A 144,179-nucleotide genomic window follows, 5' to 3' on the forward strand; every position below is an offset into this window, starting at 1 on the left:
AGCTCGTCAATACTTTCTGTTCACGAAAGATAATGTGAATGCGTTTCACGCTGCAGAAGTTTCTGAATTCTCTTACGTGAAGATATTGATTCCATAAACTGTCTCGTGATGCTTCAGATTTGAGTCTATCGGTCATTATCTAGAACGCATTTGGAACTCCGTCAGTAGCCAACAAAGACTCCCCCACCCGCCCTCTGCGAATACAGCATTGGAACCACCAGACAGGGAGCATTCGTCATAGCTAGGGTAACAGTTACTTGTAGTAAATAAACTAATCATAAAACGTTTTGCTCCACCATTATATCTGGGAACACGAATGGAGAAGGGTGTCAGAAAATCAGACTTATGAAACTAAAAATGCAACCTCACCATAAAAGAAGAGCGAAACAACAACCAAAATAAATGAGATCGTTTTCAACGTCAGTTAAATCGATGACTGTTGCCATAAAAAAATTCATTAACATGTTGCCCCACCCCATGCTGTGCAGTGTGTATGGGTTCCCCTCTCTGTTGTTTTGTCCACGAGGTGGTTGAGATGTAGCAGCTTCTGCCTCTCTACCTCTTCCACGGCGGCCTTCCTGTGATCATCCAGGCGGTAACGCATGAATTAAAATTTTCGAGCAGTCCCAGTACACTGATACGCCAAAACGCTATCGCCACTGCCCAACGCGAGGATGGACGTCGCCTATTGGCGATGCGGGAACATGACACGGTAAGGATAGTACAGAAGTGTATCAGAGGCGGATGGGGAGTCATTCTAGAGACGAAACGGACCGCAAATGAGGAAATCTACTAACATGAGCAACTTTGTCAAAGGTGACATTATTATTACCAAGAGCCTGTGAACGAGTATCTCGAAAAACGTGTAGCGGGTCGAAGGTTCACGTGCTGCTGTAGTGAGAATCTATGGAAAGTGCAAAAATGACAGTGAAACTACCACTGGACGATAAGTGGTAAGACATCCCCGACTCTCCACAGAACGTAGGTATCGGAGGCTTGCCCGTTCTGTAAATCGGGATAGGTGGCGATGTGTGGTATCTCTGCGGAAAGAATGCACTGCTGGTGGACGCACAAGTGTTTAGGAGCACACCATTCTTGTCACATTTTTGAACACAGGACTCCACAGCAGACGACTCCCAGTTAGTAACATGTTGACGCAACGATATCGCCAATTACGATGCAGTGGCCACGGGATCGTCGAGATTGCACGCTGGATCAATGGAAATGCGTCGCCTCGTCGGATGACTAACGTTTTTGCTACACCAGATCGGTGACTGATTCCACAAAAGGCCTTCATCCTCGCGAATGGCGGTTCGAAACGTGCAGCGCGCAACGGAAGCAGGCTGGTAGGAACATTATTATGCTACAGGATACATTCTGCTGCCCTTGCATGGGGTCTGTAGTAGTTATCAAAGACACACTGACAGCTAAGGTTCATCGGCACCGCTTCATGCTTAACGTTATCCCCAATGTTGTTGTGATCTTTGAGAAATATAGTTTTTCGTGTTTCAAAGCCAGAACAGTAGCACAGTGTTTTGAGGAACATGACAGCCAACTCACACTGACATCTTGGCCACAAAACTCGACTGATGGAATCCATCTAGGTCGCTACCAGGTGCCAAAGCTGCGCCCACAAGCAGCAGCCCGTCGTTTACGGAAATTAAGTGATCTTAGGCTAGAAATCTGGTTCCAAATATTTCAGCGGTCTTTATTCCATAGCCGACCGGTGTGGCCGAGCGGTTCTAGACGCTTCAGTCTGGAGCCGCGCGACCGCTACGGTCGCAATTTCGAATCCAGCCTCGGGCATGGATGTGTGTGATGTCCTTAAGTTAGTTAGGTTTAAGTAGTTCTAAGTTCTAGGGGACTGATAAGCTGAGATGTTAAGTCTCATAGTGCTCAGAGCCATTTGAACCATTTTTTTTTTTTATTCCATAGGAATAACACATACATGAAATGAAATGGTACACAGGTGTATTGTAACTCACCAGTACGCCTACCGAAATATGAGCTTACGTAGGGCGACACGCCTCAAATGTAGATGTTGAAGAATACAAAGAAATAAACACAATAAATTCACAATTACATAAGAGAAGAGAAAAGATAGTGGGACAAAGACAGTATTGCTCTTGTGAAAGTCCCCAGGAGTCAGGGAGAGAGAAGTCAGCACTCTACCCAACGCCAGCCCTGGGCCTCGGGCGCTGTGCTGGCCTACGCTCAAAGATCCTGAACGATGCGTAGCACGACGTCAACACCCTGGATGAGATGACAGCGAGCTCCCGCATCTTGATGCCCAGCTTCAGGAGGTCGCTCGCGGACTGTGGGTACCATGTTCCCCTCCAATTCAAGGTGTCCGTTGAATAAGTGACACTCTGGACGCCGGGACGCTTCACAACCTACCAAAAAACCGCCCCTTCCCTGATACGTAGAATTGGTGAAGTGTTTCGTTACAGATAGAGCCCAAAAACCTATTAGACAGGTGGTCATAGGGTTTTGGCTCGTCAGTGTAGACTCATTACGTTTCCTGTTAACAGACACCACTAGCTAAGCAATTCGTTTGATTCCCTTAGTCTGCAGAAAGGTGTTTACGAGGAGACCATTATGTTCCCACGCAGTATACTCTTGAAAGATAAAACTTCGCCGGAATCTTGTGTGTCGAGTTGGACGACCAGCTGAAGGCTACTGTGTAGCGCTAATATTACCGTCGGTACCCGTCAGGTATCACCTATCCATTCATCGTACCAGCCCAAATCATAACTGCCACCCCACCCCCACCCAAAACCAAGCCCGTGGGACTGCACGCATGAGACCTGGTTACCTCCACACTCCTCTACGACGATCGCCAGGGTCAATATAAGTTTTATGATACCCGGTGAAGGGAATCTGACACTGTAAACCAAGTTCCGTTCGAAGTGTTCCCTTTCTCAGTTTCTTTACACACCAGGGTCCTGGTGAATGTGTAGTGTTGTTCTTAATGGACGCGAAGCAGCCAAACTAATGGTGTGGAGCTGGTTGAGTACTCTCTGGTTCGACGTAGTCCCCATATTTGACATCATATTGAATGAGTACTAATGGAGACTTCTACCAAATCCAAGTAAAAGAGAGGTCATAGCCCTCCATTCCTGGAAGAAAGAGGGACACAGTAACTTACACATCCTATTAGATCGGATCAAAAGTTTCCCACACCTACTTCCCTAAATAAATTGGTCACGAACCCATCAAACGAGATTGGCTCGATAGTAAATCTAGTACACCATATCCCCGGAAACAAGTGGGGACAAAATTCAGATACACTACGCAGTGATGCAATCTATCTTGCGTATCCAGCTAAAGAACATGGTGCCCCTGTACGGTAGAACAGCGCACACACAAATAAGACAGAATGATGGCCTGCGGAGCATTAATAGCACTAACATGTCAACTCCCACTCAATGATTATCTCTTCTGTCCAGTATTGCTCCTACAAGACAACGACGTCAAGAGAATCAAAGGCAGCGTGGAGCGTTCCAGAATCCATTAACTGAAGAAATTTGCGGCGTTTGATTTTTAGCGTCACGAACACTCAAGACCCTACTACATCTGAAAGACACAAGGGAGACGTTGCCACATCCTCAATAAGTGAACTTGTAGGAAAAGTGTTGCTTGTGAGTGTGGTGCCAGCAATATACGGTGAGAAATATGGCGGAGAGCTGCGCATGGTAGCCTGACAGACTTGCCCAAATTGTCACCGAGTGCAACGATCTGATTCTCAGATTTAGACATTACCCTGGGAGTATATTGCGTATGAATATCTGTATTTTGTGTAAAGAGACAGGGCTATAATGATACTCCTGTAACAGACCATGTTCTAGTCCTGTCAGAAGTTTGGATGTGTGCACAGGCGTTTTTGATTTCAGCAGAGGCTGCTCCGTTTACAAAAATGTGTCAACAGACTAGTATACCCTTCATAATTTACACCGGAATAACTCAGACCAATACCTTGGTTAATCCTTAATGCCCTGGAACTCTTTCAGAGCAAACAATAAACACTGTGGAAGGGGCAGTTGAGTTTAGCTTTCTCTATTCTGTTCCAGAAAATACAGTCCTGTTTCATAATATCATTTATTACGTCAGCTGATTCCATTTTCTTTTGAAAGGTTGAACGACGTGGAATGTAACTTGGTAACGCTGCCAAATGATTGTCTGAGGGACAGTATTCTTTCCCATTTAATGCACGCTGTTCGGCGCATCACAAGAGCCATAATCGTCAGGAGATGGTGCTACTACCGACGACAAATTAAGTTTTCTGTCCGACACTTGAACAAAACTGGTGAGTATCTTTTAGATAAGTTTGGTATTGTTAAATAAAGCGCAATGTTCTCAGTAAGGTATGCCATAAGGAAAACCTCGCCTGAGATAATGCATGACAGGGCTGTGTCTGCGCTCACAACAGTGTCAAAATTCATAGAACCTGAATATGTTTTTTTATATTTCATTTTATCTGTTTCTGATATCGTGTTATAATTTCATGTATTGACTCGTTCCATGACCATGGAGACTTCTCCTTAATTTGGTCCCACGGAACAATAAATAAATAAATAAATAAATAAGCTACCACAAGAACTCAAAAATCTTAGCAGTAGCCCAAACTCTTTTAAGTCTAAACTGAAGAGTTTCCTCATGGCTCGCTCCTTCTATTCTGTCGAGGAACTCCTGGAAGAGCTAAAAAATTAAGCAAATTCCAGTGTTACATTGTTGATTTTCGTTATTTAAACTTACGACTTGTCACCTGAATACGTTTTTTTATATTTCATTTTATCTTGTTTCTAATATCGTGTTGTGATTTCATGTATTGACTCGTTCCATGACCATGGAGACTTCTCCATAATTTGGTCCCACGGAACAATAAATAACTAAATAAATAAAATAAATAAAGAAAACTACTATTTTAGAAGTAAGTAATAAACGAATCGGACGAAAGCATTTATTATACTTACTAATGAAAACGAAAGCTGAGAACAAATTTCAGCTGATGCCAGATAAGCACGTCAAACAATGAGTTAGTCGCCCGCAGGCAAGATCACGCTACTACAGTGCAGTTGAGTGCCTGAATTCGGGCGGGAAGACAGCGTCCTCAAGTTTCTCCAGGCGTGTCACATCCAGTAGTCACTCATCAGATCCCACACAGACACCGAACTGCGACGATGTTGACCGCTGTGTTTCACGCGCCAGGCCGTCACATTTCCTGTGAGATTGTAATCGCGTGATTGAGTGAACCAGTGGATGCGCTGTAATACGTCTGAGTAATCGTCAAGCTAGGGACTTGTCCAGGCGACTGTCGTCTGGAAGGACAGGAATGTTCACAGCACGCTTTGCATGAAGATGGAGAACAAGAATGGGGTATAAACTTGCTACACGATGCGATGCGGACTAGGCTGCATGTGTTCAAAACTTCTACGGAAAGATCCACAAGGTACTGTCCGCTTCTTTCGAAATTTCTGGAGATTGGAGGCCATCTAGTGCCCTGTGTAGCCCATCTGGAGGTTTACTGAGACCTGCCGACAAACACACGCTACGGAGAGTACATGGATCCGCTATGTAATGCAAACCCCAATAGATCAGAAACATGAATTGCGAGAAGGTAAGAACAGACCCTGCGTTACTACGGAACGTAAACGTGGATTAGAGACCACAGCGAATTTCGACAATTTTGATCTCTTATTTATTTATTTATGTATTTATTATACATGGTCAAATTAGGGCATTCATGTCCTCTCTTACATCTAAGCAGACATCCTTAGGGGTTGAACTTTACAACATGTATAGTACATCAACAATATATAGTGATTATATTAATACTCGTAATAAGAGTAATAGTATTAATAGTAATAATAGCAAAAATAATAATAATAACAGATACAGGAATGAATATATGTAGTTCAAGAAATGCTCTATAATATCCTTTTTAATCAAAGTACACATACTACCAAAATGTTAACCCTATGTCTTTTAATTCATGCGGATGTCAAACATCCCAAAACATCGATTTCGGAGAAATTACTTATCTGACGATTTTCAAAATCAGGATTTGTTACTTTAAGTATTTCTACACAATTCTACTAACATATTACTCCATTGTGATAATATCAAAATTTTAAGTACGCGGCTGCATTACGTTATGGCTGCCACCAGAACAAGAAAGATACCCACAATTCTACTAACACATTACTCCATTATGATAATATCAAAATGTTAATTACGCGGCTGCATTACGTTATGGCTGCCACCAGAATAAGAACGATACTACACCGGGCTTAGCCTTGGAGCTGAGTGGATCGAAGGGCGAGTCTATCTCTCTCATTTTCACTCTTTGTTTTAACTGGGAACTTTCTCTATTTTTCGAAAGCTTCCTCATGGGCCGCGTGACTAGAAAAGACCCGAGGTTTGGGAAAATCCAACAATGATTGCGTCATGACCACACAGACTCCAAAATCAGATATTTGATTGTAAGGTGTATCCAGTGCTATTTTATTGTTGTCCAGTCTGTCACGAAATGGGAACCACAGTGAAAATAAAAGATGATGGATTTGGAACAATTAGCAACACCTTCCAGCTACTTCTCTATATAGCCGTCGCTCCGGATTAGACATTATCGTAGCATTGTAATAACTTTCCAATACCCTTGTCATAGAAGGCAGCCCCTGTTCTTCCTGACAATTCTCTGGGTCGGTCTGCAGCTCGTCATGTGTGAAAAATGTTATCTTCATATCCCTCCTCACTGCCTCTGCAGTGTGCGGCCGAGAACTGTCAAGAAGAAGAAATTGTATGACAATAACCTATGTGAGCTGCAGGATACCAGGCGAAATCTCTCAGCATGCTCTCATACTTGGGGAGAGATCATTCTCTAGGCATCTTTACGTACAGAGATGAAAGGACATACAAGATGTGATCGAAGGGCATACCAGAAACACTGCTCAACACGTCTGTGCAAACTTTCTTGGATTTTCACTGTGGTTTCCATTTCGCCACCGATCGGACCTCAATAAACGAATAGTACTCGTAAAATCGAATTACAACTTAGTAATGATGAAATGTGGACTGAAGCTGAAGAGAATGGTCCAGAGGAACCAATGTGGACGAAGTGAGAAACTGAAGTGCTGGGCATATGATGTGGTATGCTGGAATTTATCCAAGGCTGCAGATATTATGTTAATGAATTTCACAATAGGCAATTCATTTGAAGAAGAACAGACATTGAAACGTCCCCTTAGAACAATTTATACAAGACTGTGCTTAAACTGACACACAATGTTTTTAGCGCAACGCAATCTGACTATCAAAGATCCCTGCAAAAGAATGGCCCTGAGTAACATTAAACTATACCTTTCAGAAATCACTTACCTCACAAAAATCTTCATTACTCGAACTACTGCAATACAGCGAGCGCCACTACTGCCAGCTAAATAAAAGATTCAAACTACGGAAGGGACTAACTACTGATAGGCATAGTTAGCAAATGAAAGATTTTAATAGAGAACAAACAATGTATTTACCTTAATAGTGTTGAAATAGCATAATATACATAGCAGTTCATAATATCCATTCTGTACTCAAAAATCCGCCATCTCTCTCCCCACATCCACCACTGCTGGCGGCTCACCTCCAACTGCGCAACGCTACGCGCTGTTCACATCCAGCTGCCGCTGCCCAACACTACAATGGCAGACAACAATGCAAACTAGCCACAGACTGCACACAGCACAGCCAGTGATTTTCATACAGAGCGCTACGTAACGTTGCCAATAAGAAAACATAAACAGCCTACTTACGTAGCCCCCATGCTCCCCACAAAAAATTTTACAAAATATTTTTGGGCAGTGGCCAATAATGATTTGAAAAAATTTTTCATAATTACAATAACAAAGATATCAAATGCACACACTTATTTATACAATGTTGGTCAAAAGCTAAAATTTTCTCACAGTCCATAAAGACAGTCCTGATCGTTCATCACTGTAAAATTACAGTGTTTTACTCAAAGTCTGAGCAGTAAAAGAAAATGCACACGGAAGTAGTGGATTTCCATGGAGTCTTGAAGAAGTAGTGTTGTCCTTCCAACGGAAAGACAGTGCTGACACTTGACATGCTGACAGGTAATGGGCCACAACAGAGCAAACCCACAGCAGAGTCAGTCGAAGTTGATGAATATTGGTAGCAGACCCACTGTAGTCCTGGTAGAGATTACGGTATTGGTGTTGGTGGGCCACCAGAGGAGCAGACCCCTTGCAGTCCTTGTAGAAATAATGGTATTGGTGGGTCATCAAAGATGCAGACCTACTGTAGTCCTTGTAGATATGGCCAGCAGCCATCTATTGCGACTGTGCAGGTGCACATTCACCATTGAAGAGTCTTGCGGAGAATATAGCAAGTCCATAAACCACCACTTGTGCACTCACAAAAATTTTGGAATTGTCCTTAGAACCAGCAATACTGTTATCCAGACCCTAGCTGAATTATTAACACACGTGCAAACACTAAGAGCCCCAACTTCTCACATATTGTCCATATACTATGACCAACAGAAATGTGTGCAGTGAAATGTAACTTACAAGTTACTTAATTTGATGAACTGGTGTCAATTACAATTTTATAACATAAGAATACAATAACAAAGGTACAAAATGCAAAGTACCCACAGCTTGTCATCAACAGTGCAGCGTTTGAAGAGTATGTTGTTTCTAACCAGGTAATAATGCCGAATCTGAGTGTGTGTCTTTCCATGCCATTTACTTTTGATGTCTTTCCAAATCGGATCTTTATCTTGTTCATGAGCAATGTCCTTTAAAGATGTGGTGATGAAGTTTTCAAAGGCGACTTTCTGAATGTAAAGAATACTGAAATTTTTCTCAATGTTGCCTTCTGTGTTACTTTTTTCAAGCCCAGCCGGTGCGCGTGACAGCGCGTCCGCAACAACGTTCTCCTTGCCGGGAATGTAGACTATTGTGAAGCGGAATTCTTGCAGAAACAATGCCCAACGTTTTAACCTATCATGATTTAATTTTGAAGACATAAGAAATTGTAATGCACGATGATCACTGTATACTTTTACGTGCTTACCAGAAAGAAAGAAACGGAATTTGTTAAATGCCCAAACGATAGCTAAGGCTTCTAATTCAGTAACGGAATAATTTTTTTGAGATTTTGTTAGCACTCGGCTAGCAAAAGCAATGGTTTTCTGAACAGTAGTGTCATTTTCTATGGCTTCTTGAAATAAGTGGGCACCAAGACCGACTTTAGAAGAATCCGTGCTAAGGCAGAAATCTTGTGACAGATCTGGATGAGCTAGTATTGGCGCGTGAAGTAACGCTTCTTTCAAAGAATTGAATTCCAACTGTGCTTGTTCGTCCCAGTTTCAAATAGTATTTTTTCCAGTGAGAGAACAAAGTTTTGGTGTAACTGGAATTTGCATATTCAGAAAACGACGGTAAAAATTTACGAGACCTAGAAAACTGTGGACTTGTTTTTTTGTGGATGGAACTGGAATGGCTCTGATTGCTTCTAACTTTTCAGGATCCGGCTGAATGCCTTCAGAAGAAATAATATGTCCCAAAAACCTCACCTTTGACCTACCGAATACAGACTTTTCCAAGTTAACTGTAATTCCAGATTCTGCAAAAAATACGTAACAAACTGTTGAGGATGCGGTTATGTTGTTCCCATGAAGCTTCTGCTATTACAATAGCGTCCACATATAAGGTGATGTGACGTTTTAAGAACTCAGGTAATATGGAATTTAACCCGCGAATGAATGATGCCGAAGAAATGTTCAAACCAAAAGGAAGTTTCCGAAACTGATAACAAACGCCGAAACAAAGGAAAGCTGTGTATTTTCTGCATTCTGGATGAAGTTCGATCTGATAAAAGCTGGATCTGAGATCAATGGAAGACAACACTTTTACACCATTAAAATTTTGAAGAAGTTCTTCCATCGTCTGCAGCCTGTGTGTTTCAGGAATAATGATAGTATTGATTTGTCTCGAATCTAAGACAAGCCTGATCGATCCATTTTTCTTCTCAACAACATGTAACGGATTGTTGTATGAGCTTACTGCAGGCTCAATAATGCCCTCGTCAAGGATAGATTGTATTTCTGTTCTAACACGGTCCCTATAATGTGGTGGAATTACGTATGGTCTAACGCAAAATTTAGTATGCTCACGAACACGAAATTGGTATTGAAATCCCTTGATTGTTCCTGTTTTGTGAGTAAAAACTGTGGAATGTGCTTGTAAAATCTCAAAAAGGTCCTGCCTATCAGTGTCATTACAATTCTCAATTGTTTGAATTTTATTCTGAATTACCTCATTAATTTCAAATATGCCGTCGATATCATCCCTGTCAGTACTTGCAGAGTGATTGTTAGTGTCTAGTTCCGTAGAAAATTCCGACCTGTTGTCTAACAGAACGTAAAGCCGATTAATTTCCTCATCATGGTTTGAGAGCCAGTCTTCAAATTTCAAAGCTATTGACTTACCTTCTTTCTCTAAACTTATTTCAGCATCGTGAAAGCTTAAAATTGCTTTGTATTCATTCAAAAAGTCTACTCCCAGTATAATTTCCGTCGACAATAATGGAACAAAAAGAAAGTTCATAGAAAAGCTGTGGCTTTGGCAAAAGAATTCTAAATTGGTTTGTTGGCGTACATCTACACTTTTTCCAAAGATTGCACCTTGTAATTTAATCTTACGTAACGGAAGTGTGGGGCAATCGTTCGATTTGTTGCATTTGCTAAAAGCTGTTTCACTAATTACTGAAATGGGACTGCCAGAGTCAAGTACTGCCGTAAATTTTACGTCATTTACAGTAATGTGAATCACGGGATATTCAATGTTGTTATGTTTTACGTCGTGTTCCTGGAGTAAGATGTCCCTAATGTCTTCCATTTTTACGTAATTACTAGCTACGGCAGCTGCGTCGTCAGTTTCATAAGTACGTTTTGTGGCTGCAAGCGGTGTGAGTCATTGCCTATTGTCTCTTTGTTGGCGCGCGTCGTTATTGGGATTTGGAGACCTAACTTCTACAAATTCATCGTGACGAGAGTGCTCTGCTCTGTTTAAATCTCACCAGTTCTGATGCAATTCGGGTCTGTCGTTACGATCATATCGTCTGTCGTCATGTCGGTAGATTCGATAGTTTCTTTCTTGTCGGTCACATGGTGGAGAATTTCTCCCTGAATCGTAACTGCGTGCTGGACCATTGTGTCTAAAGTTATTCTGTCTCCCTTGATAATAATTGTTTTGGTTCCCATATTGTCTGTTTCTCTGATTGTCTCTGTGATAGTCATTACTGTGGAGAGGTGATCTTTCCCTGTAATTATTACTACTCTGCCAACGGTTGTCATACGGGTGGTGCCTGATATGGTCACGATTTGCGTTGTAAAAATAGACTTGTCGTGTCCAGTTATTGTTTCTGTCGTCACGGAATTGTGACGGATGTGCCCTGTAGTGATTGTTTCCCAGTTTTCGCATCCCGCGACTGTCTGTGTCAATTTCTAATTCTTGTAAGAGCCCCAGAAAAGCTTCAATGTCGTCTTTGCAACGTCCTGCTAAAATAATATGTCTCAAATGTTCAGGCAGTTTGATTAAGCAAATGCGGATGAGTTCTGAGGGGCTGTATGGGTTTGAAAGATACTGATTCTTATGCGACATATCTTCAAAATATTTTACAAGACTGGAAAATTCAGATTGTTCGAAATGTTTCATCATTATGATGCCATGTTTTACTCGGTCTTGTGTGGCTTGAGACCAATATGCTGAGAGGAAGGCATGATAAAATTCTCCTTCACTGTGACAATCGTGAATGACCGATCGCATTCTTACAGCTGGTTCATTCTCCAAGTAGCCACACAAATTCTAACCTGTGCTCCAATGACCAGTTGGGAGGAAAACAATGAGAGAATTGATGGAGCCATGCTTGTGGATGAAAGTCGTTGCCAGAATTCTTAAATGTTTTGAATTTACGTGTAGTAATGAACAGCTTATAGTCAAAATCATCATGTCGGCGAGTCACATATCGGTCATTGTTACGTCGTGTCGGCGGTTCCATCACAAAATTCGGTGCACCTTGCCAATTCCTTTCATAATTACCGAAATGCCCTGTGTTATTATTTTGTGGCTTTTCCGTATTTCTATGTCCCTCTTCCCGTATTGGGGAGCGAGTGTCCTCTGAAATACGTAATTCTTGTATTACCTGTGTCAACTGATCTTGTACTTCCCGGATTTCTCTTTTGTACTGTGTATTGATTTGATTTTGATTTTGTTTGAATTTTCTTATTTGTTCATACTCTTCTGTGTCAATGAAGGCTACGGGTCTTGTGTCATTCAGATCATCATCTACCTTTGTAGATAAGTTAGTGACCTGATCCGAAAGTTCGGCTACTTTCTCCGATAGTGAACACATTTCCTCAGTGTGTTTTTCTGAACCAAGTTTCAGAGTGTCCATTTGTGTTGAAATCGAATCTACGGTGTTTTTTAAGTTTTCCTGAGTTTTTGCCAGTTGCATAACCGAATCGGTAGATGCAACTGAGTCAATTTTAGCCCACAAGGTCTCATGATTTTCATGAACAATGGTTTGCAGCTCTTTTATGGCTGCTTCGTGATTCTGTAATGCATTTTCATGCCGCAAAAAAATAGGCTGAAAATGCTAACAAATTTGTGTTTTTACGTCATTACAGACTTTTTGACATTTCGATTCAATGTTATGTAACTCAGTAGTTAAATCTTCACATGTTTGTTCAAGCGTGGTGTCTAACTTCCGAAGATTTTTTTCCATTGTGTCTAACTTTTGCAGCTTTTGCTGTGTTTGTCTCTGATTTTGTTCCATTGTGTCTAACTTTTGAAGATTCTCTTCCATTGTGTCTAACTTTTGAAGATTTTGTCCCATTTGTTGCATTAATTGTAATAACAATGCATTAGTGTCTGGAATCTGTTCCTCTACGTTTTTCGGCAGTGCATTTTCACTAGCAACATTCACATTTTGACAAGCAGAAAATGTGTCTTGACTTATTTGAGGAAACGGTAAGGACGCAAAACCTGAATCTACAGTATTTGCAAAATTGTGTCCTATCATTTCGGATTCCTGAGGCGAGCTGTTGCCGACCGATCGATCGATAATGCTTTCCTGTTCACTAAATGTTTGACTGTCTACACCATTATTTGCCGCACGCTCCATATCCCTTTGCACAGTTACCAAATTACTACTTCGAATGTCTGTTAATTCACTACCCAGTGGTGCTGATAAGCTAAGCTCGTCGTCACTATTATTTCTCAGTTTACTTTGGAGCCGAGTGTTACGTTTTTCACACGCCATTATTGTCACAATATTTCACACGATAACACAGAAAAGCACAATTTGAATAGCAAAAATAAGAGAACACATTAACATAGCACTGAAAATAATATGTAGTTAATTGCAAGCACAGCCGCGAAATACTTGGTGCAAATCTACATGCATGCCTCAACTGTTTTACTGTACAACAATGAAAAACTACAACTACAAAGGAAATTCTCTCTTTAATTATGCGCTAGCAATAAACAAAAGCTACAGTAATTACACAAACTACAAAAAAATCAGAAGATTCCAGTGAGGTATCCTGGCAGGGTAGCCATATGAAACGTCCCCTTAGAACAATTTATACAAGACTGTGCTTAAACTGACACACAATGTTTTTAGCGCAACGCAATCTGACTATCAAAGATCCCTGCAAAAGAATGGCCCTGAGTAACATTAAACTATACCTTTCAGAAATCACTTACCTCACAAAAATCTTCATTACTCGAACTACTGCAATACAGCGAGCGCCACTACTGCCAGCTAAATAAAAGATTCAAACTACGGAAGGCACTAACTACTGATAGGCATAGTTAGCAAATGAAAGATTTTAATAGAGAACAAACAATGTATTTACCTTAATAATGTTGAAAAAGCATAATATACAAAGCAGTTCATAATATCCATTCTGTACTCAAAAATCCGCCATCTCTCTCCCCACATCCACCACTGCTGGCGGCTCACCTCCAACTGCGCAACGCTACGCGCTGTTCACATCCAGCTGCCGCTGCCCAACACTACAATGGCAGACAACAATGCAAACTAGCCACAGACTGCACACAGCACAGCCAGTGATTCTCATACATAGCGCTACGTAATGTTGCCAATAAGAAAACATAAACAGCCTACTTACAACATCAGTAAAATGGGCATTCAGAGATATTACACAGACAAATGTAGATATAAGGTAGGTAACTGCGAGGAGATCTTGAGTAACATAAAAATGACAAAACTGGTTGACAAAATGAGAAAATATACAAATGTTCAAGAAAATGGAGGAATACAGCAACGTAAGTCCCTTAGGAACGAAATAAATAGGAAGTACAAGGAACACAAAGAGAAATGGTTGCTGAAATATGTGAAGAATTATGTGTTCGTCGAGAGGACTGATTCACTGTAAAGAAAAGTCAGTGGAACGTTTGGTTAAATTAAAAGCAAGGGCATCAACTTTGAGGCTGCAAAGATAATTCCACTGCTCAACAGATAAGAGAATGGATAGGTGAGTACAATACACTGAAGGCATCCTCAAGGGGAAGGAGTTGTCTGTTGACGTCACTGACGAAGAAACTGGAATTGCAGTGGAAGACATAGGGGATCCAAGTTGTTAGAGCTTAAAACAACGTTGAAAGACCTGCAGTCAGATAAGGTGGAAGGGATAAATAACAATTTTCTGAAATCATTAGTCGAAGTGGCAACCAGACAATGATTGAAGTTGGTGTGTAGAATCTATGGTGTATGAGTTTGGAGATATACCTCACACTTTCTGAAAAATATAATCCACACAACAATGAAGGTAGCAAGGGCAGTTGTGAGAAATGCCGCACAATCAGCGTAACAGCTCATGTATCCAAGTTCCTGACAATCGAAAAGAAGATTGAGAATATGTGAGATGATGGGCATCTTAGCTTTCGGAAGGGTAAATGAATTACAGAGGTAGTTCTGAGGTTGCAGTTCATGATGGAAGCAATACTTCAGAAAAACAAGAATAAGACTGGAAGAGCAAGAACAAAGTGCTGTTCTTTCTTCATGTCGGTGTTTCCCATATGTTCCACTCTTGACTGATTCTGCGGAAAACCTCCTCATGTCTTCTTAATCAGTCCACCTAGTTTTCAGATTGCTTCCACAGCACTACATCTCAAACGCTTCGAGTCTCTTCTTTTCACTTTCATACAATCCTGTGTCCCAAATTTTGCCCTCAAATTAGAGCTAATGTTTGATACTAGTGGATATGTTTGGGCGAGAATGCCACTTTGCCTGCCTATCCTAGTCTGGTTTTTATGTCTTCCTCAATATTTCCGTTATGAGTTTTATGCTTTCAATATAGCAGAATTCCTTCACTTCATTCACTACCTCGTCCCAAATTTTTATGTTAAGTTTATGAGATATGTCAATTTTGACATTTTTTCATTGACTGGTTTATTAATTGAAGGGGTTGTAGAGATTTTTTTGTCTCCAGTTTCCTATCGGATCATCCTGTGAGTTCGTTAGACTGTTCATTCCAGTCAACAAGTTCTACAGATATTCTTCGCTTTCACTCAGGATAGCAATATCAGCAGTTAATCTTATTATTGGTGTCCTCCCAATATAAATTTTAATCCCACTTCTTATTCTGTCTTCTAATACCATCTTTGTTTCTTCGATGTACTGTGTGAAAGATTACATTCTCCTGTTACACCCTTTCTAATGTGAACACTTGGTTGTTGGTCTCCGATTCTCATTTTTTCTTCTTGTTTCTTGGAAAAATGAAATATTACTGACTTTCCTTGTAGCTTACACCTACGATCCTGAGAATTTCTAACATCTTGCAGTATTGTAAACTCTCATTTGATTTTCCTACGTTGGCAAATCCTCTGAACCTGACTTGATGTCTCATAAGTCTTGCTTTAATAATCAATCACGGCCTCTGTCTCTATGGTGCGTTTATCTTTCGTAAAACGAAACTGATCATGTTCTAGAACTTCCTCAGTTTCCTTTTCCCTCTTTTATAAATTAAACCTGTCAGAAACCAGGATGCGTGAACTGCGAAGCTGATTGTGCGAAATTCCTCGCACTTATTTGCCCTTTCTATCTTAAGGACTGAGTGGATGATGTTTTCCTGAAAGTCTGGCGTTATGTCTCCAGAACCACGGATTTATTAATCTACTGGAATAATAATCTGTTTCCGATTCCTCCGGTGATTTTGTTAAATATCTGAATAAATATTCTGCATGCCTTAGTCCTAATTTGATCACAAGTCTTCCAAAACTCTGTTTCATGTTACTAATAAATCCCCTCTGTCCTCAGACCCCTCGTACAGACTTTCTCTGCACTCTTTACACCTACCTCTTCCCTCCTTTGCTTGTAACAATAGAATTCCTAGTGTACTATTTACGTTGGCATCTTTGGATTAAGTTTCACAGAAGATATTTTGACTTTTATATAAACTAATCAGTCCTTTCGACGACATTTCTTTTTCGATTTCTCTACATTATTTCAGCTGCCTTTTCACATTGTCTTCCCTGCACTTCATATTTATTTTATTCCTAAGTCACTTATGCTGCTGAATTCTTCTTCTTTATTTGGTCTATTGAAGTATTTTTTTTTTGTTATCTAAGCTTTCCTCGCAGCTACCATCCTTGTACCTATTTTGTCTGTCCAGTGATGTGATTCCCTTTTTTTAGAGATGCCCATTGCTCTTAAACTGAATTCATTACCGAAATACCCTATGCCCGTGACGTCGGGATGCATTCTTGAACTATTGTTGTTGTGGTTGGTTTGTTGTCGATTCTGATGAGAATAATCCTATCACCGAGCTGTTCACAGAAGCCTGCCGGTGTGGCTGAGCCGTTCTAGGCGCTTCAGTGTGGAACCACGCGACCACTACGGTCGCAGGTTCGAATCCTGCCTCGGGCATGGATGTGTGTGATGTCCTTAGGTTAGTTAGGTTCAAGTAGTTCTAAGTTCTAGGGGACTGATGACCTCATATGTGAAGTCCCGTAGTAGTCAGAGCCCCTTTGTTCACAGAAACACATTCCCTGCTCCTCCTTTCCATTGATGACTACCCCTACATACATCTCTTCTTTTTCAGCTTTTGATATTAGCCCATATTCTGCTGACGAGAAATGCTTTACTTTCCATTTCATTTCACTGACCCTCAGTAGTTATAGTTTGAGCCTTTGTATCTACGTCTTGAGATATTCTACCTGACCTACCACGTTCTGATTTCCGTCATTCCACGCTTCGACTGCTTTTGGTTTATGCAGTTTTCGTGTTGCGGTCACCTCTCACTCTGCAGTGCCCACCTGCAAATACGAGTGGAAGACAAATCCGTAATCTTCTGCCAATGGAGACATTCATGACACATTTTTAATTACAGGGCACATATTCTGTGGATTACATTACCTGTCTTTAATGCCATGGTTTCTACTGCCTTCAGCATACTCATGCCATTGATTCTTGTTGTGTCTTCTGACCTTTTCGGGTAGTTTCGTTAACAAGGCAGATGGCAGAACGAGGCTCACCGCTTGTACTTGAAAGTCTTCAGCCACTTCTGTCTTAGATAGCTTTAGTTTGATGAGGAACAATATCGAGCGCATCCGGCTGATTATAGCATATACGAAGATTCTTACATGTTCTCTTGCTCTCCCAATTGAGGTCATTAGCAAGACAGGCTAGAGACAGAGTTACACGGCATTTCCATGAGGTCTCCTAAAAGCGTAAATTCTTTCCGAGGTTGTTATTTTTTAACTGCGAAGGTGAAAGTTTTCTAGTCGTCTCTTACATCTAACTGCAGGTACTGAAGGATGTTCATAAAAAAAAATACTGTATATAGGTTTCAGCCCAACAAACAGTATGATAAATACACGTTTCGATCAAAACGTATTACGTATATGTACTAACAGAAAGACATGGCAGCAATGCGGAGAGAATTGAATCGAGATCGGAGACCATCTTTATGCCGCCGTTAGGACACACAATGACTGTAATGCCACGTGTTAAAAAATTTAAAACAAGTAAAAAGAAACGACGCACCACGAATGAATTCTCCGAATGGTACGGAAATCGGTAGAGTTCAAGTACACGTTCATATAAACAAATGATTCCAATTTCATAAAAATAGGATGATTTATTCAAGATAAAGAGCTTTACAAACTGTATGAGTCAGAAAGGCGTTGGTCCACCTCTGGACCTAATGCAAGCAGTTATTTGGCTTTGCATTGACTGATAGAATTGTTGGATGTGCTCGTGACGGAATTCACACCAAATTCTCCCCAATTGGCGCGTTAGGTCGTCAAACTTGCGAGGTGTTTGGAGGGGCCTGCACATGATGGTCCAAGCGTTCTCAATTAGAGAGAGAGGTCCAGCGAACTTGCGGCCAAGGCAGGATTTGAGAAGGACGAAGACAAGCAGTAGAATTTCTCGCTGCGTGCGTGCGGGCATTATCTTGCTGAACTGTAAGGCATGTGGCTTGCCATGATGCGAAGCACAACGGGGTGCCGACATAGAGCCGTGCTGTAAGGGTGTCATGGAGGACAACCAAATGGGTGCTCCTATGAAATGAAGTGGCAACCCACTGACTGCTACATTTGACTGTGGGTCGTATGGCGGCCGATAGTCTGGTTGGTATCCAAACACGTCCTTGCTGGTCATAAGGGCTCACCTCGAAGCGGGGCTCATCACTGAAGTCAGGTCTACTCCAGTTAATGATATTCCAGGTCTAATATGCCCGACACCACTGCAAGTGGGCTTGTCGGTGAACTGTCAGTGTTAGTCGGCGTAACGGGCGCCGTGAGCTCAGGCCCATTTCTGTGAGCCGCCTATTTAGTGCTTAGTTGTGGTCACTGAAGCGCGAGAAGCGCGTAGGATGGATGATAACGATGAATCCGGGGCTCTGAGTGCTTCTGACGATTGCTCGGTCCTCACATTCTGTCGTCTCCCTAAGTCGACGCTTCCTTCTCGAAGCTGTATTCGGCCATGGTTCACCCCGTCCTGCCTGTACGGAATGAAATTCTCAAAAAACTTTATGCCCTCGTATCGTCCTGTCCGCTGTTTACTATCCTTACCATCTGGGCGGTGAAACTGGGCTGCAGTGACACACATTCATCCGTCGGCCGCCAAAGTTACAATTTCACATCTTCCGTCGATATGAATAAGAATTTATGACCTCGTGATCCGTCTTGATATTTTTTTGTTTGAATGTATTATGGGTACTACATGGTTAAACATTCATTTCATATGGGCTATGAAAATAACAAATGCTTTTTTGAGTATCGTCTTGAAGGATTAGTTGCGATTTTGAATCACATGCTGTGCCTGTTGATGAGCATTCATTTATTTATTTCATTAACAGCACAGAGTAACCCTCCACCTTGAAATCTAAGGTCGATCGACGGCTGCTAAGTCTAATAGCAAAGAGCTCATATTTTTACAGTGTTATTCGTATGCAGTTGTTAAAGCTATTTTAAAAAGCGTAAAGAACATAGTACATACAAATTCTCTATTTTTACAGAGAATTTAATGCTTTACGACTGCCAAAGTTGTTTCTACCTAGCTGAGGAAAATATAATTTCTATAATGCAAAAGTCTAAAAAATATAATACAATAAATTTGTTAAAAATAAGTTACAATACGTAGAGAGAAGTGATATGCTACATTTGGATGTGTTAATATAGGCTAAGTGGCTTGTTGGTTGATGTCATCAGAGATGAGATTTTTGTGGGTTTTTTTGTGTTCGTGTGTGTAGATACATGGCGAGCTGCACGTTGGGACAGTGTATGATATTCAATAGACGTTTGTATAATTGTTGGTAATTGTGGTATATTCTTTGTGATACCTTACATACATACACACCTGGTTGTATACAGATTATATACTGATCGAGCATTTGATACATGGAGTACATGAATTTTAGCTTTACATGAAGAATAAACGTCTGGTTGTAAATTTAGTAGTAGAAATGGAATGTAGTTCATTGCCTCTTGAGTGCAGCATTCCTTAAATAAGTTAATCCATTAGATTTTTAGTTTCATACATGGTTTATACAGAATACAGATATGATGTATAATAAGCATTGGTTGTAGCTTCACATAAAGAACAGAATATACTTCTGCCTACACATAATAAAACGAATAATACATTACTGCTTGCTTACAGTATACTATACACAATATGAGTGTGTCGTTTGGAAGGAGGAGCCTCAGGAAAAAATTTCTTTCGTGCCTTATCCTCCCAAGCGATGTTTGCCTTTTTACTAAAGCCTTTTAATGTGGTCCGTGCTTTGTTTGTTTTATGATCGTTACTACCTGTTGTGTTGTTAGTGGCTCTGTTATGACGTATAGAGTCATGTGTTGTTGGTTTGGGTCTCTTACGTGTTGATCCCCTTTTAATCATATTCAACCTTAGTGTGTTGGTTTCTTCCTCGGTTTAGGAATCTGTGGTCGTGCTTGCGTCCTCCCACGTGGTTATTTGTGTTGTTTGTGCTTGTCTAAGCCTCCTTATATATGGGTTTTGACGCTTGTATTCTTCGTACAATGTGCTCGACACATTTTCAGCTATGGGATTACATATTGTTCTGGCGATGTCATTACCGTTCTATATAGATCTCACATGTGCTAGTGTGTTGCATTGCAGTATGATGCGTTCTGGTGTCCCAGTTTCTCCACAAATGTATATTTCAGTGTTAATTAGTCTCATACGTTTTAAGACTACCGGGTATGGCCCGTTGTCGATCAGGAAATGGACCATCCCCTATCTTGCGTCGACATGTTTTAGTTGCAACCTTTCGCGTACATTAGGGAAGAAAGAGTGTACTTGGCGACCCTTGTCGAATGCCTCGCACTTTCTCTGTCGTGTTTGAATACGCTATTGTTTCATTTGCGTTTTGTTTGTAATGTTGATTCCTGTAATCTCGGTGACTGTATCGAGCTTGCCGGTCTTAAACCAGTAAAATGCAGTTCTGTAAAATACTGTTGTGTCTATGGAGCAAGCCCTTACCACAACGCGGAGTGCCTCTACTGTGTGACGAGGGCCTCCCGTCGGGTAGACCGCTCGCCTGGTGCAAGTCTTTCGATTTGACGCCACTTCGGCGACTTGCGCGTCGATGGGGATGAAATGATGATGATTAGGACAACACATCACCCAGTCCCTGAGCGGAGAAAATCTCCAACACAGCCGGGAATCGAACCCGGGCCTTCAGGATTGACAGTCTGTCGCGCTGACCACTAAGCTACCGGGGGCGGACAGTGCCCACTCATTCTCGGGAGTATACTACGTTGGCCTCGTCGCGCAATTCTCTTGTTAGTCTGTATGTTCAGACTTGTACTTGCGGTGAAGCAAGCAAAGCATGAGCATTGCTGACAGCGGCTTGTATGACGGTATATGTCTTCCTGTCACAACTCAGACATGCTCTGCGGCTGACAAATCAGAGGACACGGCTTGCTATTCACGGATTCGTGCATTCCTCTAGATGTCTGTAAAGCGTATGTTCGTGTAGTATTCTGCTGGAATATGCCACTTGGTACCATGCACACAAAGGGTATGACAACAGAGTTTACCATTTTGCTATATAGTGGCAAGCATTCAGCCCCCTTCAGCAATTTAGAAATGAGTTCAGCTGACGTATCAGTAGCTTCCCAAACGATGATACCATGAATTGGAGAGGTATGTATGTCGAGTATCACTGCTTCCTGAGAATTTTCAGAAGGTCGTCTGAAGAAAAAGCAGCGCCAGGCTTACTACCACAAATAGAAAGCCATTCCCATTTATGAATATCATACCATGTCCCAGTTGACACTGGGTCTGCCAGATCCAAGTCTCTGTTGTCAGTGGTAAACGATACATGGCAAATTCACATCTCAAACCAGCTTCCTGTCGATTGGTGGTCGTCTTGCCATACACTTGTACTCAGTCCATCACGTCATCACATGCTCCGCCGTCAATATACTGCAGCCAACTGTACTTGCGAGTCCCTCACGCGAAAGATTCGACGTACCTCATAGTCGGAAAGGCGTCAACAAACTACACATGCACGTACTCTCGACAATATTTGTTGTGCTGTGCCCCTATTAGCATTAGAAACACACAACACATACATCATGTACCATGATTACCACCTTATACCACCAGTAGTGATGTAATTTTGCTGGACTGAAAATACTGAGAATAAACTCGCATAAGGATGACGTGATAAACATATCCCATAGGCACAAAAGATGGTGGAGTATGAGTTTGGTAAAGGTGTCCATGTTGCAACTCTAAGCACTTCCGACATAGATGTAGTTCCAGAAGTTCTACATTTTTACAGCTGGTTAAGGCAGGAAGTGAAAGTTGTGCTTTAACAGAAAGTGGATGCGCTGGATTATTCACTGGTATGTCACCTTTCTCCTCCTCCTCCTGCAGGGTTCCTGGAACGCTACTCCAGCTACAGGCGAGAGTCCGCGCAGCTGCTCTCCTTCGGTGTGACGCATCTCTCACAGCTGTTCGTTCCCCTCGCATTCGAACACATGGTAAGTGGCGTTTTTTTTATTTTCCCTCCTATTTTGAGCTGCGCTCTGTGTGCATGGGGTGAAAACCTGGCACACACAGCCTTGTGTAAGTATTCAGTTCTCAGTATCTGTTTCCTGACCTGGCTCACACTGGCATTACCTTACCTCTCCGACTGTAATATTAACTCTGAAGGAGTTCTGACCCTTCTCTGAGTCTGCAATCCACGTGGGGCTATTAGACAGAGAGTGAAGAGTCAAAAGAGGCATGGGTAGGAAAGAAAGTCTTCTGCATCTTTTTCTCATTTCTTACTATCTCTAAATTTCCTATGTAAACTGATGGAGAGATAAATCCCACCACAAAGAAGTAATTAATACAGAGTAGTGAAATTATCGGAATACATTTATCTCTCTAACATATTTAAGTGATGAACAGGTTAAGGTAAACTCGAAGAAAGCCACTGCAATTTGAAATGCGGGTACATTCATAACCAGTGTAACCGATAGAATGTTGAATGCAAACACACAAACATGCATGCATTGTGTTATACAGGTGTCAGGTGTTAGTTGTGGGATGGAGTAGCGTGCTTGTTGTACTTGGTTGGTCAATACGGGGTCGGATGACAAATACGTGCTTGGCTGCGGACAGATCTGCTGATCGAGCAGGCCAATGCCACATGTCAATACTCCGTAGATAATGTTGTGTTACAATAACGGTATGTGAGGGAGCGTTATCGTGTTGAAAACACCCCTGGAATGATGTTCATTAATGGCAGCACAACAGGTCGAATCACAAGGCTGACATACAAATGTTTCGTCAGGGAGCATTGGATAATGAGAGAGTGCTCCTAGTGTCTTATGTAATGGCACCCCAGATCATAGCTGCAGGTGTAGTTTCAGTGCGTCTAGCATTCAGACAGGTGGCTTCCAGGCCCTCAACTGGCCTCGTTCTAACCAACACACGGCCATCACTGGCACTGAGCCAGAACTGTACGGTTTCGTGATCACTGTTGCCAGCAATCACATACAGTGGCTACAATACAGCCAGGTTGTTCTGCAATATTACCGTTCTGCAGTAACCTGGTCCAAACTCAGTGACGTGTTGATACTGACGTCTTCTCCGTTTTAAAGGCCTTCTTGACTAAAGTCAACTCACTACGTCCAACCTCGAAGATAATAAGTGCTCGCCGGCCGCTGTGGCCGAGCGGTTCTAGTCGCTTCAGTCCGGAACCACGCGGCTGTTACGGTCGCAGGTTCGAATCCTGCCTCGGGCACGGACGTGTGAGATGTCCTTAGGTTAGTTAGGTTTACGTAGTTTAAGTCTAGGGGATGATGACCTCAGATGTTTAGTCTTACAGTGCTTGGAGCCATTTGAGTCATATTTGTAATAAGTGATCAAAACCGTTGTTGTTGCTGCTGTTCTTGTTGTTGTATTGGTCTTCAGTCCAAATACTGGTTTGATGCAGCTCTCCACACCTCTCTGTCCTGTGCCAGACTCCTCATCTCCCAGTAACTATTGAAACTACCCATTTCTGATTCTCCTTACTATAGGCCTCTCTTGGTTCAAAATAATCAAATGTGTTTGAAATCCTAAGGGACCAAACTGCTGTGGTCATCTGTCCCTAGACTTAAACACTACTTCAACTAACTTACACTAAAACAACACACACACACACACACATACACACACACACACACACACACACACACACACACATGCCCGAGGAAGGACTCGAACCTCAGACGGGAGGGGCAGCAGAATCCGTGACATGGCGCCTCAAACCATGCGGCCACAACTCCCGGCCCTCTCTTGGCCTCCCTCTAAGATTTTTATCCCCTACACTTCCCTCTAATACTAAATTGGTCATCCATTGACGTCTCAGAATGTGTCCTACCAACCGATCCCCATTTTGGTCAAGTTGTGCCACAAATTTCTCTCCTTCCCAGTTCTGTTCAGTATCCCGTCTTCAGTTACGTGATCGCCCCATCTAATATTCAGCATTCTTCTGTAGCACAGATTTCGGAAGCTATAATTCTCTTTATATCTAAAATGTTTATCGTTCTTGTTTCTCTTCCATATGTGGCTTCACTCCAGAGAAGTACCTTCAGAATCTATATTCGATGTCAACTAATTTACCTTCTTCAGAAATGCTTTTCTTCCCATTGCCAGTCTACATTTTATATCCTCTCTACTTTGGCCATCATCAGTTATTTTGCTGCCCAAATAGCAAACCTGATCTACTACTTTAAGTGTCTCGTTTCCTAATCTCATTCACTTAGCATCGTGTGATTTAATTCGACTATATTACATTATTACTGTTTTGCTATTGTTTATGTCCATGTTACCTCCACCTTCCAAGACAATGTCCATTAATTTCAACTGCTCTCACAAGTCCTTTGCTCTCTATCCGACAGAATTACAGTATCATCGGCAAACCACAAAATTTTTATTTCCCCTCCCTGATCATCAATTCCTATTCCAAATTTTTATTTGGTTTACTTTACTGCTTGTTTAATGTACATATCGAATAACAACTCTGCCTCACTCCCTTTTCAACCAATGAATCCCGTTGGTGCCCATCGACTCTTATAACTGCCGTCTCATTTCTGTACAAGTTGTAAATAGCCCTTCACTCCATACATTTTACCCCCGGCTACTTTCAGAATTACAAAGAGAGTATTCCAGTCAACATCGTCAAAAGATTTCTCTAAGTCTACAAATGCTTTAAATGTAGCGTGGTCTTATATTATCTTCTAAGATAAATTGTATGGCCTTAGAGCCTCACGTTTCCCTACACTTTTCCGGAATCCAAACTAATGTTCCCTGAGGTCAGCTTCCATCAGTTTTTCGATTCTTTCGTAAAGAATTCGTGTCAGTGTTTTGCAACCACGGCTTATTAAGCTGATAGTTTGCTAATTTTCACACCTGTCAGCAACTGCTTTCATTGTATTAGAGTTACTACATTCTTTTTGAAGTCTGAGGGTATTTTGCCTGTCTCATACAACTTGCACATCAGGTGGAAGAGTTTTGTCGTGGCTGTCTCTCCAAAGACTATCAGTAGGTCTGACGGAATGTGTCTACCCCCAGGGCCTTGTTTTGACTTAGACCTTTCAGAGTCCTGACAAATTCTTCTCGCAGTACCATATCACCCGTCTTATCGTCATCGACGTCCAGTTCCCATTCTATAATATTGCTTTCAAGTTCATCTCCCTTGTATAGGAGCTCTATATATTCCTTTCACTTTTCACTTTCCCTTATTTGATTATGACTGGTTTACCATATCAGCTCTTGATATTCATACAGCTGCTTCTCCTTTCCACAGTCTGCCTGCTTAGTTAGGTTGTAACGTGCTTGCCGTCCATGCGCTGGGCTAGAGTTCGATTCCAGGCCGGGTTGGAGATTTTCTCCGCCCGGGTTTTGGGTGTTGTCCTCATCATCATTTCATCCTCATCATCGATCGCAAGTCGCCCACTGTGGCGCCGAGTGAAATAAGAGCTGCACTTGGCGGCCAAAACCGAATGTGACATTCCGACCAACAATGCGATACGAGAATTTCATTTCATTTTCCTTTCCCCAGAGGTTTCTTTAGGCAACGGCCTTGCCGCAGTTGATACACCAGTTCCCGTGAGATCACCGAAGTTAAGCGTTGTTGCGCGTAGCCGGCACTTGGATGGGTGACCCTCCAGCCGCCATGCGCTGTTGCCATTTTTCGGGGTGCACTCAGCCTCGTGATGCCCATTGAGGAGCTACTTGACCGAATAGTAGCGACTTCGGTCAAGAATACCATCATAACGACCGGGAGAGCAGTGTGCTGACCCCACGCCCCTCCTATCCGCATCCTCCTCTGAGGATGAACCGGCGGTCCGATGGTCCAGGTAGACCACTCGTGGCCTGAAGACGGAGTGCAGAGGCTTCTTTACTTTTCATGTAGGCTGTATCTACCTTTTCTCTGGTAAAATATGCTTCTAAGCCCCTACATTTGTCCTCTAGCCATTTCTACATATCAATTCTGCTCTTACTGTCAATCTCTTTTTTAAACCTTTTTATTTCTTATAGCCATCTTCATTTGCTGCATTTCTAGTTGTTCTTCTTTCATCAGTTAAATTCAATATTTCTACCGGACCTCGTCTTAACTATTTGACTCTCTGCTGGAATCACTATTTCATCTCTTTTCTTTCAACTTATCCGTATCCCATCTGCTTAATTTCCTATTTTTCCGTATTACTTTAGCTTTAATCTACGGTTCATAGCCAATAAATAGTGGTCCGAGTCAAAATCTGCCTCTGGAAGTGTCTTACAACTCAAAGCCTGGCTCCTAAATCTCTGTGTAACCATTATATAATCAATCTGAAACCTCCTGGTGTCTCCAGGTCTTTTCCACGTGTACCATATTATTTTGTTATACTTAAACATGTGTTAGCGACGATTAAATTATATTCTGTGCAAAGCTCTACCACGTGGATTCCTCCTCTTTAATTCCTTTTCCACAAATCATTTTTACCCATCATTTTTCCTTTTCCTACTATCGAATTCCAGTCCCCCATCACAAGTAAATTTTCGTCTCCTTTAATTCTCTGAGAAATTTATTTTATCTCATCATACACTTCTTCAGTCGCTTCCTCATCTGCGGAGCTAGTTAGTATGTAAATTTGTACTACTGTGGTACGTAAGAAAAAGCCTCCCCATCGACCCCAGACTGTAAACGCATCCTGCTGTCATCACACCATTTCGTCCAATTAGCACTTTCTTCATACAGCCGTCGACCATGCAGTTAGCACATGATCAATAACGGAGATTTTGCTGCAGTTCTGCTGCTTTGTTGTAGGATCCCAAAGGCTGACAATTACATGCTGAAGTAAATATAATGCTATCTGAAAGGAGGCTTTCGCTTTTTGTTGGTTTCTCCAAACTGAGGACTGGAGTGAAACTGTTTAAACCAAAATTCTTCATATTATTCTGTAGAATAATACGTGATGTGGGAAATAGGTCTCACATATAAAATACAATTTCATCTCACTTTAATTGCCCGTTAGCAACGTCTTCAGTCACAACCGTGTAACGTACAGAAGATTTTGGGGTCAAATACAGAAGAAATATAGACAAAGCTGAGCTAGTTAATGAAATAGTATATTTCAAATTGCGGTAGTAATGGCTGGAAGAACATTAACATACTGCACATTTAGATATTTTGATGAGGTTTCTTTTCTTTCTTCCTTTTTTTGTTTGTTTAGGTTACGAGATGTATATAAGACAAAAAAAAAGCTTTGAGGATATTTGTAGCAATTCCAGAGACTGCAACATCTTTCAACGGAGTTTCAGAAAATTATAGATGATTAAAAACCACTTAAAGTCGGGTATAGGTGAAAAAGGTTGTCAAATGCAAGTTATGTTTTCGGTAGAATAATACACAGATGCTGAATTTGACTTTAGAGACATAAGTAATGGTTTGCTTAGCTCAAAGCATGGTTTAGAAAATTACATTTGTGATAAAAACACAATTATTGGGAAGGAATATGTTCTCAACCCGTATTTGCAGCCCTTTCCTTGTGTTTCCAACTAATAATGTGTACACTTTTAATACCTTACGAGGAGCAAATAAAATGTGCAGTAGCTGATATGTAAAATAAGACATAGATTTTGATTTATTTTCAATCTTTACAGAAATTTTACTCAATTTGCAATTTATTCGTATCAATTATGTATTCAATTAAATGTACGCAATTTTTTTTTCATCTCTTGTTGTTGTTAATGTTGTTGTTGAGATCTTCAGTATGAAAACTGATTTGATGCAGCCCTCCTTGCTTGTCTGTCCTCTGCAGTCCTCTTCATCCCTTCATACCTAGTGCGTCTTACATCCGTCTGAACCTGCTTTCACTATTCCAGTCTTTGTCTCTCTGTCTACAAGTTTCCCCTCCCCCCGCACACTGCACTTCGATCCATTTGCCAAATCGATAAATTCCTTGATGCATCAAGGTTTATCCTACAAAAACATTACTTCTTTCGGTGCAGTTGTCCCTAATTTTCTCTTTCCCCGTTTTTTAATTACTTATCGTTTTATGTACCAATCTGATGTTCGGTATTCAGCTACAGAGTGATCGAAAATTCCCGTTAGAGACTGTTAGGACTTGTAGAGGGGAGTCAGTGGGCACTATTGCCAACTGAGACCCGTGTCTGGTAACTTACAGTTTCAGTGCTACAACTGTGTGGGAACATGTTGGTAATGTGACCACCTTTACAAGTGATTGATTAGGCATAACGCCTTACGTAACTTAATTTACATATCCAGCCAATAATAGCCAAAAAAATCGCTCGTGTACTTCAAATCTACAAACGCTGTAAATGTTTATCTTCGAAGATGAGTCATAGAGTGAGTATTACGTCGCGCGTTTCTACATTTCTCCAGAACCCAAACAGTTATTCCCCGAGGTCTTCGTCTAAGAGTTTTCTCTTGTTCCGTAAATAATATGTGTCAGTATTTTCCAAACGTAACTTATGGGTTGGTAGTATTTACACTTGTCAACACCAGCCAGCGTAGTAATTAGAATTACCATATTATTCCATATTTCGCCTGTGTCATACATCATAATTTTTTCATGGCTGGCTCTCGATAGATTCTCAGAAATTCTGGCGGAATGCCGTCTACTTTAGGTGCCTTGTGTTTTAGTGTGATGTGAAATTACTCTCTAATTACCATTTCACCCATTTTATCTTCATCTACTTCCTCTTCCGTTTCTATACTGGACTCTATCACAGATAATTTAAGACACACGGAGGTGAAAATATCGGGAAATATCCTAAAAGTGGATGACAGTTGTTGAACATGTGACGTCGTCAGATGACGTACCTCGCCGCACTTGTAGACGTTGGGACTGTCGATACTGCTTTCGCTGGTAGGGTACAGTGCTCAACATCGCACCGGGAGACTATCCGTTTACCGTAAATCTAAACCGATTCGTCGGAGTCTTGCATTACCACTACCACAAGCACTGCCGTGTCACATCGGATAAGGCAGAAACGAAAACAGACTAGCCTACTGTAGCGATATGTAGCACTGCCTCCTGTCGGCGAGGGTAAGATCGACAAGCCCAACCGCTGTACGTGCAACGACGTACGACATCTGGTGACGTCAAATGTTCAACATTTGTCACCCACATTTCCCGACTTTTCAGGCCCCGTATGTCTTATCTTAAATTACTTGACTCAATATCATCTACATCCTTTCAGGGATTTTTTAATGACAATAAGAATCATCCTCTATACATACTAAGAAAAAAAACGGCGCTCAACGAACGAATTATTCGAATGGGATGAAAATCGGTAGATGTGATGTACATGTGCAGGCAAATAAACGATTCCAGTTTCAGAAAAATTGGATAACCGATTCAAGAGAAAGGCTTTACGCACTGAGAAAGTCAGTAACGTGTTGCTCTAACTCTGGCCCTTACACAAGAAGCTATTCGGCTTCGCATTTATTGACAGACTAGTGAAATGTCCTGTGTGTAAAATTCTGTCCAATTAGCGCGTTAGATCTTCAAAATCCCGAGATGTCTGAAACGTCCAGCCTATAAGTATCCCAACGGTCTCAATTGGGGATAGATCCTGCGAACTTGTTGGTCAGGGTACGGCTTGGCAAGCATGCAGATAAGCAGTAGAAACTTTCACTGGGTGAGGGCGGGAGTTATCTTGCTGAAATATAACCCACGATGACTTGCCACGAAGGGCACCAAAACGGGGCGCAGAATATCGTCGACGTACCGCTCTGCTCTAAGTGTGCCGCGGATGACAACGAATGGGATACTGCCATGCAAAGAAATCACACCCCAGACCATCACTCCTTGTTGTCCGGTCACACGACGAGTGACAGGCAGATAGGGATCCCACAGCATCCTGGAATGTCTCCAGACGCGGTTCGCTGGTCAACGGCGTTCATTTCTAAGAGGAAATCATTACTGACGACAACTCTATTGCAGTCAATGAGATGCCAGCCTCCGGTTGCTTCGTTTTACCCAGGTCCCATCTCCTTCATTTCCTACCTTTTTCAGATTTCTCCAATTTCAGTCTGCAGTTCAAAACCAATAAATTATGATCAGAGTCCACATCTTCCCAGTTGGAAATCTGGTTTAGAAGTCTTTATCTTAGCATTATATATTGGATGTGAAACTTTGCAGTGTCTGCACGTCTCTTCTAGATATAGAACTTCCTTTCATGATTCTTAATCCAAGTATTACCGAGGATTAAATTATGCTCTGTGTAATATACTACCAGGATGAAACTGCCTGGCAGATTAAAACTGTGTGCCGGATGCAGACACGAATTCGGGACCTTTGTCTTCAGAGGGCAAGTGTTCTATCAAATGAGCTGCCGATGCACGACTCACGGCCGCTTCTCACAGCTTTACTTCCGCCAGTACCTAGTCTCCTGCCTTCCAAACTTCACAGAAGCTCCCCTGCGAAACCTGCAGAACCAGCACTCCTGGAAGAAAGAATATTGGGGAAACATGGCTTTGCCACAGCCTGGGAAAAGTCTGGAAGGTAGGAAACGAGGTACTGGCGGAAGTAAAGCTGTGAGAAGGGGCCGTGAGTCGTTTTGGGTAGCTCAGATCGGGAGCACTTGTCCACGAAAGGCAAAGGTTCCGACTTCGAGTGTCGGTCCGACACACAGTTTTAATCTCCCAATAAATTTCATATCAGCGCACACTCCACTCCACAGTGAAAAAATCATTCTATCAGGGTGATTCCCATTTCATTCTTTTCACGCTGTCTATATTCTCCTGCCACTTTTTCTTCTCTTCCTTTTCTGACTACCGAATTCCAGTCACCCATCAAAAATAATATCTCGTCTAACGTAAGTATATAATTTTCTTTATTTCAAAATACGTACATTGAATCCCTTCAGCATCTGCGGAGCTAGTGGGCATTTAATCTTCTGTTACCATGGTGTCTGTTCTCTTGGTTTCTATCTTGGCTAGGATAATACATTCACTATGCTGATCATAATAGTTTAACCAAAGCTATATTTTCTTATTCATGGTTAGGTTTACTCCTGCGTCACCCCTACCTGATTCTGTGGTGATATGTTTTTCGCAGATGATGCACCTATCTACAACAAACGACAGTCTGTACGAAGCTCTGCAAGTAATCAGTCAAACATCGATAATGTTTCAAAGTGGTGCAGTGATTGGCGGCTTGCTTTACGTACTCAATAACGTAAAATTGTGCACTTCACAAAATAAAAAAGCATAGTATCCTATGAACAAAATATTAGTGATTCACAGTTGGAGTCTGTAGGGCCATACAAATACTTTTGTGTAATAGTCAATAGGGACATGATATGGGAAGACCTGATGGGTTCAGCCGTGGGTACAGCAGATATCAGAGTTCGGTTTAGTGGTAAAATACCACGGAAATTCAATCATTGCTTAAAGCAACACTCGAGGTCACAGTAACATTACTTTACTATCTCTGGTTTCGGCTTATGTCAAAGCCATCCTCAAATTTTTTTGGGCCCCCTACGGCTGTTGGTGGCGGTTCCTCGGTTTTCACATGATGAAACGATCGTACACAGTAATCATCACTTGAAAAACCGAGGAGTCGCCAGCAACAGCCGTAGGGTGCCCAAAAAGTCTGAGGATGGCTTCAACATAAGCCGAGACTCGTCGTAATAAACAAATGTTATTGCGATCTCGATTGTCGTTTTTATCAAAGTTAGCACCAGATCCCTGCGCTCCGCGGACAATGTTGCCTAAATTTATGAAATGCAATCACCCTACACAGAATATTGCTTACAAATCACTTCGTGTCCCATCTCAGAATATTTCTCAAGTGCGAAGGTTCAAAAAAATGGTTCAAATGGCTCTGAGCACTATGGGACTTAACATCTATGGTCATCAGTCCCCTAGAACTTAGAACTACATAAACCTAACTAACCTAAGGACAGCACACAACACCCAGCCATCACGAGGCAGAGAAAATCCCTGACCCCGTCGGGAATCGAACCCGGGATCAAGTGCGAAGGACTTGTACAAAATTAGGACTAGCATAAAACATTGAACATATACAAAGAATGGCTGCACGGATGGTCATAGGTTTGTTTGACCCACGGAAGGGTGTCACTGAGATGTTGGAGGGACTAAACTAGCAGACTTTAGAAGATAAACGAAAACCTCCAGAGGAAGTCTACGAACAAATTTTCGAGAACTAGACTCAAACGATCTCTAGAAATATACTACAATCCCCTACTTATCACTCAAGCAATGAGTAATGTTTCTTCGGGAATACATTTGTCTGAGCAACAAATTTAATTGATTGACATTTCAAGACCAGGCGACAATGTAAGCACAAGATCAACCATGCTAATTCATTAATAACCGCTGTAACCGCCAGAATCTTGAATGTAAACATGCAAAAGTGCATGCATTGTATTGTCACTTTGTGTGATGGATGTCGATAGCTGTTGCACTCGATCGGCCAGTACAGGGAGTTTTAATGCTCTTTGCAGTTGTTATCCGATGACAAGGAAGAGACGAGTTTCTACCGCAGAGTGTGCTCTCAGCAGCTCGCAGATTGCAGCAAAAGTGCACGCCCTCAAGTAACCCATGCCCAGTGCACCATTCAAGCGCCAGTGGATTTTTAAATGGGACAGTTCAGTGTACTTCCGCCAGTATACTGCTCCGAAATATTGTGGCAGCAAGTCACTTACATCCGCCAGTTCTCTCAGAATTTTTTGGAACAGAGCCTATTTCAAATTTCACGTTCCTCAACAGCGTTTCTCGAAGTACGTCGTCTTCTCTTCCGTGAAGCTTGCATGTTCAGTACTCCTTCCAGCAACAAATCTAGCAGTAAGCCTCCGAAATTGCTTCAATGAGTTGCTATAACCCTCTCTGGTCTGGATCCCAAACACACGAGCAGTACTCGGGGAATTGGTCACACAGGTCGTCTATATGGAGTCACCTTGATAGATGCTTTACACTTATCTAGAATTCTCCCAATAAATCGAAAAACGCTATTCGCCTTGAGACCTGAGTTTCTCCTAGTGTATACAACTTTCAAATAACTTCCAGGAATCCAGCCGGGAAACACTTTCAGCGACCGCCGATATTTCGGCGGGGGAACATCCCGCCATTTTCAAGGCAAACTGCAACGGACAAGCGACGTACATGCAAATTTTAAACCTCGGTCCATCCCTGTTAACGAGGTTGATCACTAATTTAATCTCAACTGCCTCCTTAATAACACTGTCCTAATAGCTGGACGTGCATGCCAATATCTCGGTGTTACTATATAACATGGGGTGACCAGTATCCAAGCAGTGTTCAGCCATAGCAGATCTACTTGCCTGCTGTCATCGTGTGTGCCGTTTATGCTCAGTACATCGGTCCTCCGCGGACCAATATATGCCATGCCGCAGCTACAAGGAATGCGATATACACCCGCCTTAGCAGACCAAGATCATCCTTAACAGAATTCAAAAGCACTCTAATTTTAGATGGAGTTCGGAAAACACATTTCATATCGTATTTCCGTAAAATACGACCGATCTTGTTGGAAGTGTTTCCTACGTAAGTGAAAAAGGCAGTGGACCCGATGTACAGTTGGTCGATAGCGCAACGCACGTTCAACCTGTCTATCATTATAACCATTTTGACGAAACGTAACTTCAAGTTGGGACAGCTCAGCTGGCAAAGTTTCAGCGTCGGAAACGACATGTGCCCTGTGTACCGAGGTTCGAAGTACCCCTTCACACTGAGCCGGATGGCGATAACTATTAGCCTGTAAGTACAAGTCGGTGCGAGTACTTTTCCTGTAGACTGCATGTCCCAGTGATCCATCATCCTTCCTCCTAACCTACACGTCAAGAAAGGAAAAGTAACCATCATCTTCCACTTCCATCGTAAGACGAATGTTCGGGTGGATCGAGTTCAGATATTCTAGAAAAGCATTCAGAGTCTCCCTACCATAAGGCCTAACAACAAAGGTATCGTCAACATATCTAAAGAAACAAGCTGGTTTCAAAGGCGCCGACTCCAAAGTCTTCCATAAACAATGATATGTTGACGATACCTCTTTTAGAAAATCATTCAAAAATTAGTACAAAATTTTCTTAGACTTCCAGTCGCTTCAGGTGGTTATACATGTTGCACCGTGACGCCGTTGGCATCCCTAGAACATATCATTAATACTGCCACGAGAACATGTATTCCTACTTTAAAATGTTTATAATGTAACTACTACGTTATAGGTTAAGAATTGTGTGCATCTCCTGAAATATCGGTAGAGACGTACGTAGTCATGCTTCAGTAATAACTTAAATGCTGTGTAACAACCGTACGTAGAATGTAAATTTAGATTGGCAGTTGCTTGTGAATGTAATGGAAGAATTCTGAACTATTTTCCATGTGTCTCAGGGTGACCATATGAGTGATGAGCTACTTCCTGGATGGATTAAGAACGTGAAACGTGTGAGAGATATGTTGCACACGAAATTACGAGGCTGGGTACAAGATATGCAATTCGTCATCGACCAGACAGTGAATTACAACATTGAAGAGGACAAGAAAAGTTCTGGAAAGTATATTCTCAGGTATAAACCAGCGCACATTCAAACCTTTTTCGAACTCATTGTGATTCATAAATGTTTATTTCGTTTCTTTGCCAGTAGCGTAGTCTATACTGTTATAGAAACAACTGAGATCATTTAATCGAGGATGGAATAAGAGAATACTGATAGATGGACAGTAGTGGAGGAGACGGTTACGACAACTATTCATTTATAAGTTTTACGGATCAAGTTTATCTTCTGATTTTGAGTTTGTCTTCTATCTTTAAATCTGCCACATATTACGCACCAGACGAGCAGATCAAACCGTTACAATGAACAGTGTCAATTCTTGGACCAGAGGAAATACTGTTTTTTCCAGATATTAACTAAGGTTTCATAATTTGTGGGAACAATGACAACTTGGAAACACCTCCGGTACCTGACACAAAAACTAAATTTGTCGTCACAACGAACGCAACAAATAAAATAGCTACCCATAGTGGGAATCATTATAATATCGTACATTAATGCCTCTAGACTAAATAATATCATCGTTTCGGCGAGGAGTAGAGTCCGCAAGTCATGTTAATCTCAATAAACGAAGTGAAAGGCTATGAAACGATGAGGATGAAACAAAAAATGAGATGTTGACAGAAGTGGGGGGGGGGGGGGACATGGTTTTAACAACTCAATTTGGATTGGGGTGTTTAAATCTCTTCATTGCATAGGGCGTAAATGCTGTAGGTTTGAAGAGAGAGGGGCAACGGATGTGTCTCTCCAGTGGTGGACATATGAGGTCATGGATTGTCGTGGAAGGTGGGTAGCACGTGAGAGCCGAGAAGTTTTACTTTACTTAGGCTATCATGGAGGAGTTGATTGCGGAGAGGAAGTTGGAGGAATGGGGAGGATTGCGGCTGGTATTTCGTTGGCAAGCTTTCCAACAGTTACTTGAATCTGTGGGTGATGTGGCATTTAGTTTATAGCATGTCTAACTATAGTCGAGGCGTCTTTTTGCATTAAGCATATTATGGACGTTTCTCTGCAATTTCTGGGGGAGGGAGGAGGGCGGTATTGTAGTGTCCCAGTCATGGGTGCAGTAGAAGGAGCGTTAGGCTTGCAGGATTCTCTGAAGTCAGTTGGATGCATGGGGGGGCTGTGTGTGTGTGTGTGTGTGTGTGTGTGTGTGTGTGTGTGTGTGTGTTTATGTGGTTGCAGCTTCGGTCAAGCTTATTTGTAGGAAGGATGTGCTGTTGGAGATACCTTCGTTGTGTGGAGGTAGCTTGCTGTTTGGATATGCGTAAGCTCTAAGAACGTTCCCCAGATTTTTTGGTGGTGTTATTGGATTATTTTAGTTCTGTTGGTGCGAGATGGCTATGAATGTGGGAAGAGTAGATTAGGAATGAAGTTGGACTGAGTTGTGATCGCTTCCAATCACATGAAAGACTTATGAATTATGTTTCTGAGGAGGTTGGTAGAAAAGGCATTTTGGGTATGTGTGTGTCAAGGAAGCAAACTAGATACCGCAGAAGGCAGTTAATCAACTGAGGGGAAAACTTAAGTTCAGCATTGGAGTGCTATATATACATGTCAGTAAAAATAACACAGATGCAGAAGGTTAATCAATGAGAGTGAGTAAATTGTATGGGGTAGAATAAGTCAGACAGATACAGACACTGCACATGAAATTTGGTTTTGCAGGATAGAGCAGATCAGGTTATGGTTGTGGAGGGGGGCCGTAATCAGTTACTGTTAGTGGCACAAAACACACAAACTCTTATTTTCCTAAGAATCACTTAATTACATATTGTCTTAAAAGGATCAAATTAAAACAATATGGCTGAAGGCCTAGTTAAGAAAACCTGCGATACCTCCTGGGCTGAAGGCCCAATACCACACCAAAAACAAGAACAGCTGAAGGCCTGAACACAAGTCATAAAAAATTGCTTTAAAGAATACACGCAGCTGAAGGCCTTACTTTTTTAAAAAATCCAGGGTAGCCGAGAGCGATAAAGTGCTGCTTCCGGGACGCGGGTAGGCGCGCCCGCCCCAGATCCAATCCTCCCGGCGGATCAACGACGAGGACCGGTGTGCTGGCCAGCCTGGATGTTGTTTTTGGGCGGTTTTCCATATCCCGCTAGGTGAATACAAGGCTGGTTCACATCCACACTATTTCACGATTTACACTAGACACAGACAGTTGGGGTACACTGATTCCATCCTGGGGGATACGGGGTGGTGGCAGGAATGGCATCCAGGCATCCCTAAAATTAACATTGCCAAATCTGCTGTAACCATGCCAACCCTGCAATCGCTGCGGGACTGTGGCGTAAGCGAAAGAAGAAGAAAGAAGACTCAGGTGAACGCCACACACAAGACATTTAACTACTCAGAGCTTAGGGCCTGGATAATAAGAATTTCGGATAGAACAAACTTTAAAAATTTTAGTTATTAAACATATCAATCTTCAAATTTTCAATTTAAGTCAACTGAAGGCCTTATTTAGAAACAAACTAAATTAATAGATGGCTGAATGCATTACACAGTACATCACACTAAAATGAAAATCACAGTATAAAATCAACAGAACAGTGGTGCTCAGAAGTGTTCTGAGAGTCAGCCTGAGGAGATAGCTCTAACTTAAGGTTGGGGTGAGACAGGCAGCCAAGAGTAAGGTTAAGTAATCGGGTGGCAACACGACCCAGGGACGGCTGAAGGACCGACCAACGACCTAATCAATTCCCCTCTGCCCGACCAATGGTACGACAACGCAAAATATGAGCCAAGAACGAAGGTACCGGCAGGACTACGTCTTCCAAATTGGCGTCTATGAACAGCCAAGGCACAATTACAACTCTTAAGAAAAAAATATTTAGAAACAACTACGAATTGCATTCAAGTTCTAAGGCCTCCGATTTTTTCTCTAATTAACTACTCACCCGAAATCGATGAAACAGGCGTTACTTCTCGACGTAATCGCCCTGCAGACGTACACATTTTTCACAACGCTGACGCCATGATTCCACGGCAGCGGCGAAGGCTTCTTTAGGAGTCTGTTTTGACCACTGGAAAATCGCTGAGGCAATAGCAGCACGGCTGTTGAATGTGCGGCAGCGGAGAGTGTCTTTCATTGTTGGAAAAAGCCAAAAGTCACTAGGAGCCAGGTCAGGTGAGTAGGGAGCATGAGGAATCACTTCAAAGTTGTTATCACGAAGAAACTGTTGCGTAACGTTAGCTCGATGTGCGGGTGCATTGTCTCGGTGGAACAGCACACGCGCAGCCCTTCCCGGACGTTTTTGTTGCAGTGCAGGAAAGAATTTGTTCTTTAAAACATTTTCGTTGGATGCATCTGTTACGGTAGTGCCCTTTGGAACGCAATGGGTAAGGATGACGCCCTCGCTGTCCCAGAACATGGACACCATCATTTTTTCAGCACTGGCGGTTACCCGAAATTTTTTTGGTGGCGGTGAATCTGTGTGCTTCCATTGAGCTGACTGGCGCTTTGTTTCTGGATTGAAAAATGGCATACACGTCTCATCCATTGTCACAACCGACGAAAAGACAGTCCCATTCATGCTGTCATTGCGCGTCAACATTGCTTGGCAACATGCCACACGGGCAGCCATGTGGTCGTCCGTCAGCATTCGTGGCACCCACCTGGATGACACTTTTTGCATTTTCAGGTCGTCATGCAGGATTGTGTGCACAGAACCCACAGAAATGCTAACTCTGGAGGCGACCTGTTCAACAGTCATTCGGCGATCCCCCAAAACAATTTTCTCCACTTTCTCGATCATGTCGTCAGACCGGCTTGTGTGAGCCTGAGGTTGTTTCAGTTTGTTGTCACACGGTGTTCTGCCTTCATTGAACTGTTGCACACATGAACGCACTTTCGACACATGCATAACTCCATCACCACATGTCTCCTTCAACTGTCGATGAATTTCAATTGGTTTCACACCATGCAAATTCAGAAAACGAATGACTGCACGCTTTTCAAGTAAGAAAAACGTCGCCATTTTAAGTATTTAAAACAGTTCTCATTCTCGCCGCTGGCAGTAAAATTCCATCTGCCGTACGGTGATGCCATCTCTGGGACGTATTGAAAACGAACACGACCTCATTTTAAAACAATGCACATGTTTCTATCTCTTTTCAGTCCAGAGAAAAAAAATCGGAGGCCTTAGAACTTGAATGCACCTCGTAAAAGGCTGTCGAACTACACGCTGTTCCGGACAGCATCAACTTGGCGAGGAAAAACACACTGCCAGGAAACTACGCTAACGACCAGGGCAGGTAACTGTATCGTTAACGGCCACAAGGCAGAAAAAACCGCTGGTGCGCTTCACTGATAAGTAATAACCAATTTAACAGTTAAAGACCATATAGGAATATGGCTGCAAAATTTTGGCAACACCAACACACCGTTTGTTGCTGCTAGCCGGAACGGCCCAGCTAGCAACAACTGGCAATGAACGAAGAGATGTCACAGCAGTTGAGGTTTCATATCAGGTTAACTGATCACTCAAGTTCAGTGTCCAGGTTCGGTGGGCAACGAACTCTGTTGCTCTCGCAGTTAGTGCCTCGCAATCTGACTGCACGTGCATGCCTCCAGCGGTCCCAGCCTGATCTCACGCCGCTGAGACTTCCTCGCTGCTCAGTCCCAACCAACTGTCTGCCGAACACACCACCACATGGAAATATATCGGCACACCAAAGATGGTACAGCAGTACTAGTATCGATAAGCGCTGCTGCTGCCACTGACGGAGGCATGTCAGCAACTCGTATGGTAGTAACTCATGGAGAAATAAGACGCCACTCGATTATGACAAAATTCCAAAGAACAAATGGCATCAATGCGAGCCGGGCACGCCTAGCACAGTTGACTGTTGAAAAGGTAAAATACAGGTTTAGAATAAAGTTTTCAGCAGAATTATTGTAGAAGCCATGTAGCTGATTTAGGGTGTTTGCAGTTGCTACTCCACATCTGGCATGGCTACTGTGTGTGGTTATTAATCCACTGTAGGTCATAGGGAGACATACAGATAGTGTGGCAGAATGAAAACATAGGTATTCTGTGGGGGAAACGTGTTGTGTCTTGGGTTGTCTTGAAACAGATGTTGGAATCAAGGATTTCTATATTTGTGGCGACATTTAGATTTAGAAAGTAGTTTAGAGAAGTGGATAGTTCTAGTTAAGGTTAATAAACTGTCGAATGCTCAGTTGCTCGTGGGGGTAGGCGATGGTCACATTGAGGTGGAATACAGTTGGGGCACATAGGGACAGCTGTTGTACGGTATGGGGATGTTCAATAAAACGGATGGTTTTGAGGACGATGTTTACAAATCTGAGTATATATTAGTCTGTAGGTTATGACAGTCATTGTGTAGGTGATGAGTTTCGTAGTGTCGACAGGTCGGTGGGTTTTCAGACTGATTTGTGTTGTTTCATTGTAGTGAAGACACCTGAGGCAATGGATAGCTTGTAACTGGACTTTGGATGGTTTACTTTATGGCGTTGGAGGTAAATGAAGGTTCTGCTTTTAACTAGTTGGTCAATGCTGGTGGAGATTTCTAATTAAAGGCAGATAAAACTGATGGGTCCACAGTTGTTATGGATGTGCATGCTGGCTCATATTTCTAAGTTGGTGTTTTATTTGATTTCCTACATGTCCTCGTGCACCATGACCTCAGGGTTGACACTCTACACCATGACTGAAAGACTTGACAGGTGGGGAAAGGGAGGTGACAGCGTACGAAAACAAAAAACAGGATGTCTGCGGAGTAGGAGGATTGGAAGTGGGGACTCATGGTTTTGATAATAATACTAAGTTTCATGAGCATGACTTAGGATATTTATAAGTTTGAGGAATGTATTCGGATTTCCTGTGAAAGTGTTTTCTAGTTCTGAAATTTTGTTCTATGTTGGTACAGCATGAAGATTAAGTGCTTGGGTAGGTGAATTGGAAGGACGTGGGTAGATTGGATGATGATAGTTTACAGGATGTATTTGTTTCATGTCTATGAATCACTGAGATCTTTTGTGAGTCGATTTTTTTCTTTTTTTAAAAATTGGAGTGAGGCATTATCTGCTCTATTTAGTTTATGTTGTCTTATAATTGTGTGGATATTGTTTATGGGATAATAAATGGGACTAGTTGACTGTAAGTAGGGACATTAACAGGAGTTTGTGGTGGGTGTGATATCAGTGCAGTGGTGGCGAATATGGCTGGAGCCACTGGGACTGGCCAAGGTGCTGGCTGTGCTTTCGTACACAGTGCTGAGGTGGCGATAATTTTTGACAATAGAACAGGGGATGTCACTTACGATGGAGCCGACAATAATAGCGGTTTTGTTGTAGGTGACAATGATGGCGACGGATCATTTGGCAATGCCAGTGGTCAAGAAGATGCAGGTAAAACGCTGAAAAAGACCGGTAGGCACGAGAAATTCCTGGTGAAGGACGACTAGGCGACTGCAGATGAAGGAGCGTAGGTGGTGACATTACTATCGGTATGATGCAAAGTGGAAGGCCGGCGGTCTGTGGGGAGGGGGGGGGGGGCAGAGCTGAGATGGTGGTGGCGCAAACTTGACGTCGTCCTTTTAATTCATGCAATGCAGCAATACAGCGTTAATCGCATCTTCTATATTTTTCGTTTACAGTAGGTCATCTGAAAATTCCACCAGTGCAGTTAATTACTCCAAACACGTAAGGTCTGTAGTAAAGGACCCAATGCCCCAAGTCGAAATAACAAACAGAACACTGACCCCTGCAGACATTCTTTCTGCTCACACTAGCCATGAATGGCTACCATGGTAGCTGTCTCCCAGGCAATAGTACAGAGTATATGGACACAATTTCCTCTAGCGAGTAACAAAACTGACCACCTGAGTTTGTCCAAGGCTTCTGCGATGAAAATAAACAATCACAATCGCATTACTTATTGTATCTTCTTATGATTTACCACTTGATGCACGAAGCTACGTGTAATAGCCACGAGCGACCAGCAAGTGGTGCATGGCAGAGAATGGAGACGTGAAGCCGCCAGGAGGGGGAGCCACTGGATATCGTTAACTACGAACAGATTGACCTGACGAACAAGTAGCGGACGACAGGGACTACGACTGACCAGGACACAATACGAGGCAAGCAAGCAAGAACTGAGGTGACAAACACTGTGAGACAACAACACTGCTGGGGAACTCCAAAAAGCAACAGTAGGTATCTCAATACAAGTAACTCGAACGCAATGCGGCCGAGATGCATACGCGAAGTACTGCGAGTACCAGACTGCTGAACTCTGTGGCATCGACCGGCAGCGGTGGGTTGGGAGGGCCGTCTGTGGAATCCATCAAAACATCACAGAGGGCAGGTCATCACACGCCCTTCTGATCCTTGTGGATGTGGGAAGGAGCGCCGGGGTGCCTGCGACAAACTGGTGGCAGCGGAGCCGAATCCAGTGCCTTGTGACCACCAAAAGGAGGCGAGGTGTTGTGGGACATGAGGTGCCACAAGTGGGTACGAGAATGGAGTTGGTTATGATAGCGGCGGTCGAGCCCCTTCTGCGGCTGTACCAACATCACATGCAACACGTGGGTCGCGACTGCAAATGTTCAAAAAAAAAAAAATTTCAAATGATAGTGAAACCTTATGGGACTTAACTGCTAAGGTCATCAGTCCCTAAGCTTACACACTACTTATCCTAAATTATCCTAAGCACAAAAACACACACCCATGCCCAAGGGAGGACTTGAACTTCCGCCGGGACCAGCTGCACGGTCCATGACTGCAGTGCCAGACCGCACAGCTAATCCCGCATGGTGTTGCGACTGCAGTGGCAGGAGTCCAAGCAGCGCTGCCCCCATACGAGGAAGCCCACATGACTGTGCCCAGGTTGTATCACTTAGAGGGTCGGAAGTGGGGCTCAGAAGGCGACTGCATCACCAGATGGAGCAGGGTCTATGGTTGCCACCCATGGAGGAGTTCAGCTGGACTGGACTGTGTCTAGCAGCATGGTGCAATAAGTGATCAGGAATAAGGTAAGGGCCGACAGTCTGGCAGACAATTCAATAGCTTTCGTGAGCTGTTGTTTAAACATACAGACCCATTCGTTCTGCAGTGCCATTGGAGGACAGGTGGAACGAAAGGGCGCACATGTGTTTGATACTGTTGCCCTCTCTGAATGCGTGGAAGGAGGGTACTGTGAATTGGGTGCCATTATTGGAGACCAATGTACGAGGCAGGCCTTCGATGGCGAGAACCTGAGCCAAGGTCATGAGCTTGGCATCAGTTGTGGTGGACGCCATGCACACCACATACGAGTATATGGAGTATGCATCCAGAATGGGTTACCACATCGATCCCAATAACAGGCCCACAAAATTGATATTGATGCAGTCCCAGGTGAGGCGAGGCATGGGCCAGGGGGCAAATGATTCTGGCAGGCTGACCTGATGATTTGCACAACCATGCAGCCACGCAGCCATGGACCAAGTGTTCGATGTTGCCATTGATGTCTGGCCAATACACATGCCGGCGAGCCAATGCCTTTATACGGGTCATCCCCCAGTGTCCATGGGGTAGCAAGCATAGGATGCAATGGCGTAAATCGGGTCGGACAATCACCCAATGGGCACCAGTCTCCACGGCCAACAGAAGGACACTCACCACAACTGCCACAACTAAGAGTCTGTGGGAGAGGTGCCGCCAGGGGGCTGAATACAGTTTTCAACCGACATGTCAGGTATGTGGGCCAACCATGGGTCACATATTGGAGAACCTCCCATAGAATGGGGTCCCGGCATATGACAGAGGTCACATGTGCAGCCATGATGGGAAATCCATCCAGTGCATCTTGGCAGGCCACATCAATGTGAAAGTAGGGAACTTCCTGACAGTCAAACTTGGGATTGGGGCCTGAGGAGAGGCGTGACAAGGCATTGGCGTTGGAGTGTTGAGGGGTGGGCTAACATTGGGTAGCGTAAGTGAAATTGCATAAGAACGGCGCCCAGCACTGGAGACATTGAGCAGTTGGCTCAGGGATGTGTGTGTGTGTGTGTGGCCCAAAGGCTTGTGATCAGTGAGTAGAGCGAACTTTGTCCCAAGTGGGTAGATGTGAAACTTTTAAATGGTAAGCACAACCGCAAGAGCCTCTTTCTCAATCTGAGAATAGTTCCTCTGTGCTGGGGATAGCGTCTTAGATGCATATGCAATGGGCTGTTCTGAGCCATCGTCATTCCTGTGAGTCAGTACTGCCCCAACACCATAGGCCAAAGTATCGGCCACCTCAATCAGTGGGTGATCCAGAGAGAAGGGGATCAGGAAATGGGCGGACTTGAGCATAGTTTTCAAGTGGAGAAAAGCTTGATCACAGGCAGGAGTTCAGTTGAACAGCACCCCTTTGTGATGCAAGCGATTGAGCCCTGTGCAACTTTAGCAGCCTGGAGTAAAAACTTTAAGTAGTAGTTAACCTTGCCCTTGAAAACCTGGAGGTCAGATAAATCCTTGGGTTGGGGAAGGGCGTTGATGGCCACGACACTGCAATCCGATAGCCTGCGACCTGCAGAGCATGAAATAATGTACGAAGGTTTTGCAAATGCCCATGGCGTTTGCGGTTGGTGTCCAAGATGTCATCGAAATAATTGATACAAGCTGGGATGGGCTGTCTAATCTGCTCCAGGTACTTCTGGAAAATTGCCACTGCTGAGGAAAAGCCAAATGGAAGGCACTTGTGTTTATGTAATCCGAACGCCGTTTGCTTACGATGTTCTGGGATCCCTCATCTAAGGGCAATTGGTGGTAAGCCTCCGCCACGTCGATCTCGCAATGCACAACCGCAATGCATGAGTTTGGCGAGAACGTCTTTCTGCCGGGGAATGGGATAACTTTCAATCAGGTACCGTGCATTGATTGTAACTCTGAAATCTCCACATTGTCGAAGGAAGCCGTTGGGTTTCTTGAACACCACCAATGGGGTCCCCCAAGCACTCGCCTTCATGAGCCCGATGACGCCAGCAGCCTGTAGTCGATCGAGCTCTTGCTCGACTGCTGAATGTCACGCCACTGGAATGGGTCAGACCCCAGGAGAACCGTGGCTGAGCATCTGGTCGGAAAGCAATGTGCTCCTGGAAGTCTGGAGCACACCGTAAGTCAGACAGAGAGGCATAGGCTGAGAACAGATTGTCGAGTTTCTGGAACGGGGCGGCAGAGGAAACAACCTAAACTTCGTCAGAAATTGAAAAAGCAAACAGCATAAAGGCATCAAGTCGAAAAGTGTTTAAAGTCGAGGGATGGTCAGGAGCTGCAGAACGTGTTTATAGGTGGGCAGCACCGAGAACTGCCCACGGAGGGAGAAAGGATAATCACTGTATGCGACCAGTCGCTTAGAGGTGGAAGAAAGCTCCGGGGAACCCAGGCGTGTATAAGCCGCGCGAGAGCAGGCGGAAAAGCACTGCGTGCAAGACGGATGTCATAGATATGTCGGACAATGAGGAGTCTCGAAGACGTGGCTCTCTATGGGCTGTACCACGCCGGCGACGCGAGGGAGGCGTCCGTGGGGAGGACTCTACTGTTTCCACCTACGGCCTCGCCATAAGACGCTCGTCCGCCACCCGTGCCAATTCAAACTAGTGGGCTATGCGCAGAATGTCTTTCAGCGAGGGTTTATTGAGTTTCAACGCAACTGTGCTGACCTCTGGATCGGGTGCCAGGTGAATGACAACATCTCGAATCAAGGAGTCCACATACGACGTCTTGCAACGCTCATTGGTGCAAGTGAAGTCGCATTTGCGACTGAGACCCTGCAAGTCTGTAACCCAAGAACGGTATGACTGTCGGTGCTGTTTATGGTACTGGTGGAACTCAAGCCGAGACGTCACAACGTGGTAGTGCTCGGAATAGTAGTAAGTCAGCAGCACAAATTTCTCGTTAAAGTAGAGAGTCACGGGGTCGGACAATGGTGCCAACTTGCGGAGCAGCAAGAACGTGTCTGGTGATGCCGCGGACGAGAAAAATGATCGCTGTAGGGTGTCATCCGTGACCTGAAACGCTGTGAAATGTTGCAGACGCTGCAGATATGTTTCACAGTCTTCCTTAAAGTCGTGAAAGGTCAGAAAAGACGGTGGACATGGAGAAGCGTGAGAAACCGGGACACGCATTAGCTGGTGCGGGACGGCGTTCCAGGCCTTGACTCTGTCAGAAACTGCAAGGATTGCTGTAAGACGGTTCAAATGACTGAGCACTATGGGACTTAACATCTGAGGTCCCCTAGAACTTAGAACTACTTTAAATAATCTAAGGATATCACATACATCCATTTTGAGGCAGGACTCGAACCTGCGACCGTAGCAAGCGCGCGGTTCCAGACTGTAGCGCCTAGAAGCGCTCCGCCACTGCGGCCGGCGATTGCTGTAAGACATCTAACTGAAGCTGCAGCTGCTGTTGCATGACCTCCTGATGTTTCTCCAGGAGACAGATCAACTAAGCCTCCATGCTACCAAAACTTTCACCCCGTCACCAATGTTATAGTCGCGAGCGACCGGCGAGTGGTGCATGGCAGAGAATGGAGACCCAAAGCCCCCAGGCGCTGGAGGTGTCGCTAACTACGAACAGAGAGGACAGGCGAACAAGTAGGGGCAGGCAGTCCCTACGACCGGCCAGAACACAACACGAGACAAGCAAGCAATAAATGAAATTACAGTATACACTGCTGGCCATAAAGCCGCTCGGGATTAGCCCACGGTCGCAGGCGCAGCAGTCATGGACTGTGGGGCTAGTCCCGGCGGAGGTTCGAGTCCTCTCTCGGGCATGGGTGTGTGTGTTTGTCCTAGGGATAATTTAGGTTAAGTAGTCTGTAAGCTTAGGGACTGATGACCTTAGCAGTTAAGTCCCACAAGATTTCACACACACTTTTTTGCTACACCACGAGGATGACATGCTACAGACGCGAAATTTAAGCAACAGGAAGAAGATGCGGTCATATGCAAATAATTAGCTTTTCAGAGCATTCACACAAGGCTGGCACCGGAGGCGACACCTACAACGTGCTGACATGACGAAAGTTTCCAACCGATTTCTCATACACAAACAGCAGTTGACCGGCGTTGCCTGGTGAAACGTTGTTGTGATGCCTCGTGTAAGGGGGAGAAATGCGTACCATCACGTTTCGGACTTTGATAAAGGTCGATTGTAGTCTATTGCGATTGCGGTTTATCGTATCGCGACATTGCTGCGCGCGTTGGTCGAGATCCAATGACTGTTAGCAGAATATGGAGTCGGTGGGTTCAGGAGGGTAATACGGAACGCCGTACTGGATCCCAAAAGCCTCGTATGACTAGCAGCCGAGATGACAGGCATCTTATCCGTATGACTGTAAGGGATCGTGCAGCCACATCTCGATCCCTGAGTGAACAGATGGGGACGTTTGCAAGACGACAACCAACTGCACGAACAGTTCGACGACGTTTGCAGCAGCATGGACTATAAGCTCGGAGACCATAGCTGCGGTTTGACGCTCCATGACAGACACGAGCGCCTGCGGTGGTGTAGTCAACGACGAAGCTGGAGCCACGAATGGCAAAACGTCATTTTTTCGGATGAATCAAGGTTCTGTTTACAGCATTATGATGGACGCGTCCGTGTTTCGCGACATCGCGGTGAAGCGCACATTGGAAGCGTGTATTCGTCCTCACCATAGGGGCGTATCACCCGGCGTGATGGTATGGGGTGCCATTGGTTACACGTCTCGGCCACCTCTTGTTCGCATTGACGGCACTTCGAACAGTGGACGTTACATTTCAGATGTGTTACGACCCGTAGCTCTACCCTTCATTCGATCCCTGCGAAACCCCACATCTTAGCAGGATAACGCATGACCGCATGTTGCAGGTCTTGTACGGGCCTTTCTGGATACAGGAAATGTTCATCTGCTGTCCTGGCCAGCACATTCTCCAGATCTCTCACCAACCGAAAAAGTCTGGTCAATGGTGGCCGAGCAACTGGCTCTTCACAATACGCCAGTCATTACTCTTGATGAACTGTGGTATCGTGTTGAAGCTGCATGGGCAGCTGTACCTGCACGCGCCGTCCAAGCTCTGTTTGACTCAATGCCCAGGCGTATCAAGGCCGTTATTACGGCCAGAGGTGGTTGTTCTGGGTACTGATTTCTCAGGATCTATGCACCCAAATTGCGGGAAAATGTAATCACATGTCAGTTCTAGTATAATATATTTGTCCAACGAATACCCCTTTATCATCTGCATTTCTTCTTGGTGTAGCAATTTTAATGGCCAGTAGTGTATACATAAGCAAGAACTGAGTTGATAAGCACGCCGAGACAGCAGAAACGCAGGTACCCTCCAAACAACGACAGTAGGTATCTCAACCCACACAACTGGAAGGCAGTACGGCCAAGTTGCACACTGGAACAATGGCGAGTACCAGACTGCCGGGATAGCACCGCACATAATACGGAGAGCAGCGCAGTCGGACGGTGAGGATGGCGGCGCAGGCGCGCGCGGGAGCACAGAGAACCCTAGTGGGTATCCAGGTCCATACCCTCTGGCGCGCATTCAACTTCCGCGCCTCGCGACACCACACTGCGTACTCCTGAATTGACTGTCGTAGTCTAAACTGTATCATTACTGATATGTAGTACAATGGCAAATCGCTCATAAATTTCTAGCCTTTTCCTTACACAGGATGTCCTATATAAAACCAGTACGTCTCATGTACCAGTTAATCATTTCTAATCGAACTGCTTCTGAAGTGGCAAGACTGTTTATAAACTAGGCTACAAAGCATTTAACCGAAAAGTTGACTGCGGCTATGTGTTCGTGCGTCAGTTGTTGTGAGGAGACTGTACTGTTGAGCTGTTACAGAAATGGACCAGTTTGCATTAGAACAGCGAATTGATATAGTTGTAGTGGATTTTTACGTAAAGACAGTTTCCGTCAAGGAATATAAAGAAGTGTTTCAAACAAAGAATCCTGATAGGAAGTGCGTCAGTTGTTGTGAGAAGCCCCTACTATTAAACTGTTACAGAAATGGACTAGTTTACATTAGAACAGCGAACTGATATTTTGGATTTTTATGTGAAGACAGTTTCCATCAAGGAATGTAAAAGAATGTTTCCAGCGAACAATCCTGGTAAGAAACGCCCCACGGCCAACGCTATTCAAGAACTGTTCAAGAAATGGAGGGCTGTAGGATCCGTTCACAACGTGCAGAGGAACAGGCGACCGACGGTGAGGACTGATGAAACTATTAACAGAATTGGCACGAACTTTACGAGATGTCACTGCTAGTCAGCAAGGAGACTATCTCGACAGCTTCATGTATAACGTACATCATGTCATCGTGAACTAAAAGATATTAAATTAAAAGCCTATCATGTGGGTGTGGTGCGAGAGTTGAAATTTGAGGACCAGGAAAAAGGAGTCCACTAGTCTTACTGACTGTTAACATCAATTCCTAGCGATTTCCTGGACACCTGACTTTACTTCAGGTCAGATGAGATCTGGTTTCATTTGTCAGGTTATGTAAACTCCCCGAACTTCAAATACTGGTCTCAGGATAACTCACATATTCTGCACAAGGCACCTCTCCACTGAGAGAAGTTACGTGTTTGATGTTTGTCGTCTGGCATGCCCGTTATTGGCCCCATATTTGTCAATTACATCTCACACAGTGACAGATATCTACTGTTCTTTGACTCTTTCTATGCACAATTAACAGATGCAGAGGAGCTGTATGCAGTATTCCCACAGGATTGAGCAACTGTTCCCACATGCAATCAAAGTATGGCGTACATCACCAATGTCTTCCTTGAAGACAGACTTGTCGGTAGAAGCCTCTGTCCCTAAAGGTCCACAGACTTAAGGGGACTGAGCGAGGTGGCGCAGTGGTAGCACATTGGACTCGCATTCGAGAGGACGACGGTTCAATCCCGCGTCCGGCCATCCTGATTTAGGTTTTCCGTCATTTCCCTAAATCGCTCCACGTAAATGTTGGGATGGTTCCTTTGCAAGGACACGGCCGACTTCGTTCCCTAGTCCGATCAGACCGATGACCTCGCTGTTTGATGTCTTCCCACCAAACAACCAGACTTAAGGGGGCAGAACGTCAGACGGACAGACTTGGAGCAGGAGAGGCACCACAGAATTTCCACTGCCTTCACTTTTATAAATAAATTCATAAAACTTTGTCAGTATGACCAGGAATGATTCAGGATTCGCATTCATAGCAGTGGAAGTCCAAAAATATAACAAAATAATTTTTTGTGAAATTTCATCATTTTTCCAGTGCTATTTGCTGCATTTGTTCCTATAGGTACACTTTTCTTCGAGTAAGAGAGATTCTTCGATGAATTTTGCACAGCATAAAAACCATACTTACAGGTTTATGAAACTCTAGAATTTATTTAATTTATGAAAAAATTGATGAGCTTTTACTTTTTAAACTTGATGTTTAGGGGAAACTCAAATTTTATACTTAATTATCTCAATTTGTAAACTAGTTTGTAATAGATTTGGAAAATTCTAGAGTATCATACACCTGTAAATATGGTTTGTAAGCTGCGCAAAATTCATCGAAGAAACATTCTTACTTATGAAGGAAAATGAACCTACAGCAACTAATGCAGCCAATAGTACATGAAAAAATGATGAAATTTGACATGTAATAAAGTTTATTTTCCTATGTTTTTGAACTTACACTGCTATGAGTGTGAATCCTGGATCCTTCCTGGTCATGCTGACAAAGTTTATGAATTTATTTGTGAAAGTATAGACAGTGGAAATTAAAATGTCCTGTGGTGCCTCTCCTGCTCCAAGTCGGACCGTTTGACATCCTACCCCCGTGTGACTTTTGTTTATGGGCCACACTAAAAAGCAAGGTGCATGCTGACAATCCTCGAACAATAGATGATCTTAAATGGAACACTACTGGAGAAATTAACAACATCACGCCTGCAGAATTGCAGTGTGTCGCTGGTAACGTCATCACACGAAATGAATGATGTCTGGATGCTCATGGCCACAACTTCCAGCATGTCTTATAAACGGGCAACTACATGTTTTTTAACGTTACAATATCTACTGTTTTTAGTTAGTTCATTGTTACCTGAATCTCGGGCATGATGTGTACCGGTCTGATGTGGGACACTCAGTATATTACTTTAGTGGAAACTATACACTCACCTCCTTACTGCATTTAAAGCCTTGAGATAGAACCTGGACCATCATGTCAAAAGCAACCCTCTCCCACAATTCTTCCCCAACCTAAACGTGTATAATGGTCATCCAGACTGTTGTATCCACATGCTCTATCTTGAGCACGCAATCTGTGACGTCTTGTAGCAAGCAAAGTACTTCAGTAGTAGGTCGAGCATACACTACGACACATAACACATCACTAGTAACTTATTAAAACTTGAGCTTGGCAAATCCTTGACGTTCTAAACAATCAGAGTCCAGACAGTTGACGTTTATTGTATCCTGTCGCTGAACCTTATAACATCAGCACATTGTTCACCGCAGAATGAAAGTTCACATCAGAGTACAATTCTTTAAATAGATACAACGTTCAGAATAACTGTTCATTGCGCATGCAGCAGGATCCGTACTGTGGTGGCATTGTCGTAGTAAGCGGTGATTACAAGTAGTCGCTGATTACAGCTCATGGAGGATACCGTGGAGGATGAGCAATGACCAGTTTTCGTCCAAAGCGCTGGGTGAGTTCATTCGTTTATTCAGAATGAGAGGCCGACAAGCGTTTTCCACCTTTCAGCCAGTCAGCGATGATAGAGTCAAGGTGCGCACCCTATAATCTTTCTCAAACGATATTACAGAAACTATTCGGTAAAATGAATTCATTTTTACTTTACTTATGGCTCTATATGTCAGGTTCATGATGATGTGCCCATCATTTCGTTAATGGCCATAGTTACTGCGATACTTACGCGAAATTTGGAAAAGTGTGCAATTAAAAATAGAGGTAGCTATGATTTTCCTTTGGTGCATATTGCATATGTTATTGTGTATGAATTTTAGCTAAAATATTGAATTTTTCTTTACACTTGGGCAGAGATATTTGTCTGTCACCATCTATCGCCAGCGATTAAGACAGAGTGAAATATCCACAACATTCCCCACATTTCATAAACGGTTTCAGATGTCAAAATGACATTTTGGAAAATGATAGCATGCAAACAGGAGAGAATCTCGTCATATCGTTATTGTCTAAAACTTCATTACCTATCATGTTAGTCGAATACGTACAGACTGTTTTGGTGAATGAATGTAATTTTTAAAAGTCATCGATAGCTGATGAAACGACAAGTGTTATGGTTTTGGAACAACATAAGTGAAGACATTAATCGTTTTAGCTTTCTCATAAGCTACTGACTTTAGTTTTCCTCGGTTCCTCTCTTAACAAACTTAACAAACCACTGTTTCAGAATTCTCTCACAAGTGTGTCTGCACAACAGGTTAGTGAGATGAGACAGTGTAAACTCCGCTGTGTTTTGGCAAAACAAGCAAATTTTGACGTAGCAGCCAGAGAAATGTGTAGGTCCTATTCAAATTCGCGAGTCATGACGCTTTTCTGAATGTTACAATTGGTTAACAAGCAAGGCGAAAATGAATCACTGCATTTTGGAACGAATTCTTTTTAGATACTAACGAAAACAGAGCTGACAGTAGATTTTTTTCGATGGTCACCATGCAAGTGTGGGCGTGGCGGGGCTCCACTTGATATTTCCAAAAATGTGAGGGTAGTCTTCAGTTTAGAATGGCACTTCGCCTCCAGCGCTCTGAGAGACCCCCCACAACTGCTGTTCTCCCCATGCTTCCCCAGCCGACTGCGCATCTTGCAGTCATGGGATTTTTTGCCCACTATACCTAGAGACTGGCAGAGCTCAGAACATAGTTAACATCGCGGCTGCAGAGTGCAAGGAAACTGGTGAAAGCTCCTCTATGCTGACGTCTCCGCGACTTTGCTGCAACTGGCATCGACTGTATTTACTTGTGGTGCCGTTGTAATGTACCAACATCTGCATGGAAACTCGTTCTGCAGACGACACCATACAAACAAATTAGTTTCAAAAATGTTCAAAGGTGAAAAATGTAAACGCCATGTGACCAGGGCCTCCCGTCAGGTAGACTTTTCGCCACGTGCAAGTCTTCGATTTGACGCCACCTCGGGGACTAGAGCGTCGATGGGGATGAAATGATGATAATGAGGAGGACAACACAAAACCCAGTCCGTGAGCAGAGAAAATCTCCGACCCAGCCGGGAATCGAAACCGGGCCCTTAGGATTTACATTCTGTCGCACTGACGGCGCAGCTACCAGGGGCGCTTGTTGAAATGTGTGTGACTTCCTAAGGGACTAAACTGCTGAGGTCATTGGTCTCTAGACTTACACACTACATAAACTAAAACTAACTTATGCTAAGAACAACACACACATCCATTACCGACAGAGGCCTCGAACCTCCACCCGAAGGGGCTGCATGATCCGTGACATGGCTCCTCACACCACGCCGCCCCTCCAAGTGGCTAGTTTCATCATGACACGGATCCAAAGTTCATGCACCTAGCTCGTTAGCGGAGCTGGAATGGTCCTGTACCTCCACATACAATTTCCAGCTACTGGAATCATGCAGAAGCAAATGATTTGTTTTCTTCAACAACATGACGTTATGTATCTTGGAAACGAATTCATTCGGTGAAACTCGGGACATAAATCAGACAGAAATTGCTGTTATAACTTTTTACTGCTTAACTGACGATGTTGCTCTCACGTAATACAGATATAGCTGTGGATTCCAAGAAACCCTTAAAAGTCAGGAAAGCAAAATACTATTACTTTTTTTATTACCGCTTTTGGCTTATCTATAAGCCGCATACAGATTTCCAACTTGAAAAGTTGCGTTTTAGAAGTGCGGAAGAGTAACTTGTTGATATAGAAATTGCATCACTTGATAGATACGGTAGCAAAATACATTGGTTAGTGTGCGACTGCGGAACAGTGGGACCTGTCGTCATAGTTCGCGAAAGCAGGATCGTTTGTTATACAGACCATTGAAACAATGATACAGATTATCCTAAGGACATTTTTATATCACGACAGTAACTTTACAATGCCAGAATACTCTACAAGGAAATTAAACTTTACACTACAACTCTTACCCAGAATAAAATGTAGTCATATGCAAGACGCATTGACAGAATCAGGCAGTTCACATATGAACACACAGAGATGATGCTTGTCGCATCATGTTCTCCTAAACTTTAATGTGGCAGACATGATATCAGTGTCCACGTATGTCAAATGCCTGATTCTGTCAGGGTGCATTATGTATGACGAGACTTTATTCTGGGTAAGAGTTGAAGTCTCAACTTATATTTCCGTTTTGTGTATTCCTGGACTATATTACAGGTACAATTGCCATTATTTAAAAATATTTTTAGAATTATCTACATCATTTATCCATTGGATTCTATAAGAAACAATCGCGCTCACGATAAATATGACGATGCGTCCTTTCGTTTGGCAGTTGTACACCAATAAACATATGTTGTTATGGTACTCACATGTGTTTTGTGATGGAACTTCGATAATAGCAATTTGCACTTCTGCATTCCTAGATGCACAGTTCTGTGTGGCAGACTTGAAGATGGCTTGCCGATGAGCCAAAAGTAGAAAGCAATAAAATCATATTTGTGATCTAGATTTCTAAGGGTTTTCTTTCAATCTACAACTTTAACAGAACAGATCACTTGTCTCCGAATTTGAACACGTCAAAGAATAGGACACCGCTGATATACAACGACCACTCTGCGAGGGTCTGACTTCTTCTGCATTTTAATTGGCAGTATCTGTACCTTCCATCATTGAAAAATCTACAGGGAAAACAATCGTACATTAATTACAAAAAAAGGAACTGTGTCAGAATTCAATTAACTGCTCTTCATTCTCTTGTCCCATCATCCGATATACGCGATACACATACATCGAATCTACTTTGTCTTAAGGACATCAAGTGGCCTTAGAAACTTGCACTGTCGAAAGAGGGACCCAAAGCTCCACTCACGAAGAGACTTTCCCAGTAAGTGATTGCAAACACACGTATACAAACAATTCTCTGCAGCAGTGTACCGTTATTTCATTGTGTTTTATGCCTGGACACTAGTACTGCTACACATGAAGGTCCAAATAGCCTCAAACGCAGGAGTACATGCAAATGTAAAATGATTACACAGTTCCAGTAGTTGGAAAGGAGGACTTTAAATACATCAAGCAATCAAATCGTGCTATCCTCAATAAATGTATTGGAAGCTAGGGACTGGATAAGTGGAACTGTTTTACGTTACATTCACGTTTATCGATTAGACATCATCTTTCTCTGAGAGTTCTGCTTTCAACTGTGTTAGCAGTACTGAGAAACAGAATTATTGCAACTTTTCCATCAGTTTCCCAGCTAGCCTGTGGTGGCGGTAGTTCTTCGTCTCCTAAATGACTAACAAGTCGTAACCACCACATCCAAGAGGTGCCACATTTATCTATAGCGCAAGGAAATCTGTCATTAAACAGTGGCCCCTGTGTGGATCACCTCTGAGTTGGCTAACTAAACATAAAATTAATTTAATTACTTCAAACCAACAGCAAAACAAATGAAATCGTAGGGACTGAGAATGGATGTCGTTGAAAAGTTAATAACAAGGACCTCTGGCACACGAGGAGACTTATTAACTGATATCAAGAGCAAAAGAGAAGAAACATATAAATAGAAACCTCAGCTGTGTAAAATTTCATTAACACCAACTCAGGTTTGTTGGCAATAGACATGGGTAAGCTAACTGGAATTTATGTGGAAATGAGACTGGCTACTGTGACTGGAAGGGCGTCAATCTAGGAATGCACACTCTGCTGTATCGTTCCACTGATTGGTCTCTCGGGTGAAGATACAATTAAACATGCAATGGACACTGGGAGTGACTACAACGAGTAAAAGGCTGCTATGAATAAAAGATGGTCGTGAAAACGATTAATAGGTTTCTGAATTTGGCGAAGCTGCGCAACGTTACCGATATAGCGGGTGAAAGACGAGACGCTTTCGTCAGCGTGCAGGCGCTGCTGAAACCTCGTACTGCGGGAGATGAACCCACGTCCTCCGGTGATTGTCTCACGTCCGCGAAAATGTAAAGTCTCGCCCGGCTGTCCGGACGTCTTTACAACTAACTGCTCTCTCTGTAGAATTGGAAGAGCTCTAGCGACTGTACTCCGCCACGGTTGAGAAGCACCTTCCGAAAAACCCGTTGCCCTGATGTTCTCAAGTAAACCTATCATGGCCCAGCAGTGGTTACCGTGACAATCATGTTTTCTAGCAAGGAGGCCCGATCTTCCTCAACCAGTCACTGCAGTGCAGTACACTTTCTGTTCTCCGAAAGAACAGTACACAATGCCCGGAAGTCCTGCAGCCGAAACCGCATTTCACAAGATATGGGAAGCTTCCTTGTGAAAACAAGCTCTGTCTCGTCCATAAAGCGATTTAGTGGGGGCCGTTTTGACGGGGGCACGGCGGTATCTACGAAACGCGACATCCGGAGAAATTTGTAGTCCCACCTCGCCAGGGACGCTGTTCTTGTAATAAACACATTATCCGGGCGCCATCCCGACGCTGCTTTACCTGGATCTGCACATGAGATAGGGAGATCAGACTCCCACACCGCAATTAGGCCGGCGCCGCCAGTTTCTAAAGAAGTGTTATTTCGCATTCAGTCACTGCGTTCCCACCCTCTTGCTTGGCCGACAGCGGAAAAAGGCTGACCGCCAGAATGGCAGCCCATCAAACACCGACCCCAAGGCCCGCTTCGGTTACTACAAAGGAATGATCGAATTCGTTTGCTGGTCGGGGAAAGTTCTAAGGCTGCCCCTAGTGCAATGGTAACCTCCAGCGTCCAAAAAATCTGCCTCTATAGCAGAGTTTAATTCCACTACTGCTACTTAAGTCATGCAAATATGTGACATCAATCAGTGGTTTACCCTAACCCTAATAGTCCATCAACTTAATATCAATAAGGAACAATACAGATACACCAAAGGTGAATGGAAATGTATGATAATCGCCGAAACAAAATGAAATGGGAGGTGTCTGACGGATACAAAGGCAGTGGCCTGCCCGGATGGCATCGCCATATCTCAAGTTAATCCAGATGCGAAACTCCCTGGCAGATTACGACTGCGTATTGGCCTGGGTCTGGGAACCACGACATTTCCCTTTCACGGGAAACCGCTCTCTCATCTGAGCCACCCCAGGTACGACAAACGACCCGCCCTCACAGCTTTGCTTTCGTCAGCAGCTTTCTGCTAGTTCAAAACTTCACAGAAATTCTCTTTTACACTCTGAGGGAGTACCACTTCTGGAAGAAAGGGTACTGCGGAGAAATGGCTCAGACACAATCTGCAGGATAGCTTTCTGTACAAATTATCGCTCTGTAGTGGAGTAGGTGTTGATCTCATATGTTACCGGAATTGTCTGAAATCCAGTATTCTATAGAATGCCTAGGTAATATACAGAATGCCTCAAATCTAACGTCAATGTATATTCTATACATTGCCTAGGCATTATATATTTTTTTCAGATTGTCTTCTGGCACAGTATATAATAATCCCACCATTTTTCTTCCCGCCACCACTATTATCGGTAGTGTTTAAGTCTTTGTTTAGTGGTTGCAAAGACAGCGTATTGTTGTACAACGTTAAAATATCACGCCACGGATATCGCCACAATAGTTCCCAGTATACAGAATTTCGGCTTAATATCCACAGATACAGCACCGCCATCCTTCTCCATTGTTCTTGTATCGACACATTGAAAAGCAGTGTAGTTTCAAGACAGGAATCACGCCATGATGACATGCAACAACTAGTAACGAAGTGTAGTATCCCAACTAAGAACCAATACTTCTAGGAACTGCGTTTGTCTAATAGAAACCAGTTATCAAAACATAGTCATCGCCGAGCGGTTCTAGGCGCTACAGTCTGGAACCGCGCGACCGCTACGGACGCAGGTTCGAATCCTGCCTCGGGCATGGAGGTCCGAGATGTCCTTAGGTTAGTTACGTTTAAGTAGTTCTAAGTTCTAGGGGATTGATGACCTCAGCTGTTAAGTCCCATAGTTCTCAGAGCCATTTGAACCATTTTTTTGTCCGCCCCAATAGCTGAGTGATCAGCGTGACGGATTGCCGTCCTACTGGCCCGGCTTCGATTCCCGGCTGGGTCGGGGATTTTCTCCGCTCAGTGACCGGGTGTTGTCTTCATATCATTTCATTCCCATCCGGCGCGCAGGTCGCCCGATGTCCGATGTGGCGTCGAATGTAATAAAACCTGCACCAAGGCGGCCGGACCTGCCCCATAACGGGCCTCACGGCCAATGACGTTTCAGTTTTACCAGAAGAAATTCAGTCCGTTGCACAACAAGCACTGTACGCGCGTACTATTCGACATTGTTTGCAAGAGAGTGGACTGCCCGCAAGGCGTCCATTGCTGCGTTTGCCACTGAGTCAACGGCACAGGCATTTGCACCGACAATGATGCGGTGAACGACAAGCATTGACAACCAAATGTGACGACACTGTTTTTACCGACGAATTCTGATTGTGCCTGCACCACCACAGTGGCCGCATTACAGTCTGGAGACACCGCGGTGAGAGACTGTTACCTCATCCATCACCATACTGGTCCTGCACCTGATAGTACGGTTTGGGATGGCACTACATTAAATTCCTGCACCCCCCCCCCCCCCCCCACCGAAATACGCATTGCTGCTACACAGATAGTCACAGTTACATCTCTCAAGTGTTGGAGTCTGTTGTCCTCCAATACCTTCGAGGCTTGCTGATGGCCACATTGCAACAGGGTAATGACCGACCACATGTGGAATGCTGTGTTCGAGACTTCGTCTCACCCATAGGATTGCACTGCAGGCTCCTTGTACTTACAATCTCTCTCCTTTGGAAAACGTCTGGTCCGTGATTGCGGAACGCCTGGCCCGGGGTACGTCACTAGTTGCTACACCAGATCAACTTTGGCAATATGTGTGAAGTATCGTGGGCAGCTTCAACAACACATTCAGAGCCTGTTTGATTCATCACCTAGGCGTGTAGCAGCGGTTAGAGCGAGCAATGGCAGCAAATCAATACTGACTTCATCATCTTCCTCACATCAGATGAGGCCGTATTTTCAATCATTTGATCTTTGCACAACGTGTCATCTCCCAATTCAATTTCGCTGCGATATCTCCGGCCCTTCTTGGAGCTGCATTTTGGATGGCCAGCATTGTATTCAGAAACTGTCCTCTTCCAGTGAAAATCCTACATTAGTTTCTCAGATTAGCATTCACATACGGACAGAAACAAGCGGTAAGGGACTTTAACGTATAATATTGACCTAAACCCTTCCATTTTCAGATCTTTTTTTCATGGAAGCCACGCGTTGTGGCCACCGTGCTTTACATTCATCTGCTCCTTTGGAAACTAATCTCATGGGAGACAGTTCAGTTGATTAAGGGGCGATGGCAGGTACTTCCTGTCTTTGAGGCAGCACGAAAATACACGAAGTTTCTCTCTGCCACGCAGGGTTTCTTTGCTAGGTGGATCATTGCAAATGCTCTGATCCTCTCTGTAATAAAATTTCCCAACCTGTGAGCTACACAGTGTGTGTAGCCGCCACCAATCGCTGCGTTGCAATATATCTGTGTCGACATTGGATTCGCAGCGCAAACAGTACAACACTGGAACAAAACAACACAAACTGACAACACTGCTATTTGTCAGCTTCAGAGCAGGAGCAGTACCTATTCATTTCCTCAATTGTACGAAGTCAAGTTGGTTATGGGGACTCCTCGGATACGCTGTAGATGAAGCAGAGGTATGTGGTATTCACTCCATCGATCTCGGATATCTGTTTTTCTGAATACGTTATTTATATTTCCGTTTCGTCTTACATCGTTGTGAGCGATTACTCCTTGATATTTGTTGATTATGACCTACCCTATTCTAATCATTGATCATCTATGATTTAAGTAAACGACACCCAACTGTGCTGTCCGGAGGAAACTTCGAATGCGGCTACCACCAGTATACGAGCATCACCACCACCTGTTTGTTGTGATAGTTTTGCAGATGAGGAGTGGCAGCTGGAAGACAGAAGCAATGCTACGCTCTACGTGGACACTGGCTGCGTGCAGCTGTTGGTGAACGCGCTGGACCATCCCACGTGCCCACTGGAAGATCTGCCACCAGAGAGGATCGAGCAGCGTGATCAGTGCCGTGTGCAACTTTGGGACGACATGGTGCAGAGGGCACACCACATACCTGTGACCAGCTACCTGGCTTACACGCAGAGGGCAAACGTCAACCTCTGCCTCTTGGCCTGGATGACTGTCAACTCACACAGCATTTGTCAGGACGTCCCCTTTAGTATGACGCAGTCCGTACACGATGCTCGCTGCTATTTCGATAGCCCTGACGACCAGTCGTGTCTGGAATCGAACGATACAGATGCCATCTGCTCTGTTTCCAGAGCTCTTCTGTTGCTGAAATGTCGCGATTTTTCCTCACATAACCCTCTAGAGGTGTGTGCCGTCAAACTTTACTCAGATGGATCGTACTCTACAGTGTTAAATGTAACTTGGGGAAAAGGTATCTACAAACGGTATGGAAAGCCAACACAAAGAGCCCTGAAATACAAATACGGTTTCAACAGCGCCACGTTGAAATACAAGGATTTTAAAATTGACAACTTAAAACCATTAGAAATCTCATTTATAACAGTAAATATTCTTTTCCGCTTACTGACTGCGTTCCCCAGTTACGTAATTTACCTGGAAAGATATTCTTGTCTTTTCAGATCACGGGTATAATCCAGATCCTGTGCTCTGCGGTCGTGTATCGTATGGCAGGCGTCCCTGACTTATCGACAGCAGTGCTGGTCGATAGCGCCCTCACCCTTCTAAGCTGTTTCTGGCTAAACTCATTCTGCTACCAAATGTTCGCATGCATTCGTTATCTCAGGCTCCCTAACGACCTGCTATGTGCTGAAGCAAGCCAGATATTCCGTCGTCAGGTGCTGTATGCACTAATAGTCTGGAGTACTGTATGTGCAAACTAAATAACGCAAACTTTTTTATGTCTAACATTTGTCAAAGGTGAAAATAGTGAAAGAACTTGCTGTTCACTATACGTTATTATAACCACTGTTCTACAAAGTTGAGTCAAAGCAGTGAACTCTTAAAATTCATTTACAAGAAACTTTGTCCTTTCGCATGATCATTCGAAACTTTTGACAGACATCAGTATTTATCTGATGTTTAAAACTGCATAGCCGCTTTGTACATAAATAATTGCACAGTCGTGGCACTATTTGTATCTCACACCAAGTGTAACAACGAGCTATTGAATACAGGACTGGTGCAAGGAATTACTTTTTTCTGGAACTTTTGCGTGACTTTCACTTCTGAAAACGCTTCGTGCACCTGAAAATTGTAATACTGTATCACATTCAACTCGAAGTTCGGACGAAACTCGTAGTTGTGCCTTTATTTATCTATGTAGTTAGTTAATTTAGATTATTCATATTATCCGAAATAAAGATAATTCATATACGTGCGTAGACGTTGAATTGAGTGATCAGAGGTAAAGGGCTACAAGTGCCAAATCCCACAAAAATTAGGTAAGTTCACCTTGAGTATGGTAAGGCAAGTAAAACTGTCGTGTCAAAGGGATACCCCCCCCCCCCCCTACTTTAGTGTCTTCATTCAACAAAAACATTTTTTGGTAAGCGAGTCCATATAAGATTATTGAGACACTAATTGGGATTTTGAGTCTGACCAAGCAGACAGTAGCTCAGGATTTTCCAGGTCTCTGGAAACAGGTTTATGATATCCATGACTGCTGCTGGGATGGAATGTTTATGGCTGTACGAACCGTTTGATTACTGGGCATTGCGGTAATTACACCATGAATCAGGTCCACGAGGGCAAAGGTGGTGCACTAGCTTTTCATCAGATGACAGTCTGTGGAAGAAGGTAACCTATACTGCCTGCTTCATTTTCAACAAATCCTCACATTATTTCTAATGACCAGCCCATAATACTGATGCAGTTCATCAATCATTTTGTCTGTCTGCCTCTTATCGTTTTACCATCAGAAAGTTTCTTGTCTCTCAAACTTTGTTTCAACTTCCTCAACCTGGTGCCCAACCTCTTCTAGATATGATCTTTATAACACAGCAGTCCACAGCATTCTATATAAAAATGACCGATTTTATTACATCTTGAAATAATGCACGTAAAAGTTTTAACATTTTCAACCGGTGTAGATTATATTCTAAAAAATAAAATAAAATACTTCCCATGTGAGTTTATAAGTGATATGTATATCATTTTATTCGGAAAATTGCAAATTTTATAATGAGATAAATATCAGAAAAAATGAAAAAAAATTTCCCGTTGTAACTACTCTTAAATCATTGTAAAAGCAGAGGAGCAAGTTGCTGGGTACAATTGAAGGGCAGCATAGTGTGGATGAACTTGTAATGGCGTTTATTGGGCCGATTAGTGGTTCTATACCAGCGAGCGCACAAAAAGATACAGTAAAGGACACTTGAAATTAATTATAGGTTGTGAAATGTGGCTTGAAGAGAAAGCAAAGTGCTAAAGGGTTAGTGTTACAGGAGCAGTGCCAGTTCGTGGACGTTTTTCGACACAAGCGGCTTATTATTTGGCACACTCCGTCAACCCCCCTCCCCCCTTCACCCCTAGCACAACTTCAACCGTCTGTTTTCGCTACTAATTGTGATACAGACTGCACACAAATCAAGCAGCTGGGCGCCTTCCAAGCGGCGGCCTGTGTTGCTTTCACCGTAGAACGGCACTGAGCAAGGGTCTCTAGTAAGAGCGACTGTGGGACGGAATGGCGACTTGTCGAGCGAGAGATACGTGAACGTACTGTAGCAGGTGTGAGCAACTGATATCTATACTGTTGTGCTGCTCTTAAACGAGGAATAGCGTTACTTAAAAGACCCTTTATACAAAGAGTATCTTGGAAGCAAAAATACGTGTCATGTAAGGGGATATGTTACCCCATAAGGTAAACTATTAGGACGTAGCACGTTGAATGTACGTTGATCAGTCAGAACATTACGACCACCTACCTAATACCTCACCTGTCCGTCTTTGGAACGAAATACATAATGGATTCTGCGTATCAGGGATCCGACAGTTTTTTGGTAGGTTTGTCGAGGTATGCACAGGTCATGTAATTCGCTGATCTGAGTACGCGATGATGGCGCCCGATAGCGACACATATGAGTTGCATAGGATTTATATCAGGCGAATTTGGTCTCAGAGACATCAACGTGAATTCACTATATTACTCTTCAAACCACCGTAATAGGGTTCTGGCTCCGAGACACAAACAATTATGCTGCTGAAAGATGACATTGCCGTCGGGGCAGACATCAAGCGTGAAGGGATGCTGGTGGTTCGCATCTGTAAGCATGTCTTCGATTACTACCATAGGTCCCACGCAAGAGCAGGCGAATTTCTCCCTTAGCATAATATGCTCACACCAGCCTGCGTCCGAGGCACGCTGCACATTTGGACCCGCAGTTTACTTCGATGATGGCGTTTATGGAGACGACCATCGAAGACGTTTAGGAAAAATGCTACTCTCCCGACACCCCGAAACGTTTCCATTGGCCGACGGTCGAATGCCGATGCAGTCGTAATTGACGATGTCGTTTGGTCAACAAAATGGCTCTGAGCACAACGGGACTTAACTTCTGAGGTCATCAGTCCCCTAGAACTTAGAACTACTTAAACCTAACTAACCTAAGTACATTACACATATTCATGCCCGAGACAGGATTCGAACGTGCGACCGTAGCGGTCGCGCGGTTCCAGACTGTAGCGCCTAGAACCGCTCGGCCACCACGGCCAACGTTTGGTCAACATGTGAAGACGCGGTGGACTACTGTGGAGCTCCATGTTCAACAATATACAATGTACGGTGTGCTCCGAAACACTTGTGCGTGCACCAGCACTGTGCTCTTTCGGCAGGGATGCCACAGATCACCATGCAGCCTACTTTTCACAGCAGACATGCCTTCGAACCGCACGTTCTGTGAAGAGTCGTGGACGTCCAACCACTTAGCGCCTAGCGGTAGTCTCACTGTTCTTTCTCTTTCCGTAGATGCACACAACACGCCAACGTTCGACCAGCTTCGACGTTTTCGAGGTACTCGGTCACAGGCTCTGCGTAATAATAATCACCCGTTGTCAAAGTCACTTATCTCAATGGATTTCCCCATTCTCAGCTCATATCCTCGCTAGGATAATCCTGCGTTGCGTCTGCTCAGCGTGCATATTTTTGTTACCGCATCACATGCCCGCAACGCCACCAAGCAGTGTCCAACGTGGCAGTGGGCAGTGATCGTAAAGTTGTGTCTCATCAGTTCAATTGGTAACAAATAAACGATCGTCCATTTGTTCAAATAAAAACTGAGAGAACGACCTATGGAAATGAAATCAGTGTGTGCCTGAATTTCATATGCAGACCAAATGAGTACTCTACCGTTAGCCGTTCTACATATACGTGAGATTCAGAAAATTACAGCGGTCGCCACTCACTTACGAGCTACATAAAATCAGCGAATTTTTGAAGGAGGAGTTGCCATCTCGAATACAGCGGAAGAAGAGATTTCAAGATCACTCAGTATCTACTTAAGTCAAGAGCCAGGTGCCACATATCTGCATACACCTCTGATCACAGAGAAACGCTGAAAGCAGGAGCGAATCAAACTGAGCCTCGCTGAGACGCCCCTCCCGTTCGTTCCTCACAGCTTCGCAGCCGCAGCCAGTCTCTACACCACTGCTGGCCTGGACAAGTATCCTAACCTGCTAAACACGTAAACAGATAAGGCTCGGAAGTCTCACTCTGATCTGTGGGACAGGGTTGACCTGCACCATTCAAAATTCTGCAATTAATATCAGTGCTGCTACCTGGCTAGTTCCAAGGTAGATTCCGAGATACGACCACTGCACTGTGAAGATTCACCTCTAAGTTCAATAAATCGCATTCAACTAGCTCTATATACACGCCAAAGGCTACAGGGAAACTGTATTCAAAAAAACGTCGATCCCAGATTTTGGTGGGAACAAAGTTAATACGATGTTGTAGTGCCTGTGTTGTTAAGATCCCTTCAGACGTTCACGCATTTCGAAAGGAACAGTCACTGCGCCGACTACAGCTCCTATGAAATACAAGAAACGCATACGCAGTTGCGAATACGAACAACCGTTAGCTACGTAAGGGAAAGACGACAGTGACAACTTGCGCCGGACCGGGACTTGAACTCGGATCGCTCAAAAAGCGGCTGCTCAACATCGCATCGTTCTTCTTAACACAACAGAAATTGCAATATCGCACTTATCCGCCGATACTAGGCAGCGACCTTCAGTTAAAATGTCTTCCCTTGTACGGGAGTTACATAATGTGTGTACGAGTAAAGACTGTGACGCAGTAACGACGACCTAAGTAAGTTTGGGTTTTTCCGAGAGCCGTGCGTGGATAGCCTCGGGTAAAATAGGAAATCTGGGTTCGGATCCCGGTGCGGCACAGATTTTAATTGTAGTCATTCCCTTATACAGCTGGTGGTTGTTCCTACTCGCAACTGCTAACACATTTCATGAAAAAAAGTGAAGTTTATTGGTACCAAATAACTCTTACCAAGACATTCACTTTTTAATTAACCACCACCTTGAGCTAAGTATTATCTGCACGTTACCTCTGAGCTATGAACTCTCCGAAAATATCCACACCCACGTCTTCTCAACCGGGCACCCCTATTTCGAATACTTTGTCGGCTTTCCGTACCGGAAACGTAACCCTGACGATCACAGAGGACTGCTCAGTCCTTAATTCTCAAATGCTAACCGCGTTGAAACACAGAATCGACACTGGAGGCTCCACGATTGGCGATGCCAGCCACACGATAGATGACGGCAGACTTGTCGATTTAGCGAGCTGCCACTACTCCACGACGTTATTCAACGTAGTCACTGGTGAGGCAGAACATTATGACTAGCTACCAAAGAGCCAGTGCGTCCACTTTCGTGCACGGATAACAGTGCTGACGTTTCATGGCGTGGAAGCAATGTGGTCTTGGCATGTTGCTGGAGGGATCTGACACCATATATATATATATATACACACACATCACTCAATTCCAGTAAATTCCGAAGAGGGGGACATAAGCTCTGACGCAATGTTCAAAAACATCTCAGTAGCATTCGATCAGGCTCGGATCTGGTGAATTGGGGACCAACACATGAACTGGAACACGCCACTGTGCTCCTCCAACCACTCCATCATACTCCTCACCTTCTAACATGGCACATTATTTTGTTCAAAATGCCTGTCTCGTTATTACAGTTACGCATTTATGGTTGTAATTCAGCAAAATGACTGATTCAAGCAAGGATTCAGTGGTTCCTAAGGACTGACATCACCGTACTTTTAACCTAAGGTCTCTTTAAACGTTTATGGAATGCTGCTGGATGTCCGCAGCCATTCAAACTGTTTTAGGATTAACTCCGATAAACTTGCCGTTAGATTACGGAATAGTTTTTCGATCCGACATCCGACAGTCAAATTACATATAGCGCTCTGAGATTCAAAATTTCGGAAGAGACCTTGGGTTGGAGTACCTGAAAGATTTCGTATTTTTGCACCACACTTGCAACTTGTGTATCCTGAAAGTCTTAAGAGACGACTGGAAGACTTTTAACGCCTTTCTATACCAACTGCAATTACTGCACCAAAGTCTTACCCATGATTTAAGAACAAATAGTTCACTTCTATTGCCGTCCTTAAACAAGGGAGGCTTACGACAAACTTCAGACACATGGTAGCCAAATAAATGTCAAAACAACCGTCCACGAGTTTCTAACGACATTGTGAAGTAAAAAGAAGATTTTATTTGAAATGTGATTTGAGAAGTGAAGTTAAAGTGGAATCACAGCGAAGTGTTTGCCAAAAACTATAGCACAATTCATAACTTCTCAGTTTTACTGTTGAAGATTATGAGCTAAAGTCGTACAACGAAGTCATGCTTAAAGCCGAATTTAGGAGTGCATTGCGCATGTAGCACGTATCGTCTGTGGGATCACAATGGTAATTCTTCGCAAATTTAAGGTCTTGATGAGTTGTTTCGAAAAAAAAGGAAAAAAAGAAACAGAGAAGGTTGTTCTGAAAACTAATTTGAAAGAAACGGAACAATAATTCTTTTTATAAATGACGAAGAATTGAAGCTAAAATACAATTTATTGCGAATTTATTTAGTATTCTTATAACTTTTTATTCACGTATGACGAACAAGTGTTTTTATTTGTGTAGGTGAATAATGTTGCGAATAACATTTGCTATTCACGAAAAACGAATAGTAATTTATGTGTGACAAACCTCCAGTTCGCTTCTTTAAGGGGTTCTTCAGCTGACATTCGTCTGATGATTTTACTGACGTTTCGCCGGCACGAGTGGCTGGCATTGTTAAAGCTTCGCCCTCCATTTAAATTGAACCTTTGACAATGCCAGCCATTCGTGCTGGCAAAACGTCAGTAACATGATCAGACGAGCGTCGGCAGAAGATCCCGAGAAAGAAGCCAATAGGTAGTCTGTCAACAAGAGCCCACGAAAACCTGAACAATTTTGAATATACGTATTGTATGTATTCGTTATTCACCATTCCCTTAAATTCCAGCCTAGTCTGGTGCTAAGCGAAGCGCATCAAGCATGCACACATTGCAAATTCCCAGCCTGGTGCGGAAAGGAGTGCAGACGCGTGAAATCCGCATGACTCATGGGGCTGTGCCAGCCACGTGTACCTGTGCTCACGTGGCTGTCATTATCATTGGTAATATTCGGCAACTTCCGCCATCATTCGCGAAGTTTATTAGCGCTCCCACTCGAATACCACAGGCACGTGAGGGTCACGCAGACAGGCCACGCATTTGCAGGGCACTAATGTGTACACCTTAGGTAGCCAGGAACTGAAGCGACATTGAATCAGGGAACAGCATATCTTCTGAGCATTTTCCATTTATTATACTTACTACAGCCAGAATACAAATTTGCAGTACGACTACAGCTTTATGAATAGGTAAAGAGGGGGAGAAAGTTATAAGGTTCCCATGCAACTGACAGCCAAAGTTGTTTCTCCAGTCGGGGGAATTTTAGGGAACTTCCTCTCAAAGAACAATAGGCACTTTGCTGTTCTTACTGAGCTTAAAGCTTCACTTTATTTACCTAGTTCCCATGTCAAGTGGATGTAATTGAGATCAGCAGCTCAGAAACAGACATTCCTTAACGGGTCTATTCGAAGCAGCCGGTGTAATGGAGTTAATCACAGTCAGGTGTTGCTAATACCTGACATATCTGATGATGAAGATAAGCGATCTTACATATTTCTAAAAATTAAAAAAAACATTTAATTGTCTTGATCGCAACAATACATTAGTTTACATTTGATTACTAGTGATAGGTAGGGAACCATCTTCAGATCTGTAAAGCAAACAACAAGCAGAGAATTACCTTAGGTTAAACTGACACATATTATTTCTCAGTAACGAATGTTAAGTAGTCATAATATACCGGCAAATACTGTGTAATTATGTATACTGAAGGCTACGACGCCATCATCTGACTGCATATCTGCAACTATGTAAATAAATGGAAAGCACCTATGAAGTCAATGTGAACAACAACAGCTTTAGTATATTATGCAAATGGGAAAACAGAAATAACGGAAACATTCCACTGTCACGAATAAGCCAGGTTTTCAATGGGCTGTTGGTTACACCAACAAAGTCAGAGAGTACAAATCTGACCCTATGGGGAGAAACGAAATTTATTCTTTGGTTTATTCTTTTCGTTTAGCACATAGTGACCTGCTTACAAAAGTTTTTTTTTTTACACTATCAGGTATTTTCTCTCGCTACTTATATCGAAAATGGCTATGATAATAAATTAGTTAATGGATCTAGCAGCTGCTCAAGTCACTGTTTGCCAAGAAAGATTTCTTTAGAAATTCATCACTGTAATCCCATGTGGTAAGTTTATGGACTTACATAATAACATTCTAAGCAACATATATTTTCGATCTATTATAAAATGACAGAAGCGGGGAACGTAAACTAAATGATGGTTTACATCAATAATCTGTTCCAGCTCCTCTCCTCTTCAGTCTGTACACACATGACTTATGGGAATGTGCTCAATAAAATTCTTTTATGAAAATGAGATTGAATTGGTGGCCCAGAGCCCCAAAGTTTCTGATGCTAAAACAACTTTATTTACTGGTATGCGATTCTTGGTTGCAAACTTCAGGGAATGATGCTACAACCTAAATCCCAAGAAAACAGTTAATTCTGCATTTCAGCAACAAAAGATACAGGCAAGTTACACACCAGAAGTCAGATTCATAGGCCAACTCTTGGTGTACTGCAGTGTAGCAAAATACCTAAACGTTACACTAGATAAAACAACAGATTATAAACAGCATCTTTCAAATGTAGGAAAATATAGAAGCTAAAGTTATAATGAGAAACTACATTCTTCAAAAACTTACTGGTACCGAATTGGGAGCTAATGCTGATGTTTCAAGATCCAAAAATCAAGCCGTATCATTGGTGCTCTGTTGCTGAATACTGCTGTTCGCCCTCTATCAAGAGTGCTCACTCTAAGAAGGCATACGAGCAAATGAGTCAGGCAGTGGGAACAACTATGGGAAGTAATCAGAGTACAAACCCCTATGGCTTTCTGTTTGCTGCTGTATCCCACCTCCAGTTCTAAGAAGATCAGAGGCTCTCCTAAATTTCTGAAACAATATTCAGAAGAATTATGAGCTAACCATTTACAGAGATATTGCTCAGGCACGAACGAATGCTCGAAATCGAGGAAACCGTCATGGTGCACAGCAAACAACCTTTTGGGTCCTCTTTCAGTGTCAACCATTGATGGAAAATCCAGCGGGCGCATTAATCAGCAGGCAATAAACATTTAATCTAGAATCTTTCCATGCACATAGAAGAATTATATCTCCCCAGACGTCAATGGAGGATAATGAACTGGATTCTAAACGTACAAACCAGATGTGGTTATTTACTGCACAAGTGGGACAGATCTAGTTCTGCAAACTCTGACTGTGGTGCCTGCTTATAGTCAGTCCAACATATTGTTGCTGACTGTCCTCTTCGATCGTACGAAGGAACAACAATGGACACTCGCCATGCAACGGATGAAGCGATCGAATGGATCAGGGAACTGGATCTGGAGACATAAGATTCCACATGCTTGTGATCGCGCACATTTGTCCATAAATGTTGTACCTATGCATTTGTTTTCATCATACGATAAATTTAAAAAAATAAGGATACATACGATGCTAATTGAGAAGTGACCTGAGGGCAGAGTTTACACATCCTCCTTACGAACTGTAATTTGTCAGTGAAGCTTTTTTTTATCATTTGAAGCCAGCAGAACATTTACTGCTGTGTGTGCCAGTCAGTGCCAATCAAAAAATGCCATAAGTATGCATAGTTTGAATTGAAATAACAAAATAGAACTATTGTTAACGTGATAATAAATAGAAATTATGAAGTAAGTAAAAGAACTTGTATGACAAACGTGTATTACGATACAAATGTTAGTATTGCAGTGGCTGTGGCAGGAATACATACGAGCACATAGTAACTATCAGAAGGCAGTATTTAAACAAAGGCTACATCAAGGAATGCTATATGCATTTGTTCAAACAAATTATTGCAAATTAGTAAATAAAATAACTGTTAGAGGCCAATAGTCCGGCACTGTGACTGGGCCACCGTGTGCCGGCACACATGTGCGGCAAAGCGATGTTGGATAGCAGGCGCAGACGGCCGTGAGGGAGCAGCAGTGCGTGCCGCAGTCTCCGATGCAGAACACATTCAGTCTGGTCCATCGCACCAACCCCTGCAGCGTCCTTATTCGCAACATGTTTATTAAAGTACGACATCGAAAATATTGAAAAAATACAATGAAGGGAAAAAAAACAACCGCAACATCAAGAAGGATTTGTGCGATCCAAAGAAAAGTTGGTAAGCGTGTTTCTACAACTCAAACATAATGTCTAATGAGATATCACGTTAGTTACCTTTGAGATCTGACGTTGTGAGTTGATGTTAGCCAATGCCTTCAAGGCGACAAAGACTCCTTCATCAACACTGGGTCATTTAATAGGGCTACTAGAAGCTGGAGGTTCCATCTGCGAAATCGCAAAATGACTAGGCAGTAATGTAGGTATTGTACTTGAGTGCTGACATTGGTGGTCACGAGAACGAACAGTCGCAAGATGAGCAAGATGACCGGGCTCCAGACTATCATATGGCACTACAGGCAGGGAAGACCACTGTGTTCGGCGTATGGCTGTGGCACATTGTACTGTATCTGCAGCTGCAGTTGACACAACGAGCTGTTACAAATAGGTTCCTTCGAGGACAGCTCGAGCAAGACGCCCTGTAGCGTGCATTCTACTGATCCCAAGCCACCACCATTTGCGACTTCAATTATGTCAGACGAGAACTCATTGGAGGGTAAGTTGGAGGACTGTTGTATTTTCTGATGAAAGCTGGTTCTGTCTCGCTGCCAGTGATGGCTGTGTGTTGCTTACAAGGAGGCCAGCTGAGGACATACAAACAATCTGCCTGCGTGCTAGACACACTGGACCTACACCTTGCGTTATGTTCTGGATTGCGGTTTCGTATGACAGCACGTGCATTGTCCTGGTCGTGCCACTCATATCGACTGAGTCTGTTGATTTGACCTGTTGTGCTGCCAACAGCATTCCAGTATGTTTTCCAACAGGATAACGCTCGCCCACATACCGCTGTTGTAATCAAACATGTTGCCTCGACCTACTCAATCACCAGATCTCTCTGCAATCAAGCGCCTATGAGGCATCATCGGGCGATAATACCAGTGGCTCAAGTTTGAAAGAATAGTTGACGATACACTGAATAGATACGTGCCCAGTAGAACAGTTCGTTATGGGAGGGAATCTCCATGGTATATGTTGTGGACTGGCAAGACAGCCAATCCACAGTGACGGGGAGCCGAAAGGCACGTGTTAAAGCTCACGCAGACTGGCGTGAGGTCTGGAACAGTTAAGGGAAATTATGGTCGCAAATAAAGTACGTAGTTGAGGTAATACTTAACTTTATTCCATAATTGGTGTAAATCTCTCTTGACTGTACATGCTTCAATATCTCAATATTCACTGGTAATGGCGCCTTGCTAGGTCGTAGCAAATGACGTAGCTGAAGGCTATGCTAACTATCATCTCGGCAAATGAGAGCGTAGTTGTCAGTGTAGCATCGCTAGCAAAGTCGGCTGTACAACTGGGGCGAGTGATAGGAAGTGTCTCTAGACCTGCCGTGTGGCGGCGCTCAGTCTGCAATCACTGACAGTGGCGACACGCGGGTCCGATGTATACTAACGGACCGCGGCCGATTTAAAGGCTACCACCTAGTAAGTGTGGTGTCTGGCGGTGACACCACAGTATACAGTTACTGTAAAGGAGCTTCAAAAGTAACAGAGATTGATATATAATAATTGTAAAACAAATCGTAGGGCAGCAGACAGAGAGATGCTGAATGAAACGCGTTTGGGTGTGAAGAGAGCTATGCATATTGCCTTCAATGACTGACGTAGTAGAATACTGTTAAGCGATCTCTCACAGAACCCAAAGAAATTCTGGTCTTATGTAAAGGTTATTAGCGGCACCAAAGTTAGTGTCCAGTCCATAGTGAATGAGACGGGAACTGAAATTGAAGATAGCAAAACAAAAGCTGAAATCCTTAACTCCGTTTCCAAATGTTCCTTAGGAAAGAAAAGCCAGGAGAATTTCCCCAATGTGTTTCTCGTACACCTGAAAAGATTAATGAAGTGAGTATTAGTGTTAGTGGTATTGAGAAACAACTGAAATCGTTAAAATTGAACACAGTTCCAGGGTCCGATGGAATCCCTTTCAGATTCTATACTGAATTTCCGGTGAGTTATCCCCTCTTCTAACTATAGTCTGTCGTTATTCCTTGAACAAAAACAGTCACCAGTTCTTGGAAGAAGTGTCAGGTCGCACAGGTCTACAAGAAAGGTAGTAGAAGTGATCCAGAAAACTATCGTATAATATCCTTAACATCAGTTTCTTGTAGAATCTTAGAACATAATCGCAGTTCCAACATAATGATGTATCTTGAACAGAATGACCTCCTCAGTGTGAATCAGCATGAATTTCGGAAACAGCTGTAACCTCCCCTTCCTAAGCGGCCTATTGGATTCCGATATAATTGCCCGTGATCGCATAGGCCGAATGAAATTTTACAGTGAGTAAGGCTATCGTTGACGAAGCAAAGTAACATCGGTTAGTTGGAGGAAAGTGTGCAACAGACTGTTCTGAAGGAAGAACCTATTCTAAACTTAAGCTAAATGCTGATGACAATTTTTAAATGGGTCGAATATAGTGCAATAGCTCACGAACCTCACAGAGGGACAAAAGGGCATCACGTAATATTTACTACAAAGATTACTGATAACACAAGGAAAACACTGATTTACTAAAAAAAGGGATAATTAAACGATCTCCAGAACCTTAATAAAGATAATGGCAAAGAAATACAAACAATAATCACTGGCGTAGCAACAGAAGATTGTCACGCTTTTCGACAACACAACAGTTCACAAGAAAATAAATGAATGAGGAAGAACGGATTCTGTAATATTAAATTTTGAAAGTACATTACTGGCCATTGAAATTGCTACACCAAGAAGAAATGCAGATGATAAACGGGTATTCATTGGACAAATATATTATACTAGAACTGACATGTGCTTACATTTTCACGCAATTTGGATTGTAACCTCCCCCTCACTTACCGACCTTAATGACAGAGAAAAATTAAACCGCATGTACCTAATGGAAATTTGGGAAAAGCAATAGTCACTGAAGTTAATTTGTTGGTAAAGAGGGAGGAAAGGGTACATCTAAATGAAAGGAAAAATGCTAATGAAACAGGTGGAAATTAATTTTGAAAATGGGTAAAGTTAATAAAGAAAGTAAATGTGCGGCCGTTACGTTAACAATTAACTAGCGTTAATTAGATATTTGAGATTTGGGGGAAATTACGGTCGCCAGTCCTAAGGACAATTACTATAGTAACTGAAAAAGAAAGGTTATTACACATATAATTAGCACTAGAAGCGTGGCAACTGAAGGTTGACACGTGCAGTGTGAAAACTGAAAGTTTGTCAGAAGTAATAAATTTCGCTACACTCTGACTTAATTTAGCAAAAGAATTAATAAAACAGGAAAATCGAAAGTTAATTTAGTGACTGAAGTTAATAGTGAGCTTTCTTTCTGAAGCACATCGAAATTCAGTCAAATACGGTTAGTCTTGGACTACCTCAACAATCATTTCAAAAGCTACTTAAATCTACGCAATTTAGAAATAAGGGATTTAACTTTGAACTTGAATTAAATGATTCTGAACAATTAACAATAGTAAAATTTAGTACGTACCAAGCTGAGCTGCAGTCACAGGTAAGCTAAAATACAGTAACAAAACTCGCACTCTTAATTTGTGCTTGTGTAATCTGAACTTTGAAATTAAAGCAGTGAAATAGGATAATGTTACTTTAATGCTGGCGTTTGAATTTCAACAACACTCGGGTTCATTCCGGAAAAGGAAGGGACCCTGCTTGGTAATGCAATTGGGACAATGAGCAACAAGGGTTCATGCTACGTTGCTGTAATTTTGTAATTTGAACAGTTCTAAAAGCTGAGATCTGCCATACAGCTCTAAAACTTTACGTGCGTCCAGTCTTCCTTGTCGGTTGATTGAAGGTTTGAAGCCGTCGATCGAAGAGGTGGCGACAGTCACTCATTGTCGGCCGTCGCTGTTGCAGAAGCTGGATGTTGGCGCGCCTTCTTCTCGACACGGTCACCAGACGAAACGGGCTCTTGATGTGCGCCAGCTTATGCTTCCCGTCCGCGACACCATGTCAGAAACTATCATCGCGAGTCGAGCGCAATTACATGCTGCCAAACCCCGAAAGCGCGGCAACTCGCGGGCGCGTCACACAACACACCTGCTCCACTGCACTACTCCAGCCCGACTCCCTCTTTCTCTGCCCGCGCTCCACGCGACAGAGTTAACACTACCAAAGATCCTACATACTTTGATTCTTCACACGACCTATCGATGTAATCGTTCGATAGCAGTTTTCCCTAGGCAAGACCCAGCGTAAAAATACAAATAATATTTACGAAACGAACCAATTATACATCGACATAAATGCATAAATATATATATACAAATAGTAAAACAATCACAATATACAAAGACACAGAAATGTTATATATTCAGGTAACAAAAATAAGGAAAACAAATTTATAGTACAATAAATGGAAATAGGAGGATATGCATTTCCGGCGTTACACAATGCATACATCCTGAGAAATCAGTAACCAGAACAACCACCTCTGGCCATAATAACGCTCTTGCTACGCCTGGTCATTGAGTCAAACAGAGCTTGGATGGCGTGTACAGGTACAACTGCCAATGCAGCTTCAACACGATACCACAGTTTATCAAGAGTAGTGGCTGGCGTATTGTGACGAGCCAGTTGCTCGGCCACCATTGACCAGACGTTTTCAGTTGGTGAGAGATCTGGAGAATGTGCTGGCCAGGGCAGCAGCCGATCAATTTCTGTATCCGGAAAGGCAAGTACAGGACCTGCAACATGCGGTCGTGCATTATCCTGCTCAAATGTAGGTTTCGCAGGGATCGAATGAAGGGTAGAGCCATGGGTCTTAACACATCTGAAATGTAACGTCCACTGTTCAAAGTCCTGTAAATGCGAACAAGAGGTGACCGAGACGTGTAACCATAGGCAGCCCATGCCATCACGCCGGGTATGGTGATGACGAATACACGCTTTCAATGAGAGTTCACCGCGATGTCGCCAAACACGGATGCGACCATCATGATGCTGTAAACAGAACCTGGATTATTCCGAAAAAATGACGTTTTGCCATTCGTGCACCCAGGTTCGTCGTTGAGTACACCATCGCAGGCGCTCCTGACTGTGATTTAGCGTCAAGGGTAACCGCAGCCATTGTCTGCGAGCTGATAGTCCATGCTGGTGCAAACGTCTCTTGACTCAGGGATCGAGAGGTGGCTGCACGATCCGTTACAGCCATGCAGGATTACCATCCTGAATCCACCGATTCCATATTCTGCTAACAGTCATTGGATCTCGACCAACGCGAGCAGCAATGTCGCGATAAGATAAACCGCAATCGCGATAGGCTACAATCCGACCTTTATCAAAGTCGGAAACGTGACTGTACGCATTTCTCCTGCTTACAAGAGGCGTCACAACAACGTTTCACCAGGCAACACCGGTCAATTGCTGTTTGTGTGTGAGAAATCAGTTGGAAACTTTCGTCATGTCAGCACGTTGTAGGTGTCGCCACAGGCGCCAACCTTGCGTGAATGCTCTGAAAGGCTAATCATTTGCATATCACAGCATCTTCTTCCTCTCGGTAAAATTTCGTGTCTGTAGCAAGTCATCTTCTTGATGTAGTAATTTTAATGGCCAGTAGTGTAAAATTAAATGAAATTTCTGTTAAATAAATGACTGCCTCAAAGTTTGTTACATACAAGAATGACTCTCAGTAACAACAGTGCAACGTAATGCAAAATTTAGAAGAAGGCAAGAAATTTACTTTTGATTATTGAAAGACTGAACAGAATTTACTTTAAGAAAATGAGCAACTGGTTTTACTTTTAAAATAACAACAATAAAATACATACTTCGCCAACAGAACTCTCTCTGTATGGCGGCGGGTGGAATATATTGTTGTTATTTAAATGTAGAATGTAATGTATAAAAGATGCATTTCCCAGTCGATTAACAATATGTGGGGCGGCGGGTGGAATTAATTGTTATAAAAATGTTCCTATTATTTATGCAGTCTTTTGCTGTTCTCAACACTGGCTCTCTAACTACAATATTGGCAACTAGAAAGTGATTAGCAAAACGTGAAGCCTGTAATTAGAATTCCTAGTGCCCACTTCATCTGAGAAATACATTTATAGCTACAGCTTATACACTCCTGGAAATGGAAAAAAGAACACATTGACACCGGTGTGTCAGACCCACCATACTTGCTCCGGACACTGCGAGAGGGCTGTACGAGCAATGATCACACGCACGGCACAGGGGACACACCAGGAACCGCGGTGTTGGCCGTCGAATGGCGCTAGCTGCGCAGCATTTGTGCACCGCCGCCGTCAGTGTCAGCCAGTTTGCCGTGGCATACGGAGCTCCATCGCAGTCTTTAACACTGGTAGCATGCCGCGACAGCGTGGACGTGAACCGTATGTGCAGTTGACGGACTTTGAGCGAGGGCGTATAGTGGGCATGCGGGAGGCCGGGTGGACGTACTGCCGAATTGCTCAACACGTGGGGCGTGAGGTCTCCACAGTACATCGATGTTGTCGCCAGTGGTCGGCGGAAGGTGCACGTGCCCGTCGACCTGGGACCGGACCGCAGCGACGCACGGATGCACGCCAAGACCGTAGGTTCCTACGCAGTGTCGTAGGGGACCGCACCGCCACTTCCCAGCAAATTAGGGACACTGTTGCTCCTGGGGTATCGGCGAGGACCATTCGCAACCGTCTCCATGAAGCTGGGCTACGGTCCCGCACACCGTTAGGCCGTCTTCCGCTCACGCCCCAACATCGTGCAGCCCGCCTCCAGTGGTGTCGCGACAGGCGTGAATGGAGGGACGAATGGAGACGTGTCGTCTTCAGCGATGAGAGTCGCTTCTGCCTTGGTGCCAATGATGGTCGTATGCGTGTTTGGCGCCGTGCAGGTGAGCGCCACAATCAGGACTGCATACGACCGAGGCACACAGGGCCAACACCCGGCATCATGGTGTGGGGAGCGATCTCCTACACTGGCCGTACACCACTGGTGATCGTCGAGGGGACACTGAATTGTGCACGGTACATCCAAACCGTCATCGAACCCATCGTTCTACCATTCCTAGACCGGCAAGGGAACTTGCTGTTCCAACAGGACAATGCACGTCCACATGTATCCCGTGCCACCCAACGTGCTCTAGAAGGTGTAAGTCAACTACCCTGGCCAGCAAGATCTCCGGATGTGTCCCCCATTGAGCATGTTTGGGACTGGATGAAGCGTCGTCTCACGCGGTCTGCACGTCCAGCACGAACGCTGGTCCAACTGAGGCGCCAGGTGGAAATGACATGGCAAGCCGTTCCACAGGACTACATCCAGCATCTCTACGATCGTCTCCATGGGAGAATAGCAGCCTGCATTGCTGCGAAAGGTGGATATACACTGTACTAGTGCCGACATTGTGCATGCTCTGTTGCCTGTGTCTATGTGCCTGTGGTTCTGTCAGTGTGATCATGTGATGTATCTGACCCCAGGAATGTGTCAATAAAGTTTCCCCTTCCTGGGACAATGAATTCACGGTGTTCTTATTTCAATTTCCAGGAGTGTAGCTCTGAGGAATTGGGAGATTGTCTGGGATTCATAATCAAAAAACGATTCTCTCTAAAATGTTCACTATATTCTGAAAGTCACAGACCAAAAAGAATCCACACAATCCTACTACCAGCGCAGTTCAGAGTCTAATGCGCTGATGCAACTATAACTGTTGAAATTAAATGTTTAAGTGAATGCTCGCCATAATTTGATGATAATGTTCATCAAACGCCACTCTAAATAATGGTAGAATGTCTGTCCCGCGACGGCACGTGAAAATACGACATACGCAAACTGAAGATAGATCATTAAAGTCATCCCCGAATTAACACTTCACTCGAAAACGATTTCATGGTTACGCTGCTGCTGCTCACATCTAATACTTTCCCCTCTTGGGGAAGTGTGAGGGGGAGTTTGTAGCCTGTCGGCTTTTACTCCCCTGTGTACTTGTGTGTGTGGTTATTTCTGTACTTTTTTGATGTCTGTGAGATGTGATGTTTGTTCTGTGTGTGTCTGGTACTTGCCTGAGGTTTGGCGATATAATTGTAGTATTTTGGGTAGGAGTAGGATTTGGGGATGGGTATTGGGATTTTTCTCTTCGACTTAGTCGTCGAAGATCGTCATGGGGCGATTGTGTTTATCGCGGGACATGTCATACCGACCTAGGGAGTGGATGAGGGCGTTTCGCGACCTGGAGGTACCTTCATAGAAGGCCCTTGCCAGGTCTTGGAAACGCTCTCTCAGGAGTGGGATTTCCGCAGCGGCATGTAAATCGTCAATAGGGAATCCAAGGGGTAAACGCAGTGCCCTCCTGAGGGCGCGGTTCTGCAGCCTCTGGAGAGTGTCCAGGTGCTGCTTCGCCGCGTATCCCCAGACAGGACACGCGTATTCCATGACTGGCCGGATCAGGGCCTGGTATACGTTCACTCCTACTGAGAAGGAGAGGGAGCTGGTTGAGTTGAGGATTGGGTACAGGATGGACATTCTGGCGCAGACCTGCCTATGGACTTCGTCTATGTGGGGTTTCCACGTAAGACGAGAGTCCAAGGTTACGCCAAGATACTTGGCGGTTCTGCGCCAGGGGAGTTGGGTTACGTTTAGGTGAAGGTGAAGGGGGGGGGCGTTGAGGAGGTTCGCGCCTTCCGAGCCTACGGGTAATCAGCATCGCCCGCGTCTTTTCAGAATTGATGGTGATTCGCCAGCGACGGGCCCAAGTTTCTGTGTCATCTAAAACCCTTTGTAACCTATGGATGACCAGGTCCTTGTTCGCGTTTCTTGTGTAGAAGGCTGTGTCGTCAGCGTACTGAGCGGTGTGCACCAGGGGGGCCGTTGGAGTGTCCGCAGTGTACAGACTGTACAAAACGGACCCCAGGACCGATCCCTGTGGCACCCCAGCACGAATACGCCTCTTGGTGGAGGTGGCTGTTTCTACTTTGACAGAGAAAGTTCTGTTCGAGAGATAGCTTTTGATCTGCTTAACTATTCTCCCGGGGAACCCTTGAGTGTACAACTTGTAGAGTAGCCCTCTATGCCATACCGAGTCAAAGGCTTTGGCTACGTCTAGTAGCACTATCCCGCAGTAGCCTCTGTGGTTGAAGCTCTCTGTGGCTGCTTCGACCACTCTCATGATCTGTTGTGGGGCAGAGTGGTTCTGCCGGAATCCGAATTGGAAATCCGGCAGAATTTGCTCTCTGGTGATATGTTCTTGTATGGGTCTTAGCAGGAGGCGCTCATAGATCTTGCTGAGAGTTGGCAAGAGGCTAATCGGCCTGTAGTGCTGCGGGAATAGAGGGTCTTTCCCTGGTTTGTGTATCGCGACCACTTCCGCGTGTTTCCAGCAAGCTGGGAACTCGCGGGTACGAGTAATCTCGTTGAAGACGTTCGCGAGGTGTTCGATCGCCGTGGGTGGGAGGTTTTTGACCAACTGGTTGGTGACATTGTCATGTCCTGGCGCCTTTTTGGAGGGGAGGGACCTAATTACTTTTGCCACGTCTTCAGGGGCAAAAACTGTGGGTTCGTCTTCTGGGTCCTCCTCAGCATTGAGGAAGACGGCCAGTTGACGACGGACCACTCTCTCATGCTCATCATCCTGGGGTTCAGCCGCTTGGAACTGCTTCTCGAAAGTGTCGGCGAGGGCGTTGGCCTTTTCAGCATGGCTGTAGGCCATACCCTGTTCGCCGTGCAGTGGCGGCATCCTAGCGCGTCTTTTTGTAAACTGTTTGGTCGCTTGCCATAGTGTATGATCGTCTACTTTGAGAGCTGTGGGGCGGTTTTGCCATTGCTGGTTTCTGTGCTCATTGAGCGCTACCTTCAGTTCTCTCTGTAGACGATTGAGCAGCCTCCTTGTGGCCTGGTTTCTGGTTATCTTCCACTCTTTTGCCACTCTGTTCTTATGTCGAATTTGAGCTAGCAAGTGTTCCGGGAGCTGTATTTGCGGCGGCGGGCCATCCCTTTGCGGAGGGGTGGCCTCTTCTGCTGCCTGCAGGATGGTACCTGTTAGGTCTTGTAGCGCTTGTTCTACTGTTTCGGCAGTAGGTGGCGGAGCGCGAGCGATATCAGAGGCGACAGTTTCTCGGTATCGCTCCCAGTTTGTACGTTTGTAAGACGTCTGGTACCGTGGGAGTGCTACCCATTCTCCCACGTCTACCTCTAGGATCACTGGGTTGTGGTCGGAGGACATTCTGTTGATCGTCCTCGCGGTCACAAAACCCGTAATCCTCCTAGTGAGAGCTATGTCTAACACGTCGGGCCTGCCTCCATTTTTTGGAAAATGTGTGGGCTCGACTGGACCCCATGTTTCGAAATGGTGGTTGCGCGCTAGTTGTTGCAATCTGGCGCCTGCTCTGGAGGTTACTCTAGAATTCCAATCAGGATGTTTGGCATTGAAGTCGCCCCCTATTATGAGTTTGCCTTCAATTTGCCCTAGAGTAGCTATGTCTCCCTCATCTATCTGGTCTTGTGGGGGTCGGTAGATTGCAACGATTGTTAGGGGTCCAGTGGCAGTGGCTACTTCCACTGCCACTGCTTCGATTTTATTAGTAGCTGGTAAGAATACCTGGTGGTGGGGAATCCCTCTTTTTATGTATATGGCCACTCCTCCGCCATGGGTTGGCCTGTCTTTGCGATAGCTGATATAGTTGGGGACTGTCGCTTTTGTTCCCGGTTTTAGGTGGGTTTCCCCCATCATGCATATGTCGATGGAGAACTCCTTCATGAGTTCTCTGAACTCGACCTCTTGGTTAACAATGCCGTCTGCGTTAAAGACGCACATTGTCAGGCCATGGATGTTTGGTCGTCTATCCATGATGGGGTTTCGAAACTACTGAGGAAGTCGCAGAGGGGAGCGACTGCTGGACTGTTGCCTGAAGGGCAACGAGGATCTGTGTGTTCTGTTTCTGGGCTTCCCTGAATTCCTTCATCATTTCCATGACGAGGTTCATGGTCTGCACCATAACGCCTAACAACTGGTCCATGGGGGGGGGACTGTATGTGGGGTTCCCTAGAGCTTCCTCTGGCTTGGTGGACCTGGTCGCTCTTGTTGTGTGTTTCCCGGTGTTGTTCTTGTGACTGTGACTGGTGTTGTGGTGACGGGGCCCCGCTTTCATGGTTTCTCGGGGGAGAAACCAATTCTGCATATGTTGCCCTGGGTGTGTCCGGTCTTGGTTTTAACCAGGCCTTGTCTGTGTGTGTTGTTGCATTTTGTTTTCTTGTGTGGTTGGTTGGGTTTGTCGTGTTTTGTTTACGTGTGTGGGGGGCGGCCTTAGCGCCCTTTGCCTGCTGTGAGTGTCTTTTGTGGACCTCACAACCTTGTTAACCCGCTGTGTGGTTTTTGCCGCACAGCGCGCACCTTATTTGTGGGTCCGTGTGCTTGAGTGTGCATGTCCTGGTGTCGTGGGCCTCGGCGCACTTCCTGCATCTCACTGGCATGGTGCAGTGTGCAGCTATGTGGTTCAGGCCCTGGCACCTGAAGCACTGCACTGTTTTGTTTTTACGGCGCAGCGGCTCCGTGGTGACAGGCACTGCCAGGACCATCTTAATCTCCCTCTTGTTTTGGGGTATGTCAGGGAGTGTTACCTGGTACAGCGGCCACTTACTGTCTATGCTGCCCATTTGCTGTACCACCTTGACGACGTACCCCCGGGCAGTCAAGTCTGTTTTGATTGCCTGGGGGGACACTCGTCTTGGTAGGTCTCTGATAACTATGTTCCTGTTCCGTGTCTTTGTTGTTGGGAATGTGTAGTGGGGTATGTTTCTTGTGTTGAATAGTGTTTTGACTGTGTTGTAGTGTTCGAGTGTGTGTACTGTGACTTTTATTTTGTCTCCACCGGCGGGTTTTGCCTGGAAACTGCCTCCCCCGATTTCTGTCTTTAGCAACTCGAAGAGCTCCTCGTAGTTACGAGGAAACTCTGCGACAATCGGGGGGAGGTGGTGGGCGACTTGGTTCTGTGTTTGTGTTGTGTTTGCCTCTGGCTCATCAGCAACCGCCTGGAATCTGTTTGGGGTGGGTTCCACTCCCCGGGCCGGTGGAAGCCTCGGCTGGCGAAACGTTTTCTTCGCCAGTACGAAACCATCCGAGTCCTGCCCGGTTGCGCGGTTCCCTTCCAGTGCTGGTGTTTCCTGGTCCCCTCCCAGAGCGACGACAGGTGCTGTCGGGGGCGCTGGCTCCTCAGAGGGTGTGGAAGTGGTTGGGGTGGGGGTGGTGGATGACTTCTTCCCCTTGGAATGCTTCTCCTTCCTGTCCTTCCTTACACGCCGCTGGTTGGATGTGGTGGACTTGAGTGGGGGGGATTTAAGGTATTTGGAGCGGGTGGAAGACTGGGACGAGGGGGTGGGTTTGGGGAGGATTTTGATCGGCAGACGGGGCATCTGCTTGCCATTCTTCATGGACGAAATGAATTCGGGAAGTGTGTTGGTGGCGTTGGCAAGCAGGAGCGGGGGTAGGACGAGGTTAGGAGGGGCAGGATTGCAAGTACTGACTATATATTTCGTTGTCGGTGTGTTGTGTATAACTGCATTGTTTGCTGGGAAGTGGGGCTGCTGCCAGGGGGGTGCCAGTTACAGCCATCGTTGACACCGTTAGGTGGCCCGGCTGCATTGCTGGCCCTACTTTCCTAGTGGACGCGGAGGTCTGATCGGTGGCGGCGGAAACCTTCTCTGCGGTTCCGCGGCCGGCTGCCAGGTCCTGGCCCACATTTTCCCTAACCTTGGGGGGGGGGGGGGGGGGGGGCAGAGCATGGCTCTGCGGCAGCTGGGGCGCTCGAAACGGCCGGAGACGCGGCCCGCGGCAACAACAAGACGCGCCTTTTGTCGACAGCGGAAGACCGCTTCGACCCCAAGGCATCACCTGCACAAGACATTTCCGCAACGGCAAAAAGCACGACAATGCTGCTCTAAATACTTCCTGGGGTTGCTTTGCCCTCAGATGATGCTGAGCGCCAAACTGTGTTTTAACAAAAACTCAGTTGGCCACTCCTGCGTCCTTGGTATGCGTAAGTTTCAAAGCTTTACGCATCCTCGAGACGTAACCCGCAAGCAGGTCCCTATGGCTCGGTGTAGTATCGTATGCGCTCCTGCAGCTCCGCACGCGATCACTGCACAGTACGACTACACAGTACGACTGGCACAGTACGACTGGTTACGCGTATCCCGAGTAACTTATTATGGCATCAGAGGCTGTTTATAGCAATGATACCGATGCGACGCGACTCCCGGCACAGGTGGTGTGCTATTCAGCGTCTGGATTGACTGGTGCCTTTCTTTCTCACGCAGCCTTCTTATATATAAAGCTGCGGTGCGGACGGCTAAGGGAATGCATGATCAATTCCGCTCTTCCGACTAGCTCCTGGGCTAGTAATGCATCAATTTAAGTTATTGAATAAATCATCGCTTCCTTTGCTGATGGCCGACGAAGCTCTCAATTTACATGTGCATCCAGCACATAGGTAAGTAATCATAATCAAAGTCTGACGTGGCTAAGTGAAATATTTTGGGCGAGATAATTAATTTAATTACACTACACGCAGTAGACGATCTCTGAACTTGCCCTTTGGAGATACGCTATCGCTATAGTTTAATAGTTATTCAATTGCAACTTCTCATATCTTTATGATTATAGCGGATCTCCCCTCTACTTAAATTTAAACATCCTAGCCTTATTTATTCGCCTACTTAATCTATCTTGCTTCCTTATTTTTTAAGACAAAAACCAGAAAATCATGAATTTCAACTAAAATTTTAATTTGTGAGATTCAGAATACTCTTTCTACTAAATTATTATGCAAATGGAATCTAAATATAAATTTTTAAGTTTCTAGCTCTTTTCTGTTGCGCCAATGATTTTTACAGAAAAACATCCAAATTTCGAAAATGGTTAAAGTTATTAAACTGATATTCAACATACACTCCTGGAAATGGAAAAAAGAACACATTGACACCGGTGTGTCAGACCCACCATACTTGCTCCGGACACTGCGAGAGGGCTGTACAAGCAATGATCACACGCACGGCACAGCGGACACACCAGGAACCGCGGTGTTGGCCGTCGAATGGCGCTAGCTGCGCAGCATTTGTGCACCGCCGCCGTCAGTGTCAGCCAGTTTGCCGTGGCATACGGAGCTCCATCGCAGTCTTTAACACTGGTAGCATGCCGCGACAGCGTAGACGTGAACCGTATGTGCAGTTGACGGACTTTGAGCGAGGGCGTATAGTGGGCATGCGGGAGGCCGGGTGGACGTACCGCCGAATTGCTCAACACGTGGGGCGTGAGGTCTCCACAGTACATCGATGTTGTCGCCAGTGGTCGGCGGAAGGTGCACGTGCCCGTCGACCCGGGACCGGACCGCAGCGACGCACGGATACACGCCAAGACCGTAGGATCCTACGCAGTAGCGTAGGGGACCGCACCGCCACTTCCCAGCAAATTAGGGACACTGTTGCTCCTGGGGTATCGGCGAGGACCATTTGCAACCGTCTCCATGAAGCTGGGCTACGGTCCCGCACACCGTTAGGCCGTCTTCCGCTCACGCCCCAACATCGTGCAGCCCGCCTCCAGTGGTGTCGCGACAGGCGTGAATGGAGGGACGAATGGAGACGTGTCGTCTTCAGCGATGAGAGTCGCTTCTGCCTTGGTGCCAATGATGGTCGTATGCGTGTTTGGCGCCGTGCAGGTGAGCGCCACAATCAGGACTGCATACGACCGAGGCACACAGGGCCAACACCCGGCATCATGGTGTGGGGAGCGATCTCCTACACTGGCCGTACACCACTGGTGATCGTCGAGGGGACACTGAATAGTGCACGGTACATCCAAACCGTCATCGAACCCATCGTTCTACCATTCCTAGACCGGCAAAGGAACTTGCTGTTCCAACAGGACAATGCACGTCCGCATGTATCCCGTGCCACCCAACGTGCTCTAGAAGGTGTAAGTCAACTACCCTGGCCAGCAAGATCTCCGGATCTGTCCCCCATTGAGCATGTTTGAGACTGGATGAAGCGTCGTCTCACGCGGTCTGCACGTCCAGCACGAACGCTGGTCCAACTGAGGCGCCAGGTGGAAATGGCATGGGAAGCCGTTCCACAGGACTACATCCAGCATCTCTACGATCGTCTCCATGGGAGAATAGCAGCCTGCATTGCTGCGAGAGGTGGATATACACTGTACTAGTGCCGACATTGTGCATGCTCTGTTGCCTGTGTCTATGTGCCTGTGGTTCTGTCAGTGTGATCATGTGATGTATCTGACCCCAGGAATGTGTCAATAAAGTTTCCCCTTCCTGGGACAATGAATTCACGGTGTTCTTATTTCAATTTCCAGGAGTGTATATTGATTTAGTATTACTCCTGACATGCTAGAAACGTTTCAGGTTAGTTACTTGACTTTTAAAGTATTGCGCAACATTTATGACGTCAGAGCTAGTTACAGCGGACTGGCTGGCACACAATGGAAAGACAGATGTGAATTTTATACGGCGTGAGTAGGCTGCTTCCCTACAACTCGCTAAGCTAAATGCAGAATAAATGAAATTCTTCATTCTTAATTTGTGCTGTATCTTTAGTTATTATTTCAAACAGTGAAATTTTACGATACCTTAAGTGAATGGAGTTAATACGCTAAATTGCAAATTATTTAAGCCTCTGTTGTGCAATGCAAGAATGAGCAGTTACTGACGCAGAAAATTTAGACTGGAACTGGTGATTAGCAATCACACAAAACTGGCAGTAAATAGTTAATCGGTTTTCATATTTCTACAAAACCCGGTGATTGCATGGAAATGAAAGAGACCCTGCCTAGTAATAATGTCCAAGGACAATGACAAAACAGGTGCCCTACACGTTTCAACCATTACAAGTTATTATTCAAGTTAGTCATACTTTGTGAAAGAAATTCAATTTGGTAAAGCCACTACAGTACTAAATCTGTCAGTTAACGGTCTTACGATATTGTAGCTGTGGGATGATGAAGAATGTAATCGCGACGACAATGCTGAGCTACTGCTGCTGCTGCTGTTTGAGAACCCCGAGTCGTCTCCAGAGCCACGGATAATTACGAGACAGGCAAATGTTAGAATTGCAGCTGTCCTCCTCTTGTCCACTCCGACCGTGCTCTAAATACCCCCGGGTTAACGAATTAGGCGCGTCTGCACTTGCGCGAGTGTAGCGCCCAACAAACACTTCTGCAGCCGTTCATCACTCAAGCTACTCTGCCTCCTCTCTGCCCGCAATGCGACAGAGACTCTCCATTCTCGAAGATAAACAACGGCACAGCTGCTGCCATTTTGTCATTGCTATGGATACATTTAAATAAAATGCCCCTGTCTATTATCCAGCAATTTACAATATTTTCATTATAATTACAATCCATTAAATACAGTCAGAAATAAATACACTATTAAATAGATTACTTATTAAATATAGGTTCGGTAATACAGCTTACAGATTCAGTATCAGAAATACAGTACAACTTACCCACGGATATTAAACGTCAAAACTTTTTGGTTGTCGTAGAAAATACTTTATCGGCATTTCCGGTGTCACACGTTGACCACGTGAAACCCAACTCGTACTTTTTTCACATGGCCTACTTAAAGCTTTGGATCAAGGCAGTCATTTCCGAAAATAATTTGACTCAGTGCAACACTTATGCACACTTATTGTCAAAAGTATGATATTGTGGGATAAAGGGAAATCTGTGACTGATTTGAAGACTTTTTGTTAGGGAGGGCGCAACATCTTATCTTGGGTGGCGAATCATCGTCAGATGTAAGAGTAACTTCAAACACACCCCAGGAAAGTGTGTTGGGATCCTTGCTGTTCATGTTATATAATAATGATCTTGCAGAAAATAGTAACAGAAAAATCAGGCATTATACAGATGATGCAATTATCTGTAATGAATTACTGTCTGAAGGAAGCTGCATAAATATTCATTCAGATCCCGATAAGATTTCAAAGTAGGGCATAGATTGGCAAGTTACTTTAAATGTTGAGAAATGTAAGATTTTGCGCTTCACAAAACGGAAAAACTTAGTATCCTATGACTATAGTATCAATGAGTCACTGTTGAAATCGGCCAACTCATACAAATACCTGGGTATAACACACTGTAGCGATACGAAATGGAATGATCACATAGGCCAGCCATAGGTACGGCAAGTGGTAGACTTCGGTTTATTGGTAGAATACTGGGGAAGTGTAATCACTCTACAAAGGACATTGTTTACAAAGCACTCGTTCGATCGGTTCTAGACTATTCCTCAAGTGTTTGAGACCTGTACCAGATAGGACTAAAAGGGGGTATGGAACGTATGCAAAGAATGGTAGCACGAATGCTTACAGGCTTGTTTAATTCGTGGGAGTGTCACAGAGATACTGAAGGAACTGAACTGACAGACTCTTGAAGACAGACGTGAACTATCCAGAGAACGTCTATTAACAAAGTTTCAACTATCAGCGTCAAATGATTGCAGTAGGAATATGCTACAACCCCCTACGTATCGCTCACATAGCGATCTTGGGGATAAGATTAGAATAATTTCTGTACTCACAGAGACAGTCAAACAATCATTCTTCCCGTGCTTCATAAGTGGCTGGAACAGGTAGAAATCCCAATAGCTGGTACAATGGGACGTACTCTCTGCTGTGCACCTCACGGTGGTTTGCAGAGTGTAGATGAAGAAGTAGATATCATCCACAAACAGCGTTAACCGTTCCACAGTGATCTGGATCTGAAAAAAGGTGGCCAAAAATCGAAAAAGTTATAGTCACAGGAATTTGACTATGGTAGAATCTTGTAGAGAAGGGTTTGGTGCATATTACTCCAAAAAGAAAGTGGGACAACTTTTATACCTGCGACCCTACGCTAGTTCAAAGTTACTATTCTCTGCACAGCGTTAATGACGTGTAGTAGCTCCAAATGTCACCGTTGTCGAAAATGCAAGTAACTTCCCACTCGAATGTCCTGTTTCAGTTCTGTTTGATGGAAGGTGTTAAGGGAGATATGCAGAATATTAGCGTGTAATGTTTTCAGTAATGTATACTGCTGCCTGCTATAAATCAGTGTCAGAAGTGTGTCTGCATAGCGGTTTTCCTTGTAAAATTTTTTGTTGAAAATTGGCAAAAAATATGTATTCAGCGTTATTCAGGAATTTACGACATGGGGCGTACAGCTTATGATGCTTAGTAACATAATCTGAAAACAAGCCCCTGTACTTTTGAAGTTACAAGTAAACGATGTCGATCCTCGCTGGGCAGTGGTTTTGATAGAGTGGTTTTACTGCTACGACCAATTTTACTTTTTGTAATAATTTTAATGTACGTAACAGGTGTCTTACTTTAAAGTATCAACAAACAGTTTTCAGTTATGTAACTAATAATTCGAATTGAGTTTGTTGGAAGTATGGAAGCGTGTTGGTAATGTGGAAACGAGTAGTGTCTATCCTCTAGAGTACTTACAACCCAATGGAATTTGCGGGAAATAGTTGAAATAGTTCCTAGTTTCCACTGAAGAGAGTATCAGCTAATATTATATCGCATTATGTCTGTATTTTAGACTCGCATATTAATAAAATAATCTACTACCGTCGACAACTGTTTGAGGTTGTACGCAGCAATTTCAATTGGGACTTAAACTCACAACCTAAATGTTTAGAGCAACATTTCGCGACAAAGATGAAAACCTGTTGTCAAATGCTTGACGAGGATAGACAGTCTTGGAATATATTGCTGTCCTCACTTAAATGGAGATGGAAACAAACTCAAAGAAGAACTAATAGGTCTCTTCAAAACAATAAACAGCGGATTTCTTCTTTCAAGATTATTAACGTGAGTACTGAAATTCAATACAGAAACGTGGATATTCAAATGTAATTAGTACAAACACCAAAAATAAAATCCAAATTCTGTCCAGTAATTCCTCTATATACTCTACAGATTGTTTGGGCGGCTAATAAAATGTCTGCAGATTCGGGTACATTGACAACCAGTAAATGGAAATTAAAGTTGACAGAAGAGAAGAAGCATGGTCGACTAAGTATGGAGTTTGAGAAAACGAGTGGTCGAAGCAAAAGAAGGAAATCCAACGCTTTATAGAAAACAGTAAGCAAACTGGCACCATCGTTGGCTACTCAAGTGAGCCTTCGTTCTTCTGGCGCCCCTATTGCTACCAGTATCGTCAACGAAAGCACGATGAACTCACTATCGCAAGCTAATAACTACACAGCAATGCTGAAATTACCAGCAGCTTTCCCGGTCATTAAAATGTCTGCTGATCAGCCATTGCCTGACGTCGCTTAAGGAAATTTATCTAAACATCACTACATACTTATTAGAAATCCAATAAAAGAACACAATGGTGCTATCTATCCCTCTTACGAGAAAATAGTAATGGTGAAAGGTAGATGCTACCCATCAGATATACATATAACTGAGACTCGTGTCGAAGTCAGTATACAAGCACTCTTTAATCATACTCCAGAAAGAATTTTAGGTGCTGAAAAGGATGCTACGAGAACATTACCTTCCGAAACTTTAAAAATTGCAAGGTTGATACTAAAATCAAGCTATGATGATTCTTTGGGACACAGTGAGCACAAACAAATGTTTACTCATGGAAGTAACTCGGACGGTAATGCTTTTATCACATCACGGGTTTCACAGCAAATAGTATCCTCCGATAATCTATTACAAAAAGAAGTAGTGATATGGAAAAACCCTGCACCTTTGTCACCTCGTTTTTTGTAGACATATAGGACTACTATTTTTACTTTAAATGATAAACAATATACTGCCAATCAAACTGCGTCTCTACGTCCTTTTCAAACCATTTGTGAACGAATAGAAATAACAATACATTCTGAAATGTTTTTCACAATGATTGATAGAAAGGTCGGTAATGCTGTGACATCTACTACATCATCTCTGCTTGCTGCTTGTGCGGAGCAGTGTCAAAACGATTTAATAATCTCGATTTAGTAAAAAAAAAAAATAGACCACCTACTTAGCTGAATGGTAACATGTTTGCGTACCATGCAGGGCGTCCGGTTTCGATTCCCTGCTGGGTTGAAGATTTTCTCCGCCCTCAGACTGGGTGGAACCATGCAGGTGGTTCACTAAACACTTAAAATGCAGTCTGAGGGGCTCTTGTGTAAGGTCGACCGTTAATAACTGATGCTACAACACTTCACTATAAAATTCATATGTCGCGATAACAGCATTCGATAATCTATTGCCGGCCGGAGTGGCCGTGCGGTTCTAGGCGCTATAGTCCGGAACCGAACGACCGCTACGGTCGCAGGTTCGAATCCTGCCTCGGGCATGGATGTGTGTGATGTCTTTAGGTTAGTTAGGTTTAATTAGTTCTAAGTTCTAGGCGACTGATGACCTCAGAAGTTAAGTCGCATAGTGCTCAGAGCCATTTGATAATCTATTTACAATACACAAAACACACTCTTGTCTGCCGTCCTAAACCACTATATTGCGCTCCACTTGATCGCTTTCGAACGTCGCTACATACATACTTGTCCCCGAACGTGGCTACCAACCCACTACTACCTCCAGACGGGTGGCACATCCAGCTATTAGCCTAGCTCAAGCTCAACTCCCCTGTCATTAAAGATGGCCGCCCTATGCACCCTCGTAACGACTGCCTAACTAAAAAACACATATGATACATTGAAAATATTGAAAATTTCCAGGTAATAACAATTTCGCTACTCCCGAATTTTTGATACTAAACATAAATAAACAAATAAAAACACATACTTAAGTACTCATCTACTCTTTAAGCTTTAGAATGCTGCCGCTGGTTTCGTCTCTTTAAATTTATTTGTTACTAGAAACACAGTTTTTCTCAGTCGAATCCCACATTCTGACCTCTCATTCAAAAATTGTACACACTATGATAATTCGGCTGTGATTGCTCGATGAAGTTCTACTAGCAGCAACGGTAAACACTTTGTCATATTAATCGGCCAAAGCACTGCCGAGACATTAGCTTTTGAACTTTCATTAATTTACACTTTCTAAAATAACTATAACTTTCAAATTATCATATATTTTTGTGGTACATATAGATAATTTAGCTTTACATACTTTCTGTCCATGAGTGAAAACTCGCACCTCCATGTCACTCTTAGTGCAGTTCTTATCAGTTTTTCTGTAGCATATAAATTTCTCAAAGAGTGCAAACAGGGTCATATGCGCCCCTGCCAACTGTCTGCTCGGGTTTTCCCAAGGTCGCGTACACGCTAGCCGCTCTCCACGGCCCCGCAGCAACCGCCAGCCACGTGCCCCGCGGCGGGAAACTGCCGCTCTAAACTCCCGCTTCAGCTTGTACACTCACAAGTACCCCCACTTGCTAGTCCATAAACACAGTGTATGGTGTCGCTAGCAGCACCAAACCCAGTCTGCGCTTTCGCAAAAGAAATAATACACAAAAATAAAGCCTACAAATGCTAGCCGAAAAAAGAAATGAACAAGTCCCTATATTATCTTATGCGGCAGCACTACTTACCCCTACTTAACTAAACTTATGCTAAATACATTTATTCATCAACATTTCCATGATGCTGATATGAGTGGCTAAAGGTTGTGAGTAATAAAACATAAACGAATCGGAAGTGGACTAACAATTTTTCTTAAAGTCCTCTCAATAAGCCTTTTTTCAATCTTTTTATTTCGATGCACTATATTTCTTACACAGCACATACAGTAAGCACTACACCTTTTGTTGTCTTCTGTGGTGTGCCACTGACCTGCATCAGTGCTGCAGCTCAGACCTAAGGCGCCGTTTCTCAAGTTCTCCTACCAGTCAGTTAACCCAATTCTATCAGGAACAAACAAAATTCACCCGATCAATTTCCTATCAGCAAAGGGTCTGGGTACCAAGAACTGGTCGGACATAAGCCCACCACCTCTGCTATCCAGACTTGACACAGTTAAAGCCAAATTTCAGGACGACATCTGACATAGACATACAGATGGTAGTGTTACCAAGAAATACACGCTGGTTACAGACCTTTCTTTGATTGCAACAATTTGTTCCATTCAAGATCAGAAATGGCCGAAATAGTTGCAACAGCACAACACTGAGACAAGGTTTCTCTAACGAAAGTGAAACTAAGAAAATATGTGACCAGAATAGTAACCAAAAATTTATTATATGATGGGTTCCATGGTAGGTTCCAGCAACAATCGTGTCTCTAGTTTTAACCCAAACAATAATGTAACAGCTGCTCAATGACCAATGAAAATTACAGCACTGCAAACTGCATAACATCAAATATATAATAATCTCATGGCACAACATAAACCACAAATCAGCCTATATTCCCCTGAAACTAAGTAATCCTACACATATAAAAAATAAAACCAAATTATATATCCCACCAAATCCAAACATTTCCCCAATGAATACAAGAACATACTATGTGTATGAAACTTCCTGGCAGGTTAAAATTGTGTGCCGGGCCGAGACTCAAACTCGGGACCTTTGCCTTTCGTGGGCAAGTGCTCTACCAACTGAGCTACCCAAACATGACTCACGCCCCGTCCTCACAGCTTTACTTCTGCCAGTACCTCGCCTCCTACCTTCCAAACTTTGCAGAAGCTCTCCTGCGAAACTTGCAGAAGTAGCACTCCTGAAAGAAAGGATATTGCGGAGACATGGCTTAGCCACAGCCTGGGGGATGTTTCCAGAATGAGATTTTCACTCTGCAGCGGAGTATGCGCTGATATGAAACTCTCTGGCAGATTAAAACTGTGTGCCAGACCGAGACTCGAACTCGGGACTTTTGCCTTTCGCGGGCAAGTGCTCTAGCAACTGAGCTACCCAAGCACGACTCGCAGCTTTACTTCTGCCAGTACCCTGCCTCATACCTATATTATGTGTATACCATTCAATTCATATTCTCATCGCTCAATCCCATGCTGAACTATCTCCACCCCAATGGATCAAAAAAATTTGTTTTGTGACCAAATCACAATCACCACTAATGAAAAATTGAATCAATATTCGTATCATTATAAACAATAAGGAAAATGCCGGTGTCCCTCTCCAACATTCACATCCTATCATGTACATACAAGTGCTGTACAGTGACTACAACTGTTGTAGCCCATATCACTAGTCATTCAGAGAGAATTAGCTGTGTCAACCAGCTGTTCCACTACTTCAAGTACCACTATACTTTTATCAAGATAAACATGAAAACCACTAGGCCATCCATAAAATTCTTAAAACCAAACAGATACGTAAATAGTATACAGCAAGGAGCCCCTAGCAAAAAAATAAAACTTAGCTAACATACACATGATAAATTATCCTCTACTGCCCCCTCTCTGCCAGTGCTATGGGGTATTGCCTGACCTTAATGGGTTCATGTTGATTCACTTTGAGTCAATATCTAAAATCAGTCACCTTCCCTGGTTTTTCAGAAAATACATCTTTGTTTTTACTCAATAATTGATATCATTCTGCCTTCTCAACCTCAGAAATCCCCCTTGTATCATTTACTTTACTCCTTATCTCTTTCTCAGCCTCCATCTCATGCATTAAGCACTGTGCTAATTGCAACCTAGCCACCATTTTTTTCATCATTGAGTGCATTTTTTTTATTTATTCCTTTTTCTTCCCTCAACAGTATTCAGTTCTATCATCTGGTCCTTACAATCTACTTATGCCTCATATTTACTCAGGAAATCAATCCCCAACACCATATTCATACTTAAACTTTGGACCACCAAAAATGATTGACTAAATACTTCACCTCCAATGTTTACTTCTAGAATTACCTCCTTTCTCACTGGTTTACTGAAGGTTCCTGTAGCATTTTTGATTCTCACCCATGTGACGGGAAATTCTACTGTTTCCCTGTTCTTAATATGATCATAAAACAATTTCACAGACCCCTGCCACACCAACAGTTAAAATGGCTCTGAGCACTATGGGACTTAACATCTGAGGTCATCAGTCCCCTAGAACTTAGAACTACTTAAACTTAACTAACCTAAGGACATCACACACATCCACGCCCGAGGCAGGATTCGAACCGGCTACCTGCACCCTAGGTCTGACTTCTTGTGGGGATCATGCGGAATGCTGCAAGCACTAAGGAAAATGAACAGAGAGAATCTACAGGAGTAGTGTGTAATTTTTGGGAATTTGAGTTGGCTGGAAAGTATGCTCAGATAGCTGAAGTAGTTAAGGTAACCACTCAGGTAATGTAGAAAATCCGGTTTCGAGACCTGATCGGCCAAAACTCTTCACTTCTCGCTATTAAATTATTACAATACTCTCAGGCGAATGTGATCGTTATTTGTCTTTCGTCGCGTGTTTACATTCTCCCAGTTGTGTTCACCAAATACTCTAGTTCTCGTTTTTTTTTTCTTTTTACTTGCATGTAGTCCATCAACAAAGGAGGTGGCTTACAAAACACTCGTTCGACCTTTACTTGAGTATTGCTCATCAGTGTGGGATGCGTACCAGATCGGGTTGACGGAGGAGATTAAGAAGATCCAAAGAAGAGCGGCGCGTTTCGTCACAGAGTGATTTGGTAACCGTGATAGCGTTACGGAGATGTTTAACAAACTCAAGTGGCAGACTCTGCAAGAGAGGCGCTCTGCATCGCGGTGTAGCTTGCCCGCCAGGTTTCGAGAGGGCGCGTTTCTGGATGAGATATCGAATATATTGCTTCCCTCTACTTATATCTCCCGAGGAGATCACGAATGTAAAATTAGAGAGATTAGAGCGCGCACGGAGGCTTTCAGGCAGTCGTTCTTCCCGCGTACCATACGCGACTGGAACAGGAAAGGGAGGTAATGACAGTGGCACGTAAAGTGCCCTCCGCCACATACCGTTGGGTGGCTTGCGGAGTATAAATGTAGATGTAGATGTAGATTTCCAATTTCGCCTTTTATGTGCACATAGTGCATTAAATGTAATATTTATTTGACAGAATTGTGGGACAGAATCTCCTGGGTTGACAAGAAGATATTTGCCCTGATTTAAAAAGAAAATTATGTGTGACGCAATGTTGGAGTCCAGGTTAGCGATTGACACATAATTAAATTTTCCTCTGGACATCAATGTAACATCTTAATCTACGATAATGGCGTATGCTGAGTAAATGAATAGAAATTTGTGCCACACCTGGGGCTTGAACCCAGGTGTCCCTGCTAACTAGGCAATAGTGCTGACCCTTACACCAGCGCAGCACTACGGTTAACATTGCTACATGGACCTCCAAAGTCCACTGCCTTCTCCAACACAAACCTCAACTCACCTCTTCAGGTTATTTTCCTCCTAAATCGTCACTATTGCCAGGGCTCTCAGGCACTGGAATGCCATCCCAGCGTTCGACATAATGGGGAAATCCTGTACTTCATGTGATCGTATAGAATTCACAATTAAATTTTCCTGAAGACATTTAAGTCTCATTATCGAGTTGCGGTTTGTGTTGGGGAGGGCATTCCACATATGTAGCCTGTGCAGCAATGTTAACTGAACCGCTGCGGTAGTATGATGGCCAGCATTTCTGCCTACTAAACAAGAAGATGTGGGTGCAAGCCCTAACCGTGCTACAAATTTTAATTCATTTACTCAGCTTACTCCATTACCGTAGAATTCACACACAGTTTACAGGTACATAGTTAAAACAACAGTTTTGGCAGGACACAGTTTACATCCTTTTCTCGGTGTTGATTCTCAGCAAGGTTTACTTGTCAGATGTTGGTTATTCTTATTGCTTCTGTAGGTAAATTGAAAGAACACTGTCAGTCATAAGACAGCAACTGTCCTGTAAGTTGGCCGACACTGTGACCGAGCGGTTCTAGGCGCTTCAGTCCGCAACTGCGCTGCTGCTACGGTCGCACGTTCGAATCCTGCCTCGGGCATGTATGTGTATGATGTCCTTAGATTAGTTGGGTTTAAGCAGCTCTAAATCTAGGGGACTGATGACCTCAGATGTTAAGTCTCCGGTATCCTTCTGTCTGATAATCCTATGTTCTTTGGCCAAGGAAGACATAACAGAAATTTCCAATAGTTATATGCCTGGTCACATTATAAAATCGTTAAGACGTTTCCTGCTATATTTCTTCACACATAGGCTTTTGATATAAAACTTAAATTTCTTATGTATCTTCATTCCACCGTATGAATTCATCCACGTTAAAAAGTCTGTACCAACAGTCTTATAATTCAAACTTACTGACAAAATAAACAAATGTGGTGCACCTAGATTCCAAATTGGACCATTGCCTTTAGTGGGAGAGTGCTTCAACACTGAGTAACCCAAACACGACGCAAAAGCTCACCTGAGAGATTTACTTCCGCCAGTATTCATCTTTTACCTTCCCAACAGCACAAGTACTCTCCTGCATGACTTTCTAGACCTGCACCCTGGAAGAAAGGATATTGCGGAGACATGGATTACCTGCAGGGTGGGGGATGCTTTTATAACTAATTTTTCACTCTGAAGTATCGTACGAGATGAGGTACTAGAGAAAGCAAAAGTGTGGGAATGGGTCGTGAGTTGTGTCTGGGTAGCTCAGTATTCGAGCACTTGCCTGCCAGAGGCAACGCTCCTGAGTTCCAGTCACTGTCTGCCACACAGTTTTAATCTGCCAAGACGATTGATATCAGCGCACACTCCGCTACACAGTGAACAACTCATTCTGGAAACATCCTCCAGGCTGTGGCTAAACCACATCTCTACAATACCCTTTCATATAGGTATGCTAGTTGGGCTAGTTATGCAGGAGAACCTCTATGTGATGACGATGATGATGATGTTCGGTTTGTGGGGCGCTCAACTGCACGGTCATCAGCGCTCGTACAAACACCCAAACTTTTCATGGTCAAACTTTTTTCGCAGTCCAATCTTGCCACTGTCACGAATGTTGATGACGATGATGAAATGATACCAAGTCCTCAGGCAGAGAAAATCCCAAACCCGGCCGGGAATCGAACCTGGGACGCCGTTATCCAGAGGTAGCAACGCTAGCCACTAGACCACTGGCTGTGGACAGACCCTCTACGCGGTTTGCAAGGTAGGAGATGAGGTAGTGGAGGAAATAAGCCGTGAGGACGCCACATGAGTCGTGCCTGCGTAGCTCAGTCACAGAGCACTTGTCCCCGAAAAATAATGGCCCGGAGATCACTTTTCTTTTCAATGTGGCACACAGTTTAAATCTGCCAGGAAGTTTCATATCTGTCCACGTTCCCCTACTGAGTGAAAAATTCATTTAGGCTTATCGTTGTTCACAGTAAAATTAACCTTTTCCTTGTTAGTTTTCCCCTATTACTCACTTACATGCACCGGGTTACTGCTTACCCCTATGACATCATAGTCAAAAGTAATCCACTTGTTCTAGGTTTCAATGGTAGAAAAATTTAAAAGAGTCACCTTGTGTTAATGTTAAACGGCGGAAAATTCTAAAGAACCCATCTGTCCTCTGATATTTGAACCAAAGGCGGTTTTCTTAGGTGTGTCATGGTCTGCACCACCAACCCAAGCCACCAGTGAAGAGGGTTGTAATATAAAGGACTCACCATTTGATCGATCTGACTTGCTCATTTCAGAATGTCTGACAATTTATGGTAGAATTTTTCTGAGATGGAGTGGGATTAACTGTGCAGCAAGCTGATATACATTAAGAACTGGAGAAAAACGATCTGCAATCCATTCCCTTGACTCATCGAAATCTTCAGCACCTGCACCAGCAGCATCAATGCATTTCTCGCCAGCATGTATGAGGGTGCTATGCCGAAATTATCAACATAAGAAAGTGCTTATGTTTAAAGTGTTTAAGTGTCATAAACTTGGACAGTTTGTGTCACCGTAGATACACTCAAGTACATGTTAAAAAGCTCTTTGATGATGTTGTCAAGTATCTGTTGGAAGATGAAGTACTTGAGGAGGAGGAGGAGGAGGCAGACAGTTAAGTCAAGTTATTAGGTGGGTGTCTCTGTGTTATATCCAAGTGTGCTAGTATTACTCCTGTAAACAGAAATTCCCTACTAGAAGAGTTTACAGATAGCATACCCGCATCAGTTAATTTTACAATACGTTTGAACGCAATTCATGATGAATTTAAAACATATGCAAATCAATTATTTGGAAAATATTGCAAAGCGATGATTGGGGTTGATGTAGGGAAAAAAAAACAGGTTTTAGCAATGCAGATTTGTTTTCCACAGGTAGCACTGTAACAAAAATATATGTTTCCAATGTATAACAATTGCATGAAAACATATGTATTAAAAAACAGCATGTTTACACGTTGCAGTATGTTTTATTCCATCATACAATCTCCTTTTGAGGTTTAACAGTTCAGTTGAAGTGAGAGTATTAGCAGTCATCACAACTTCCAGCTGTTACTATGTCAGAGAGCGACAGAGTATCTTACATGAGACAAAGCATAACAATTCAACAGTTACAACTAATGAGAGAAGGACTTAACAGTACATCCATTTCAATTGTTGTTGCCATGTTAGAGAGGCGTAACAGTTGTTTTTGCTGTGACAGTGAGAGACGCAGCAGCTCTTATTAGAAATGAGAACATTTATTTGGTTATTACAGCCTAGATTATTAGGGGAAATTGTAATCTATTTTTTGTATGAATCTCTTTGAAACAACTCCCATAAGATGGAGGGATTGTACTGGAGGTAACCTATTTTCTTTTCTTAAGAATCTATTACCTCACTATCTGAGCTGTAACTCATTTATATCTCGATAATTCTTTATGATCGGATTTTCTATTCGCAGGTGGGTTGTGATCAAAGAGGAAAGCGACTAATGTATGGTTATCAATTTTGAGTTATGAAATTCGCTAATACAATTCTAAAATTCTACAAGAATGTGTAGAAGAAGTGTTAAAATAACATTTACATCGAGAGTGAACTAGGTCTTGCTCTAAAATTAAAGTAATTAAGAGTGAATCGCAGAAGATAACTGTCTAGTTTATTGTTGCGCCTGCTTCAGAGGGAGATACACGTGTGCAAAGGTGGCTACGGTACATCACACCCGACCTCGCCGTCAGCGTTACATTTTTGAGCTGTCAGCAAGTTTATGAGATGTATAGTTATTTATGTTTCTCAACATATCTTATGAAGAAAATGAACGTCGTCTACAAGAACTACTAGAAGAAGTTTTAGAAAACTGTTCAAATGCTGGTTCCTGTGACTCTGAGAGCGAAGAAGAGATTGACAAAGTTTCTTAAAGAAGTGACGAAAGTGATTCGGAGCAAGAGGGTATTTTGTATGTTTTGGAAGAGCCAAAACCTGCGTTAGCGGCTCCTAGTCAGTCACCTGAGGTACGTGGGATTTTATAAACGTCAAAATAGGGTACAAAATGGATGAAGTATTGTGCAAGGCAAAGTGTTCGTATTCGTTCAGAGAATATTATTACCAATTCTGCAGGCCTAAAAGGTGCTGCAAAACATGGCAAAACAGAGACTGAATGTTGGAGTCTTTTCATAACAAACAATATGTTGAATACTATACTTAAGAACATAATCAAATACGGAATATCATGGGAATATATCCAGAAAATAAACAGCAGTCCCACATGAACGATACAACTTTACAGGATTTGAAGGCATTTATGGGACTTTTGTACAAAGCAGGCCTAAACCCCTCAAGTAGACAAAACTTGGATGATTAGTGACATACAGATGGAACTGGAGTTGCAATCTTTCGGACTACAGTGTCACTGCTGAGGTTTTACTTTCTCCAAAATTCGATGATAAGAACACCCGAGACGAAAGGAAAAAGACTGACAATCTCGCTTCTATAAGAGATAATCTTGACAATTGTGTTGAAAAAAATTTAACAAACTAAATGCTGTCTGAAAACCTTACTATTGATTAGATGCTGTTATCTTTCCATGGGAGATGTCCTATCCGTCTATACCTGCCAAACAAACCGGCTAAACACGGCATAAAACTATATGGTCTTGTAGATGCTGTAGGGAAGCAGCCTACTCACGCCTTATAAAATTCACATCAGTCTTTCCACTGTGTGCCAGCCTAGTCCGCTGTAACTAGCTCTGACGTCATAAATGTTGTGCAATACTTTAAAAGTCAAGTAAACATCCTCAAACGTTTCTAGCATGTCACGGTAACACTAAATCAATATATGTTGAATATCAATTCAATAACTTTAACCATTTTCTAAATTTTGACGTTTATCTGTAAAAATCATAGGCACAACAGAAAAGATTTAGAAACTTAAAAATTTATATTTAGATTCCTTTTGCATAATAATTTAGTAGAAACAGTATTCTGGATCTCACAAATTAAAATTTTAGTTGAAATTCATGATTTTCTGATTTTTGTCTTAAAAATTAAGGAAGCAAGATAGATTAAGTAGGCGAATAAATAAAGCTAGGATGTTTAAATTTAAGTAGAAGGGAGATCCGCTATAATCATAAAGATGTGAGAAGTTTCAACTGAATAACTATAAAACTATAGCAATAGCGTATCTCCAAAGGGCAAGTTCAGAGCTCATCTACTGCGTGTAGTGTAATTAAATTAATTCTCTCACCAAAAATATTTCACTTAGCCACGTCAGACTTTTATTATGAGTACCTAACTGCGTGCTGATTTCACATTTAAATTGAGAGCTTCGTCGGCCATCAGCAAAGGAAGCAATGATTTAATCGATAACTTAAAGTGGTGCATTGCTAACCCCGCCGCTAGTCGGAAGAGCGGATTTGATCAGGCGTTCCCTTAGCCGTCCGCACAGCGGCTTTATATGTAAGAACGCTACATGATAGAGAAAGGCCCCAGTTCTCTCCAGACGCTGATTAGCACACCACCTGTGCCGGGAGTCGTGTCGCGTCGGTATCATTGCTATAAACAGTCTCTGATGCCGTAATAAGTTACTCGGGATACGCGTAACCAGGAAATCGTTTTCCAGTGAAGTGTTCATTCTGGGATGACTTAAATGATCTATCTTCAGTTTGCGTATGTCGTATTTTCACGTGCCGCTGTGGGACAGACATTCTACCATTATTTAGCGTGGCGTTTGATGAACATTATCATCAAATTATGGCGAGCATTCACTTAAACATTTAATTTGAACAGTTATAGTTGCATCAGCGCGTTAGACTCTGAACTGCTCTGGAAGTTGGATTGTGTGGATTCTTTTTTGGTCTGTGACTTTCAGAATATAGTGAACATTTTAGAGAGAATCGTTTTTGATTATGAATCCCAGACAATCTCCTGATTCCTCAGAGCTATAAGCTGCAGCTATAAATGTATTTCTCAATTGAAGTGGGCACTAGGAATTCTAATTACAGGCTTCACGTTTTGCTAATCACTTTCTGGTTGCCAATATTGTAGTTAGAGAGGCAGTGTTGAGAACAGCAAACAACAGCATAAATAATAGGAACATTTAATAACAATATAATATCCTCACTCGGAAACAACCACTGGGACCCTACCAGCTTAGTAATAAAGCAAATTATATTGTAAACCGTTTAGTGGAACTAATAACGAAAACAAATAAGTATTTGACTTTCAATATTCGTTTACTAGTTGCTCCTTATGATCCATGTCCTGAAAGAACATTCATTGACTTCTGTCTGCACAGTCCATAAAAACAAGACGATTGTATCTAAGATTTTCAAAAAAAGAACAGAAGTATATAATTCTTAATTTGATTTCCAGAATGACGTTTAACTGGTGTCCTACGTACCAAAGAAAATAAAGTTGTGTTCGTTATGTCAACTTTACTCCTTGACAAAATCATAGACCATTCGACAGGTGATAAAAGAAAACCGGATATGACTACTAATTTCAATGCAACTAAAGCCTGTGCCGTTGTCACAGATGAACTCAATGCCAGTTACGATGCTGCCCGCAACAGAAAACGTTGACTTACGTCAATTTTTATGGTATACTCAATATGGCTGACATAAATGCCATCACAGTCTGCAGAGAAAATAACAAAGGTGACAAAACACGCATGAAGCGCCGAGATTTCATTCGTAATTTAGCTTTGAATCTGATAAATGACAGTCTTCGCATTAGACCAGAAAACATACGTCTTCCAAGGGAAATTCGAAAGAGAATTGCTGATCAACTAGGAGGAACTTCATAGCTATAGCCAGTTCCAAAAATAGTGATTGGTAGACATGTCAGGTGTGGTGACTGTACTGAAAAAAGACAAGGAAAAACATTGTTGTTCGAAGTGTGAGAAGCGAATATGCATTGGGCACGCGATTGTTATGAGCGGAGAATGTGCTGATTAGCAGGTGTAATGTTGGTGCTGAGCTAATTGATCACATAAGACATTTTACTTTATTTTTCTGTTTTACAGTTAGAAAATAATATCATTACATTAATTAATCAAAGAAATTGTAATATGTTCGAATTTTGTATGAAAAAATGTTAAAGTTCTGATACTTTCACTTTCTCTGAGAAAATATAGACACTTCATTATTTTACCTAAAAAAGGTTTTATATCTTAAACATAGTATTTTACTTACTCATCTTTTTTAATGGACACAATTATTAATATCCCAAGTAAAAAAAAATATTTAATTACACGATTTTAGTATCAAAAATACGTCATCAGAATTTCGGGTATCTCACACCCACCTCATAGATCGTTTAACAATTTCTCATCTCATTTACGCTGAGTTAATACTGTTGTTCCACTTGTACACTTCATGTTAATGTCTTTGATCTTAATTTCAGTTAAGCTTGTTTTCGCTTTCCTATATGCCGCATGAGTATGCTCTTTCGTTTTCTTCACGTTTCTTACACAAGTATTTCACCTTAGCATCCCTGCAACTCCTAGCTATTTCCTTCCTAATTGATTTGTATCTCTGCTTTTCTGAATTTCCCAGTACATTTTTTATTTCGTTGTTTCGTCTATCAGCTGAGGTATTTCTTCTGTTATCCATGGTATCTTCGCAGTTACCTTCTTGTACTGTGTTTTTCTTTACAGCTTCTGTGATTGCAATTTTTATAGCTGTACATGCCTCTTCAACAGAACTGCCTACTGAGCAATTCATTATCACCGTACCTATACCTCAGAGAACTTCAAGCGTGTCTCTTCATTCGCTAGTATTTCCATATCCCACTTATTTGCAAATTGTATCTTCCTGACTACTCTTTTAACGGTTTCATCATTATCAAATTGTGATCTGAACCTACATCTGCTTCTGGGTACTTCTCACAACCCAGTAGCTGATTTCAAAATCTCTGCCTGGTATTGATGTAATCTGACTGAAATCTTCCAATGTCTCCCGGTCTTTTCCATGTATACCTCCCCCTCTGGTGATTCTCAAACAGAGTATTCGCTTTTACTAGCTGAAATTTATCGCGGATCTCAATTAGTCTTTCTCATCTCTCACTTCTAGTAACGAACCAGTATTCTCCAGTAACCATCTCTTCTACTCCTTTCCCCAACAACCGTATTACAATGCACCATGATGATTAGAATTTCATTTCCATTTATATACTGAATCACCGACTCAGTATCCTCAAATACTATGCATTTTCATCTTCCGTCTAGCGACGTCAATATGTATACATCAACTATCGTTGTCAGTGTTGGTTTGCTGACAATTCTGATGAGAATTACCTGTCACTCAATTGTTCATATAACCCAGTCTCTTTCCCACTTTCCTATTCATACCGAATATAACATCCATTATGCTTTATTCTCCTGCTGTTAGTATTACCCTATGCTCATTTGAACTCCTTGTTTTATTAAGTTAACACATTAAAATACCTAGGACTAACCATGGACTGGCGAATAACGTGGAAACCTCACCTATGGAAACCTCGCCTACCAACCATCCAAAAGAAAGCCCATCTTAGAATGAAACTGCTAGAACCACTAAATGGCCGAACTTGGAGATTACACACCTCCACTATTCTCAACACCTACAAAACCCTCATATCACCCACCTTCTGCTACGCTAATTCTGGATGGATTTCCGACCCACCAATATGGTTTAAAGTTCCTCCAAATCATCGAACGCAGTGCTCTCTGTCTCACTTTTCCCATACATTTAACTTACCCCACTTGGATGCCCTACCATCTCGTCAAATTCCAACCCATCCTCACCAATGTCGAACACCTCCACAACTCTTAAACCATTTGCAAACTGGACTCCTATAATCGAATTGTCTCCCATCCGCTCACCAACCGTGGTATGCTGTCACCCTGTAACAAACACATCTGACCGTCACTGCACCTACACTCACTCCTTTTTGCCATCAAACACATCCCTTCATCCCGACACCTACACACGCTCGATATTTCATCCTAGCGATACATCCAATTCCCTGACCCTGACAATAAGATGTACCCCAACATTTATCCCTTCTATCCCTCTCCACATAAGGGCTTGTCTCTCCCTATCGCTCCCAATGCACCCACACACTTCCCTCTTGTTAACAGTATTAAAGCCACACACAAAACCCCTCCCCACCTCCTATCCTTAACAACATCTGTCTTAGCATTATCCTGAACAACACTTACAGTCATTTCCATAGTTACGCTGAAGAGTGGAGTAAACCTTTAACAGGCCTATAATGGGCCAAGGAGATAAAACTAGCAATAAAGAGAAAAATTTGCACTTGTAAAGAATCAGTTGTACAGAATATGTTGTAGTGAGGTGATCAGCCTGTTGTTGTCATGTGCGCACAGCCCTAAGTTGGCTTTATATGTGTTAGTCGACCATTATATTATTGCGCCTGGGAGTGAGACCCTGTAGTCTGCTTATGCGAGGTTCTATCGTCATATTTCACGAGCGGACGTTGAACCAATTGATAGTATACGTACAACTGCCTTAGAATCATTCAAAATGCGTCTTTCTTAGTCACCGCTGTGCTTCTTTACAGTAATGTCTCCGCCATGCGAGGCCAAGGTCAAAAATACTGTGAAGACATATCAGGGCAGCACGTTATTATTAGCTGGTAGGTGCAGACAAATTTCGGAATGAACTTCATGTTAGTGTGAGTTGGTGCCATAAGGTAATGTTAATGTGGAAGAGCCCAGTTGAAATTTATTTGCGTCAGACAGGTTATTGCCACTCAGTTAAAAGAGAAGCAGTGCATAATTTTTGTATTGATATTGATAGTCGTCAGACTGTTAATTTTGAGAGAGCGAGCAATATTTTGAGTTCATTTCGTTGCTGATCTCTATGAATTCTGCCCAGTGGTGTGAGATAAAGTACTGCTCTTTTCCTTTTTCTTGCAGTTTGGCATATATCTAGTAGCAGTGTGACTTATTAGTTTTTCCAATTAACCGTGTAGCAGACTGACGAACAGGCTGTATTTTCTTGATAGTGCAAATTCGGGAATCGAGCTGAATAAATAATAAACAATAAATAGGAAAACGTTACGGAACATATTACACAGAACTGGATATACTCAGCAAAAAACAGAAGTGATAGAAAGCTTATATAATGGTACAAAAGTAAGAATGATGATGAACCATATTACGTCAAAAAAATATAGCAAGAATCCAGGGAATTCGACAAGGATCTCACCCACATTTTTTAATATGTACATTACCAATATCATTGAAAATGGAAACAACAAATTTCTCCAGACTTTGGATTATATTTTTTTTAATATGGTGCTTTTCGCAGACGATCTAAAAATTGTATATGATAGCGAGACAGAAACCCATCTGTAGACTAAACCTGATTCCTAAGGAACAAAATATGAAAATATCAATCGAAAAAACAAATGTGCTGGCTTGCTAAGGAAAGAAAGCGCTGTGAACTAAGATCATACTAGGAAACAAACCCACTGAAGAAGCAGTCACTCCAGTGACCTTAGTAATGTTGTATGCTACCAGAGTGAACTCGACATCGACGGCAAACTATAGAAATAGGGAAATATCAAGTGATATGCCGAACAATCAACACAACATTGTGAAATAAAGAGTGAAAAGACACTAAAATCAAGGTCTATCATACTAACCACCCCTACATTGCTCTTGGTAAGTGAAATTTGGACAGCTAATAATGGAAGTACTAGGAAGAGATGAGGGCTGTATAAGATTAGATACAATAAGAAACGAAGACGTAAGAGTAGACTTTGTAATATATGTTAAAAGATAATGTGGTTAAAATATCTCCATAAAACGCCAGGTTCAAGACTACCTAAACAAGCCTTAAATTTTAAACCTTCAGGTACAAGATCAGTAGGAAGCCCAAGTAAAAGATGGCTGGATATTTAGAGGATGGAAAAGGCCAGATATGCCAGTTGTGGTTGTTTCTCCAGTGAATGCCGCATTAGGGGAAACTTTTTCCCATGTGGTGGTTGAACTTTGTTTGCGCTTTGAGTCTGAATATCTGAAGGAACTCTGTGTCAGCTGTATTGGAGAGTATGCAATCTGTGTGTCAGTTCTGATCATTGGTTAAAAGCTGCCTGTGGGTTATGGCCTGTTGGGTCCTGAACGACAGCTGCATGGTGAAAGCACCCATCTGCAACCAAACTCCGCTAATTTGAGGCTGCTGTTGATTTCCTCATCGATTTTCAGAAATTACGGTAAGCATTTTTTGGTTTGTGACTGTTGTGCTGTTACTGAACTTGGCCATCTCTGTAGTCATCATCCTGGTTACCAAAAATCTTGTCAGAAGTACAGTGCTGCCAGTGAAATAATTATGTCATGTTTGATACTAATTCCTACCGATAGTTTGTTGTTAGTCATATAGTAACAGAGGAGCCCCTAGGCAAAGTGTGGTCGTGTTAGGTGTGGGCCCTGTTTAAACAGCATAGCAATATGCAACGTATGTATTGTGGCAGTTAAATCTTTATCTATTGAATATTATGTGGACAAGCACTCCCATAACCTCAAAGAGGTCTGTTCTCTTTGTATGCAGGTAGTAAAGAAATTTGGTGTTCATCTTTGATGGTGTGTTACAGATAAGGGGCTCTTGTAATTCTGTTCGTTAATTTTAGGTGCTGACATATCCTGAAATGAGGGCTGGCATGGTATGGGCTGTAGAAGTAAATTTGGTAAGCAACTACAGATTAATTCATTGGCTCAGTTTGTTAAAACTTGCCAAATATTATTGCTTCTCGTAAATTGTAATACTAAATCTTGCTGATAGTTTCTTACCATTAGTGTCATTAAATTGTTATGTCAAGGGTTTTATCAATTAAATTATGGCACCAGTATTATTTGCTATTGTAATGTTAACGAATACTGCAGGTATGAGCTGTTCTTGTCTGATATATTCAACGTCTGTGAAATTATCTGCTTGTTCTAATTAAGTGATTTGTGTAATTTTGAATAAAATAATTCTGGTACAACAGCTTACCGCTGCATGCTAGCTCCATACAGCTTTCAGTGGTGGTAGAGCGTGTCTGCAATCGTGTGGGAGGCTTCTGACCCTGCAATGTAGTAAGGTTAATAAAATTATATGTTCAATAAAATTTTTCTAGGTTTGTGACCACATTTTGAACATGCAAAACATCTAACACTGTGGTCACTTGCATCAGTGACCGGAACATCGTTAGTTTTACAAATTGATAATGCGGCTGCAAGCCCAGAAAAAAAAAGAAATTTATTGACTGCGACAATGGCTGCGGAAGCCTACATTCATATATAATTGTATTGTTCCATACAGTTAACAATGTCAGATTTTTTTCTGGTATTCTGTGGAATATAGTGTGAATCACGGACCAGCGCTCGGATTGCCTACCTTACCAAAGAGCAACTAAAATGTAAACTTACCATCCTCGGGCAATTAGCGGAAGGCAGTGTAGCCGAGATGGAACAGCAGCTGCAATTGGTGTTAAGTGGCGGGCTTGTTGGTGCCACCGTAGAAGACTTGAGTGACGTTTCTTGTGAATAGTGTACTAACCAACCTACGTGGTCGTGATCCCACCTGTGTGTAAATATTTCATGTTCAGGCGCCATTAAATCACCCTTCTAATTGAGATGAAGATCTCAGCAAAATGAACTATGATTCTTAGCAGAAATTAATAATTGAAGAATTAAGTGACAAAGTGACTGAGTTGCAATTCGAAGGAATTGTATTGAACCTCCTGCATATGAAAATTAACGATTATACGTGTAAATATGTCAAGCTGTAGCAGAAAATGAACTGTAATGATAGCAGTAATTAAAAGCTACAGAATACAACAAGCTGCGTTACGTTGAATTTCTGTGCACTCAAAATACAACAAAGCAGAACATGTACATTTACTGTTTAGCATTGAAACGAACTACTTTGACATAACAGAGTTATAACAAAACACACGAAACGCTACATAAGAAATAGACAATATATAAAATTGGGCACGCAAATTAAAAATATTGTCTATTTTCCTTTTATTTTTATAAGAAATTGCTGTAATTCTTACAGATAAGAGTCACTGTAAAAACTAGGAAAAAATATCCTTATTCAGACAACAATCACAATTTTATCTATGAAGTACACATTAGTATGGATATCTAATGAACCGACTTGTGTTACATCTGAGGTAGTTGTTACAATATCAATAAACGCAACTAGAAGCAAAACATGACTGACAAATTACTAGGTGAATAACGGTAAGGAAAGAAGTTGCAAGGAAAACTCATCAAATAACTATAATACTCATCAAATAAGCATAATGTTGTATATAAAATCTAATAACTAAAAGATATAGCTCAGAGTCCATTAAACATCAATTAATCACCGTACAAATACGTGGAAGAAGAAAAATACCCCAATTACCATATTAACAAACTGGCGTCCCAAGGTAATCCAATTTAACTATGTAACTATTATTCTGTTAGGTATATAAGGTATCATACTTTCGACCTATTTGTAGAATAACAAAATCCATCTAAATACGAACTAACACATACCAAGCCGTTTCGCAAAAGATAATTTTGGCTCTTGCCAGTGTGTGTAAACCATCAAGAATACAAAGTAAAAGCACAACGGACAAAGAACATACTGGTGCAAACAGGAACAGCATTTGTGAGCGGAAAAGGTGTTCCTAAGCGGTTTCATACTACAAAGCAGTCATGGAATGGATTAAAACTAAGTAAAGCCTTCTAAATAATGAGAAAACCAAGTGAATAAAACACCCAATGTAATAGCACAAGACTAGATATGCCAGGGGTCTCGAACCACATATTGAATCTTTTGACTCGCAACAATAGCGCATAACATACACGAAACTCACAGCTATCATGGTTGACTTCAATCAAAATTTTTTAAAACCATAAAATCCACGTATGTTGCAAAAACATCACCATAAAAGACCCTATAACATGTCTGACAAAGTAAAGGTCACACAGCTACAGCTCTAGTAAACAAAGCAAATCGCAGCTAATGCGATGCACACAAGAAACACCGAACACCCCACATCTCACCTGGGCAATACCTCACTTCGGGTCTAAAAGTGCACCGGGCTCAAAAAAGACATGCAAACAAATTAATTACAACCAGTCAAACCCTAGGGTAAAGATCTCACCATTCTAAACCTCAGAGACGTATCATTATTATAAGGAAAACCACATTTAAATGACTAGAAGCTTAAAGATGACCAAAAATGGTCAATACTAGAAATGTGCAATGTACCGATACCATGGAGCTTTGTAAGGCGAGATTCATAGAGTTGCGGAAATATCATGACCTGTGGGATGAACCAGTACTCCTGACAACGGTACCTATAATATGTCAATGCTGTACGAACCAACCCACCAGCGTAGCTCTAACAAAACGCGAAAAAAAAAAAGAAATCTCAGTGTTAAGGAAGTGTAGATGCAGTTTCACAATACATTCACAATAAATGTTCAAAAATGTCTTCACCGAGTTAAATACATTTAGCTGCACGTGTGTGAACAGATTTTGTTGCTCATTTCAGTTTCACAGGGTTGTTTTCTATTTCGTCTATTGCATTCATAATGCGAGCAAGTAATGCCTCACGTATATTCACTTCGTCCTCACAAATTATGTATGTAATCCATCTGGGACGTGTTTTATTAGATTAACCAGACCAATAACAACAAAATAGAAAACCGTGCTTTACTTTAACCTCGTACAGTTTTACGATGGCTTCATATTAACGAAATTGCTAAATTTCAGGCAAAATATTTTATTAGCCGTTACTCCGTAACTAAAAACTTGCGGACCTATGTTAATGCGAACTTTTTTCTTTAGTTTTACTTGTAGAACAACATATGAAAATATTTGCATATCTTCATGAAACACCCTATATCCGTAAACACCCGATGGCATCATCGAATGTTATCGTACCATTCCTTCCTGATTTTCCGTTTCAGGAACTGTGGTTACAGCAACAAGCAGCAGATTGATTTTCCTTGTATTTGAAAATCTGTATAATCGTCCTGTCTGTCATATTTATTATCAACGCTATTTCAACAAACGTTGCCAAAAAGACGGGTTATCATACTGCACCGTTCACTTCTTTCTCAGTGGAAGGCGTGGTAAACCGTTATCAGAGCCTATTCTCTTGATGGTGCGAATGGAGCGGTCTACTGCCTGTCGAATCTCTGAAACATATCTGAAACGAATGCTAAGAAGTGGATCCTTCATCTTCGGAATCAAATAAAAGTCATAAGGACTTAAGTCCTGGGAGTATGGTGGACGGTACAGTACTTCCCAGTCCCATCAACCGAACAGAGCGGCCACAGCTTGCGCTGTATGCGCCCGCACATTGTCGTGCAAAATGATGAGTGGATTGCGCATAAAATGTTGCAGCTTCTTTCGCAAAGCTGGTCGCAGGTGATGCTCCAAAGACGAACAGCAATGCTGTGCATTGACGGTCTGCCGTGGAGGAACATAATGCGCTAGGATAACACCATCACCGTCGTACACGAGAATCACCATCTCTGCTGAAGGTTTACTACGCCTTCCACATCGCTGGCAACGCGTTCTACACAACGCTGGTGACTAGTTTGTAGGAGAGTAACAGATGCAAACATGAAACTCTTTTATATTGGTTGTGAATAAATAGTTGCCACTGTTCCAACCCTCGTAGTATGTAAGTGATACTCTGTCGAAAGGAGAAAGGTCGGTAAACTTATTACAGCCTCTGACATATCTCTCATTAAAAGACTGCAGTGAGAAAACTGGGGGTTCAATTGAAGGTTTTCTCTGAGAGACAATCAGCACCAGATGTTCCGTCTTTAGGTATCTCGATAAATAAGAGACCAAATACTGCAATTAGTTTCTGTTGATCAGACTAAGGTCTAGGTAATACTTCTTTAAAAGGTTTTATAAACACAACAGGATAAATTTTTCTTAGGGTGTGAGAACTTTGAACTGTCAGTGTTTCAATAAATTTTCTTCTAACAAAACGGAAACATCCATTCTGTATGACACACAGTTATCTGACAGATTTATTTCAGCACTTCGCATACTTTAGATAGCATCAGACTGTTATAGTCACCACTCGCCCTAGTAACAGAGGACGACGTGTCATGGGCCATTTCTTTGACAGCAGACAATAAGCACTGATATCACTAATTTGAGAACTGGTATTGGCAAGCAATTCAGGCAAGTCTTTACTTAAATTAGCATTGATTTGATTTAACTTTGACCTGACTGGTTTCTCTGAAGTTCCTCTCTCAGATAACAGTTCAGAACAAACCCTCCGCACAACATGCAGTAATTCTTAATATAGTTTTTCATTCATCTGAGTGCCCATATGCAAAATCAACTTTTAAAAGTACTGTGTATAACTTTCCCTCTGAGGATCAAACTGTTTCTTTGACTTAACCTCCTTTTCAGAAGTGAACTTATATTCTTTTCCATTTACTTACCGAACATATCCTTTTATATAAGTTTGTTCACTTGTTAATTTTCGTATGGCCTCGGGAATGCCATGGTATGCGATTTTCTATTCCAAAAATTCAGTTGTTAGGGCATCATCTGGCGATGACTGTTTTGTCAGTTTAGACAACATTTTGTCTTGCTGTAATGACAAGCGTTCAAAATTCGTTTTCATCATTGCCTGTTAACTTCCTCATAATGCCATAAATGGGTCTTGAATATGACTAGCCAATTAATTCAATCTCAGCCTTTGACTCCATTTCACGGTCCTGAAGCGACAATATTTTTGACAGCCACTTCAACGAATTCGCTAGCTTCAGCGTATGATTCTACCTTACTGTGTTCTTCAGATCCCTTTTTTATATATTTTTCTTTCTTTGCCATAAAACAGAGATGGCTATAATTACCTCCGCAAATTAGGTATATTAGTTTAATAACACCACACAAATAATATTAATGCACAATGTGCACCTTTCAGTAAGAATTTCAATTAATGAAACAGCACACTACCATGTTGTGCACTCTACACAAAGTCAGCTATCTTGCGCAACGTAACTTCAAATATCTCGCAATTGAATCACAAAAAATTAAAATATTGAAATTTTGAAAGAAAATGGTCTGTCAGCGATTAATTATCAGCATATAACTAATTACATGAATAAATGGGGTAAATAAGTACTGTTGTCCTTACCTCGAACGTTGTATTGCAAGAAAACACACGTAACTTCAAAAATTTATAACATCTTTTTCTTCCACTTCAGTCCGTTTCCCTCAACATTTTAGAGTTTTCGTTCAGTACAGGAAACAGAGAAAAACTTGTGTTAATTTCGAAATGACAATAAAATTTCGTACACATAATATTTATAAAATTGTGCTGTAAGACGCTAGACAGTGTAATGTATCACCTGTCTTCCCCCGTATGGGGATTGTTATTTTCAGACTGTCCATCAGAGTAAAATGTTACTTAGAAAAGGATATATCACGCTGTCAGTAAGAAAAGAGAACACTTAATCATAAAAATTAAAAAGAAGACGTTGTTGCTTTCACTTTTTTCTTACTATCTAATAGATCCTGTAAAATATTGCGAGTGTGATTTAGTTTTCATGAACAATTAGCAGCAGGCCAAGAAATCGTCATTGGAATAATGAGAGTTTGATGACTAGATATGGTGTTGTTGTTAACTGCCAATGTAAACTGAGGTCGTTGAAAAACACAGATTGCAGGTTCGACGTACTAATGTTGAGTTCAGAAGACGATAGAATTTTTACGGCGCGCGACCGTCAAGTCACGTAACTGGCTACTTCAAACTGTACAGAATGATGAGTTATGCACTATACTGCAAAGTAATTAGGTAATAAATCAGATAGCATTACTGTTTCACCGTATAACTAAAGTTACAGGAATGATACAACCGTCTAGCAAAGAGGATCTACAGGGAACAAAAACATCACTATAATCTATTACTTTAGCAAAAAAGAGATCAGAATGACTTTCGCAGGTAGTATGTGTACAAAGATGACGTTTATCATCAACTATTTCATTGTGAGATTAATTGATTTGCTACAGGTGCTAACAGACAAAGAAAGAAAGGGGCAGACCCTCACACGAGCATACTACCAAAATTACCTGATGAGGCTGCGGGAGCCAAAACTTCGCAAGGTGGAATAAAATCTCTTATTTTAGTTAATACAAGTTTGCTCTCGCCTGGTAATCTCCTGATATGGCAACCAGTGACTTGTATCTCTTCGCTCGGATGAAGAAACCGTTTCACTACAGGCATTTCCAGAGAGACTACGAGATGATTTTGGAGGTGTTACCGTTTCCTGAACAGCCAAAATGCAGACTTCTGGAACCATACATCCTAGGGAAAACTATGTCACATTGAAGGGCGCAGATGTAGAGGACGAACGCCAAGTTCGAAATCGCAGCACGAATTTGCGATGTTGTAATTGAGAATTTGGGTCTATCCCTCGTAGTTGCTGTAACTTGCATGAAAACCACAAATATCAGAACAGTTCTAGTGCTAGAATACAGGCTATGTGCTACTTGCATTAGTGTATGTGGATGCTGTGTTACAGTACGAACACATTCCTTCCTTTGTGCCAATACAGACACAACGAAGTATGCTGGCAAATTAATGGGCAACAGAACTAGCTTTAAATAGTAAGAAATGCTATCACGTGACAGCTTTGATTTCACAAATTTGGTTACAGTACGTATTCATTCCAAAGAAGTATTCCAAATTCTGTTAGCCTCCCATCTCCAGATTGCTACTTGCATGGATTCCATTTTAATATTCGATGTTGCAGACAACGACACATGTACCTTCACCGTTCCCAACTGGCGGACAGCGTGTCTGAGTGAGACAGTGTTGTCTCGTGGTCAGTGAGCCTTGTGGCTCTGTTTCGTAAGGTAGATCGGTGACGTCATGTTGTGATAAGATGCCAATTGGTTGTACAAACTTGAGTATAATTGAAATCAGGGTCTCCCCAACATTCGGAAACGTTGTAAGGATCATGAGAGTCTATTTTCATGTTTTGTACTGCAAGACTTGTAGTGATGGATTTCAGGACTTTACAATGGGTTTTTCTTCCTGAAATGTTACGCTCATGACTTTGTGAATTCAGTCTATAGTGCACGGTACAAAATCAGTCTGTCATTTATCCATTGGAATATTTGTGCGTTAGTCTTCATCACATCCCCATTCAATGAGTCATTGAGGCATAATTACGTTATAGGGTTATATAATAAAATATTTACAAACCGTTAGAATTTCCTTGCTATTATATTCCAGTGCTAACGATTTTACACCGATCTGTTCTTCATTAGCTGTAGCAATTCATTCCACGTCCAGCATATTTCGATTTCAGAAATGATGTTCATGTCGCTGAGTTCTTTCTACGACCCTCAATACGCTACGCGTACAGTAAGCAATCCTCTCCGTTCTCCTCAGCTCTCCAGGACACAATGCAAGTCAGTTATTGACAATGGCGGTCAAGCAGCAGTTCATCTTTTCATATAAAGTGTGAGTACTTTACGTCTTGTATTGTGAGCTATGGTAGCAGCATGAAAACAACCTGCCTCGTGCACAAAGCTGAGCCATAACCGCAGTTGCATACATGTACTTCAAATCAATTGACATGTTTATTGCAACTTATCAGTTCTGTGCTAATCAAATATTCGTTAGCATGCCCATTATAAACGTGTTGCGCAAAGTGTCTTCCTCTGGTACCAGGTCATATTTCCTTAATGATGCATTGAGACCGTACTAGCACATCAATTCGTGGGTCTAAGCTTTCTACAAGAGACGACATTTCAAGTCATGACATATTCTCAACGTGTTTTGCGTGTAATCCGGTTTCGGTTCTAGAAGAGAGAACTTACATTGTTTAGCTAGTGATCGTTTTATCTCTCTTGTGAGATACTCAAACAAGAGCTAGGCCATAAAAGTTTGGTCCAGACTGTATTTTCCAGAAAACAGAATGAAAATAACTCCAATACTTTGCTTCTGACTGGGAGTTCAGGAGGTTTACATATTTCGCTACTAGAAAACCCTCTGATCCACACTGTTTTGGATGTCTTACACACTTCCCACACTACACCGTAGAGAATGAAAATTAAAAAAGAAAAAGCCTACCTTTTCTGGGAGTGAATGATACTTTTTTTAGTATGTCTCCTGTCTTTCTAATTCACTGAGGTCTACGAGTTGAGACTTTCGCTAGAAATCTAAATATCTTTGGTCGCTGTTTCGAACTCAGTCAACGAGTAAATTCTTGATGAAGATCAACAGAGAGGCGGCCAAAGATCTCAGGCATAAAATTCGACCTCGTTCTGCCAACAGCCTTGTCAAAGTGATCAGAGGGCAACGTCTTACCCTTTGGGTAGAATCTGTCCCTAAAAAGCGCAAGACTCAGCGATGATCAACGGCACGAGGATGATGAAGCCAACAGATATTACTGTGTTATGTATAACCACAGAGCATGTGGCCTTTAATTCAAGAAGTCATGATAATCTCTTCATCGAGAAGATATTCCGGAGCAGTCCCTTGTGAGGCGGAGTGTGGAATGTCAGAATTTTGAACGTGAGGAATAGAAAGCATTATCTAGGTACAGTGTGGGTTAGTGAAGTGAATTGCAAACACGATTTTAGTGTAATATCAGCGGAAGTAGAAAATGTTCTAAAGGTAGTAGGTCTCATCATGAATAGAAGGACTATTCTCATCACAATCAGTAGTAATTAAGCGACAACTAAAATATTTCTGGCATATATGACAACATCGCAAGGAGAACAAGAAGAGACAAAAAAACCACATGAGAACTTTTAACTGGTAATTCAGTATGTAAAGGGAGATGAAAATGTAATAGTCATGGGGAACTGGACCGCTGTAGTAGGCAAGGAAAAACAAAAGAAAGAGTTACTGAAGAATATGGGCGTGGTAGTAGGAAAGTTTTAAGCGAAAGCCTGTCTGACTTCTTCAATAAATATCACCTAGTAGTAACAACACTACTCAAGAATCAGAAGCGGGTTTGCTTTAGTTGAATTACTCATGGTATGGTGAGCAGATCCAGAAATCAGATATTAGATTCGAAGTGTACACAGGAGCAGATATAGATTCAGACCGTAATTTAATAATGGTGGATAGCAGATTGTACTTTAAGCGTACTGGTCGCAGAAATCGATGTTGAAGGAAGGGGGCTACTGAAGTAGTGAGAAATGGTGTGTGTTTGGAATGCTGAGCACTGTAGACACTGTGACAACATATACGACAGTAGCTACTGCAGTCAATGAGGAATGTATAGCTCTAAAATTGGCAAACACAGAAGTTGAACAAACATAGATACAAACAGGGGAACTGTAAAGATACCTTGGGTAAGAGAAAAAATACTTCAACTGATCAAGAGAACAACCAAGTTCAAAAATTATCTGAGATGACCACGCTGTAGCAAAATCAGTGACTCCGTAATGAAGGAAATGGAAAGGGCAACGGAGCTGATGTGAAATGGCTGCAGGAAAAATATGAAGAAATCGAAAAAGAAATTGTCGTCAGAAGAACAGCTGCAACATACCAAAAGTGATAATAATCTTTGTTGAAATTAAAGGGAAGAGCAGTAACAATAACATGCAATGGAAATTCTTCTCTTAAACATAGAGAGAAGAGTATGTAAGCGAAAAGACTACATTTAACCCTCGAGCTGACGCACCTATGTATAAAGTGCACCAAGCACAAATAACATTGTCTTGTACTGTTCCATTGTTGTTTTAGAACTGGGAGCCCATACCTTTTCCTACATTATTGCTTCACATAACACAGTGATATTTTTTGTTGTCCTATGTAAAAGTGAACAGTATTAGTATAAAATAACGGCGAGAAAGAAATTACGGTCCGTCCAAGGAAATGGGTTAGATTCTGAGCTAACAGCACAATACGACAGTGAGGCAGTTTTTTTTAAAATACTGAGTAATCCAATAAACGTTTTTCTGGGATCTGGTAAAATAGCATTGTTTAATGCTCAGAGTGGGTCATTACAGTGGGGTAATACACGTACGCAGCAACACAATTATACAACGAAAGTTTCCTTTATTACTGTTTGGCTAAACAGTGGGTTAGGTCATATTGTTGTTGTTGTGGTCTTCAGTCCTGAGACTGGTTTGTTGCAACTCTCCATGCTATTCTATCATGTGCAAGCTTCTTCATCTCTCAGTATTTATTGCAACCTATATCCTTCTGAATCTGCTTAGTGTACTCATCTCTTGGTCTCCCTCTACGATTTTCACCCTCCGCACTGCCCTCCAATGCTAAATTTGTGATCCCTTGATGCCTCAGAACACGTCCTACCAACCGGTCGCTTCTTCTTGTCAAGTTGTGCCACAAACTCCGCTTCTCTCCAATTCTATTCAATATCTCCTCATTAGTTATGTGATCTACCCATCTAATCTTCACCACTCTTCTGTAGCACCACATTTCGAAAGCTTCTATTCTCTTCTTTTCCCAACTATTTATCGTCCATGTATCACTTCCATACATGGCTACACTCCATACAAATACTTTCAGGAACGACTTCCTGACACGAAAGTCTATACTCGATGTTAACAAATTTCTCTTCTTCAGATACGCTTTTCTTGCCATTGCCAGTATACATTTTATATCCTCTCTACTTCGGCCATCATCAGTTATTTTGCTCCCCAAATAGCAAAACTCCTTTTATTACTTTAAGTGTCTCATTCCCTAATCTAATTCCCTCACAATCACTCGTCTTAATTCGACTACATTCCATTATCCTCGTTTTGCTTTTGTTCATCTTATATGCTCCTTTAAAGACACTGTCCATTCCGTTCAACTGCTCTTCCCAAGTCCTTTGCTGTCTCTGACAGAATTACAATATCATCGGCGAACCTCAGGTCAATAGCATAAGGTTATTTTATCTTTGTTTAACGAAACTAAAATTACAATGTGTTTCAGTTCATACATGTTAACCTGAATAACATAAACAGTGATTCTACACACGTGTACAAAATTCGCCCAGCACCCTCTCGGTTTTTAAAATACGGCGTGCTGGCGCGAGTGTTAAGGCCTGTACCTCGAGCGGAAATTGTCTGATGTGATAAAAAAAAAAGACGTGGTAGCCGACGCGGGAGACATAGAGGGCCAGTATTACAGTTTAACTGAGTTTCATATCAGCGCACACTCCGCTGCAGAGTGAAATCTCATTCTGGGAACTATTCAAGTTGATTTTTGGAACATACTAACTGTAGACGTAGCAACACTTTCGGAAAAAGATCATCCACACTATCCTGAAGAAGTGCGAAACTTTGGTAGAATCGGGATACCAGGTCAGAGTGACTTGCTGGGAGTAATGAACTGAAGAACAGAAATGAAAATTAAGGATATGTTAGACGACGACCTGTTTGGGCTTAGGAAAGGTATGGCACCAGAGAGGCAATTAGGACTTTGTGGTTAATAATGGAAGTGAGACTGTAGAAAAATAAAGGCACCTTCATAGGATCTATCGGCGTAGGAAAAATATCAACAATGTAAAATGGTGCAACAGGTATGCAAATCTCAGAGGGATAGGAGTAGGCTATTTGGAAAGCTGGAGTGTTTACATCATGTACAAGAACCAAAGGGAAACAATAACAATGCAAGAACGTGAACACAGTATTTGGATTAGAAACGATATAAGACAGGGATGTAATGTTTCTCCCCTCCTGTCCAATCTATACATGGAAGTAGCAGTGACGTAAATAGAAGCAAAGTTCAAGTGTAGGATTAAAATTAAAGGTGAAAGAATATCAGTGGTAATATTCGGTAGCGGCATTGCTGTCCTGAGTGAAAGAGGAATTAGAAGATCAGTTGAATAGAATGCACAGTCTAATGAGTGTAGATTATAGTTTGAGAGTAAACTTAAGAAAGACTAAAGTAATAAGGAGTAGGAGAAACGAGATTAGCTACAAACTTCGCACAAAAATTGCAGACCACAATGTAAAATAGCTGAATGAACTTTGCTATGTGGAAGGATATAACAACGAAGGAAGCAAGAAGACATAAAAAGCTGAATAGTACTGGTAAAGAGGGTATTCCTGGCCAAAAGAAGTCTACCAGTATGAAACAGTGTTCTTAATTGGACAACAAAATTCAGAGAATATAAGTTTGGACCACAGCAGTTTATGGAAGTGAACCATGGAAGATGAAACCCGAAAAAGAAGCATTTGAGACTTAGTGCTATAGATGGATATTGAAAATTAGGTGGACTGGTAAGTTAACCGTTGAGGACGTTCTTTGCAGAATCGACAAGAAAAGAAATGAATGGAGAACGCTGACATGATGGACGATAGGACATCCGTTATTATATCAGGGAATAACTTTTGTGGTGCTAAATGCAGGGCTTAAAAACTTTAGGGAAAGACGGAAATTGTAAAATACACAACAACTGACTGAGAATTTTGTGTGCAAGTAGTACTCTGCAATGAAGAGTTTGGGACGGGCTATAGAAGGTATGCAGCAAACCGGTTCTAGGACTGACGACCACAAAAATATATGTGAGTTTCGTTAACCGCTGTGGTATGCGTGAAAAGGGGTAGTTCGTACTGTTATTGTTTCTGTGGTTTCGTATAACATCACAAGAAAGCTAGGGAGAAGTATATTCCCTTGCAGACATCGCCTGTTTTATCTTACCATTATGGATCCTACACAGGTTATATGATGGGTGTCAGACGTATTTCATTGTGTACGATATGTATCAGTACAAAAATTTATTAATGAGTTACGTGGAGTAGTTAGAAACCATATTGTGACATTGGTTGGTATAAACAGCTGAACACTCAACAAATGCTGAGAGAGGGCTCCTCACATTATCTAATAGGTGGCTTATAAATTTTACATTCAGGCCTCAGTCTTAAGAGAGCTTTTGTTGTTCTCCATAGCTTCAACATCTCTGAAGCTTATCACAGCAATCTACCACAATCACACGTTTTATCCTATTCTGAAACTATTGATACAGACAACAGGCGTGCTCTAAATCTGGGATAAGGGGTTGGGCTGTGTTCGCTAGCACTGTTTGTTTTGGCACAAGTAACGGGCATAACTCTCATAGTACGTTCCCAGTGTTCTGTTTTGTTATCAGGTTCTAAATATTACGTCACTGATTGTGGGAGCTGAAATTATTACGACCGTCGCAGAAACAGTGATTTCATGTTAATCACTGTCTGAAAAATAGTGTAATTGAGGAGATATTAAAAGAAAATTCTCTGTCGTGAATAAATAATTGCCCTATATATTCCGACAATACATTCCAGTAACAGCTAACAGCACGATCTTCGTTGTATTCGTCAGGCTGTACTACTTCTCCTCAGTAAATTACACTCCTGGAAATTGAAATAAGAACACCGTGAATTCATTGTCCCAGGAAGGGGAAACTTTATTGACACATTCCTGGGGTCAGATACATCACATGATCACACTGACAGAACCACAGGCACATAGACACAGGCAACAGAGCATGCACAATGTCGGCACTAGTACAGTGTATATCCACCTTTCGCAGCAATGCAGGCTGCTATTCTCCCATGGAGACGATCGTGGAGATGCTGGATGTAGTCCTGTGGAACGGCTTGCCATGCCATTTCCACCTGGCGCCTCAGTTGGACCAGCGTTCGTGCTGGACGTGCAGACCGCGTGAGACGACGCTTCATCCAGTCCCAAACATGCTTAATGAGGGACAGATCCGGAGATCTTGCTGGCCAGGGTAGTTGACTTACACCTTCTAGAGCACGTTGGGTGGCACGGGATACATGCGGACGTGCATTGTCCTGTTGGAACAGCAAGTTTCCTTGCCGGTCTAGGAATGGTAGAACGATGGGTTCGATGACGGTTTGGATGTACCGTGCACTATTCAGTGTCCCCTCGACGATCACCAGTGGTGTACGGCCAGTGTAGGAGATCGCTCCCCACACCATGATGCCGGGTGTTGGCCCTGTGTGCCTCGGTCGTATGTAGTTCTGATTGTGGCGCTCACCTGCACGGCGCCAAACACGCATACGACCATCATTGGCACCAAGGCAGAAGCGACTCTCATCGCTGAAGACGACACGTCTCCATTCGTCCCTCCATTCACGCCTGTCGCGACACCACTGGAGGCGGGCTGCACGATGTTGGGGCGTGAGCGGAAGACGGCCTAACGGTGTGCGGGACCGTAGCCCAGCTTCATGGAGACGGTTGCGAATGGTCCTCGCCGATACCCCAGGAGCAACAGTGTCCCTAATTTGCTGGGAAGTGGCGGTGCGGTCCCCTACGGCACTGCGTAGGATCCTACAGTCTTGGCGTGCATCCGTGCGTCGCTGCGGTTCGGTCCCAGGTCGACGGGCACGTGCACCTTCCGCCGACCACTGGCGACAACATCGATGTACTGTGGAGACCTCACGCCCCACGTGTTGAGCAATTCGGCGGTACGTCCACCCGGCCTCCCGCATGCCCACTATACGCCCTCGCTCAAAGTCCGTCAACTGCACATACGGTTCACGTCCACGCTGTCGTGGCATGCTACCAGTGTTAAAGACTGCGATGGAGCTCCGTATGCCACGGCAAACTGGCTGACACTGACGGCGGCAGTGCACAAATGCTGCGCAGCTAGCGCCATTCGACGGCCAACACCGCGGTTCCTGGTGTGTCCGCTGTGCCGTGCGTGTGATCATTGCTTGTACAGCCCTCTCGCAGTGTCCGGAGCAAGTATGGTGGGTCTGACACACCGGTGTCAATGTGTTTTTTTTTCCATTTCCAGGAGTGTATAACTACTACCACTTTTTTAAGTCGCTCTGGCAGTAACGTCTTCGGTTATGTTTCATTGTTATTATTCTATTTCCCTTCGTAACATGAAGTTCAGCAGACGACCCGGGAAATAAACAGAAAAAGAACTTCATCCACAGAAGTCATCCACCACAGCCAAGAGGAGTTCTGATAAGCTGTCAGGTGACACGTGTGTAAGAGCAGTAGTTGGAACGGCTTGGTTTCGCACAACTCGATTAATTTGTTAATGGCATTTCTGAACTCAGTGAAGTTAGTTAAATCTCCACGTAAATAGCAAATTATGTTGAGAAGTTTTACTCCTACTGTATCGAAAAATAATCAAAACGCTTAGAGATTCGTCAAACATAATAAAGACAGAAACTGGAAAGTGAGATGTTGTTTCTGCAAACAAAGCTAAATTTTTTCAATACAACAAAGTTCAAATCATGGTGGATATTGATTATGTATTTCCTTCATCTTATGAACTATATTTCTACCATTTAGATTCAAGAAAAGCCTCAGATAGTTTCACGGAATTAGAAAATCATTTTCCTACAGCCCAGTGTATTTGGTCCAGGTAGCTACCAATATACGATGGTTCACCAAAGCAGTTACAACCTACTGGGGCCTTCGTTATGGGCATACAAGGAGGAAACGTCGCGCCAATGGTTTGCTCTTTAGAAACGGAGTATCATTTCAGTCTATGTTCTAAAGAAAAGGAACTAAACGTAGCCTAGTCATAATAACCACACTAGTGAAACTACGAAAATAGTGAATTCGTGTGGCTGGACGAGCATGTGAGCATCGTCCCTGCATTAGTTACTGAACCAGTTTGCATGTCTCCACAGGCTGTCAAATGCAAAAATTATTATGCAAATTTTTCTTCATTCTGTATTCTATTACTGTTTTTGAGCATATACTACCTGTGTTTTTCCTGCTAGACAGGCGTACTAATAGTTCCGTTTACTTGTACTTAAATCCCCTACAGTATAGGAATTTTCGATTTAAGAGAGTTCGTTTGAACAAATTCTTTGCATTTAAAATAAGTTATTACAGATCGTTGCCTTTCAGCTTCATTAAACCAGTTTCCACAGCTCGTCGATCCGACTGACCACTGAAGTTTACGTTCAGTTTTTGTTGCTTCTGACGAACCGGAATAACAAAGAGACATAAGCACGAACATCATAATTCTTGGGAATTTTCATGTCTGATGATCTTTTCTGACACAGTATGTATCATCTACAACCTGGCTTCACTATACTTACGTTCCCAGCAGGAGTAACAGTACCCATATGGAACTTGTTCTTCTTGTTCCATAAAATGATATTATTGCCAGTTCGTATACAAAACGTTGATTGATATCGTTATTTAGGCGTAAAGACAGCACAATAATTTCACTTACATGTCTTTTCATTATAATATATCAGGCCAGGCCGGCCGTTGTGGCCGTGCGGTTCTAGGCGCTTCAGTCTGAACCGCGTGACCGCTACGGTCGCAAGTTCGAATCCTGTCTCGGGCATGGATGTGTGTGATATCCTTAGATTAGTTAGGTTTAAGTAGTTCTAAGTTCTAGGGGACTGATGACCACAGATGTTAAGTCCCATAGTGCTCAGAGCCTTTTGAACCATTTATATCAGGTCAAGTTTTAGTATTATGGCTTGTTGAAAAGTAATAGTTCCGAATTTTTCATGTGAAAACTCTTAAGCTTTCTAATTAAAACAATGTTTATTAACATTCTACATCTTGAATGAGATTTTTACTCTGCAGCGGAGTGTGCGCTGATATGAAACTTCCTGGCAGATTAAAACTGTGTGCCCGACCGAGACTCGAACTCGGGACCTTTGCCTTTCGCGGCAAGTGCTCTACCAACTGATCTACCGAAGCAAGACTCACGCCCGGTACTCACAGCTTTACTTCTGCCAGTACCTCGTCTCCTACCTTCCAAACTTTACAGAAGCTCTCCTGCGAACCTTGCAGAACTAGCACTCCTGAAAGAAAGGATATTGCGGAGACATGGCTTAGCCATGGAAACATCCCCCAGGCTGTGGCTAAGTCATGTCTCCGCAATATCCTTTCTTTCAGGAGTGCTAGTTCTGCAAGGTTCGCAGGAGAGCTTCTGTAAAGTTTGGAAGGTAGGAGACGAGGTACTGGCAGAAGTGAAGCTGTGAGTACCGGGCGTGAGTCGTGCTTCGGTAGCTCAGTTGGTAGAGCACTTGCCCGCGAGAGGCAAAGGTCCCGAGTTCGAGTCTCGGTCGGGCACACAGTTTTAATCTGCCAGGAAGTTTCATTCTACATCTTTATTCTTCATATCTAAAAGTTTAATCCTCAACATATTCGCCATGACGACGAACGTATTACTCGTAAAGAGAAACCGGTATGTTGATACTGTCGCTGTAGAATGACATTGTCGATGTTGCTACAATTTTGCTTGCACCAGTTCATTGCTGTGAAAGTGAAGTCCACAAAGGTGTTCCTTCGGCTCTGGAAGCAGATAAAGACAGGATGGGACGAAGTCGGAACTGAATGTACGATGATAGACGTCGATGAACCCGAGGCGTCTGCCTGTTGCAGACGTCACTACGCTCGTGTCTGGTGTGGCACTGCCACGGTGAAGGGGAGGGTGCTCCGCGTGCGGACGAACACTTCGAATTCGTGATTTCAGTTTACTGAATTGTTTCTCAGGCACTGACGAGATAACGTCAGACAACGCCCTGTTACACAACACACTTCGATGTCCTCTACTGGCAGAAGGATGCAATTTCAATCAGGGAAGCGGCAAAGTTGACTAAATAATATTCGTGATGTGTATTTCTTTAGCTGATAGAGAACAGAATAAAAAATTTTGGGGAATTACTTTTGAGCACGCCTTCTTAGCTGAGATGTATTCTCCATCTAAAGTAGGGTTACCATTCTGAAACCTTCCGCACTAGTTGGGTTAAATTTCGTAAATTCATTTTTCAATTTATAGCGCAACTTTTAATACAGTCTTCGAATACTGTGTACTCTTTCTGGGTTTTTTGTCTGTTTCATATACCGAATACATCAAAACTGTTAGTAATCTGCCTTATATATGTTCAGCATTTATCTCCGACAACATTACAGCCGACGTGATCAATAACGACCAGAGCACGTGTTTAGCCAATTAGTATCTTCTTTCATTGATGGATTACAGCACTATTTTTTAAACATGTATTTCTACTTTCTAAGTCTATAATTCAGGTCTACTTGATTTTTGACTGCTTTTGGTTATGTCTCACTCACATTAGTAACAATTTCTTCATATACAATTTTCCATCTGTCATGGAATGCTGTGCTTTAGACATCCAGTTTATGACTGTCATGCATCTGTGATTGGTTCCGTATTTGTCCAATGGCCTTTAATTAAATAACAGCTGAAGAGTTCACAGAGATCCGTTATAAATACAACTGCATTTAAGTTTTCGTTAATTTCATATACTGTCATTTAAGTGTAGTACTTAAACATATGTGAAATGTAAAGAGAGACATTCAAACTGGACCGCGTTATCTGCCAAGGATGGGGGATGTGGACAACAGCACGGGTGGGTCCTGGTGAAGATACAACGACTCTTTGTCAGATTTTTCCTAATTCATACAGCGCAGACATTCTTATATATATACGCTCCATTTTCTGGCACGGTCCGGCGTTCACTCGAAATATTCCAGCATCTTAGCTGCACGTGTATACATCTTTAGTTTGGGAGGCGACTTCAGATGGCAGGATGTGGCCGCGTTGCTATCACGGGCGGCAACCAGGCCTTCTGTAATGCTGAAGGTGGCGTCGTTCCAGTGGCACGGCAATGGCGTTGCCCAGAGTGCAGGTCTGGCCATCGGTGAGGAACAGGAGCAGTCGGATGGCCGGCCAGAGAAGACACCATTTATTCTGGCTTTCAACTATTTCATGCGTTATCCAGGAAAGGCGAGGCGAAGCCACTGTGGCAGTCATAAGTCTCTGCAGTGTCCATCGGTGTCATCGTTCCACTCAACGTGTGAAGGCAGGAACAGGGTATTAGGATGATACGAGGTAGCATGAATGGATGTAGTGTATTGTGTATAATTAATACGCAGTTATACTTTGCCACTATTTATGTAAAGCTACAGATTAGGAAACGCATTCTACAACTGAAATATAACAGTTGACGACATGAAAGAACAGTTTTATTGTGTCAGAATAAAACTATTACAAGGCCAACAGAAAGATAAAAAACAGGCAAAACCATGTTTTAAATAAAAAAATTTCCACTCAGTAACTAGCCTGAATGTAAATCTGATTTATTACATATTGTGAAGCAATCAGAAACTATTTTAAAAGAAGATATGTTGATTCCACCGGTTTCTGTTACTAGTGAAAGAGGTAAGTTCTACACTCTTCGAATTTCTTGCTTTCTGTGAAAATTGTTGATGTCTTCAGTCAGCAGCACAGCCATCTCGTCTTCACTCAACCCAGACGAGTCAGCTCCTCCAGGATGAGCAGACACACTTGTAGTACTCCTAGTTCTTGGGACAGTCTGACAGGACTGGTTTACATAGACTCTTTGGTTTCACCACGTAAACTACAATAAACATAAGGAATATATTTTAATAGAGTTAGCAACCATGAATACAAATATACACTATATAAATATATACATTTACTACTGATAACACAATGATAAGTCATCAACTATTTACATGGCATGAATTTCATTTTTCGCTCTCTCATAGTGCCATAACAGTGAGATTGTGGAAGACCTCTAGGTACCAAACAGGCAACACAGTTACTGTCAAAATAAACCACACAGCACGAATATCTGTTGCCTATTACAATATCTCTTCGCTAAATGTTGAAACCAAAGCTCATGAAGAACTTTATTTCGCGATATACAACATAATTCAAAAAATATAACTCAGATTCAACATTGTAGAAAGTTAAAAAATGCAGCACATTTAAGAGTCTAATAACTAGAAAAAGAGAATTAAATATATGCAGGAAAATGCGCTCTGAATAATTTTGGTGAAGAATCTTGATCAGTTGCAATTTCGTTAAGTGCCGAATCTTGCATTGTTCAAAGGGAGGCAACAATTTGCCGTTTAAATGTGATGTAAGGGTAACCACTTTCGCTTGATGGTGTGATTAACTCATATTCTCATATTCACTTTGGAACCCTTCGCAACAAATTATACATAATAGTCGGTGATTATCTTGTGCACAGCAAATGGTGCTACTGGAAGTAACGTACCCTTCGGTAGCAGATGGTAGCAAGAATACAGCTTCAGTGAATTAAGGTCGGGACACACACGTCCGTGCCGTGTCAGGGCAGAGTGTCGGACGAGTGACGGCCGTGCTCTGGTCCGTCCCTGCAGGGGCCACACATGGGCGGGGCACGTCCGTAGTGACTCGGACGCGCTGATCTGTCTTTCTGTTTGTGAAAGCTGTATAACATGTCCACTAATTTTCGTAATAGTGAATTAGGACTTATAGCACTTGCTTTAGACGAAGAGCAAAAAGAACGAAGGCAAACAAGAAGAAGAAAATTATGGATCCACAGCGCCTGGAAAACAAGGCAGCACAGGAACATTACTTTCTCATCTCATAGATGATTGTGCACCTTGCTCTGGTTGACCCATGTTATAATTTTATTGCAATAAACGTGGGAGCGTACGGAAAAAACTCTGACGGAGGCATTCTAGTAAATTCAAACCTTGGAAAGTCATTGGAAAACAATACGCTTAGCGTCCCAAAGAGTAAAACTTTATCCGGAACTGATGTTGAACTTCCAATGGAAATTGTAGGCGATGAAGCTATTCCTCTCAAAACATACTTGATGCGACCATATCCTGGCAGGAACTTCACAAATGACAAGGCTATAATAACAGAATCTTCCGTCGGTTCTTGGTAGAACCACATTATAATAAATGAAAAGCACCAGTTTGCTTTTGTTCTACAATATTGTGCTGGTGCTTTTCATTTATGACAAGCCTATATTTAATTACCGTTTGAGTCGGACAAGAAGAATATCCGAAAATGCATTCGGTATATTGCAACAGAAATTTCGAATATTTAAGAAGAATCCTTCAGGGTGATACTAATAACCTTACAATGATTGTGACGGCTGCGTGTGTACTGTACAACTTTATTCGGAAAATGGAAGGTTATAGGGTGCCCGAACAGAGGATGGATCAAAAGGAAACTGCTGAGGGATCCGGAAGATCATCAAATCTTCGAAACCTACCTCGAACTGGTGGGAGAGCAACAGATGCTGCATTTGCTGTACAAGAACAACTCAAAAAATTTCTGAATTCTCCACAAGGGACTGTGGAAAGCAAGAACATGGCGCCTTGGCGATATAACGATGACATAAACCAAACATCTGTTTGTAAAATAAAAAGTAAATAAATATCTTTCGGGTATTAAAACTTGTATAGTTTTTATCTTATCTTTGGTTTGTAGATCTGTTGCAATTGTCTTCCAAACTCTGTCTTTGTACTCGATATTCCTGTAGTTTTCACTTCTCTGATCGTAAAGAACAGGAAACTTACGAACTTCTTCTATTAGTCGTTCCACATCCATGTTTTGTACACAGAACAGTCTTGCGCAGTCGCACAGCTCACAAGACAATTCTACCGTCAGGCCGTGCCCGTCACGTAAAAAATTTAACACGGCGAATCCCGCCCGGCCCGGCCCCGGTCCGTTGACGTTCCCCGTGCACGGCCCGGTCAAGTGGGGGCCGCTACATTTGTTCTAATGGTGTATTTCGTTGTCCGGGTGACGGCCGATACTCGGACGTATCTCGGCACGGACACGGTCCGGACATGTGTGTCCCGACCTTTAGCATACAAGTAGAACTTGTTGGCTGCCTGGACACAAATGGTATCCTCGTCTTATTCCGTGTATGACGACGCCACAAATGTTCTCACAGCCGGGATGGTGGCGGACGGTAGCTCCTCATTCTGGATGGCGACGGTGGTCGATTCTTCTGGTTGTCCGTTCACCACCGCAACTGCGACCAGTGCTGTAGAATACCATGAACAATATTACAGATTCCTACTTTTTTTTTACTAGCTGCAGGTGCCACTTTACCATCTAGCACTCTGATACTTCTGTATGTTAATGTGACTGCTAACTTGACAATACGGAGGTATAGTACAACTCAAATGACTCGTGCCACAACTCAGCCACTTGCCAATGTGTCTCCTCTGGATGGTAATGGTACTCTGTTGTCTGGTAGACTCAAAGTTGTACATGAAATCCAATGTAACTGTTATTAGGACAGCTGTAGCAGGAGATTATGGCGTATTTGTGACATTTGTGTAGAATGTTAAAAGATGTTTTGTACCACAACACGAGCCGGCCGCGGTGGTCTAGCGGTTCTGGCGTTGCAGTCCGGAACCGCGGAACTGCTACGGTCGCAGGTTCGAATCCTGCCTCGGGCATGGGTGTGTGTGATGTCCTTAGGTTAGTTAGGTTTAAGTAGTTCTAAGTTCTAGAGGACTTATGACCTAAGATGTTGAGTCCCATAGTGCTCAGAGCCATTTGAACCATTTTTTTGTACCACAACACGAGACTGTTTTCGGTACCTAATTGCTAATATAACTCAACATGTTGCTCTTAACGGAACAAAATGGATACTGGGAAAGATAATGTCAAGGGTTTGACGAGGAAGTGTCACATGCCCACTACTTGGTTCATATGGTTCAAATGGCTCTGATCACTATGGGACTTAACATCTTAGGTCATCAGTCCCCTAAAACTTAGAACTACTTAAACCTAACTAACCTAAAGACATCACATACATCCATGCCCGAGGCAGGATTCGAACTTGCGGCCGTAGCAGTCCCACGGTTCCGGACTGCAGCGCCTAGAACCGCACGGCCACCACGGCCGGCTGCCCACTACTGATCGCAGTACGCTTCCTATAAAAGAAAAAGTACTGCATATTTTGAGAGGTTGTAGTTTAGATCAAACCATGTGAAATGTCCAGTACAAGTGGGCTCAAAAACGCTTACCGTAAGACCTTTGAGCAGTAGCGGAAACTGTAAACTGTGTTCATAGTTCTGGGTAAGTGGAGCACATACATTAACCCTAACTCAACCAGTATGCATTGTGAACAGCTGTGAAAACCATTTACATTGTAATATTTTCTCTGTATTTGCCAGAACAATGGGAGCCTCTTATTACAAAAGGTGAATAGCAAACACCATATTGAGCACATCCTTTTGCGAGGACTCACCAATGCAGGTCATATGTAATACCTGATGTCTCATGTGTTTGTCTGCTACTGTCTTTCATGAGTTTATAATCATTTCTTGTAACTATGTATTTATGAATTTTTTCATGAATTAAATTTCATCGAAATATAGATTATGCCGGATGAATAAATAAGAAATAATTATGCAGGTAGTTGTACTAAATACGCTGCAAGTGTCAAATAAATTATGTTGAACTAACATAAAGAACGTATTTCAATTAAAAAAACATCCTTGTCGCGAACGCATGCAGTCCTAGAACAGAGGGCAGAGATGAGTTGCGAAGCGTCTGTGGTGTGGTAGAGACATGTGTGTCGACCTACAAATGTCAAATGGAGATTGTTGTTGAAATTGTGTTATAATATGTATGTGGTATGGCAAAATATATCTACGCCAGGACATGTTTGAACACAGAACATGATTGAAAGAAGATGTAGGAATTAATGAAGACAGCTGTGCGCATAACTTTTATTTAAGCTGTTGACTAACCAGGAAGAGCCTACCACCAATAATGATTGTCGTACTAAGGATCACATCGTATCAGAAGTAAAACATATCAAAGTAGGATATAGCCAGTATTTTCGTAGCTCCGTGACAGGTATGCCAGCGCAACTATAAATTTTTGGGACATTCTTCAGAGCATTCTTCCCAGACCCAGTTCGTTAGCCATCAAGTGTGTACTACTCTCAAACTATAGCTTCCGAGAAAGTCGCAAGTAAAAGAAATAATTGAAAGAAATTCCATCCAGTTAGTGTTACAATTGACATCTTGGGTTGTCGGGTGTTCTGCCGGATATCAGCGTCGTACTTGCACGATATTTCGGTCACATAGCTCGTGACCTTCATCAGGTGCGACCTGAGAGTGTTCCTCGAGGTTTTTTTTTTTTTTTTTAGCACATTTCATTCCCTTCCCTTAGGGGGGAGGGCGGGCTTTTCTAGTGCTTGCATTGCACTTTTTAGCCTTAGGCGAGGTTTACAATTTTATTTTATTTTTTATACAATTTAAAGTGCTTGCAGAAAGGTGCTTTACAATTTTTTTGCACTTTGACGTGATCATTAACAATTAACATTTAGTATTACATAATTAACAAATTTATATAATTAACAAGGTTATAATAAAATTAACAAGGTTATATTTTGGTTTAACAAAGAGTATAGTAGAAGACTTTAACAACGAGATATGGTTTGCAAGGTTATGTTTTAGTTCTTAATGTATATAGTACTAGAATTAACATGTTTATAATAATAGAATATGGAAGGGGAAAGGTTAAGGGAGAGATTTGGGGGTGTGACAGTAAGAGATAGAGATTTAAGCATTGGCATTTGGTGAGGTTTGAGGTATAAACATTGACATATGGTGATATATAATTGTGGTTATTTACGTTGAAGTGTGTAATGTTTCTGTGTGTGATTTGTGTGTAATATTTCCGAAATTACGTCTGTGTTCGGTTGTGGAGCAGAGGTGAAGAGAGCATATGAGAAGAGGTTTTGGATGTTAGCCTGTGAGTAGTGTATAATGATGTTACTATTGTTACTTGCATTGTACAATTATTGCTATTTTCTATTTTCATATTTTTTCAGTGGCAGAACAGGATTGAGTAGTTGAAGAGTGTGCCGTCTTGTTTAATTGTGCGAGTGTTGTCGTTTTGTTGCTTGTGTGTGTGTGTTTGTGTGTGTGTGTGTGTGTGAGAGAGAGAGAGAGAGAGAGTGAGGGAGAGGGAGAAAGAGAGAGAGAGAGAGAGAGAGAGAGAGAGAGAGAACGGGGGAGAGAGGGTATATGTCTGAGAGAACGGGGGAGAGAGGGTATATGTCTGTCTGTGTTTTATTGTCTGACGTCTAGGTGGGGAGGGGTAGTGGTATGGGTTGTCAGCGGTTCCATAGTTGGGGCTAGGTCTGGGAAGTGGTGTGATGTGTTTTGTGCTACCGTACGCGCTGGGCAGATATACTTGTGTTTGGGGAGTCGTTGAGTACGAGGTCTTGTTGTAATTAGGTTTTCCATGTCAGGTCTTTGCGTTAGTATTCGTTGTCCGTAGTTCGCGCGCAGTTTTGTCAGTCGTGTCTGGAGTGGTTCCACGTTAACTATTTCGTATACGTCGTTGCTGGGCGTCCTTGCCGGGAGTTTCGCAAGGTTGCGGAGCAGTCGTCGTTCTGTACTATAAAGTCTGTCTGCTACCGTGTGCGGAATTCCTCCCAGCGGGGCGCTGGTGTATTGTAGGACAGGTCTGATAAAAGTTTTGTAAGTGTGCATGGCTGTTTCCATGCTGCAGCCACGGACGCGTCCTTGTACTTGTCATATCAGTCCTTGGCGTTTTCTAGTCTTGTCGAGAAGGTAGTTCAGGTGAGTCATCCAGTTCATGTGTTTGTCTAGGAATACACCAAGGTACCTGGCCGTGTTGACAAGTCTGAGTGGCGTGTTCCAGAGTGTTAATTGTATGTCGTTGTCGTTTTGCTGTCTCTTTTTGGTCAGGTTTCTGTGTCGAAGGAGTACTGTTTGTGTCTTTGCTGGGTTTGGTCTTATTCTCCACTTTTCCATCCAGTCTTCGAGTCGTTTTAGGTATGCGTCCGTCTTCCTCTGTATAGTTGTTGTCCTGAGTGATGTACACCAGTAAGCTGTGTCGTCTGCGTATAGGGCTATTGTTTCGTCTGGGGATTGAGTGGTCGGTATATCTGCTGTGTACAGCGCGTACAGCAGCGGAGACAGGATGCCGCCCTGCGGCACTCCTGCTTGTGGGGTGAAAGGTTGGGAAGAGGTGTTGTGTACGTGTATCCTGCATACTCGGTCGGTGAGGTATGCCTTTATGAGCCGGACCATTTTGACAGGGATCCCTATCTCGCACAGCTTGTAGAGGAGTCCGTCATGCCATAGCTTGTCGAACGCCCTTTCAATATCCAGGAATACTGCGAGGGTGCAGTGTCCATTGTTGAAGCCCTGCGTGACTCCGTTCACGAGTTTGAACAGTGGATCATTCGTTGAGTGCTTACTGCGGAAGCCAGCTTGGATCAGGGGAAGGAGTTCTTTCTGTTCTACGTATGTCTTGAGTCTGTCTGTGATGATTCTTTCATAGGTTTTTCCCAGTACGTCTAAAAGAGAGATGGGTCTGTAGGATCGTGGGTCTGTTCTTAGTTTGTCTGGTTTAGGGATCATGATCGTCTTGCTTGTTTTCCAGGCAGTTGGGATGGTCTCTGTACTGATGCAATAATTGAATATGAGGGATAGGATAGGAATGAGTGTAAGGAGAGGTGCCTTTTGTAGGTGAATTCGTCGTATGTCGTTTAGGCCTGGCGCTGAGTTCCGTCCCGTTAGTATCGCGTCCATTATTTCTTTGTCAGTTATCGGTTTAGTTAGGGAGTTTTCGTTTTCCGTCTCTACTGTGTGTGTGTTAAGTAGTCGTGGGAGTCGGAGTTCTACCGTTCGTCTGAAAACCTCGTCGAAGTTGTCATGTGGGAAGGAGTATACGTCTTCTAACACGACTTTGTAGATGGCGGCTTGTTGTTGTGGATCTGTCGTTGGCTCGTTGTTTGTAATTAGTGTGGTCGTAGTTGTCGCTCTTTGTCCAGTCAGTGTTTTAAATCGTTTCCAAAATTGTCCTCCGTTTCTGTAATTTAGTCTCTCGCATGTTTCTTCCCACTGTCTTTGTCGATGTGTCGAGATGATTTGTTTGACGCGATTGTTCAGTCGGTTCCAGGTTTGTCGTAAGTTCGGGTTGTTGGTTCGTCTCATCTCTCTTTGTAGTCGTCTTTTCCGTTGTATTAGGTCGAGAGCTTCTCGGGGGATAGTAGGTTTCCAGTTGTCTATGGTGATTTGCGGTATGGCTTCCTCTATTGCGTGTTTAAAAGCTGATTCTATTTTAGTCGTGGCAAGTTCCAGGTCGTGGGGGTCTGTCACGATCATGGGGATGGATAATTCTTGTTCGAGTACGTCTTTGTACTTATTCCAGTCGGCGTTTGAGTACTGTCGTATAGTTCGTCTGATTGGTGGAGGATTCGGTGGGGCTATTGCATTTGTGGAAAAGAGGATGGGGAGGTGGTCACTTGTTATTGAGTTGCCGACTTCCGCATTGGCTGTTGAGTCACTCATGGTAGGGCTGTATAGGACATGATCGGGCGCTGACGTTCCTTGGTGGCCTATAAAAGTGGGTTGGTAGATGGGGAGGCGGTCTATAGGTTCGGTCGTCAGAAGGTCAAAGAGGATTTGTCCGTTGTGGTTTGTGCTGTGGTCACCAAGTCTCGTGTCGCGCATTCAGGTCAGCTAGTAAGATGAATCTGTATTTCGTCATAAGGTGTCGTATCGCGTGGATCGGTAGAGGGTTATTAGGAGGGTTGTATAAACATGCAATTGTTACGGTCCTTGCGTTGTGGCCCTTTAGTTTGACCATGACGATCTCTGTGTCCTCAAGCTGTGCGGGGGGAGGGACTTCCGTAGCCGCTATCGTATTGCGCACGTATAGCGGTACGCCGCCTCTACTGTCTCTGTCTCTGTCCTTGTGGAAACAGTTAAACTTCGGTATATTGCACTGCTTCCCATGAGACAGCCACGTTTCGGCGATGCCGGCCACGTGTATGTTGTTGCGCAATAGTGTGTGCGTGAGTAGTGTTCTCCTGTCTTTGACTCCTCTCGCGTTGGCGAAGAGGAAATTTAACTGCTGTTGGTGGTCGGCCATGTTCGTACCGCGACTTGGGTTTTAGTAAATTTTGTTTCTGGAAGTGTGCGGGTGTGGTGTGTTTTGTGTACGTGCGGGTGCGTGTTGCGGTTGGGGCGTTTGTGTGGTGGGTGTCTGGTGTTGTGTAGATGTTTGTGGGGGTTGGGATGTTTGTGTGGTAGGTGTCTGTGGTTGTGTAGGTAATTGTGGGGTGTGTGCTATGTCCAGTTGTGTTGCCGGACTGACCCTGTCTGCCACCGTTACATGGAGGCAGACTCCTGACTGGGTCGCCTTGATGCTCTTATGTAAGATTTGCTGCGACACCTGGTTCACTGTTTTTACAATTTCTTCTCGCCGGTCCTGGAACAGACTGACGAGTGCTCCAGTGAGGGTTCGGAGGAAGTCATTCTTCAGGACCATTTCCTGCTGAAGTTCTTCTGTAGGTGGGACGGGTGTAGGTTCGTCCATGATTTTAATCGGTGCACGTAGCTCTTCTTTTTCGGCGATTTTCGGTCGTTTGGGGCACTTATAAGATAAGGCCGAGTGGTCGCCTTCACAGTTTGCACACTTCTCCGGGTTTTTAACGTCACACCGGGTAAGTTTGGGGTTGCCTCCGCACTGCGGGCACTTTGCCTGGGCCTTGCAGTTCACTGTGGTCAAAGCCCAGGCACTGCCCGCATTGCGCTGGCTGCGGTGGAGGAAGTTTGGAGGGTTCCGCCTCCTTTTTTGCGTAATCAATGACAACGCCATTTGTGAGTATGGTATCAATAGTGTCTTGATTACGTGATATTATTCTAAAGTTTCTGGTGGGAGCTTGCCTCTCTCTTGAAGTAATATGCCAAGCCCTCTCTACATCTAGGCCCTGTTCGCGCAGCTGTTGGATAACATCACTAGCCTCTACATCTAATGGCACTTTTTTGATGACCGCGCTGAGGGATGGTTTTCGAGACCTTTGCATGGGCTGTCTCGGCTCGCGTACTTTTTCAGGGCGCACTGTTACTGAGGACACTATATGGCGTCGGAAGATCCTTTGGAAGTAGTCCTCCCGCCCTCTAGTTGTGGAGTTGATGTAGGCCCTCCCATTTCTTGTAACATTCGGAGACCTTATCTCTAACCTGACCGCGTATTCTACAAATGAGTTTATCTTTGCTGCCATGGATTTCTGTGTGATATCGTGGGGAAGATTCTCCACGACGTAAGTCACCGTGCGGGTGTCGGTCATTGGTGTAGCTGCTTCTGCTCCGCCGTCAGAGTCGCGGGGGGGCGATCGGGAGTGGGTGGTCCCACCTCGATCTTCTGTGTTCATGATGTGGTCGTGTGTGGTGTGTGTGGTCGCACTAGTGATTGTCCCAGCTCAGTCCCACTTGTTGACACCGTAGGGTAGCTGTGAGCTGATTTGGCCTGATCTACACGTACGCGGGTATCGGGGCTGCGCCACCGACCCTGGTACGGAGATTACCCTACTCTGGTGGGAGGAGGCAGCAATAGCTGCCGTGCGATGCTGGTGTGTCGACAATTTTGCTTTTCTACCCGCTTGCGCTGGGGGTTTCATCTACGGTCTGGAGTACCAAGCGTTCCCCCTGCGGTCCGCCCCCGCTCTCCACGACCTGTTGGAGCGTTGCCGCTCCGTTTTTCGTCCGCTGCGGCTCTGGATGTTCCCTCTAAGGTCCGCGCCCACCAGTACCACTTCTGGGTGTTCCATATTCGGTCTGGTAAGCCTGGCAGTCCGTCAGGGGCTCTTTTTCCATCTCCATGTCTGTAGTTCTTCTGTTTGTGTAGTGTTGCAGCTGGCCCCGTTGCTCCTTTACCAATTCCAGAGCCGGATCCTAGGCTCTGCTTAGCTGGTACCCTGTGTCACGGTTCATAAGATCGTCAGCCATTTTAATTTCTATCGATTCTCTTATAACACTGTCCCAAAATCTGGGTGTTTGAGATGGAATCTTGGTATCTTCATACTTCATGGCATGATCTAGCTCTAGACAGTGTTCAGCAATGGTTGGCTTAGTCACCCCTCTTAATCTAGTGTGCCTCTGATGTTCTTTGCATCTGATCTCCACAGTTCTTGTCGTCTGGCCAATGTAGGACATGCCACATTGACAAGGTATATTGTAAATCCCTGGTTTTCGTAACCCCAGGTCGTCTTTGACACTCCCCAGCAGTCCTCTGATCTTGTTGGATGGACAGAAAACACACTTGATATTGTGTTTACGGAGGATCCTACTGATTCTGGCAGAAATAAAGCCAGCATAGGGCAGATATGCCACCTTCTTTGCTTTATCTTGGTCTTCTTCAGGAACCTGTGGTATAGTGGCTGGTTGGAGTGCCCTCTCAATTTGTCTGTCCGTGTATCCATTCTTGGAGAAATCTGTTTTGAGACGTTCTATCTCAATAGGTAGATTCTCTTGGTCTGACAGGGCACGTGCTCTGTGGACCAAAGTCTTCAGAACCCCATTCTTTTGTGCAGGGTGGTGACAGCTGCTGGCCTGCAAATATAAATCAGTGTGTGTTGGTTTTCGGTACACACTGTGGCCAATTTATCCATCTGCTTTCCTCTGGACTAGTACATCCAGAAATGGCAGCTGGCCATTCTTCTCCAGTTCCATGGTGAACTTGATATTAGGGTGGCATGAGTTAAGATGTTCAAGAAATTCATTGAACCTGTCCATCCCATGTGGCCAGATCACGAAGGTGTCATCCACATACCTAAAGAAGCATGTGGGTTTAAATGTGGCTGTCTCCAATGCCCTCTCCTCAAAACTCTCCATAAACATGTTGGCAACCACAGGGGACAGTGGGCTGCCCATAGCTACACCTTCAGTTTGCTCGTAATATTGGTTTCTGTACAGAAAATACGTGGATATCAGTGTATGACTGAACAGGTCCAACAGAGCACCGTCAAATTTCTCTGCAATAAGTTCTCTTGAGTCCTTCAGTGGGGCCCTGGTGAACAGCGATACCACATCAAAACTAACCATGATGTCCGAATCTGTGATGTGCAGTTACTTGAGGCATTGCAGGAAATCTTCTGAGTTGCGGATGTGGTGAATACATTTCCCCACATGTGGAGACAAGCGACCTTTCTAGTACTTGGCTGTTGTGTACGTAGGTGCCCCAATATTACTGACAATAGGACGTAGGGGCACGCCCTCGCCGGCCGGAGTGGCCGAGCGGTTAAAGGCGCTACAGTCTGGAACCGCACGACCGCTACGGTCGCAGGTTCGAATCCTGCCTCTGGCATGGATGTGTGTGTGATGTCCTTAGGTTAGTTAGGTTTAAGTAGTTCTAAGTTCTAGGGGACTTATGACCACAGGAGTTGAGTCCCATAGTGCTCAGAGCCATTTTTTTGGCACGCCCTCCTTGTGTATTTTAGGCAGACCGTACAGTCTAGGTGGCACTGGCGCTTTTTCCCGTAGTTGCCTGATGATCTTATCGGGCATCCCTGTTTTCAAGAGAGCACTAGTCTTCTTGGCCACCTTGTCCGTGGGGTCACACTCCAGAATTCTGTATGCAGGGTCCTCCAGAAGTTGGCGTACTTCCTCATCATAATCCACCCGCTGCAAGATGACAGTGGAGTTCCCTTTGTCTGCTGGCAGTACCACAATGCTGTTGTCTTCCCGTAGTTTCTTGAGTGCAAGCCTCTCCTCGGTTGTGTTGTTCGATTTCGGCGGCCTCGCCTTGGTGAGGGCTCTGCAGGTTGTAAGGGGTCCGTAGGCCCTTACTATAAGTTTGCACTCGGGCACAGGTCGATAGGGCAAATAATCGATTGTGTCGTGTCGCGAAAGCGAGTGTAGAGTTGAGTCAGTCCCGTGTGGCGGTCCGAGCTGTGCAGGAGCCAGCAGTTGTTGTAATGCAAGGTTATACCGACAAAGGGAGTGGTCATCGCCGCTGTTTAACACCTTTGTGCTAGAATAATACGGGGAAAGTGAAGAAGTATAATTACGAGAGTGATCAGTGGTATTTCAGTTTCAGTATATTTTGGTTTCGCGTCCACCGCGCCGGCATCATTTTGGATTGCAGTGTTGGATTGCAGTGTTGGATTGCAGTGATTGGATTAGCGTGTGACGATATCGAATAACGGAGAAGCCTGTGCTGAGATTAGCCATAATTAGATGTGTATGACGAAGGCAGTGGCTGTCTCCTTGTTTTTGTGCCTTTGAGACGAATATAGGTTCTTGATTAGTGAAGCTGTGTTGTTGTTCTCCTTGTTACCAGACATTTCATTATTACAGCATTTGAGAAGGACATTCCGATTGCCAGCCCCATTAGGCACATGGTCACATTAATTAATAATTATTGGGCTGCTATTTGATCGATCAGGACAGGTCGGCGAAATTATAAATCGGAGGTGTTACACCCTTGGCGACCGTGAAAGGACAAGTGGAATTTTCGGACGAATCGTAAAGAACAATAGGCAATTTTACCTTGCTTAACGCGAGAAAATATTTTTCAATTTCGGATGAAGACAGAGTATAAACTTTAAATCGCGACAAGGAACAGTGCACTATTGAACAATACGAAGTAATAGCATCTTACGATTGTGACTAAACTGTTTTTCTTGCCATATTAGATAAGAATAATAGTGTCGATAAACTATGTTATAATGTGCAAACGTGTAAATCCGTACGAAAAACTGTGAAAAGTGAACACTAAAGAAAGACACGTGTGAAAATTACAACAGCAAAACGAACTAAGAATTAGTCACGAAAGCTTTAAAGAAGTGTTTAGTGGTAATATTATGACTGAATTTGCCTATTGAATAGTGAAAATCGGACAGCTTCATGTGGACCCATAAACTGTTATGCAGCCGACAATATATGTGGCGACGCAATTGTTGAGTGACGTCACACAGACCCGTGTAGCAGCTGCGCCAAAGAGCTTCGATCTGCGAGGTGATTTCACACGTCATCCCAACTACCTGTCCAAGGAGTAGGTTAGTCGTAGACGTACTGCACTGGGCAGCGGTCAGCGCGACTTCGAGACACCGAGCGCCAACCCGGCATCTAGCGGCCGTACTACAAACTACGCCCGCCTGCAGCACCATGGAGCGGCTTGCTGAGAACTGCGACGTCTCGCCACGGATCTTCAGCGTGACTTCGAGACACCGAGCGCCAACCCGGCATCTAGCTGCTGTACTACAAACTACGCCTGCCTGCAGCGCCACGGAGCGGCCGGCTGAGAACTACGACGACTCGCCACAGATCTTCAGCGCGACTTCACGCGGCTCCAGCGGCAGTACAGCGCCACACCCACTTCAAACGTCAAACGTCGTGACTCGTGGTAACGTCAGTTTGTGAGTGAGGACGACTGGTTGGCATAACGTTAATTTGCAGTGTGCAGTCTTCGCGGTAAATAAACAATTTTTAACTGAGTTTTACATTAGGAAAAGTGCCCAATTATAGTAATTTCCGAAAAGTTTGCGAGACATACTCTGAAATATAGCATACTTATTGATGTATACTGCGCAGTCTAAATGGTGATTATACAGATATGCTCATTCTTTTTGGGGGTTTTACATTTATAGATTTGATGAAGGGTGTGATTTATCTTATTTAAAACATTTTGCATAAACTGTGTATGTGAAAATTGCTATTTGAAATTATTAGGTTTTGAGAGTTGTTATGTTCAGTATTCATATGTATTGTATCACTTTTGGGGATTAATTGAAAATACTGCAGGTACTGTTTGATTAGTTTCTTGGTTATTAGGAGTGTTTTGGGTTACTACAGGTTATTTTATATTACTTGCCTGTGCATTAAAAATAAACCAAACATGTCTACTGAAGATAAGCAGGTTTGTGAGGCAGTAGTTGAAAGGAAAGGGATAGGACAGGAAGACAGAGATGATTCAGGAATTAGTGGTTATGAATTGTCATTAGATAGCCCATTAGCACATTCAACTACACTCCTGGAAATGGAAAAAAGAACACATTGACACCGGTGTGTCAGACCCACCATACTTGCTCCGGACACTGCGAGAGGGCTGTACAAGCAATGATCAGACGCACGGCACAGCGGTCACACCAGGAACCGCGGTGTTGGCCATCGAATGGCGCTAGCTGCGCACCATTTGTGCACCGCCGCCGTCAGTGTCAGCCAGTTTGCCGTGGCATACGGAGCTCCATCGCAGTCTTTAACACTGGTAGCATGCCGCGACAGCGTGGACGTGAACCGTATGTGCAGTTGACGGACTTTGAGCGAGGGCGTATAGTGGGCATGCGGGAGGCCGGGTGGACGTACCGCCGAATAGCTCAACACGTGGGGCATGAGGTCTCCACAGTACATTGATGTTGTCGCCAGTGGTCGGCGGAAGGTGCACTTGCCCATCGACCTGGGACCGGACCGCAGCGACGCACGGATGCACGCCAAGACCGTAGGATCCTATGCAGTGCCGTAGAGGACCGCACCGCCACTTCCCAGCAAATTAGGGACACTGTTGCTCCTGGGGTATCGGCGAGGACCATTCGCAACCGTCTCCATGAAGCTGGGCTACGGTCCCGCACACCGTTAGGCCGTCTTCCGCTCACGCCCCAACATCGTGCAGCCCGCCTCCAGTGGTGTCGCGACAGGCGTGAATGGAAGGACTAATAGAGACGTGTCGTCTTCAGCGATGAGAGTCGCTTCTGCCTTGGTGCCAATGATAGTCGTATGCGTGTTTGGCGCCGTGCAGGTGAGCGCCACAATCAGGACTACATACGACCAAGGCACACAGGGCCAACACCTGGCATCATGGTGTGGGGAGCGATCTCCTACACTGGCCGTACACCACTGGTGATCGTCGAGGGGACACTGAATAGTGCACGGTACATCCAAACCGTCATCGAACCCATCGTTCTACCATTCCTAGACCGGCAAGGGAACTTGCTGTTCCAACAGGACAATGCACGTCCGCATGTATCCCGTGCCACCCAACGTGCTCTAGAAGGTGTAAGTCAACTACCCTGGCCAGCAAGATCTCCGGATCTGTCCCCCATTGAGCATGTTTGGGACTGGATGAAGCGTCGTCTCACGCGGTCTGCACGTCCAGCACGAACGCTGGTCCAACTGAGGCGCCAGGTGGAAATGGCATGGCAAGCCGTTCCACAGGACTACATCCAGCATCTCTACGATCGTCTCCATGGGAGAATAGCAGCCTGCATTGCTGCGAAAGGTGGATACACACTGTACTAGTGCCGACATTGTGCATGCTCTGTTGCCTGTGTCTATGTGCCTGTGGTTCTGTCAGTGTGATCATGTGATGTATCTGACCCCAGGAATGTGTCAATAAAGTTTCCCCTTCCTGGGACAATGAATTCACGGTGTTCTTATTTCAATTTCCAGGAGTGTAGTTTTCCCGAGACACCGGGACAAACGACGAGAAATAAGTCGATTTCAGAGGGTGCCAATATGTGGTCGATGTTGGCAGACTTGATAAAGGAGACCAAGGAATCATTAGAGAAAGGTTTACAGGGGATCGAAACATCGCAAATGAAGATTGAAGGTAATGTGAAGAAGGAAATGCAGGAGTTACGAGAACAATTGAAGATGGACATCGACGAGAGAGAGAGTAAGCTACAGAAGAGCATAGACCAAGTCTAGGGAGACGTGGAGAAGATGGAAGGAAAGTTAACAAAAAAGATAGAAGACGATATTGAAGAAACTAAAGCCGAATTGGGAGAAAGAATCACCGAAGTGGAAACAAATTGCAATTATCGAATCACCAAGGTGACGCAGATGCAGAAACAATGCAATGATGCGGCTAAGGGAATAGGAGATAGCAAAACCAACTGGCTGTCAATCTGAGGAATGCGATAGCCGAGCAACGAGAAGAGGATAACAAGAGAGTGGCGATGGAGGTCAGGCAATTGCAACAGGGAATGCAACAATTGGAGAGCAAGACAGAAGAGATTAATAGACGAATTAGCGATACCACTTTAACCGTTGGGGAAGGTAGAGTTGTTACCTTGATGGGCAGTGAGAATCGGTATGTCCAAAATAATACAGGGCCGAAGT

The sequence above is a fragment of the Schistocerca cancellata genome, chromosome 2 (genome assembly GCF_023864275.1).
Source record: "Schistocerca cancellata isolate TAMUIC-IGC-003103 chromosome 2, iqSchCanc2.1, whole genome shotgun sequence".
NCBI lineage: Eukaryota > Metazoa > Arthropoda > Insecta > Orthoptera > Acrididae > Schistocerca > Schistocerca cancellata.